The sequence below is a fragment of the Euleptes europaea genome, chromosome 8, assembly GCF_029931775.1.
Source record: "Euleptes europaea isolate rEulEur1 chromosome 8, rEulEur1.hap1, whole genome shotgun sequence".
NCBI classification, from domain to species: Eukaryota; Metazoa; Chordata; class Lepidosauria; order Squamata; family Sphaerodactylidae; genus Euleptes; species Euleptes europaea.
Window position 1 is genome coordinate 864893 of NC_079319.1, and position 114930 is coordinate 979822.

The window sequence follows — 114930 nt, forward strand, 5'->3', positions numbered from 1 at the left end:
GGGATGACACAATTGGAATATTAGGATTGAGGGGTACTCAAAGGGATAGAGAAATAAGGAAGGGAGGAGGAGTAGCATTATATGTCAAGGATGTGTATACTTGTGAGGAACTTCATTAAGCTGAGCTTGGAAGTTCATTTGAGAGTCTTAGGGTAAAAATAAAAGGAGTCAGAAATAATAGTGATATTATGGTGGGGGTCTGCTATCGACCACCAAACCAGGCAGAGGACTGGGTTGAGACACTTCTATACCAGATTACACAGTTCTCAAAGAAACAGGACAATAGTGGTCATGGGAGGTTTCAATTACCCAGATATCTGTTGGAAATAGAACTCTGCTAAAAGTGCAAGATCAAATAAATTACTGATTTGTCTTGCTGAAAACTTCCATTTTCCAGAAAGTGGAGAGGGAAACAAGGGGGTCTACTATCTTGGACCTGATTCTCACCGAGAGGGGTGAGGTGTGGTGAAAGTAATGGGCACCCTGGGTAGTAGTGGCCATATAATTTTGGAATTTACAATCTTGGGGAAGGGGAAAGCTGTACGTAGTCAGACATATAGGCTGGACTTTACGAAAGCAAATTTTAACAAACTCAAAGTTATGCTGGGTAGAATCCCATGGTCAGAAATTCTTAAGGAGAAGGGAGTTCAAGAAGGGTGGGAGTTTCTTAAAAGCGAAATATTGAAGGCTCAGTTACAAATTATTCTTATGAGAAGGAAAAATGAGAAGAGCCTAAATAGGTCAGGGTGGCTCCATAAACAGCTTTCTAAAGATTTGAGAAATAAAAAAGACTCATTTAGGAAGTGGAAGGAGGGCCTAATAACCAATGAGTCAGAGTCAGATTTATTCATGTTGTGGTCACAGACCTTAACAAACCAACTACACCCAAAATAAAATAGAATAAAATAAAATTTAACCCACAGCTGTATTAGTTCAACATCACAATAACATCTACTACTACACATTGAGATAAAGACTTCCCCCCATTAAAATCGTTTACCAGGATATTGTGGACCATATCAAGCCACTGTATATAATCAATGATGACTATAAACAAATAACCAGTGCTTGTAGGGAGAGTGTTAGACAAGCTAAAGCTCAGTATGAGCTTAGGCTAGCGAGGGATGCTAAATACAACAAAAAAAGTTTCCCCCCTATGTACAGAGTAAGAATAAGAACAATGACATGTTGTCCCCATCTTCAAGAAGGGGGCAGACTAATCTTATCTCCTTTTTTCAGAAAGTTACTAGTTTGCTGTATCAGGGGAAGGCTGTAGAGATAGTTTATCTTGATTTCAGTAAGGCTTTTGATAAGGTTCCACATAATATTCTTGTTGACAAATTGGGAAAATGTGGTTTGGATCTTACTACCGTTAGGTGGATTTGTAACTGGTTGACATATCGTACCCAGAGAGTGCTAGTTAATGGTTCCTCATCCACTTGGAGAGAAGTGACAAGTGGAGTGCCTCAGGGATCTGTCCTGGGCCCTGTATTGTTCAACATCTTTATAAATGATTTAGATGAAGGAATAGAGAGGATGCTTATTAAATTTGCAGATGATACTGTCACGGCTTGTGTCGTTAAGGGGTCTACACTCTTAGAATGTATCACTTACTAAGAAGTGAAGTTACCTTATTCAGCGAGACCTCACCGACAGGAGTCAATGATAATTCCTACTACTGTAGGCTTTCTATTGAAGGGTACCAGAAAATTTATAAACAATGGACTTCCTTTAAATAACATTTATTTCACATAAAATATATATGCATGTGAATATTTACAATCTCTCAAAACATGTCATAAAATACATTATGATATATGCAAGCAGTTTCAAACAATCTTTATAAGCAATCTCTATGTTTCATAATATTTCTCTCTATGAGAGTTTAAACCTCAATATTTCAATATGTGTTATCTTTACCCAATGCTGTGTGTAGAGGATAGAATTCCATAAGCTTCGTATTTAATCTATTCTATGTTTATGGACTTCTGATCATTGTTGAGATCAGGAATGCTACATACATGCTGAAAGTATGTGTGTATTTTCACAGTCAGCAATGCAGAGCTTATGTGTTATGTATAATTCATTATGTGTAAGCTTAAGGCTGTTAATGTTCTATGGAAGACTCAGTTACTCTCTGGCTTTGCCAATTTCAGAGAATATGTTTACTTGGTTAAGAGTCTTCATAAATAAGCCTAATAGGTTCTGTATATGTTTTATGTAAGCACTGCATTATATATGCCTTGTGCATTACCACAGAAACAGAGATCTTCCTTTCTTTACAGGAATATCTCTGGCTTCTTACCCTGAGAAAGTTCTGAAGCCCTTCTATTATTTAGAAAAGACTTCTGAACAGATCCAGGGAATTATCTATATAGGATCTATATAGGATATACAATCCTCATGCCTGCCAGCATTTGGAAAGCCAGAACAGGATCAGACAGATCTTCTTTGAGGTTCCATTAATCCTTGCTAGGATCAATTGAGGCTCAATATACCAAATATGGTGAAGATCCAATACACTTAGACTCCCATCTCCAAGGTAGAGTGCTAGGAGTTCTAAGGACTCCATCTTTGTCATGGAGCAGCCTGCCAGCATTTCACTTCAGATTCTAGCCTTTATGAGAACTAGAATTGCTGAACTGTATTCCATTTCAAAAGGGATTTCTAGCTTTAGGCAAGAAGACTGTAAATCTGTTCCATAGTATGCAAGAGATGGTAAGAGAGTGAGGCCTGACAACCAGAGTTGTCTTCCTTCAATCTTCTTAGGTTTTACATATTTCAAGATGGAGACAGCAAGGCCAGACAGCTGAAGCTGTCCTCCAGTTACTCTCTGCCTTCTGGCAGTTTGGTTCTGGCTTTTATTCTCTCAGACCAGCTTCTGCCCTGGGATGCTACTCTAATACCTATATCCCTGCAATTGTCCACACATGGTGGTGTGCCATTGTCACTTGGTCTGTGAAGAAAGCATTACCATGTTCTTGGCATTGAGTCATAAAGTTCACAAGTGCAAGGTTACCATGTGTTATACTGTTTGAAGACTAGGTCTGAATCATTAGATTAGCATTATTGGTAGCATTATTCCCTCCTCGCATGGCAGCAATCAGAGGGGCTAAACTCCCAGGCAGAAATGACCTTCTTGTTAGTGTCAAGAAGAAGCGAAGCACCTCGGATAAGTGATGCTGATATTCTTCCAGACACAACCATCAAGCAGGCAACATTGCATATCATAACCTTGTAGTCTTGTAGTTTATTTATCTCAGAATACTGAGAATAGTCTTAGCCAGCAACTCAATAACATCATGACCTTTATTCTACTTTATTTACTACATCAACAATTCTGTTCAGGAACTTCCGGTAGGGTTGCTGACCAAAGCACAGTGCCTCCCTGGGAGCTCCCAGAGGGGGACCAAGAAACGTCTAAAATTGGGGCACACACTGCTCCCCCCCCCGATTCCTAAAAAGTGGAACTGGTGACAGGAATGCTCCTGCTGCCTAAGAAGAGCGGTGTTGACTCCTGAGCTCTCCGAGAGTGCTTTTTTAAGACTCCCAGAGGCTCAGATGCTGTCCCGCCTGGCTGAGGGGATTAAATCGCCGCAGACATCTCTTTGGATTTAGGCTTCGCTCTCCCCTACCCAGCAACATCTAAGCAACTACTTTAAGAAACGAAAGCCTCACCCTCCGAAATCTGAGTGAGTGCCAAGGATCTCTTTGTTTTCGCTGGGAAATAAATAAATGAACTTTAAGCAATAAATAATAATAGATTCCTAACCTCTCGATCGAGAATAAAACTATACTGGACTTTGCAAAAACTTTGAATTAAAACAGCAGGAAGCTTATCAAATCTATCCAAGGATAGACTAAACAAACAAGACTGTGAACTGACGTACCAAACTCCAATAGAAAACTTGAATCCTTGGGAGAGAAGGAGGAAGTTAAAGATGTCCCTCCTCCAGTAATGGCCTCTGCGGATTGTTTTTTGACTGCGTTGCAAGATAGAGACACCCTGCACTTGGTGAGGACAGAGAAGACCGGCTGCAAACCGACGTCGTAGGACCGGAAGTGCGTCCCCCTGTGTAACTGGTAAATCCATCCTACCTATCATAGAGAGGAGACGACAGAAGGTCCATGGCACTTCCTACTTCCTGTCCAAGAAGCCGACCTAGAGTGTCCTTAATCTCTATGGTGTTTTGATATTTTAAAACTTGATTTTACCCTGATTTGGAGGCCAAAATTGAAGTTAAAAATGGCAAAATGTAACAAAAGAAGTAAAGGAAATTAAAACTCAGGTCGCCTCATTGCAAACTGATATGAAGACAATGGATGTTTCTGTTAAGAAGATGACCGAAGAACACAGAGAAGTGAAGAAAAAAGTGGACAACCATGAAAAACAACTGGAACAGCTGCAAACACAGGAGGAAACCACAAAAGATCAACTCGCTATGAAGGACTTGAAAGTCAGAGAAACTAATTTACGCCTGCGAAATTTGCCTGAAGATTGGGGTAATACTAGAGAATCACTGGTGAAAACCTTGGCTGATCTGTTTCATATAGAAGAAAAAGAACTGGACTATGCAATCAACAGAATCTACAGGATGCCTTTGCCCCCTAAACTGAAAAGAGCAAAAGCAAGAGAAGTCATGATAGCCTTCTATGACATCAGAATGAAAGACATAATAATGCAACAGCACTATCAAGATCCAGTTGTTTTGGAAGGTAACACATTGATACTCTTAAAGGATATACCAAGACATCTGATGTCAAAAAGAAATATCTTCAAAAACTTCACAACATCTCTAAGAAAAAGTGGAATAAAATATAGGTGGTTGCTACCACAAGGATTGGCATTTACTTACAAAGATGTGTACAAAATTACTACAAAAGAAGACGTTGGGAAATTTTTGAGAAAATACAGGAAGGAACTTATAGACCTTACACCGGAACAGGAGCAAGATTTAAGTCAAGAAGAAGATGATGATGATATGGCAAAAGGAGCAGTAGGTGGATTATAAAGTTATTATGTTAAAACTCTGACATCATGGCCAAGGTTATTTCGTGGAATGTAAATGGTTTGAATGAAAAAGTGAAGAGGGGATGGATTTTTAAATTTTTACAAAAACAGAAGTATTCATTGATATGTTTGCAGGAAACTCATATTTCCAAGAAAGATAAAAAATATTTGGAAAGGAAATCTTTGGGTCAATCCTTCATTTTATCAGCAAAAACAAAAACTAAAGGACTAGTTATTTATGCTCAGGCTTCATTTGCTCCAGAATTAGTGTACAAAGATGAAGAGGGCAGAATACTTATGATAAGAGCTAAAATACTTGGACAAAAGACATTGGTGGTAGGGATCTATGCACCTAATGAGGGGAAAGCAGGAAGGAGCTTATAGACCTTCATGATGTTTTATTACAACATGTGGAGGAACAAATGTTGTTAATGGGGGACTTCAATGGAGTTATAGACAGTGCGATAGACAAGAAATCAACGGCCAAGGAAGAAAAGGAAAGCTGCCTTCCTAAGACCTTTTTTCAACTTACTGAAGAATTTAAAATACAAGACATTTGGAGAACAATGAATACCTCATCGAAAGAATTTACTTTTTATTCCGCAAGACACAATTCACATTCCCAAATAGACATGATATGGGCGAGCAAATCTATATTTACACAACAGCGTAAGGTACAAGTAATACCTAGAACTTTCTCAGATCATAATCCAGTCTCTTTTGAATGGAACAATAGACAAGCATTCAGATGGAGGTTAAATTCAGATGGAGGACTTTTGAGAGATGATAAATTGAGAAAAGAAATACACACTCTCATTTAGGACTTTTTTGAGATCAATATGAATGGAGAAACTAGTCTGAATATAATTTGGGATGCTTTTAAGGCAGTGTTAAGAGGATTTATGATTCAGGAGAATACTGCATGGAAGAAAAAACAACTACAACTAATGACATACTTTGGGAATTACAAAATTTAGAACAACAACTTATTTTGGACAATGAAGAAGATCAGAGGAAACTTATTATGTTAAAGATCAAGGTTGTTAAACATCAATTAAATTTGGTGGTTATGGAATAAATGAATAAAAATATGAAATATGCAAAACAGAGATACTTTGAACATGCAAATTGCCCGGGCAAATTTTTAGCTAGCCAATTAAGAGATTCCATGCAGAAGAAGATAATCAGCAAAATACAGACTACAAAAGGACCGGTTTATACTACAACTGATATATTATACTACAACTGATATACTACAACTGATATATAGTCTATTTTATACTAGACTATATCAAAAGAATTTTAGTTCGGGGGGAAAATGGATAAACACTTGAACAGTGTACAGGTCAACAAGTTATCCTCTGAACAGCATAGAATTATGGATGCTCCAATCACAATAATAGAAATAGAAGATGCAATATCTAAACAGAAGATAGATAAAACACCAGGCCCAGATGGAATTACAGCTTTGTTTTATAGACTATTTAAGGACAACTTGAAGAACCCATTCTTGCAGGTATGCAATACAATTTTAGACACAGGACTTTCTCCAGAGACATGGTCACATGCTTATATATTGTTGATCCATAAATCTGGAAAAGATCCGGAAAGAGTAACGAACTATAGACCAATATCTCTCCTAAACGTGGATTACAAAATATATGCTTCTATTCTATCCAGTCGTTTAAAGCAATATATTACAACTTTGATTCATGAAGACCAAGCGGGCTTTGTTCCTAGACGACAGATAAAAGATAACTTGAGGATTTTATTGAATGCAATGGAATATTATGAACAGAATAATCAACACAAAGCAGCTTTTATTTTTTTTGGATGCAGAGAAAGCTTTTGATATGGTCTCTTGGGGATATATGAAAAAAGTTTTGGAAAAAATGAACTTTGGTGTAAAATTCCGGACCGGGATAGATGCTATGTATAATACTCAAAAAGCTAAAATCTTAGTAAATGAATCAATATCAGGAAATGATGAAATACAAAAAGGAACTAGACAAGGATGTCCGCTTTCACCTTTGCTTTTTATTTTGACTTTGGAAACTTTATGTTGTAAAATATGTGAAAAAAATGCAATCCACGGTTTAAAAGTGAACAAACAAGAATTTAAAATGAGAGCCTTTGCAGATGATTTACTACTTATTTTGAATGATCCAAATCAGTCTATAAACTACTTATTAGATTTATTGAAGCAATATGGAGAAGTCTCAGGATTTAGGATAAACCAAAATAGGACTCAGACTACTTAAAAATCTTTCAAAAGAAGAACAAAAAGCTTTTGTGGACATTACTAGATGGGAGAAAACGAACAAAGTAAAGTACCTAGGTGTTTGGATTACAAATAAAAATAAAGACTTAATGGTGAATAACTATGTGAAATTATGGGAATTAGTTAAAAAAGATATGATATCATGGTCTAATAAAAATATTTTACTTCTGGGTCGTATTTCAGTAGCACAAATGAACATTTTACCAAGGCTACTATTTTTATTTCAGAATTTACCAATAGTGGAGCAAACAAAATATTTTGATGTGTGGAGGAAGGATTTGTTGAATTTTATAAGGCAATGGAAAAAACCTAGAATTGCCTATAAATATTTGGTTGATGCTAAAGAAAAAGGAGGATTTGCCCTTCCATATTTTAGACTATATGCGGAAGCATCAGCCTTAGTATGGCTAAAAGACTGGATACAACTAAAGAACAACCGGCTACTGGACTTAGAAGGTTTTGATAACAGATATGGGTGGCATGGTTATTTATGGTATGACAAACTAAAAAACCACAAAGCTTTTCAACATCATATTGTAAAATCTTCATTAATAAAAACTTGGTTAAAATGTAAACACCTCTTAGAACCTAGAACACCTTTATGGATCTCTGCACAAGAGATGTTAACATTGCGACCATTGAGACCATCTCAATTTGTTACGTATCAAGACCTTTTGGTATGGGAAGATAATAAATGTGCCCTAAAGGAACATGGAGAACTGAAAAAATATATGACTTGGTTTCAATATCATCAGATACAATCAGTATATTTACAAGACATGAAGACTGGCTTTACTAAAGATAAATCAACCTTTCAACGAATGTTATTGGAAAATAATGAACATTTAATTTCAAAAATGTATAAGATGTTATTGATACTATATACGGAACAAGAGCAAATCAAACCAACGATGATAACTTGGGCACAGACATTGGGTCATGATATTCCTTTGAATAAATGGGAAAGACTTTGGTCGAAAGATATGAAACATATACTTTCACAATCATTGAGAGAGAATATTTATAAAATGATTTATAGATGGTATTTGACACCAAAGAAACTAGCCAAAATATATGGAGTAATGTCACCAAAATGTTGGAAATGTCAAGAAGAAGTTGACTGTGTGAAAAGGCAAAAAACTTTTGGGATATGATTTACAACAAATTAAGGTTGATAGTACAATATAATATCCCTAAAACACCGGAAATGATGTTGCTAAGTATAATACCAGACTCTATAGTGACTCAGAGAACATTTTTGATACATGCTACTACCGCCGCAAGACTGGTCTATGCAACGAAATGGAAAACGTCTGAGATACCAGATAAGACTGCCTGGATAGATAAAATGATGGAACTGGTTGAAATGGCAAAACTTACTGCATTAATAAATCAAAAGGAAAATACAGAATTTGTGGGAGAATGGGAGGCATGGACAACATACTGTGTAAATTAACTTAACTTGGGAAATATTAAGGGATATGTGTGTGTTAAGTGCCATCAAGTCGCTTCCGACTCATGGCGACCCTATGAATGAAAGTCCTCCAAAATGTTCTATCTCTGACAGCCTTGCTCAGATCTTGCAAATTGAAAGCTGTGGCTTCCTTTACTGAGTCAATCCATCTCTTGTTGGGTTTTCCTGCTGCCCTCAACTTTTCCTATCATGACGGTCTTTTCCAGTGACTCTTGTCGTCTCATGACGTGACCAAAATACGACAGCCTCAGTTTAGTCATTTTAGCTTCTAGGGTCAGTTCAGGCTTGATTTGATCTATAACCCACTGATTTGTTTTTTTGGCAGTCCACGGAATCCGTAAGGGATTCCGTAAGGGATATGCTTTGATCTAATTCAAATTGTTTGAAGTAACTATGGTAAGATACCAAAGTTAAAGATTAGATTTTAAGGTAATGATAAACGTGAGTTATTATAATGAATTAGACTTTAATCACAAAGAGAGAAATAAAGATATTAAATGGATAGAGGAGGGGAGAGGGGAAGTTAATTATATATATATTTTAGTGATAAGATAGAAATTGTTCATATTATATACTATGATTGGAATGATATAATTAAATGTGAATAAGTTTGAAAAATAATAAAAATTAAAAACAAAAACAAAACAGTTCTGTTTAGAGAAATAAGTCTCTATAAACCTTTTTGTAAACCCTTACGTTTATGCTTTACTCATGAGATTCATATGGAAACCACAGGTACAGGCTCACTATCACTCAGGCCGGCAACAATACTAAATTGGGAGGGGTAGCAAATACGGTGGAGGTTTTTTTCCCCATCTTCTGGCCATGGAGTAGGGGTCACTGGTGGAGTGGGGGGAGAGGGAGTTGTGAATGTCCTTCATTGTGCAGGGGGTTGAACTAGATGGTCTTTGAGGGGGGGGCAGCTCTGTTTCTGGGTTTCTATGTCTGCCTGCTGCCATTGGGACTGAGCTTCAAGGGGCAGGAATAGGAAGTGGGTGAAAGTCCCAGGAGCTGTTTTGAAGGAGCAGAGGTTCTGGGGTGTGTGTGTGCATAGCAAGGAAGATGGAGAAGCGGTAGGGGTTTGACTGCTTCCCTTTCTTGTGTGTGCAACCATGCAGCTGTGGGGGTTATAGGCAGCATCTCTGTCCTCACCCCCACTTCTATAACCTCTAAGTTCCCTTCTCCTCCTCTGTTTGGAGGCTTCAGCCATTGCATGAAATGTTCATCCTATTTGCTCATCTTTATTGGGTTTCTCAGCCACACTCTTGATTTCCCTGCTTTCCGGAGCAGCATTGGGGGTCTTCTGCCCCTTCCCCCATGTGTGACAGCTTCTGGCCCCTGCTGCGACTTGGGGGCCATGATCATGCTGCTGCAACTTCTTTGGTTATTTTTAACATCTCTCAAACAAGTGAGCCAAAACTGGACGCCTGCTTTCTTTCTTTCTGGGCAGGATGGGGCAGGTTGCGTTGTGGGTCTCTGCTGAACCCCCACCTCCCTGGGACAGCCCAGCAGTGGCAGGCAGGAGAGTCAGGCCGGCCCCTTCCTCTCTGCAAGTCCTCCCTTCCCGTGCACGTTCTGCCTCTGCTGTGTGCACATCTGCCTCCCTCAGAACTGCGACCTCCAGAAATGGGCCCCCACCCAGAACACTGCAGGTTTGCCCGCAAAGCTGCAAGGGATGTGGGCTGGCTTGCTGGAGGAGGAGAAGGAGGAGGAGGAGGAGGAGGAGGAGAAGAAAAAGAAGAAGAGTTGGTTTTTATATGCCGACTTTCTTTACCACTTAAGGGAGAATCAAACCAGCTCACAATCGCCCCCCTCCCCCCTCCTCACAACAGACACCCTGTGAGGTAGGTGGGGCTGAGAGAGCTCTAAGAGAGCTGTGACTAGCCCAAGGTCACCCAGCCGGCTTCGTGTGTAGGTAGGAGTGGGGAATCGAACCCGGTTCTCCAGATTAGAGTCCACCGCTCCTAACCACCGCTCTAAACCACTACACCACGCTGGCTCCCCCTGGGAACTTCCCTCAGAACTCCCATGGGGCTGGGCAGACGGGGCTTGCGTTGCCCAGCCTTGGCAGGAGGCAGAGGGGAAGAAGCTGCTGCCATTTTGGCCGTGGGGTGGGAAAGGTGAATCCTCGAAGGCTAGGAATTAAGGAGGCTGGGGGGAGCCCATCTTTCCGTCCCTTTAGTAGGGGAATCGTGGCTTCCTCACTAGAGGGTTTTTTTAATGAAGCCTCTCCCCTCTGGGAGAGGCAGGGAGTATTCAGCCCTCCCTCCCATAGTCTTCTCTTCCCAGGATCGGCTCTATCTTGTCTCTCTCCGAGCTGAGCTCTTCCCGGCCTCCATGAGGGCATGAAGTCGGGGCGGGGGTGGCCCCTCTTGGGAGCCCTTACCTGATGGCAGGCAAAGGAGGCGCCCACCGGGTGTTGGTGACCAAAAGACCGCCAGGTTTGCATTCTCAATTATTCTCTTGAACGTTGGAGACCCTCTGAATGGCTGGCAATTGCGCACACGGAAGGTGAGAAGCCCCACCCTGCCTGGCTAGACACATGCAGATCCCAAGAGGGGTAGAATCATAGAATTGGAAGGGACCACCAGGGTCAACCCCCTGCACAATGCAGGAAATTCACAACTACCTCCCCCTCCACACCTAGTGACCAGAAGATGGCCAAGATGCCCTCCCTCTCATCATCTGCCCAAGGTCACAGAATCAGCATTGCTGACAGATGGCCATCTAACCTCTTCTTAAAAACCTCCAGGGAAGGAGAACTCACCACCTCCCGAGGAAGCCTGTTCCACTGGGGAACCGCTCTGACTGTTAGAAAGTTCTTCCTAATGTCTATACGGAAACTCTTTTGATTTCATTTCAACTCGTTGGTTCTGGTCCGACCTTCTTGAGCAACAGAAAACAACTCAGCACCCTCCTCTCTATGACAGCCCTTCAAGTACTTGAACATGGTTCTCCTATCCCCTCTCAGTCTTCTCTTCTTCAGGCTAAACATACCCAGCTCCTTCAACCTTTCCTCATAGGACTTGGTCTCCAGACCCCTCACCATCTTTGTTGCCCTCCTCTGGACACGTTCCAGCTTGTCTACATCTTTCATAAATTGCAGTGCCCAAAACTGAACACAGTACTCTAGGTGAGGGCTAACCAGAGCAGAGTAAAGCGGTAAAATATAAGTAAAATATTTGCAGAGCAGCTGACAACTCCTTGCAGTCCCAGTCGCCGTTTCAAACTTGGCAAAACACCACCGGTCCCTCCCAAGAGCCCTGCTGCCTGCCGACACAGGTCAGGCTGAAGAAGGAGAACTCCTCCGGCAAAAATGCCATTCCTGGAAAACGAGGTTGTGATAAAGCAGGGGCAGTTAAAAAAAGAAGAAGAAAAGGCAGGAGGAGCTCAGAAAGACTGGGGAGTTGGCACCAGCCCCAAACTACTATTTATTTAAAACATTTTTATGCCTCCTTTCCACCCAATCAGGGTCTCCAAGCCGGCACACATAAAAAATATTATAATGTTTAAACAATTAAAAATAAATTTAAAATTATAAAATAATTAAATAAAACATACTAACAAACAACCCTTGAAACATGAAGGCGGGCCCGTGACCGTTATTGGGGGCATGCCAAATGAAACCAAAAATAATTCGCCCTCTGGCAAAAGACACCGGTATAGAGAGAGAGAGAGAGAGGAATCTCCCTGGGCAAGGAGTTCCAGTTTTGGTGCCACAACTGTGAAAACCCTTTCTCTGCTAGCCACCTATCTTGCTTCACGTGGCGGGGTCAACCGGAGCAGGGTCCCAAAGATGACTGGAGTGAGCGGGTAGGTTCTTATGGGCGGAGATGGTCCTTGAGGTATGTTTGGTTCCAGGCTGTGCAGGGCTTTAAAAGTTAAGACCAGCTAGGGTTGCCAACCTCCAGGCGCTAGCTGGAGATCTCCTGCTATTACAACTGATCTCCAGCCGATAGAGATCAGTTCCCCTGGAGAAAATGACTGCTTTGGCCATTGGACTCTATGGCATTGAAGTTCCTCCCCAAACCCCGCCCTCCTCAGGCTCCACCCCAGAAACCTCCCAACGGTGGCAAAGAGGGACCTGGCAACCCTAAGACCAGCACCTTGAATTGGGCCTGGAAGAACGGAACCCAGCGCAGATGGAGCAAGACTGGAGTGACAACAGTCCCTACGACCCACTCCAGTCAACACCCTCGCCACAGCATTCTGCACCTGCTGCAGCTTCCAGACAGTCTTCAAGTGCAGCCCAATGGCGATCACATTGCAGTAATCTAGAGCACATTGCTCCCCTATTGTGGGGGTGCAGAACTCCCAGGGCCCCAGGGCCCTCTTCTGCTGCCACCCCAACTCTTCACGCCTGCTTAGGGTCACCAGGTCCCTCTTCACCACCAGCTGGAGGTTTGAGGGGTGGAGCCTGAGGAGGGTGGGGTTTGAGGAGGGGAGGGTCTTCAATGCCATAGAGTCCAATGGCCAAAGTGGCCATTTTCTCCAGGGGAACTGATCTCTATCGGCTGGAGATCAGTTGTAATAGCAGGAGATCTCCAGCTAGTCCCTGGAGGTCGGCAACCCTACGCCTGCCCTTTCTCTCTTGCAGGGTCTGTGGTGACTGAGAGGCCAGCCTTCTCACCCCTTGACAGCTCCGAACAGCCATGGGCCTGCGACAGTCCCCCTACTCCAGCCGCTTCTTGGGGGGCGCGGATGCCGTGGCCAGAGAACTCCTGTACCCCAGCTACTGGCTGCTGAGCCAGCTGCTGGCCCTGCAGCAGACCACCGCGGAGAAGCAGGAGCACCGGAGCCAGGCGTGCCCGCCGCCCCACGCCCTCCGGGTCCTGGCCAAGGGGCCCCTGCTGCTGCTGCTGCTGGTCTTCTACCTGCCCTTCTGCCTGCTGGGCCTGCTGCTGTGGCTGCCCCTGCAGGCGGCACGCCGCCCCTTCGCCTACCAGCACACGCCCAGCCAGGCCTCGCCAGAGGAGTGGGTGCTGCCCGGTAAGGGCAAGGCCTTCCACTTTGTCAGCGCCAATGTTTGCCTCCTGCCGGACGGCCTGGCCAAATTCAGCAACCTGGCACAGACCCAGCGGCGTGCTGCGCAGATCGGGCAAGCCCTCGGGCGAGCTGCAGGACAGGCCACCCCGTCCCACGAGAGGAGCTCCAGAGGGGGTGTCTGCAACGGCACCGGCGGGCAGAAGTATGGGGCCATGGAATCCAGCCCTCCCCGGGCATGCCGGAGCTACCCTGCAGCGGACGGCGATGTGGCCATTGAGGGGCCCCTCTGGGAAGGGAAGGCCACTCCGCCCTGGGAGATCACGGCCTCCTTCCCTCCGGGCATGGACTTCCTGTGCCTGCAGGAGGTGTTCGACCGGGATGCCACCGCACGCCTCCTCCGCCTGCTCGGCCCCTACTTCGAGCACATCATCCACGATGTGGGCACCTGCGGGCTGCTGGGCCACGCGACCTTGAAGCTGCTGAACAGCGGGCTCTTCCTGGCCAGCCGCTACCCTGTGCTGGCCGTGCAGTACCACTGCTACCCCAACGGCAGAGGGGAAGACGCCTTCGCCTCCAAAGGACTGCTCTGCGCGCAGGTGAGGGGGGAGCACTGGGGGCCCGGGGACGAACACAGGGGCCGGGCGCTGCCTTGCCCCAGGCCAGACCCTTCTTCTAGGGAGGTCAGCGTCCTCTCCTCCGCCTGGCAGCATCCTCTCCTCCGCCAGGGGGGCATCTTTCCTGTCACCCCTTACCTGCGGCCAGGGACGGAACGGGGCACCCTCTGCTTGCCATGCAGAGGCTCTGCCGCCCGGACTCAACCCTTGCCCATGCATCCTCTTTGGAGTCCTCTGTGGGCTACTGATTGTGCCCCCTTGGCTCAGCCTTCAGCTAACTTCGGCTCTGACAGAACTGGCCTACCTGAGCAGGCATTCTACGCAATTGGGAATGCTTAGGATTGCCAGGTCCCTCTTTGCCATTGGTGGGAGGTTTTTGGGGCAGAGCCTGAGGAGGGCAGGGATTGGGGAGGGGAGGGAGTTCAATGCCGTATAGTCCAATTGCCAAAGCGGCCATTTTCTCCAGGTGAACTGATCTCTGTCGGCTGGAGATCAGTCTTAATAGCAGGAGGTCTTCAGCTAGTACCTGGAGGTTGGCAACTCTAGGAGTGCTCCAGTTGAGTAAGGGAGTAGTACCCCTGGGCATGGGCAGAGGATGTCATCTCTTGTTCCTGAGCAGCCACATCTGGAAGTCAGCCGTGATTTTTAGGGTTGCCAACCTCCAGGTACTAGCTGGCGATCTCCTGCTATTACGACTGATCTCCAGCAGATAGAGAACAGCTCACCTGGAGAAAAATGGCCACTTTGGCAATTGGGCTCTATGGCATTGAAGTCCCTCCCCTCCCCAAACCCCACCCTCCTCAGGCTCCGCCTCCAAAACATTCCGCCATTGGCAAAGAGGGACCTGGTAACTCTAGTGATTTTCCAGAAGACCCAAGTCCTCCTGCTCCTGCTTTTTGGGTCTGCTGGCCAGGGCCTTTTGGGGAAGGGGGCCTGACTGGTTGACACCCACCAGCACTGGCCTGGGGAGGACCTGCTGTTTCCCCACATTTGCCCAGGGGGGGTGTCACTGGGGTGGGGGCAGGGCTGGCCACTCCTTGCTTCCTCTGGCTGCAGCTGGAGATTGGGGGAGGGCAGTTCTCCTTCCAGAATCCTGCCTGGGGTTGGCTGGGCCGGCTTGAGCTGCCCCGCTCTGCCTGCCTGCGGTTCCTCCTGTAACCACTTCCTTCTTTGCATGTCTCAGGTGCAGCTGGGAGCTTCCCAAGGGCAAAGGATTGTGGGATACTTGAACTGCACCCACCTGCACGCCCCAGAAAGTAAGTGTTGGTGCTTCCCTCCTGCAGAAGACAGGCACATGTTTCCAACTGGCTGACTGGGAAGCTCCTGGAGACTTGTGGGCGGGGGGGGGGCTGGAGCCTGGGGAGGAGGGACCTCCATGTGCTATAAGGTCATCTGGCCCACTTTCCAAGGCAGCCGTTTTTCTCCAGGGGAACGGATCTCTGTTGTCTGGAGCTCAGGTGTAACTGCAGGAGATCTCCTGGCCCCACCTGGAGGCTGGCAACCCTAGACGGGGGGGTACGAGGCATGGGTCTCTCTTGCCCTCCTGACCTGGCTGCAACCCGGCCCTCAAGAATGCAAGAACAGCCATGCCCGGGCCACCCCACGGGACCTCTCCCACCACTCTCTCACTCATGGGGGCTGGACAGAGAAAGCCCCGGGAAAGCTCCCTGGCGGGGCAAGAGGGGAAGGGTCGCCCACCCCTGCTACTGGCAGCTGATGGCCAGAGGGGAGCTGCTGTGGAATGTGGAAAAGGCCCTTCCGGCAGTTTGTCACGGCAGGCTTCTCTGTATTTATCCAATGCTACTTAAAACAACTTAAACTGTCATCTCGACATCTTGTGACAGTGAGTTCCCCTGATTGACTACTGCCTCTGTAGCATAACTTGTGTCATTTGAAGCCTCGTTATGTCCCACTGAAGATGAGCAGATGAAGCTTCCGGGCGGAGGTCCGTCTACCCGCTCTGGGCCCTGCTACCGACAAGAGCTTTTCAGCAGCGCTTTTTTGTTAACTTGATAATTTTTTTAAAGCTGCCAGTGCAGGGTTTTTCTTAAAACCTTTTTACCTGTCTGGAAACCTGGCCTTTCTTGCAGCTTCTCCCAGCAGTTTTTGATGTGTGTCTTTGCGAAGGGTGTGCCCAGAGACTAACACAGCCCAATTTCTGTCCACCTCCACAGCTGACGCGCAGATCCGGTGCGACCAGCTGACCCTGGCTCTCCGTTGGGCACAGGAGTTCCAGGACACCCACGCTCAGCCGGGAGACGTGGTGGCCTTCGATATCTTGTGCGGGGATCTCAACTTCGACAACTGCTCCCCAGGTGGGATCCGGGCAGGAGAAGCAGGCAGGAGGCGCAGCCGACCGGCTGGAAGGGGGCGCCCGGGGCTGCCCCCGCCCTCCCCCCACTCACACACCCCTTTCTCCCCAGACGACCATCTGGAGCAGGCCCACGATATCTTCAGCCTGTATAAAGACCCATGTCGCATCGGGCCGGGGCAGGACAAGCCATGGGCTCTTGGTGGGTGCCTCCCTCACCCCCTCCAGTCCCCAAGGGGTGGAAGGCCCCGAGCAGAGGCACTCTGTGGGATTCCTGGTGCTCAAAAGCCTTGCCTCCTGCACCAGGGGACCTCCCTAGAGAGTCCAACACATGGCTCTCTGTTCGGCTGGCTTGGGAAGCTTTTGCCCAAGGGTGGGAATAAGGAGGGGAGCCCCTCCCCCCCCCCCGTGACTGAGAGCTGCCTGAACCTCCACTCTGACACAGGACCTGTCCCTCTAGCTTGGCATGACACAGTGGTGGGGTGGTGGGGAGAGAGGCTCCTGCTTGTCCACCAGAGGCTAAAATGGCTTCCCTGACCTCCCCAGGCACCCTGATGAACTACCTGGAGATCTACGATGAAGCTGTGGCGACCCCGGAGACCATGAAGAGGTGAGGGGACCAGAGGGTGGGGTGGGCTGGGAAGCCCCCTTGGGCTGTCAAGGTGTCCTGCTCTTCACTTGCTGGGGGGGGGGGCACTGTGGATAGGAAATCTAGCGGGGGTGGGCAGGATTGGTGTATTGGATCTGCCACCCCCAAAACTTTGGCCAAGAGGGGGTATCTTCCATTGCTTTCCTCCTGGGCAGGAGGAGGGGGCAGGAAGATGGCAGCAGCTTGTGAGGGCAATTTCTCCCCTTGCTGGGTTCTTCTTTTCTTCCAGGACTCTAGAGCATGCAGAGGGGCGGCAAAAGTACCTGGCAGGCCCCATCCAGGGGAAGGCGTGCCCCGACCTTTCAGCAAGCACGAGCGAGGGGCGCCGCATTGACTACATCCTTTACCGGGAGCACCAGGGCCCAGCACAGCTGAAAACAGTGAGCTGGGAAGCTGGGGGCATGCAGGTCCTGGGGGGCATGTTTGCTCTCTTGGACCTTGCATTGGGTGGGACCCAGAGTGCCAGCAGACCCTCCCCTCCCTGAATGCCTGTGCCATGCAGGGAGAAGTGGCAGGGGTAGAGGCGCAGAGGAGGGACGTCCTGGCAGCAGGCAGACCTGTGGTGAGCCGTGCTGCCCTACTGGTGATGGGAGAGAGGCTGGGGCATGGGGGACTCCTGGCTTTTGGTCCTTGCTCTTTGGAGCCAGGGTGGGAGGCAGGGCTCCCTCCCAGGGCAGAAGGTAAATGGCCCCCCGCCCCCAGCATGAAACTAGCTGACCACTCAAAAGCACCAGAGATACCCAAAGAATGTGTGCGGAGTGTTCTGTTGATAGGCCCCACAACTGTGTTTATGGCTTCCGGACAAACATGGCGCAGGGAGAATGGCAGAGCTTCGCACCCGGCCTCGGAACAGCCCGGCCAGTCCTGCACCCTCTTTCACACAGTGGACAGTGAAGCCGCTCTGGAGGGCCAGCGACCAGGGCAGAGGGGCCCAGGCCGGCCTGGGGCGGCTTCCCAGCACTGCGCTTCAGCAGTTGGGCTCCTGAATGCGGAGCGTCCAGTAACCACGGTCAGGCCTCTCCTGCGTTAATGTCGGATCCCTTTTTAAAGCCATCTATCCCTGCCTGTGGCCATCACTCCATCCACTGGCAGTGAATTCCACATTTTCATTACTCATTGAGTAAAGGAGCCTTTCCTTTGGTGCAGTCCCGTATGAACTTCACTGGGTTCCCCTCAGTTCCAGTCACTGTTATGGGACAGAGAGACAAGGTTCCCTCTGTCCACTGTCTCTCCCCCATGGACAATTTTATAAACTTCTGCCATGCCCTGTCCCCTTAGTCACCTTTTTCCACACAAGGACAGCCCCCTAATCTCCTCATAGGAAAGGTGCACCAACCCACTAAGCCTCTTCAGTACTTTCTTCAGCTCTACAATATCCTTTGATGTGGCCAGCAGCTACTCCACGCAGCAGCCCAGGTGAAGCCACACACCACAGATGGATACAAGGGCGTTACAACCTTGGCTGTTTTGGTCAGGCCTGTCCTAATCATTCTCAGCCTGGAGTTTGCCTTTTTCATTGCTGCTGCACACTGGGTCGAGGTTTTCCTCAAGCTTTCCCCTTCAGTACCCAGATCTCTTTCCCTCTCAGTCTCAGCCGGTTCAGTCCCCATCAGTCTATATTTAACGTTGTGATTTTTTGATCCGGAGCGCATCACCTGACACTTGCCCACCTTGAATCTCATTGGCCACCATGTTGCCCAGACACCGAATTCAGAGAGCGCCTTATGGAGCTTTTCACAGTCCGCTTTGGTTTGCGCCATCCTGAATAACTTAGTTCATCCGCAGACTTGGCTGCTGGGCCGCCTTCTCCTGGCTCTTATGTGAAGGGCCAAAGATCGGGGTGGGGGTGGGGGGCTGTGTGCACTTTGGAGGCAAATTCTTCCTGGGTTCATCGGCAGGGGCACAGACCGTGCGCGGTGGGCGTGGTGGTTTTCCCTGCCCTGCCTGCCCCGCACTTGAGCTCTGCCCCTTTCCCTGCTCTTGCCGCCCGCTTGCTCCATTGCTCTTGCTGAGCCTCCTCCCTCTCTTTACCCCCAGGTCGTGGAGAGGGTCTCTTTCATCACCCAGCTGGCCACCTGCTCTGACCACATGCCCGTGGGACTGCGACTCTTGGTGGCTCCTGAGGCACAGCCCGGAGCGTGACACTTGCCTGCTGCAGAGCCAGGAAGGTGGGGACGCCCGTGGGCAAGGAAGACCGAGATGCCCCTTTGAGCACCCTGCGGTCGAAGGGCCCTGCTCCAGCACTTGGACAGCGTGGCAGTTGGGCCCCCTGCCAACTCTCTGACAGAGAGGAAGAGAACGGTTGCCAACCGGGAAGTGAAGGAACGGCGGCTTCATTGTGGAGCCAGGGGTGCCAGCACTGCCCCTCTCGCACTCGGCCCCATTGGAGAGCGGCTCTTCAAGCAAACACTTTGCGGGCCAGGGCTGGCTGAGGCAGGGTGGGGGGGCAGACTGGCCAGCACGGTCTGGTTTTATAAAAGAGGTCTCCATGGGCCAGGTCTTCCTGCTGCCCCCTCGGGGCGGAGGGGGCCGGGGGGGGGCTGAGCCCAGCGGAAACCCCCATCTCAGGTAGCCCAACCAGCAGTGAGTGATGAAGCCGTCACTCCCCAGGGAGAGGGGAGGGACACAGAGGCAAGCTTGTTGGGAAGAAAATGCAGCTGCAATGGTCCACCCTCACCTCAAAAAGCCCCCCCTCCACTGCCCCCCCCCCGCTGCATCACTATTTCTCTCCGTTTCTCCATTTGCGATTTGTATTTCGTAATGATTATTGAAGCCTTTTCATGCACAATAGAAAATTGTCCAGAATGACTTTGCACCCTGTTCAAATTTGTGACATGGAACAAAAAATGAACACATCATTTGCAAACTTCAATTCTTTGTTTCCAGAATACCTGTGAAAAATGAGCCCAAAATAAATGACTCAGTGAGCCAAAGGGGCCTCTCTAGGTGTAGGTTTCACTCTGTCTCTCAGTAACCTACTGGTGCCCCCCCCCCGGTGACCACGTCCAGGTGACCCTTGGCTTTCAGGCTCTAAACGCAACGCTTTTGTTCAAAAAAAAAAAAAAATCAGTAAGACCATCAGCTATGCAGCTGGTTACAACTATGCCCTGAATTGCTTTCCCCTCCCCAAATGGGCACATCTTGACTGGTGAGGGGACTCCTGGAGCTCACCTGGCCCTGCCCCCATCTCCTACAAGAGAGAATGCATGTGAGAGAGGGGCTGAGCCCTTCAGGCATGGGGCACACTGCTCTCTTGGCATCCTTTTCTTGAGATACAAGCAGACCAGGAGACCCATACGCTGGGTCCCAGCAAAGTCTGGGGACTTGCTCTTGCCAAGACACTGGGCGGCTGCTGGCTCATAAGGAACCGGGAGACTGGGAGGCGGGCTGCCACTGGGCAAGAGGCTAAAAAGTCATGCCCAGTAACTCTGGACTCAGGCTTAGCACTCCAGGTACAGCGACCAAATCTGGGGTGGTTCAGGCAGGAGGAGCGGTGTGATTTTGGAAGTCTGGTTTGGCTCTGGAATTCAGTCTGCCTTTCAGGCCTATCAAGATCACTCCGTTCCCATCTAAAATGCAGTCTGTCCAGTTGTATGCTTTATCTTGGAATGCAGGCTAGGATTGTGGCCAGAGCCCACGGCAAACACTGTCAGGTCGACCCTTTCCCTGCTCCCGTCGCTCCTCCGCTGCTTAAGCACAACTTTCCTTTATTTTCCTCCTTTGCTGAATGCAATGAGTGGTGTGTGTGTGGGGGGGTTGTTTGCCCCCTCCACCCTGGGTCATGTTGACGGTACACACAGTGCCCCTTCCATGCTTGGAAGGCAAATCCCAAACATGGCAGAGGCCATAGTGCGAGGCGGGGGGGGGGGGGAAAGGCAGCCTCCTCCCTGCCCCCACAACATGCCTTGGCCTGTAACAGCCCTCGGGAGCTCCGGTGTGCCCTGTTGGGGCAGTTCAGACACCTAAAGGAAGCAGCATGCAGAGACGGAGCGCACGGAGTACCGGACTTCCCCTCTCGTGTCTCCCAGCTCTACAGAATCAGGTGGCCCGACAGCAGCTTCACAGCGAACGCTTATGCCCACCGAAGCTCCCCAACTCAGATGCGCAACCACAGTGTCCATCCAGAGAAGCTCCACTCCCACCCTTCGCTCTGGACAGGCGCTCCATGGTGGAATGGAGCACGCTTTGCCTCGTGAGGTTGATGCAGAAACAAGTTTTTAAAGTGCACCTTTACTACAACAGATGAACACGGCTACCCTCGGGAGTTACTCTTTTAGGACCCTCAGGGAAGGGCAACTCAACCAAAACAGGAGGGGGTATTAAATGCCCCCTCCCCACAAACACTTGGAGCAAATTGCCAGTATAAATGCTGGCCTCCTTTTCTTAAAAAGAGGACAAAGTGCTAGAGATTGAATTGGTTGCTGCTGCCAAAGGGGGATCGGATGTCCTGTCAGGTGCCCCTCCCGTCACCCGTGGGCTCACCCCTCTCTCCATTTTTGCCAAGAAAGGAGCCCTCCAAACCGCTCATGCCCCCTGCCAAGCTAACGCCAGGCAGCCTGGCGAGGTCAGCTCTGCACCTCCCAACCCTGCTTAACAGGCAGCGCAACTGGCGTCCCCAGGAATGGTGCGTGGCAAGTCAAGGGGTGCCGTCCAGCCTCGACACCCGCCGTTTCCTTCAGCCTGCAAAGACTGGAGTTGACTGTTCCAAAAATTTAGCAAGGACTCCCCAGCTGCCTTCCAGAAACACTCAGAAGCCACTGGGGCAGAAGCTCATGGCGTGGAGAGAGACCTGCCTGCCCCCCAGCCCCCTGAGGCCATCCAGCTTTCCTTGAAAGGGCTATTCACCCAGGGAGAAAATCAGCTGCTGCACAAGACATTCCTTGGCTCGCCTGCAGCGGGTGGAAAATCCCAGCCCTGCTCAGAAGAATAGCCGGGCATATTTGAACACTGCAAAGTGCACACTGGCAGCATCGCCAAAGCCTCTTTGAGAAGGCAACCGGGAAACACAGAGGGGAGGGCACCAGCCCCCACCCCACCCCTGCGCACACATGGCCGTGGTGGAGAATGGCCATGGGGCAGCCTGCACAATGCAATTCTTTGCTTCAAATACCAAGCATGCTTCTTGCATGAAGCCACCAACCCAATGAAGAGTGGAAGGTGCAAGGTTTGGTCTCTCTCGGGCCAAGCTGGCAGCTGCCCTTCTTAGTGGGTAGTTCTTTAGCCCCCTTTTGCGCTTGCAGACTTTTCTGCAGGTTGTTTTGAGGGGGGTTTGCCTTTTTCTTCATCTATTTCTCCCCAATGTGGTGCCCACCAAGTGTGTTTAGAAAGTGGGTGGAGCTTTTGCCCCTGCAAGGCTTCTGACTGGCTGTGCAGGTTTTAAGGAACATGGTTTGGGCAGCAGCTCCCACCATGACACAAGGAACTGCGCTGGGAGGCTGCACCCACCACACCGGGTCAGAATTTCAAAGGTGCCCGCAAGGCACAAAACAGCTGGGGACCCCCTGTTCTGCTTTTACAGGTGCCACCTGATGCCACCTCTTTTCTAATGCTGCGCAGTAAGCCCATGAGACGGGCCCCACGTTCAGTAGCTCCACTGGCACCTCTGCCCAGTGCAAAGGTACCACTAACCACAGGATTGTGTGTTGGGGCGGGGGTGGGGGAACCCAGGCTGACCTGCTGATTTGTGAAGGAGCATTCACCCCTCCCCCACCTGGAGAAAGGTCCAGTCCAGGCCGGGGAATTCAAATACTGTGCCCTCAACCCCACCGGGAGCGAAGAGCCCTTTGCCCACCTCTGGCACGCCTGGTTCAAAGGAAGTTTTGATGGGGGAAGTTAGAAAAAGGACCTCAACTGGCATCTTTATCCCCCACCCCACCCCACAATTCCCAAACTCCATCATTAAACCTAAGAGAGGTTTTCAAAATTTCTTTCTATTGGGATCTGGCCAGTTCTCCCAGTTCCCTTTACATAAAAACAGAGATTTAGATCCATGTTGGGGGTGGGGGGAGCGTAAAGCAGCACACCAGCGCATCGCCCGGTTGGCCCTGCAAGGTGCAGAGGAGAGCCCAGAGGTCAGCAGAGCACTGGAAGGGGGGAAGAGGACAAAGGAGGCAGCTCCTCCCTCCCCTCCCCAAGAGGCAGCCTCCGAGGACTGGCCCAGGGCAGTGGACCCCCTTCCTCTGACCTGGAAGCTGGAGCAGGATCTCCTTGGGCCCCAGGCCAGCTCTCCCTCCTCCTCCACACAGGCAAGCCCAACAGCCTTTGTGGCAACAGGTGGGAGGGGGGCTCAGACTCCTCCCCCCTCCCTCTGCTCCCCTGCCCCAAGGACCACAAGCAAGCTCTGAATTGCACACCAAGGTTTTATTCACCCCAAGGACTCTGAAGCCCTGACCCCAAAGAAGAGCCCTCTTCCCAGGGAAAAGGAGTGTGCTTTCGACAGCGCCCAGCAGGTGTGCGGATGCCAGGCGGGGGCTTCTGCCTCCACCCCCACAGCAGTGCAGCACGGGAGCGGAGGGTAGCCCACCTGGAGGTGCACCGGCTGGCCTGGCTGGCTTGCTGGGCAGAGCTTGTCCGCTCTGCAGAGAAGGGAGCCTGCAGCCATGGAGGCAATTGGGGCAGGAGAGGAGTGCTTAAAGCTCAGAGTGCGGACAGGCAGCTTTTAGCCCCCTCCAGAAGACCATAGGCTCTGTGAGCAGGGGAGGGGCAGCTCCCCCCACGCCCGGACTGAGCCACACCAGGCCCAGCTCACCTAATGCAGCAGCCGAGCACGATGAGGGAGTGTTTTACTGGGGAACAGGCCAGGCAGAGAGGAGCCAGAAGCCCAGGAACAGAGCTGAGGGCAACCAGCAAGGCTGGGCCAAGCCCCACTGGGAAGGAGGGAGGGAGGGCTGGGCAGAGAGACGCTGGATCCCGCCATGGCAAAACCTCCAAGGGCTCATTCCATTACCCACCCACCCCAATCCTCAACTGGCTTCCAAGGAGCTCCCTCGCGGCTCTTCCTCTCTCCACCCCAAAACTCTCAAGCTGGGTTGCCAGGTCCACCCCCCCCCCAGCTACCAGCAGGGGATGGATGAGGAGGTAGGTTGGGAAACTCCTGGAGATTTGGGGATGGAGCCTGAGGGAGACAGGGACCTTGGGGGGGGGGGGTACAAAGCCATAGAGCCCCACCCTCCAAAGCAGCCCTTTTCTCCAGGGGAACTGATGTCTGTCTTATAATCATAGAGTTGGAAGGGACCACCAGGGCCATCAAGTCCAACCCCCTGCACAATGCAGGAAATCCACAACTACCTCCCCCCCCACACACACACCTAGTGACCAGAAGATGGCCAAGATGCCCTCCCTCTCATCATCTGCCTGTCATCTGGAGTCGAGCTGCAATTCCGGGGGATCCCCTGGTCCCACCTGGAGACCGGCATCCCTACTCCCAAGAGGGGCAGGAGGAACCACAGCAGGGGGGCTCAGAAGAATGGATGCCTTCCCCCCCTGCCAAAGCCTGAATAACATCCATATGCATACAGCCCCTCTCTGCCCTCCCACAACATTGCCCCCAAGAGCTTGGGGGGGCCCCCTAGGGGCAAGTCTTCATGCCGTTTCCTGGGCCAGGCGATAGTCCCAGACGCTGCCTCTCTCTGCAAAGGGTCTGCCTCTGGAGGGCGTGCCCTGCCCCTCGGTGGCTGGCGCAGGCTCAGTGGGTGGTCCGAAGCCCCCTCCTCCAGGGGTCTGCAGGCGGAAGATGTCCTGGAGGGAAAGCACAGGGCAATGCCGTGAAGCCCAGCTGGGTCAGTTAAGCAGGGAGGGGGGAGCGTTTTTGCTCCGCCGGGGGTGGGGAAACCGTCTGCAGCAGCCTTACCCCCGGAAACACGGCCACGGACGTCTTGCCTCCCAGGTTGAGGGTCCGGCCATCCCGTCGAATCAGCAGGTTCAGCCCCGGGGAGCCGGACTCCCCACCTGCCCAGGGAGGGAACAATGGAGGAGCTTCAGAGGGGGAAGGAAGCGGGGAAGGGCAGAGGCCTCCAGCCAAGGGGGTGGCTGGGGGCACAGCCAGCAGGGCATGGGAAACCCGGGCCCCAATCTCCCTTCTGCCGCGGAAACCCACGGGGTGGCCTGGAGCCCGTTGCGGTTTCTCAGCCCTACCTACCTCACAGGGTTCTTGTGAGGAAAAATCAAAAGGAAGAGAAACAAGGTACTTTAACCTGAGCTCCTTGGAGTAAGGGCGGGAGAACAACTCTCTGAGCAAAAAACTCCCCATATGTCAGTCCCCATTATAACAACCCCCCCCCCGGTCCCTGCCCTGATTTCCTGTATGCTCCCCAGATGCCACACAAATCACCTACCCTTGCCTTCCGGCCCTTGAGGGCCATATGCCCCCCAGGACCCCCAGATCCTGACACTGCCATGTGACTCTGATCCTCTCCCCCCCCACATGGTGATGGACATGATGCCGCCCCTCCCCCACTTCCCCAAGGAAGCCTGTGGCCCCACACCCCCATCTTCATCCTCAGCCCACCAACCTAACCCCAAGTATGAGAAGGTGTGGGCCTGTTCCCTTCCCCCTCCCTCTGAGTCAAGTCTGCACCCCGACACAAGCGGGGCTTTGGGGCTTGCCCTGCCCCTGCCCCACCCCCAGCCATACCAGGCCAGCCCCTCCCGTTCCACAGACGGGATGGGCAAGCTGGGGGCACCCACTCTCCCACAGAAAGGGGTAACCCCTGGGGAAGGCAGAGGGCACCGAGACCTATAAAGGCTCCTGCCCCCGAGGAGGCCCAGCTGGGCTGCCCCCCGCACACCATGCACAAAGGGAGTGCCCCTCACCTTGCAGGCCGTACGGCCGGAACGCCCGCCGCTCGCTCAGCACCGACAGGACCATCTCCTCGCGGAACTGCAGCTCCCGCCGAACCCCGGACCCGCCTCGGAACTGCCCGGCACCCCCTGTGCCTCGGGCCAGCTCAAAGCACCGCAAGACCACAGGATACCTGGGATGAGGCAGAAGGAGGGGGGCTTAACTCATTGCCACGGGGGTCCGGCACACCCCTAGTCTGCCCTGCACTGTCTCTGACCTGCCCCCCCAGCAAAGGTAGAGCCATAAAGACGGGAGTCTGACAGCCACCCCTGCCCCTTTCTCACAGAGTGCCCAGGGCCGCATGCACGCCGAGGGGATCAAGAGCCTTCAGCCCACCCCAAGTACCTTTGCCCCGTTGAGAGTGCCCCACGGCGGCGGTGATGCAGGAGGTGCAGGCTCCACTCCAGAGGACCCAGAGGTGCTCCCCAAACGCCCCCACACAAAGCTGCACTCTGGCTCCAGGCAGGAACGCAGTTGGCTCAGCCGGAGGCCTCCCCCCGCCTCCGTGCCCCCTACTACACTGGCGCCTGGGTCCCCATAAGAGTAGCCTTCTCCCAGAAGCACCCACCGCTTCTCCAAGATCTCTGGGTCGGTGATGCGGGTGTTGGTCATGTGGGTGTGCACGCCGCTCCTGCCATGCCAACCAGGGCCCGCCCCAGACCCCCCTGCCACCGTCTCGTAGTAGCTCACACGGTCGTTGCCGAAGGTGACGTTGTTCATGCAGCCCTGCAAGGAGGGAGACACGGATGGTACGGAGGTGACCCCCCTGCGCCAAGACCCCGGACAGCCCCCCATACCCCAGCCTGACAAGACGGAGCCACTGGGAGAGTCCCCTTCCCCCCCGCCCCACGAATGGTGGGAAATTGGCTCTGACCTCAACACTACAACTGGTCAATTGATTTGGGTCTTTGCAATGGCTTGGAAACTGAAGGGCCGGCATCCTACACTGCAGTTACCACTCAAATCCACCTGGAGAGGCCGTGGGGTAAAAACATTCCTTATTCCCCCCCCACCCCGCAATGGGTCATCTGAAGTCAGTCCTGCACATGTAGGCAGGGCTGGGCCAGAGAGCCCCCCCAGGGGGCGCACCCCCTGCAAAGGAGGGCAGGAAGAAGCGGCAGACCACAGCATGCCACGAGAAAGAGGAAGGCAGGGCCAGCCTCTCCTTGAGTCTCGAGCAAGGAAACCCGGCCCTGTGGCACCAGGGCATGGCCCACATCCAGCCCCCCACCGGAGCCCAGGAGCAAGCAAGCAAGGGCCGCCCTCTTTGCGCCCACGCCTGCCAGCCAGGTCTGCTGAGCAGAACAGCAGGGTGGTACTCGTGAATTTCCGGCACTGTGTAGGGGGTTGGTGGTCCCTTCCAACTCTATGATTCTATGACCTCCTAATCTGGTGGATTTCAGGTTTTCTTCAAAAACAATCGCCTTCTTTTGCACTCCGCCTCAGGCACGTCCAGACATCTATGAAGCACGGCATCAGTGGCCTCCACCTGCTTCTCTTCTGACCCCAACCCTCCCCTGCCCCCTGCCATGACACCCCTGGGGCCGTCCCAGGCCACTCTCACCTGAGAGGCGGCACACGCCCCAAAGGCCCGGAAGATCACGTCGACCACTCGCTGGGAGGTGAGCACGTTGCCCCCCACGACGGCAGCATCCAGGGACGGATCCAGGATGGAGCCCTTGGGTATGATGGTCCTCACTGGAGCCAGGCAGCCCTGCAGGGAAGAAAGGGAGGGAGAGACGCCAGGCACCCGATGGGCGGGGAAACTCCCGGTGGCCCCCACACCGGAGGTAGGACCACACCTTTCATTGGAACTGCCCCCTCGCCATCTGAGTGGTTCCAGGACCACAGCGCTGGACGTTGCTGCAGAAGTCTCTTGGGGTGTTTTCCCCACTGCTCAAAGTAGGCAGCCCCCCCCCCACCACCACCCTGGGACTGTCAAAGAGACTGGCACTATGCCCAAGTGGGGAGGGGCAGGAGGCTGCAGTTTTGTTTTGTAAAGAGTGCTTCAGCCACCCCCCGGTTCAGACCCAGCAGAACTCTCCTAATTTCAGCTTCCTTGCCCCCACCACCGCTCACCTGGTTGAGGGGGACGTCCTGCCCCACCATGCAGCGCAGGCAGTAGATGAGGGCCGAGAGGGTGATGGCCCGGGGGGCGTTGCAGTTCCCGTGGACCTCGTGGCCAGAGCCAGTGAAATCAAACACGGCCTTGCCCTGGGGAGGGGGGGCACACAGGAGACTCAGAGACCCACAGCCCCTCTGCCACCTCCCTCCCCGGTTCCATACCGGAAGCAACCAGCACCCTGCATCCTGAGCCACGGGTCTCCTCCCTCCCTCCCTCTTTTTGCGCTCCAGGCCCAGAACCGCCAAGTCCCCACTGCGCACCTCCTGGGGGTCAACGGCCACCTTGAGGCAGATGGGGGAGCCGTCGTCCATGAAGTCCTCGGCCTCCACCAGCAGGGGGCGCCCCGGCTCGCCCCGCCCCCTGGCGAAATCCCGCAGCATGTCCTGAACGGCCACCTCCGCATTGGCCTGGGTGGGGGGAGAGATGGAGAGGTGTGACACTGTGCAGGGAGGGAGATTTGGGGGGGGGCAGAGACAAACTCACCCACCCCACAAGAAGCATTGGGGGGGTTGATGTGGGGAGCTTGCTTCCTTGGCACAGGAAACAAGGAGGAGACCTCTCTCTCCCCTCAGGCTCCGTCCAAGCCCAAGCCCAAAATGCACAGGTCCAACTACTGCCCCCTGTGCTGGTCAAGAGAGGAGGGGGCTGTGGCTCAGTGGCAGAGCATCTGTTTGGCATGCAGAAGGATCCCAGGTTCAATCCCCAGCATCTCCAGTTAAAGGCACCAGGCAGGTAGGTGATGTGAGACTCCAACCTGAGACCCTGGAGAGCTGCTGTTGGTCTGAGTAGACAGTACTGAGCTTGTAGGACCGAGGGGGGGGGTCTGATTCAGTAGAAGGCAGCTTCATGTGTCCCTGTGTCCCTGAGAGCAGACTGCTGTGGACAAGGCCATGCAAAGAAGCCCGAGTGGAGGCCCAGCCGCAAGATGGCCCACCTAATTTGCGGTTGTGCGTCTGAGTGTGTATGCACACATGTACATGTACACTCTCTACCTGTTGCTTCTCACTCCAAGCAGATGACCCACTGAAGGGAGGAAAGACTGAGGCCCTTGAAGGAATCCACACGCCCTTGTTAAACTCTTCGGGTAGGGGCCATGGTTCAGGGCCAGAGCACCCCTTTGGCATGCGGAGGGTCCCAGGTCCGTCCCCTGGCAGTGTCTCCAGTTAAAAGGACCAGGCAGGAGGGGATGCGAGGGACCCTGGAGGATCACTGCCAGCCAGAGGAGACAAGATGGACTTTGGCAGCAAGGTGGCTTCAGGTGTGTCCGTGTGCTCCCAAGAGTTTTACACATAGCCTGTAAAAGTAGGCTTGGGAAGCAGGGGAGGAGCCGGTTCCTAAGAGAAGCTCCAACCCAGAAAGATTTTGCTCGGTCACAAGAGGCCTTTCTAAGCATTTTAGGAAGGTGGGTCAAATTGCTCAGGCTGGCAGAGAAGACCAACATCCATTTGGGCAAGAATTTCCCATTTCTGAGAGGGAATACTGATATGAAATGCTTTCACCCAACACTGGCAGCCAGCGTGGCTCCAGAGATAATACCCAGACAGCATAAGACATCCAACAGACAATGCAGTAGGACTGTGTGTGTTAAGTGCCGTCAAGTCGCTTCCGACTCATAGCGACCCTATGAATGAAAGTCCTCCAAAATTTCCTATCTTTGACAGCCTTGCTCAGGTCTTGCAAATTGAAGGCTGTGGATTCCTTTATTGAATCAATCCATCTCTTGTTGGGTCTTTCTCTTTTCCTGCTGCCCTCAACTTTTCCTATCATGACTGCCTTTTCCAGTGACTCTTGTCATCTCATGACGTGACCAAAATACGACAGCCTCAGTTTAGTCATTTTAGCTTCTAGGGTCAGTTCAGGCTTGATTTGATCTATGACCCACTGATTTGTTTTTTTGGCAGTCCACGGAATCCGTAACACTCTCCTCCAACACCACATTTCAAAGGAATCTAGTACAGAATGGGGTAACGTTGCAAACAACCCAAAAAGCCCTGCTTACGGAACAACATACCGTAATACAGAAGAACACAATGCTGTGAAAGCCAGCTGATGTTGGCCACAGACTGCAGCCCCGTCCCCTAGTGAAGGTGTCCTCCTGAACACGTCGGTTTTGCAAATACTAAGGAATGACCGTACATGTGGGGGCCTTCCTGGCGTCTTCAGGCAGTCCATTCCAGAAGGTGGGGCTGTCATTCCAGGGAATGCACGGGGAAGGGTAGCTGCTGATCTTAGCCGTCCACAGAGCGACATCCTCTGAAGACTCCACGGCAGCAGCTTTGCTCATATGAGCAAAACTCCGATTTTACAGTTTCTGGAGGGCAGCCCCGCCTTGGTCTGCAGTAGAACAGCTTGATTCAAATCCAGGAGCACCTCAGAGACTAACCAAGTTTTTGGGGAACCCGCTTTCGTGAATCAGAGCTCCCTTTGTCAGTCCTCCCAGCCCTGTCTTCTACCTTTCCCGCATGACGGTTATGTTGTACCTTAGGCGGTTCTCTGTTTGCATTGCTTTCCACTTCCACAACCCGAGCCCGGTTGCTCAACCTGTCTAACTAAATTGTTTGTTTGCTTTTCACTTTCTCAGTGAAAAAGACAGGCTGTAAGTGAAGTAAGTGAACAAGTCGAATTTCTACTTTCTAACATACAACACAAACAAGCACACCCATAAGAACTTAAGAAGCCAAGCGCCAGCGGCAATGTTTTAAACGCCCTTTAAAAATACTTTCTCGTCTCTGGTATAATGGGGCAAGCTCAGCCCAGGAATCTGCCTGGAAGCCATTCCCCACAGAGCAACTCCACCCGTCTTAGCTGGGGCACCTCCCTCTGCCGATGGCTGGGCACAGTCGCTCAGGCCAAGAGGTGGAGAGGTCGCCTTCTCCTGGGCCAGATGGGCCACTCTGACGACTGGCTCATGGGAAGGCATTACTCAGGAGCGAGAGAGGGTCAGGAAGAAATTATGCTCACATGAAGCTGCCTTCTACTGAACCAGACCCTTGGTCCATCTAAGTCAGTATTGTCTACTCAGACTGGCAGTGGTTCTTCTGGGTCTCAGACAGAGGCCTTTCACATCACCTACCTGCCTGGTCCCTTTTTTAACTGGAGATGCTGGGGATTGGACCTGGGACCTTCTGCATGCCAAGCAGATGCTCTGCCACTGAGCCATGGCCCCTCCACACTGAGCCATTGAGGAATATCAGGGATATTTCCCTGCGTGTGTTACTTTTCAGTTATCCTTTGAAGAGGGGGCTGAAGGGGCAGCCAAAATAAGAAGGCCCTCTTCGAGAAGCAAAGTCTATTTCCTTTGCCCAGACACTCTGGACCGACAGTCTGGGCCCTCCTTACCTGGATGTGAGCCATGTACGCCTGCACCACCTCCAGCCCATAGTGGCCAATCAGCTCATTCACCAGGTGGATCCCCTTCTGATTGGCTGCCACCTGAGCACGTAGGTCAGACAGGTTGTCATGGAGATTACGAGTGCCACTACTGCCAGGGACCTGTCCTGGAGCCATCAGGGCCTTGGTGACCTCTGCAAGAGACAGGGGGCTTGGAAATCAAAGGGACTACAGATCCCAGAATGCACTAGGCCAAAGCCAAAGGCTGGGGTAAGGGGGGTCTCTGAATCTCTGCTGGACAAGGCGCATTGCCCAAAGGGTCCTGAAGGCCATCTGTCTCCCAGCCCTCCTCGTTGCCCCCAGCTATGCAAGCACCCACCTTCCTCTTGGAAGACACCATCCTTGACTAGCTTGAAGGAAATAAAGACGGCCCCCTCCTCCCGCAAAGAGTGGGAGTGCGGGGGCATCGAGCCCGGCGTGATGCCCCCGATGTCTGCATGGTGCCCCCGGCTGGCCACAAAGAAGACGGGCCTCGGCTCTCCTGGCCAGAACACCTGCGATGGGACAGGAAGGTGGCTGATGCCACGGGCACACACAACGCCAGCAGAGCAACCAGCCAAGTTCCTTGAGACGCACGTTCCCCAGACCTCAAGGGGCACAGCACCAGATCTGTCTGAGGGCTGGCAGAGTGTGTCCGTAGGAAGGGCAGGAGGCACCGGCGCGTGGGCTGTCGGGCCTCAGAGCGCAACGCCAGCCCCAGGCAAGGCCACTCCACCCCCTGAGGGGCGTCTCGGCGGCTGCACAGAGAACCGCTCCGGCAGTCGGCAGCTTCTGGCCCGGTCCCCTCCCAAGGTGACATGCTGACTCACCGGAGTGATGACTGTCAGGTCCGGCAGGTGACTGCCCCCTGCACATGGGTGGTTGCTCAGGATCACATCCCCCTTGCGGAGGTCAGAGCCCAGGTGCCGGATCTGGAAGGGCACCAAGGGAGAAGGAGGCCTGGGAAGCCGGGGCCCACAGGACGGGAGGATGCCAGGTCAAGCCCAGAGATGGGAGGGCCCCCAGGTCCTGTAGGCCACTTCCCCCCTCAAAAGGCTAACAGAGACCAGACTCCTGCGTGCCGGAAGCAGGGGTGTGCGGCAGGAAATACGCCCCCAGAGCGTGCGCTTGCATCCCTCAAGCCAGCGAGCCAAGCCACATGTCCTCCCCCACCACCCTGCCCTGGATCTCACCCGCTGCTCCATCCTGGAGGAGGCAGACAGAGCCCAGGGACATGGAAAGTCCTTCCCGAGGAACTTGCAGCATGAAACGGGATTCCTCGGAAGCAGGGCCTGCCCCGACTACCCAGGTGAGCCCTAAGATTGGGAACCCCCAACCTTTGTGAGCCCCTGGGGCACCTTTGGAATTCTGACACAGGGGGAGGGGCACAAACCACCCAATGGCCGCCATGGGAGGCGGAGCCACACACAGAGAGGAAAGCCCAACTGCAGCGGACAAGAGGGGTCATTAAAGATACCCTGGGAAAGAGGGGTGAGACAGAGAACGAAACCAGCCCCGGGGTGGCAGCCACCCCCCCCCCCGGAAACCCCGTCCTTTTACTCTGCACAGCCAATCAGATCAGAATCCCTGCTGGGCAAGAGCCCCGCCTGACTTCACACACTTTCTAAAGACACTTGGTGGGCACCAAGAAAGGTGTTGGTGGTGGGTACACCATGTTGGGGACCCCTGGCTTAGGTGCAAGACCCCAGAGGCCAGGACTCCTGGGTCCCTCCCCCAACGGAGATGAATGAGATCGAGTCAGGAATGACCCCAGGATACAAGGGAGTGCCATGAGCCGGGCTCCTTACCTGAAACTGCACCGTCTCTTGCATGGCCCCCAAATGGACCGGGATGTGGGGGGCATTGGACACCAGCCCCCCCTCCGGCCCAAAGAGGGCGCAGGAGAAGTCCAGCCTCTCCTTGATGTTGGTGGAGATGGCCGTGCGCTGCAGGACGCGCCCCATCTGCTCTGAGGGGGGAAACAGGGTCACCGAGCGAACTCCTTGGGCCGAGTGGACACCTGCGCGGGAGCCACGGCCCGCTCCCCCCTCCCTTGAGTACCTCACTCACCTGCGATGCTCATGAAGCGGTGGGAAAAGATGGAGAGCTGGATGGGGTCAACCTGGGGGCCGATGGGATGGACCACCCCGGACTCCACCGTGATGCAGATGTCACCGAGGCGGGTCACAACCGCCGTGCAGCCCGGCTCAACCAGGATGGTGCTGGGGGGACAGGAAAGGCAACCGTCACCCCCCTCCCTGCTTCAGAGCCATCACAGGTGTTCCACCCCGACCCTCGCCTCTCCCCATCCTGTCTCCCCAGCACACATGAGCAGAGATCAGAGTCCGGTCTGGGACAGAAGACACCCCCCCCACTCGCCTGTTTTGATCAATTAGGATGCTGGGGCCGGGGATGGAGTGGCCCCAGGAGAGATCCTCCAGTCGGTAGACTCTGGTGTCCTGGTAGCCCCCCTCGAAATAACAGCGAGTCACCTGTGAAGCCAAGGCAGAACCACAGAGTGGAAAGGGGCCGCCCGGGCCAACCCGCCCCCCTTGCTTGACACAGGGTCAGCCTAGAGGACAGTGAGTGATTCAGACGAGGAATCTGCTGCCGGAGTGATGGTCACAGGCAGAGGCGGCTTTGAGAGGGGATTAGACAGATTCATGGTGGACGGGTCTATCTGTGGCTGCCAGCCACGGGGACTAAAAGGAACCACCATGTTCAGAGGCAGTCAACCTCCGAATCCCGTGCCAGGAGGCAACATCAGGGGAAAGCCTCGGCTTCGATGCCCTCTGGTTAAGCAAGCAGGCAGCCTCCACAGGAAGCGGAGAGAGCAGTTCTCACCACAGAGGGGAGGGAGCAGAGGGGTCCTGCAAGGATTGGTATTAGGACTGATGCTGGGTAACCTGTTCATCAATGGTTTGGCATTGGGGAGAGCAGCGCGGGGGCGGCTGCGTGGGAAGCAGTTAGGATTTTCCTACCCATCAGGCAGTCACTGGCTCCCCCCATCTATCGGTGGGCTTGAATTTTTAAATATCCTTTTCTTTCCTTTATCCCTTAGAAGCTCCTTGATCCACTGATCTTGAGAAGCGTACTTTAGATCTAACATTTGAGGGATATAAGGACTGAAATAAATCTTGCCACTGACAATGTAGCCTTGGGATCTCTGTCACTTAATAAAAAAGGGCATTATGTCAGACACAGAGGCATTAGATTTATATGTTAAAAGGGGAAAGATAAAGCGTGATCGGAGTTCCTCATAAAAGCGGCATTCCAAGAGGGCAGGAGCTGATGAATCAATAGAGCCAGGAGAGCAAGGACAGGTCCTGTCTGGGTGTGGTATATTCAAAATTCTGCCCTGCATAACCACAGAGGGGTTAGCATTCAGTCTAGCTAAACAGAAGGCTCTAGAAATACAAGGAGTTGTCAGATAGTAAGTATAAGCAGGCAAACCGCGTGGTGGTGGTATTCCGAAAAACTGAGATGCGGCGAGCATGAATAGTAGTGCTGTTATAATCAAACTCTTTAACACACTTTTTAATTTTGGCGAAGGCTTTAGTTTCCCCAAGATCTAATAACATATCCTGCAAGAAGTCCAACAATGAAAATTTCTCATCTAAGATTTTTTGCCATGAGGATTTAAAAGGGTCGTGCTTCAGAGAAGCATTTTTAAATATCAGCAACTGAATATTGTTAATTCAATGTAACATTAGAACAACGTGTTTATTGGGTTCTCTGAATTTCCAGTTTATCTTTTTTTTTTTAAAGTAAGCCTCTAGCCCTCTAGGTTTTGGATATAAGGGGGAAAAGGCATCTCTTATAAATGAGGGGACTACAGAGTTTTTAAAAATATGAAAGCTTGAAATTCAGAAAAACATCATACATACTGTTATAATGTTGTATTGATATTATGAAATATAACATACATTTGTTCTTGTAGGTTATCCGGGCTGTGTGACCGTGGTCTTGGTATTTTCTTTCCTGACGTTTCGCCAGCAGCTGTGGCAGGCATCTTCAGAGGAGTAACGCTGAAGGACAGTAGACACTGTCCTTCAGTGTTACTCCTCTGAAGATGCCTGCCACAGCTGCTGGCGAAACGTCAGGAAAGAAAATACCAAGACCACGGTCACACAGCCCGGATAACCTACAAGAACCAAGGAACTCTGACTGTGAAAGCCTTCGACAATATAACATACATTAAAAAAAAACGGAAAATGCCCCAGTGGCCCAGGGGAAGGGGGGGATGGCCAGGCTGGGGGGCTGAAGCAAGGAAACAGTGGGGAAACCTGCCCCACTGTGCTTTGTCAGCAGTGGCACGGGCAACTGGGACCCTCCCCCCACCAAGAGGGAGGGGCCAAGACCCACAACCACCAGAAACCCAGCATGTGCGGCAGTTGCCCCACAGGGTGGGAGAATGGGGGCCCAGAGTGGGGGAGGGGGAAAGAGAGAGAAGAGGCCCCTCACCTTCCCCATGCGTGGGGCCGCTCGGCTGGCCGAGGCTGGCTCCTCCCGGCCCAGCCCGCTGGCGGCGGTGCCCCTCACCCGGATGTCATCCACCAGGACGGCTCGGCCGGGGATGGTGAAGCCGAACTCCTGCAGGTACCTGAGGGGTCCAGCGCCCAGAGCCCGGTTATTGCCGTGTGCCCCCCTTCCTGGCCCTGGCCTGCAAGGGGGGAAGGGGGGCGCTCACCTGGCAGCAAAGGAAGCCCCAAAGTCGCCGGTGCGGCAGGAGGCGGGCGTGGCCGGGTGGCCCTTCGCTGAGCACATGAGGGCGCAGTCCGTCCGCTCGTAGCGCAGGTGGAGGAAGGCCTCCGTGCTGATCTGGGCTCTGTGGGGACAGGCGGGGGAGAGCAGGGAAGGGGCTTCCAGCCAGACCCTTCCCCAGTCACCCTGAGTGCCGCCACAAGGGCAGCCCAGGGGTCCTCCTCTGCCCAGACAGTGCCGGGGCTTCGGCCCTCCGCCTCCAGGCACCCGCCCCTTGGGCTGCGGTGGCCTCGGCCAACCCCAACTTCCCCCGCTACTCGACTGGCGTGCCCCTACCTGGCAAAGCCCTGGGCCACCAGAGCCCGGACACACTCCTGCTGCAGGGCTGCCACACGCTCGTCCAGCCGGGCGTAGGCCTGGGGGGTGTAGGGCAGGGCGCAGGGCTCCTGGGCTTCGTGCACCACGTCTGCCAGAGCCAGCCCGTAGGCCGACAGGATCCCGCTGTACCTGCACACAGCAGGAAAAGGAGGAGGAAGAAGAGACGGTTTTTCTATGCCGACTTTCTCTACCACTTAAGGGAGACTAAAACAGGCTTACAATCCCCTTCCCTTCCCCTCCCCACAACAGACACCCTGTGAGGGAGGTGGGGCTGAGAGAGCTATAAGAGAACTGCAACTAGCCCGAGGTCACCCTGCTGGCTTCGTGTGGAGGAGTGGGGAATCAAACCTGGTTCTCCAGATAAGAGTCCACCGCTCCAAACCACTGCTCTTAACCACTATGCCACACTAGGGAGGGGCATGTCTCGCCTCCCCTTCTGGACCCCTACCCCAATTGTCCTCTTCAGGGCCCTTTGGGAGGAAGCAGAGCCGGGGCAGTTCTAGCCCTGGCCTGGTGAGGGGCATGACAGCCCTGCCCCCTCCCCCATCCACAACCTCCCTGCAAAGACCCACAGGCAGCCCCCCCCTTCTCCCCTCCCGGGCCATGCTCGGTGCACGAAGGACCCCAGTTTGGGCTCTGCAGGGGAAGCAGCCTCCGTTTGGAGGGCAGCAGAAATCATCCCCTGGAGCTGCTCCCCCACAAGGACAACCCAGCGGAATTACGAGTTGGGTCTGCAACGGTTGAGGACCCTCGGGTTGGGCTGGGGACAGCCAGACGGGAAGTGCAGGAGCGGAGGCTGGAAAGCACTCTGCACATCCCCAGAGGGTCATGTTTTTCAGCATCCAGCAATGAATGCACTCAGGCCAGGGAACATCTGGCTTGTTTTCAGTCCCACCCTCAGTCAGGAACAATGTTTGGGTGGGGGGAGAGCCCTCCTCCGGCTCCTGCCTGAGGGTTCCAGCTTCAGCCCCCCTTCCCCCCCCCCACGTACTTGTGGATGAAGACTCTGCACATGCCCAAGGTCCGAGCGATGGCGCAGGCGTGCTGCCCCCCAGCGCCCCCAAAGCAGGCAAGCACATGGCGCGACGTATCGTGACCCCGTGCCTGCCAAGACAAGGGGAGGGCGACTGTCAGGGGCAGAACCAGACAAGGCAGCTCCTCCCCACAAACGTGTGGGGCCCGGGACAGAGGAGTTTCGGCTCAGACTGCCCTCTCAGCTGCACCTCCCCATGGCCAGCCCTAGACCAGACTCCCACGCAGGGGGCCTTCATCCTGAATGGTGGGCAGGCATCTTTTAAGGGGGGGAGGGAGGGGAGAGGTTTGGGGTTTACTAGTTCATTTTTGTTTTTAACTAAGGGGAGGGGGAAATTGTTATTGTAAGTTGCCTTGAACCTTCTGAGCCTGGAGGTCCCTGCCAACTCTACGATTCTATGAACCACGAGGAAAGGTGGGATATAAATGTTTCAATCAATGAATCAACCAGGATCTGGAAGCCCAAGGCAATGCCAGCTCTGCCCACTTCCCATCCAGGCCACAATCCCCGTCACGCGGTGTCAGGCCGGCCTGAGCAGTCCCACCCTCCTCGGCCTACTGACTGCAGAGGACTCAGAAGGGCGTGACTCTGCTCGAGGGCGGCAGGGCTTTGGCGTCCTCCTTCCGGCTGCAGAGGAAGCGACAGCAATTAATATAATGGGGATGACTTTATGGCCGCTGCACACTTTAATCAGTCCTCACGTGCTGCTTGAGAAGCGCCGCTGAGAAATACCAGAAGCATTAGAAGCAGGAGAAAAACCCTGAGGCTTCTGAGAAGGCAGAGAGAACTTCCGTCACGGCCAGGGGCGCAACCCACCCCCAGCTCCTCCGCCTCCATCCAACTCTGCTGTTTGTAAGAAGAATATAACCTCCCCCCCTGCCCCGCCCACCCTGCATTTTCAAATTACAGAAGGTGCTGCAGAGACTTCCCTGCATCAGGCTGAAGAAGAGGCTGTCCGAGGAAGGTCCTCGAGGGAGCCTCTCTTGCTTCTCCCCCCTCCAGGAGGCAGGACCATCCAGACCACTTCCAGACCTCCCCAACCCCGCAAATTATGCCCCGTGGGCAGAAGGGGAGGCACCGCCTGGTCAGCTCCCTGCTCCATTCAGCTTCCTATTGCCCGCTCAGACTGGCAGGGCTGTGAACACACATGAACCCATGAAGCTGCCTTACACTGAACCAGACCACCAAGGTCCATCCAAGTCAGTACTGTCTACTCAGACCGGCAGCAGCTCTCCAGGGTCTCAGGTAGAGGTCCTTTCACATCACCTCCTTGCCTAGTCCCTTTAACTGGAGATGCTGCCGGGGGTTGATCCTGGGACCTTCTGCATGCCAAGCAGATGCTCTGCCACTGAGCCACGGCCCTCTCTGGCAGAGAAAGGCTGTCCCCACTACCCGCTCCCTGAGAATCTTAGACTCTTGATGCCCGGGGACTGAGCCTGGTGTGTCTCCCATGTCCTGGGCACAGGCTCTACCCCTGAGCCACTGGTGGCTAGGGTTGGGGAGGAGAGCTGGAAGGGGGCCGCCCCCTTCTGCAGCTTCCCTCTGCAGTGCTCCAGCCGGCCAGAGAAAGCCCTACCTGCGTCAAGGCCCGGATGGGCCTGCACATTGCTTCGTTGGCCACCTGGATGAAGCCCATGGCCACCTCCTCCACGCTGAGGGCCGAGCTGGGCCCCAGGAAGGCGTTGATGTCGGCAGCGAGCCCCCAGAAGGCCTGCAGGGTGGCATCCCGCGAGAGCGGCTGGTCCTCACGCGGCCCAAAGATGCAAGGGAAATACTCGGGCAGAAGACGGCCCAGGCACAGGTTAGCATCCGTCACAGTCAGGGGCCCTCCTGCAAACCACAAGCAGGGGAGTGAGGGGGAGAGAGAGAGGATTTAGGTACCCACTGCCCCCCCCCCATGCCAGCCCCTGCCCCCACACACCACAGATAACTGGGCTGCCTTACCTTTCCGGTAGCAAGCGGGGCCAGGATGGGCCCCTGCCGACTCAGGACCAACCACAAAGAGCCCCGACCTGATTCAGATTCAGATTTATCATTAATATGGCACAGCCATTGAAATATTTATATCAATTATAGGACAGAACTAAAAAATACAATATCTAAAACTATGGGATATATTAATTCTTAACTAAATTAAACAAATTATCGTTAGCTAAAAACCTCAGATTGACATAACATTTTCCATTCTAGGTTAGACAGCCAGGCCCCCCAGCCTTCGTCTGACGGATCTTGTAAGTTGCAGCACAGAACTTAGCTACTGGTTTCATCGTATGGGCTGACCCTTCTTCCCATAGGAGATTCCTCAGCCTCTCTTCCTCAGAGCTGTCCTTTGTTAGATTAAGGAGAGGGGAAATTAGCTTAAATCTTGCTTCAGGGCGCGGAGGAGCCGGAGGGCCTTATTGCTGGGTCACGACTTATCCAAGACCCAGAAGGGTACGGGGCCCTGAACGGATCTCGGGGAGCTGGGTCAGGCTGTTGCCCCTTCAGCGCTGTGCCCAGGAGCATCCGGGGGCCCCCCGGAAGCCAGGCTCTCAGGGCAAAGGGTTTGGAGTGGCGGGGTCAGAGGCCTCAAACAGGCTGGTGGAGAAGAGCCGGTGGCCGGACGCGAGGGGTGCAGCTTAGCACGGCGGAACAGATAGAGCTGGCCAACGCCACCACCCAGCACGGGGAAGCCAGGCCAACCTGAAGAAGAGCTGCGAGCCACCCCCAGCGGCCACGGTGTTGATGTCTAGTTGTGGGGCCTGGATGCTGATGCCGGCCGTCGTGGCCTCAAAGACGTGCTCGTACTCCCCTGCGTAGCGGCTCACGTCCGTGGAGGTGCCTGTGGGAGAGAGCAGGTCAGCTGCCCTGCCGAGCGAGGGAGGCCACCGTCCCGGATCACTTGCAGCCTACAGAACTCCCATCTGATGCCCCAACTCAGTCCTGCTCCGCTCTTTCTCTCCCCTGCCAGGCGAGAAAGCCCCTTCCAGGCTGGCTCTTCCCCCTCCCCTCCCACGCAGCCACCACTTACCGCCCATGTCAAAGCCAATGACCGGCTGCCCGTCCTCCTGGCGGTAGGTGGTGACAGCGTAGCCCACGACTCCGCCGGCGGGGCCGGAGAGGATGGCGCGGGAGCCACTAAAGGCATCCATGGGCGTCAGGCCGCCGTCAGAGCGCATGAACAGGACAGGCACGCCCTGCGGAGAGGAGAACAGGGAGAGGGCTTGGCCAGGGTTGATGGGCCCGCCCCTCCCTGCCCCAGGGCCCACCAGAGGGGTCAGGCGCCTTTCCCCCTGCAAGACCCTCCTGCCATGTGCTCGGATGGAGTCTCAATTCCTTCTCAGCCAGGAAACTCTTGAGGAGACCCTGCCATAGGTGAGGCCAGGCCGACCCACCTCAGAAAGGGAGGGAGGCAACCCCAAGCTCCCTGCCCAAAGGGTGGTCTGCAGGCCTTTCCCTGCCCTGAGCGGTGGCTTGTTCTAGGAAAGAAGTCTCAATATTTGGCCCCCAAACAGGCTGGCTGCTCTTCATTGCTGCTCTCCTTAGAGTTCACTGTCTGTCTTGGCCTCTCTCTAGTGCAGCTGCTGGCCGACCAAGAGGGAAAGTGAAAACAGGTTTAAGGCAGGGGGGTCAAACTCATTTGTTATGAGGGCCGGGCATGACATCAACGTCACTGCGTCAGGCTGGGCCAAGCGTACCATGAAATGTAATGCCAGGTACTGGAGATACAAACTTTATAGAAGACACAGGCAAAGCCAATTAATTATATTATTTTTTACTTAAAACACAAACATGCTTAACACAATAACACTCTTACAGTATTTTCTTTTATTTAACCGTCTTTGATCACTGACACCTCGGGACTGGGGGGTGGGGGTGGCGGCTCGCAAGCCCAGATTGGGAAGGGTGTGTGTGTGTGGGGGGGCTGCCTTGGCTGGTTTGTGGGCCAGATAAGAGCTCTCAGGAGCCTAATATGGCCCCGGGCCTTATGTTTGACACCCCTGGCTAAGGTAAACACAGAATTACCATGTGCTGCGGGGTTCCTCACTGCCCCCCCTCCCATGACCCCTTTGTAGAAGCAAGAACAGCCACTCTCCGAGGGCCTCAGAGGCTTGAATGGTCACCAAAGGCAGCCCAGCGTGTCTCCTGGGAAGGGCGGGGCTTGGGCTGCTAGTGCCTCTGCGGGCCATTCATGGTGCACTTTTCGTCCACCAACTACTTTAGCTACACAACAGTCCAGCAAAGTAGGTTACACATTCAGGGTAAGAGAGCCTTCCCGTTGCCACAGAACTAAAGAGGCCGATGTTGCCACTTCCAGGAGAGCCCACCCCCTCCAGAGGAGACTCCCCCCTTTCTCACCTGGAGCTGGGAAGCAAAGCCAGCCCGAAACCCTTCCAGGTAGCGGCCGATGCAAGGGGTGAGGTAGGCGTCGGCACACGCTGTGTAGCCACGGGGCACTGCCCGCACCATCGGCATCACCTCGGAGGAAAGCGACACCTGCTGGAAGCCGAGGGCCCGGGCCAGGGTACCCACCTGCCGCTCATGGTCCGGCCACCTGCCAGGGACAGACGAGGCTCAGCGGGGCCAGTCAGGCTGCCGGGCACAGCAGAGATGGGGGGTGCCCCTTCCTAGAGAGGCACTGGAGAACCCCAAATCAGGACTGCGTTGGCCCTGAAGAAAAAGACGGCACCCCCACCCCTTCCGTGGACCCTCCAATGCCTTGCCTACTCAAGGCAGCCAACAGGCCCCCCCAGGCAGCACTGGGGTAGAGGGGGAAGGCGCACCACCCAAACATCTAGGCCCTGCACCCCACAGCCCCATATCCGGGGACTGGCGTTCATCAGGCACCCAAAGCTGGTCCCTTGGCAGCTTCTGGTGCAAACTTCATTTTTGGCTGCAAGTGTTGAAAACACCAACACCATAAATGGGGGGAAGGGAAAAAGTGGGTGTACGGAGACAACAGGGGAAGGCGCCAAGGGGGGAACCCCCTCCAAGAGAGCTCATTCAGAGATGCAGCGCACCCTCGAGCCTGTCTGCATCCCCTTCCTCTCAGGGCACAAAAAGGATTCGCCGGCCTCTCTGAATCGCCTTTGATGCACTGGGGGGGGGGGGGTCCTGGCTGGACACCCACTAAATATTCTGCTTGGTTTATTTATTTCTTGCGTTTCTTGTCCAGCTTTCTCGAGGACACTCAAGGTAGACTGCAGAGTTATAACAGACGATGCAAGGAAGCAAGTCTCTGGAGAGGCAGCATTTTGGCTTTCTAAATAAACGCTGCAGTAATACTCAGCCGCTCAAGAGCCACGCATGGAGGGGCCGTGGCTCAGCGGTAGAGCATCTGCTTGTCATGCAGAACATCCCAAGTTCAATCCCCAGCATTTCCAGGTAAAAAGGAGCAGGCAGAAGGCGATGTGAAAGACCTTAGAGAATTAAAACTTTAAGTAACACTTCATTACTCATTATGCTCCCTGCAGAATTCCATTTCACCTCTCTGTATTCCCTTTTTGCAAATGCCCTCCTGAACTCTTTCGTTTTACAAAATTATCAGAGCGGGGGGGGGGGGCTCCTGACAGCAGGCCGTTCCGCCCGGTGGGGGCCACAACAAAGAAAGCCCGCCCCCACAGGCTGCTGTGGTTTTTACCCTCTTGCAGGGTGGCCCCTTCAGGAGGCCCTGCCCAGCTGAGCGGAAGAGGAAGAAAGGAGACGCAGCCATGCTGCCCCCATCTTTTTTCTTCACAACCTCCTTACGCACGCATTGCCGAGCATGAATCTGCTTTACGCATCTGACCAAGCAGACTCTTTTCCATTCAAACTCAGGGACAAACGAGACATGCAGAGGTGGTTCCAGGTTCCCTGCAGCCCCAGAGCAGCTGGGGCTGGGGGGAAGAAAGGCTGTCAAAAAATAAAGGAGAGCGGCAAGCTTAGGAAGAGCTCCTGCTCCCCCACCCCAGCCATGCCCTGCAGCTGCTGTGTTGCAGAAGGGAACCTGGATCCAACTCTTTAAAAACCAGCCCATCTAGCTTTGAGCGGCCCGCTCGCCCCCAAAGTACTGCAGGACTCCTGCTTACTTCTGCCTCTCTGAAAGTTTTACAACAGAACCTGCCTCTGTGGAATTCCTGGCATGTCTGTCTCCAAATCCATCCCTGGGACAAACCCGCTGCAAGATCAACATGGGGCCGGCCTTGTGACTTGGCAACTCTAGGGATCGAGCTGCCAAAGGGGAATTTTTCCCCGGGCATTTTCCTGCTGGATTTGCTCCTCAGCCTCTTTTGTCAACATCGAATCTTAATTCTTTCTCTGAACAGGCCTTGTTGCATAACCAAGATTGGATAGAGCTTCGCTCACATTGCCAGAATGGGTCTGGCAGGGAGAGAAGCCAACCCGTGAATCTGGGGCCTCGCCGTAGAAGTTGTGATCCCTCAAGGGGTGGCTGGCATGGCACCAACTGGGATGGACTCACATCCCTCTCCCAACACGCCCAGGCACATACACTGGGAAAAACCTGCTTGGTGGCTTTCCTGAGATTTGCCCCCTTCTCCAGGCTGCAACGCAAGAACAGGCCCCGGCTTGCTCCTCCTGTGCCTGCAGACCAGCGGCTGGCACCACCTCTCTGCATTCCCTTACGCCAGGCTGGTGTCTGAAACAACGGTGCCGCCTCTGGGCCCCGTCCCAGGCTTTTCAAGGGCTCCACTCAGGCTGAACCTGCAGGAGTTGCTGATGGGGCAGCACTAGTAAAGGTGCGGAGCTGTTCAGGGGCCCAGGGAGCCCTCCCCTCCTCCTGCTCCCCTTCCTGGTGTCAGCGAGCCCCTCCACCCAACCAGCGAGCGGAGCAGGCCTCCTCCGCTGCGCTTCAGGTGCAAAACTCACGCGTAGGAGTGTAAAAGTACCACTGCCAGACTGCGGATCCCCTTCGCCAAGAGCTCCTCCAGCGGCCCCCGCAGGGCATCTGGGTCCAGGGGTCTCTGCACCACCAGGGAGTCACCCGTCAATCCTGGGCAAAAAAGCAAAACCGAACACGAGTCCTCATCTGGCCCCGACCTGAGCATTCGCCCTCCTCAAACCCAGCCAGGACACAGCAATCCAACCCACGCCCAGCCCTGCCCGAAGCCCTGAGCACCACCCCAGGCCCACGGGCCTCGGTGACATCCGGGCTAGATTATGTTAGCACACTCCGTACAAGACTGTCCTTGAAGGCAGTTTGGAATTCAGTAGGGGCATAATATGGCTGCACGTGCCCTCGCTAAAGTGTGCTGGTACAGGACGCAAACCCAGAGCCCGCTCCGCAGGCACTGGCTGCCCACTGGCTTCCAAGATGCTGGTTTTACCCTTTAAAGCACCAAATGGTTTGACTCTGGAGCATCTGAAGCCTGGGCACTGTGCCTGTATGAACGAGCCCAGGCCTTGAGATTTGTGCCTGGTGCTGGCTGGGACACCCCCCCACCCCAGAGGGCTTTGTCAACCCTTAAGCCCACAGCCTGTGAATTCCCTTCCTTAGAGGTGAAGTTGGTCCCATCGCTACAGGCCTGCCAGAGTAAAGTGGAGATACTTCTTTTCCAGAAGATCTTCAAATTGGAGAGAAACTAGGATGCCAGTTCTTCCAATATTTACTCCCCTGAGCTTCATGTTCATTTTTTATGACTGCTATAATGAGACAAGCAAGAGACCCATGAGGACTGGTGGGGGGCACCTCATCTCTATTTCCTCCTTCCCTGGCAGCCCACCTCCCTTTGTTGCTTCCTTCTCTCCCTCCCTTGCAGTGATCTCTCCAGGATCAGATGAGCAGGCCTATTCTATCAGGTGCTTTGGGACACAGGCAGGACGGTGCAGTCTGACCCAGCGTGGCCCTTTCTTATGTTCCTACGTTCCCTTGCGCTATCACCTGCCCCACGCCAGTCTTCAGCTTTCCCTCCTCTGGCAGCCTCTCCCCCTTTCTTCTCCCCACCCACCTTTTTGCGTTCTCTCCCTCCCCCACTTCAGATTCTCCTTCTCATCTACCCCTTCCCTCCCTTCCGTTTTTGCTTTTTTCATCTCCCCCCCCCCCACTCCACACTTTTGATAGACAGAAACCAAAGCTTGAAGTGCCTGGTAATATTGCTCCAGTTGCCTAACAACCCCCAACAAGCCATCAAGATCTGAGAACGTAGCCTCGTGGGATTTCAGCAGGCACACGTCCCTTCAAGCTACAGACGTTGTTTCAATTATCGGGGGGCGGGGGGGGGGAAGGGTTAGTCCTCACAAAGTTTGCTTGCTTGCTTCAGATTTCCCTGCAAACCTGGGAGCTCCCTCTGAGTTACCCCTGCTTGTCCTTGGCCCCACCGTGTGCATTTTTTGATCTGCGCTCTAAGGCCCAGTTCAAAATGAGATGAGGATTGTATTTCAACTTACTGAGAACTACGAAAATTATTTTTGGAGAGAAAGGCTGTGTAGAAATACATCAAATACAGATGTGGTTACCTGTGACTGGCTGGCTATTACCAAAAAGCTGACATCCCTCCTGATGAAGTACCACGCGCTCATCCACTTCCACGACCACTTCGTACAGCACCTCTGGCACCGACACAGCCTGCGAAGAGGGGCAGAGAGAAGGTCCGGGGGGGGGGGGTGAGTAGGTGGGAGTCAACTGGCAGTCAGTATAGCAAGAGGAAAGGTTAACCCTCCCCTAGGGCCACAGCAGATATGCAAGGAATGCTGCAGGATGCATAGCGCCAGCTTTTGTGAGCAAGCTCTTAAAATTGTTTACCAGAATGGAAAATCCCCTTCCTACTCACAGGTGTACAAAAAGTGAACAAACACCTGATCCTTCTACTACTGTGGGGTGGAACAAGGCCGGGCAGTTAAAGGGCATTACGAGAAAATTAACCCAACGTGTTCCGAGGATGCTCCCCGGGCCTTACAAGTGAGCCCCGGGCCTGCAAAACAACCTCATGCTGGCTTAAGTCTGGGAACGAGAAATAGAAGCAGCTACTTTCATGCAGTGTTGGGGGATCCCAAACTCCTGACAGGTGGCAGGACTGATGGACAGCTGCAGATGCTTTTGTGTGCACACTGGGGAGGGGGGCTTTGGGAGGTGTGGCAGTTCCCACGGGAGCCAGCAACGGAACCACCACAGCCATCCTAAAGAGAGGCGCAAGCATCCGGAGTGAGTGCGAGCAGAGGGGCCCTGCCACTGCACACGGCTGATTCGGAGGGTGGAGGAAACGTCACCCACAACAAAAGCACAGAGCCGGGTCCCCCGACTGGACCCCTTTGGTTTGGAGCAGCTCCTGGTACGTCTCCACCCGGGATGATCATCCTTCTGCGCTGGGTTCTCCGAGAACTTCCTGCTCCCCCTGCCGGCCGTCCTCCGCAAAGCGGGCTCTTCGAAACGCATTAAGCAAATCCTTGGAGGACGGATTTATCGGCAGCGATTGGCCAGAACGCCTAAAGCTGACGTCCAGCTTCAGCAGCGGGACCCCTCCGAGTACCAGGAGGGAGAGAACTACAACTTCCTGCCCATAGCCGAATGCTGCTCAGCTCACTGGACCCTGCCCCGATCCCGTGGGGCAGTCACTGATTCCCTTCTGGGGTCAGCCCTGGTGCTCCAAGGCCTGCCCCTCAGGGGAACAGAAGGGAGTGGGGGGGGGCCAGGACCCCCTACCCCACTGAGGTCCAGCGGGAGTCAAATGCAGAGCGACTGTCCCTGCTGGGAGGGAGGGAGATGAGCAACAAGCCCACGGGGTGTGTGGGTGGGGAGGGATCCAACATAAGCAAAGGCCACCCAAAAAAAAGGGACAAGAGAGGGGGAGGGCAGGGCCTTAACCCTGGGGAGGCATCAACCCAGCCTTCTCATGAGCATTTGTTCCAGTGTGCTGGACACGGCCACACCACCCCCATGTGCCCGGTGGCCTGGAACGCTCCCTCTCCCACCCCACCAGCCAATCCCAAGAGCGGCTCAGCCCCCGCCCCCAGGGGGGTTACAAACTGGGGGGAAAGCCAAGGAAAAGTCCAGGAGCAGGGAGAGGGGCCCCGCCCCAGGCGCACACGAGCCCTCGAGGGGACTCCGCGTGGAAGGGGGCCGGGCACTGACCAGGTCGAAGATCTTGGGCCGGGCCTGGGTGCCCACGTGCAAGAGGTCCCGGAAGCCCCTGGTGATCAGCAGGGCCAGGCGCTCCCCCTTCCTCTCCAGCAGGGCGTTGGTGGCCACCGTGGTCCCCATGCGGATCCACTCGATGTGGGATGTGTCCAAGGGCTGGTCTTGCGGGAACGGGGTGCCACACTCCTGCGGGGAGGAAGAGCCACACGCCTCAGCGAGGACCACCCGTCTCCACCACCCACCCCCAGCAGTTGTCCAGGGAGCAGGCCCTCTGGCCAGTACTGGCCATGGGCAGATGGGGACCCATCCAGCGTGAGGTCCAGTGTGGTGTAGTGGTTAAGAGCGGTGGTTTGGAGGGGTGGAGCCTGATCTGCAGAACCGGGTTTGATTCCCCACTCCTCCACATGAGCGGCGGAGGCTAATCTGGTGAACTGGGTTGGTTTCCTCACTCCTGCAAACGAAGCCAGCTGGGTGACCTTGGGCTAGTCACACTCTCTCAGTCCCACCTACCTCCCAGGGTGTCTGTTGAGGGGAGGGGAAGGGGAGGCGATTGTAAGCCGCTTTGATTCTGCCTTAAGTGGTAGCGAAAGTCGGCATAGAAAAACCAACTCTTCTTCCCCATCCATCCATCCATCCATGCATGCATGCATCCACCTCCCAACCCATCCCAACCACTTCTCCTTGCCATAAGACCGAGGACAGGAGTGCTGTCGTTTGCCCCAGCAGGGGAGAGGCTGGGGGGGGGGGGTGGCTCTGCCCAAACTCTGCCTTGAAGCTCCCCCATCGCTTCCTGGCCCCAGGGGCCGCCCGCTCTCTCGCTCTCTCGCTCTCCAGCCAGGCTTTCCCGCTGGTTTGGGTCTCCGAGGGGGGCCGCTGCCGGTCCAGCAGCCTCGAGGGGGGCGGGGGGGGGTTTCCTGGGCTTAGCCTTCCGCCACTGCAGGGCGAAGCCACTCAAGGGAGGCTCCAAGCGGCTGGCGATCCCCACCGCAGACCCCCTGCGGGGTAGGTGGGGCTGCGAGAGCCGTGACTGGCCCCCGGGCACCTCGCCTGGCCCCGCCTGGCCTCACCTGCTGCAGGATGCGTCGGATGCCCTCGGTGGGCGCGTCGCGGTAGTGCTCGGGGTCCTCGGACAGGAGCTTGAGCGCGCGCACGCGCCCCCGGGGGCCGCGCGCGAACACGTCGGTGAAGGTGCCGCCGCGGTCGATGGCGAACTGGAAGCGCGCGGGGGGGGCCATCGCCACGGGGAGGGGGGGCGCCGTCGGGGCTGCTGCTGGTGCTGCTGCTGCTGCTGCTGCTGCTGGTGCGGCGGAGCGGAGCGGCGGACGCCCCCGAGCCCAGGTCCCGGGCAGGCCCCGCCCACAACCGCCACGCCCCCTTCCCTGCCGCGCTGTCGGGAGCACGAGGCGCCACGCCACGCCCCGCCCGCCGGCACGCCCCCTCGGCTCCCGGGCGCGGGGCAGGCCGGGAGTTGTAGTCCTCCTCCTCCTCCTCCTCCTCCCCGTGCTGCTGCTGCTGCTGCTGCTGGTGGCGCCGTCGGGAGGGAGGGAGGAAGAGGAAGAGGAGGGGGTGGCGCGGGGGCAGCATGTCGGGGCTGGAGGTGCTGTCTGCGCAGGGCTTCCGCCTGGATGGGCGGCGGGCGGCGGAGCTGCGCCAGCTGCGCGCCCGCATGGGGGTCTTCGCGCAGGCCGACGGCTCCGCCTACCTGGAGCAGGGCAACACCAAGGCCCTCGCCGTCGTCTACGGGCCCCACGAGGTCGGTCGCCCCCCACCCCCCGCCCCAGCCACCAGAGCGCAGGCGCAGCTCCGAGCCCCCCCCCCACCGCCCCCCCTTACACGTCGCGGGAGAGCGGGAGGCGGCCCGGCGCTCTCCTCCATCCCTGGGATCCGGTGGGGGGTGGGGGGCAACCCTTCCTTCCTTCCTTCCTTCGCGCCTGCCTGCCCGCCCGCCCGGGCCCTCCAGCCCCCCTCCATTCCTGCCCCAACGTCCAGGCTTCCTGGGGAGGGGGAGGCGGCGGGGGGGGCTCTCCTTCCCCGGAGGTGTTGAAGCAGAGGCGAGATGGCCACCTGTCAGCAGGGCTGACGCTATAGCCTTGGGCAGATCATGAGGGCATCTTCTGGGCAGGGGGCAGGGGGGGTCACTGGGGGGGGGAGGCCGTTCTGAATTTCCCGCATTGTGCAGGGGGGGTTGGACTAGATGGCCCTGGGGGTCCCTTCCCGCTCCAGGATTGTAAGAGGGGCCTCTTCTAGGGCCCTTCCAGCTGCTGTGCTCTCGGGAAGGTTTCTTCACTGCCCAAGAGAGACACGCAAAATGCTCTTGTCCCCGGCATGGGGTGGAGACGGCTGGCACCTATTTGGCCCCACTGTGAACATTCGCATGATGCCAGAAATCACTTTACTCCTCCCCTCCCATCTCACTTCCTTCGTGCACTCTGGCACCTCTGGGGCCTCCTTGGCAGAATATCTGTTGGAGGACAGGGTGACCTATTCGGTCGCAAAATTCTGCTCTTCTGTTTGCCGGAAACGGAAGGCGTTTATGAAGAACAATGACCTTACGGGCAAACCATCAGATTAATTAGTACGGACGAGATGTTGTCAACAGGAGCTGTCTAATTTTATCATAGGATGTATATTTTATATTTTGTGCTGGCCTTTGGCTGTAATAGAATAAATGAATGGCCTTCGCACCTTGAGCATAGGCAGCCCGGGGGAGTGGCTGGAGCGAGGCTTGCCAACTCCAGGAGGAGAAATCCCAGGAGATTTGGGGGTCCCACATCCCCAGCCTGTCTGTGCAGCCTCAAGGTGCCCAGAGGGGGGGGTCAGGCGGGCATGCTTTGCACCCAGGGCCAGAGGAAGCAGATCTCTTCCACCCACAGCCCTTGAGGCTTTCTGGGGGACTCAAGGTACCCACGGCACCACACCCCCATTATCTCTCTCTCGGCTAGGACTGTCTCCGCTCCCTGTTTTCCTGGCAGGAGATCTCGGCCTGGCCATGGCCCCCTTCCCTCCTTGACCTGTTGTCCTCCCCCCCCCCCACAGATGCGTGGCTCCCGCAGCAAAGCCCTGCACGACCAGGCGCTGGTGAACTGCCAGTTCAGCATGGCCACCTTCAGCACCGGGGACCGCAAGCGCCGGCCCCACGGCGATCGAAAGTCCAGCGAGATGACCCTGCACCTGAAGCAGACCTTCGAGGCCGCCATCCTCACACAGCTCTACCCCCGCTCCCAAATCGACATCTACGTGCAGGTGGGAGTCCGTCTGGCACAGTGCATCCATGCTGCCTGTGGAGTGGAGCTCTGGCCCTCTGCAGAGGCACGCTGGGGGCTGAGTCCGGTGGGGTTGTGTCTTTCCTGCCTCTGCCATTCTGCCTTCCATCACACACACCTAATGAAGAGCTAGATACAAGGCCTGTAGCGCCGGCAGCACCCGATGAAGGGAGCGTGGACTCCCAAAAGCTCACACACACACCCAATTTTGTGGGTCTCTAAGGAAGGGAGACCACCAAGGAAACCCATGGTGGTGAGACAGAGGCAGGCAATGGCAAACCAGCTCTGTACATCTCTTGCCTTGCTTTGTGGGAGTAGCCATAAAGCAGCTGTAAACTGACAGCAATTCAAGTCAAAGATGTTATAAAATAAAGTTGAGAAAAAGACCTTAATCCCATTGTTCCTTTGCAAATCTAAGTACACAGAATCAACCTCTTAAGAGCTAAATTTCAAGAAGTCCGATGAATAGAAGGTTGTTTGGAGTGGAATAGATCTGCACAAGGAGCTAGGTGTGAGTAGGGAGGGACAAGCAGTTAAAGTGATAGTGAAACCTGAGCAGAATTCTCCACAAGTCTTGGGATCTTTGTGTGCATAGTCTGAGGTTTATCACATTATTCTCTCCCTGGAAAACCTGTAATGGCAGCAGGCCATAAAAGAGACCCAGTTTGGGAATATTTTAATGAAATTCCTCAGCCTATGGATAAGGCAGGCATGTGTGCAAAATGCAGACCCTGCAACAAAGAAGTGCAAGGCCCGAATGAAACAATATAATGAGAAGGGCTGATTATGTAGAAAACCATGATATAAATATAGGCTTACTGACTAGTGATTTAAATTGTGAAAATCTAGTCTTACTGACTACTGATTTACATCGTGGTTTAAATCAACTTGATTTAAATCAAATCCACCCTGCTCTGGGCTGATCCTGCATTGAGCAGGGGGTTGTTCTGGGTGCCCCTTCCAACTCTATGATTCTTCTGCACATCAAGGTAGCTACCCTCTGAAACACACCGGATGAGAGTCAGTTGCTGAAAAGCAGACCCGGTGGGCTGCAGAGTCCTATGCCCGGTGGGTTGCATGCAGGAATACTTCTGGTAGCAGCCAAGCCAGTATTGGGAGGCTCCGGCCACAAAGTCCACGGACATGGGCGGAGGGGTTTGGGTCTTGGGCGAGCATCCTCCGCCCCCTCCTGAGTAGGAACTCTGTCTTTCCCCAGATCTTGCAAGCAGACGGTGGGAATTACTGCGCCTCTGTGAATGCGGCCACACTGGCGGTCATCGACGCTGGTATCCCAATGCGGGATTACGTGTGCGCATGCTCAGCCGGCTTCATCGAGGACACGCCCTTAGCCGACCTGAATTACGTGGAGGAGGCCGCAGGGGGCCCCCAGCTGGCCCTGGCACTGCTGCCCAAGTCGGACCAGATCGCCCTGCTGGAGATGAACGCCCGGCTGCACGAAGACCACCTGGAGCGCATCATCGAGGCCGCCAGCAAGGCCTGCAAAGATGTCTACGCCGTGCTCGACCAGGTGGTGCGCGAACATCTGCAGGAGGTCACTGCGCTGCTGGGGAAGTGAGCGCCGCTCTTGCCTCTGTGGCTGGTGAGCTCTGGCCCCACTGCTTCCTCACAGGGCGGGAGAGAAGATGGAGAACTTTCAGTGCGTGAGGCAGGGGGAAATCCTCTCGCCCTCAGCTGCGCCTCCGCCATCTGCTTGGGAGGAACGGTTGGGCTACTGTTTAACAAGATGGAGGTGTGGGCGTGGTCATTTGCACCAGAATATTTGTACAAAATGTCTTCTTTTTTTACTCGTCAAAGAATAAATATCCTTCCAAAGAATGTGTGGGGTGTGGATCAACCAGTCGTGTTATAAAAGCTGGGAGCCAACGTCTAAGACTCCTGTGATTTTTGTCAGGTTAAAGGCCAGAAGAGCCCCATTCTCTATCTAGGCTGTGCAGTCCATCCCTAGATTTTATTTATTGATTTAAAATGTTTATGAAGCTTAAGGCAGCTTACAGCATAGATAAAACACATAAAATAAATAAATACCAAGTTTTAAAATCACAATTCAGGGCTGCTACTAAACTTAACCAAAACAAGGCTTAACTAAAACCATCTTCAGCTACCTCCTGAAGATCGACTGTGAGGGGGCCAGGTGCACCTCCCTGGAGAGCTGGTTCCATAATTGTGGGGCTGCCACTGAAAAGGCCCTCATGTTTGACGGGACAATCAGGAGGGCCTCTCCCTGTGATCTCCATTCCCGGGCAGGACCCAAGCCATGTAGGACTTAAAAGGGGAGCAGATCAATAGGCAGTGTAATTTCTGTAATATCAGGGTCACATGCTGGCCCTGACCACATTTGCACGCACAAGAGCACCATTTTCCTCTTGCTTTGCGTAACTCTGCACTACATTGCCAGGGAGAGGCGTGGAAACATGCATGACCCACTGCCCCAAGTTACATCCCATCTCATTTCCAGATTTACAAAGAAAGCCCTCTGGGAGGCCGTGCTGATAGTACTTAGGGAAGTACCCGCAGGACTGCCTCTTCCGGTACACCTCCCAGAGAACATCATGTTGCACTAACAGTAATCTTCCGGTGGTTCCCGGACTTGCATTGGCTATTATACTACAAATGAGCGCTATCTGTTAACTGGGAAGTTTTATGGGGCAGAAATGTGGTTTTATTGTATTTTGTACTGGCGCAGAGGATCACGTCGTGATCGGCCCTGAGCCCTGCTGGGGAGGGGGATATAAACCGAAGAAACAAACAAGCAAGCTCTTGGCTAGCTGATGGGTCAAGGGAAGGGGCGGATTCTCCTCCTCCTCCTCCTCCTCCTCGCCTGGTAGAGACCGAATAAAGCAGGACGCCACAACTGGGAAGTTCTGCGGTGTGTTTTATGGCCGGTTCTCTCCAGTCTCGGAGCGGGGGGGGGCGTGCTAGGAGATGCCGGAGAGCACAGGGCAGGATAGGCAGTCGGTCTTGCTCTGGGGGGGAGGGCGGGGGTGTAATGCCCAGATATAAGGTCTGGTTTAGAACACTATGTCTTCATACGCACACACATGGAAGTTTTGGGGAAGCTGGCATCCGGGAGCCATGAACCAACAAATCATGCTCCCTGTCTGGTACGGCCTTTCACCAGTAGAGAAAACAATGTCTTTGAATTACTTTCATCTTTAGATAATTCACAGCGGGTGGCCGTGTTAGTCTGTCTGCAGTAGTAGAAAAGAGCAAAGAGTCCAGTAGCACCTTAAAGACTAACAAAAGCTCATCCCCTGCCAGAAAATATTTTTGTTAGTCTTTAAGGTGCTACTGGACTCTTTGCTCTTTCCTACTTCATCTTTAGGAATGTGGTTTCTAGTTACTAAGACCTAGGACTTGCTTAGAGACAGCCTTCGGGCAATATCTATCGGTTATGCTCGTGTGCATTGGTGCTTTTGTGTATCAACCTGCTTGTCAGCAGCCCTGGGCCTGCCCCATGCGGATGCATAAATATTTCTGAGCCTCCTTTGTTTCTCTGGCGAGTAACTCTGCACATCTTATTTGTGGGTTATTTCTGTTGGAACTACAATGCCCAGCGCACAAAGATGGATTAAAGAAAGGAAGATCAGGAGGGGGCCGCAAGCGTGAGAGTGGGACAGAGACAGGTTGTGCCCCTTCTCCCCCTGTGTTCTTGTTGGCTCCCATCATGCAGCCCTCCTCTTCCTTCTAGTTGCAGTGGAAGAGAGGAGCAGCAGGCCGCGTGTTGCCCTGTTCGTTATGGACCCGAGTTAGAAATAAGCCCCGTCTCTCAGTCGTTTACCAAGTTTGGGACTTCTGAATAAACTCACTTTGTTTAGTCCTTAATCATTCTTAAGAAAAATCCAATTTCCTCAATTTCACCCCAGGGCTTAGCTAAATAAAGAACTGTTGCTCATTTTAACCTCCTCCTAGTTGTCTTCATTGGACTCTATAAGACACTGGTTCCCACCGGGGGTCCGCGGACCCCCAGGGGTCCGCGAGAACTAAATTAAGGTCCGCGAAACAAAGTTATAAACTCATAATAAATTAATATTTTCAATTAGAAGTTCTCTATTATAAAATATATATATTCAAATATTACTCTAAGTTTATTGTTTAACTAACAGCTACGATTAAAGTTTATTTTCAAATGCTCGGAATTTTTATTTTGAGCCTTGGGGTCCCTGCACCGAACAAAAAAGCCCTAGTGGTCAAAAAAAGGTTGGGAACCACTGCTAAAAGACAACCAGGCGCATCAGGGGGGGGCACACGGGAGGCGGCGCGGGGCCACGCCGAGGAGGCCCCGTCAGGCCCAGGCCGTGCGGCTGTGCGTGTGAACAGACGGCCTGGGCCTGACGGGGCCTCCTCGGCGTGGCCCCGCGCCGCCAGACCACCGGCAGCCTGAGCAGACGGGGGGGCGGGGCCGAGAGGCGGGTGTGAACGGACGCCCCGCCCCCAGGCCCGGCGCCGCTCCCGCGCGTGCGCAGCCGCCCGTCGCAGCGACGTCACCGCCAGGACGCCTCTGGGCTCCCCCTGGTCCTGCCGCCGCCGGACGCCGGGAGGTAGGCCGGGGTGGGGGTGGGGGTGGAAGCGGGGGCCATTCGCCGCCGCCGCCCCCTCCTCCTTGGCTGGGGGGTGGGTTTCGGCCGGCCCTTCCCGCCGGCAGAGAGCCGAGGGGAGGGAGGCCCGTCCACCCGCCCGGCCGGCCCTTCCGAGGTAGACTGCCCCTGCGGGCGGAGGCTCTTGCGGAGGGGGCAGCCCCCACGGCTCCTCCCTCCCCCTCCCCCACCTGGAGGGTCGGGGGGGGCAGCGCCGCCGGTGGGGGTGGGGCTGCACCTGGAATCCGGGGCAGAGCAGAGAAGCCTCCCCCTGCAGCCCCCGTTTCTCTCCCGGGGACCCCGTGGCCTGGAGCTCAGCTGGGATCCAGGGAGATCTCCCGCCGCCGCCTGGAGGGTGGCAACCTGGACAGCAGTGCCCCCCCCCCGCCCCTCTCTGGCTGGCAGGACTCGCTTCTGCACGGGAAGAAGGGGGCGGTGGTCTGGCGGGGGGGGTGGGGTGGGGGTCTGTGCCCCCGGGGTCCTGGTTGACCGTTTCCGCCTGACTTGCTCTTCCTTCTTTCCACAGCGACCCCCAGCGGAGCTGCCATGGGGCTCCTCTCCGACCCCTACCGCCGGCGGGCCCTCTCCCGCCTCCTCCTGCGGCTCAACACGCCTCTCTGGTGAGGGCCACGGGGGCTCCCCGGGCAGGGGGCTGGCGGGGCTCTCCTCAGTGGGCCTGAGCGGGGAAGCAGAGATGTTCATTTCTGACAGCACCTTCACCCCCCCACCCCCAACCCCTTGCAGCATCATCAGCTTCCTGGTGGGGCTGGGCTGGTTCCTGGGCCTGGCGTTCCACCCCTTCGCGCTGCGGGCCTACATGTCGGAGAACGCCATGGGCTCCACCATGGTGGAGGAGCAGTTCGTGTTCGGGGAGCGCGCCCTCTCTTACGCCCGCGAGTTCGCCGGCCACAAGAAGAAGGCAGGGTGAGTCTCTTCCCCCTCGGTGGGTGCTGGGCTCGGGCCGCCCGCCTTCCCAGAACCCTTCCCACGGCGACGGGGCTGCTGAGGGGTCCCTGACACCTGCCGCGGGGAACCCACCCGGGTGAGGGAAGGCCTGGGCGGGCCTCGCCCGCCTCTCAAGAGCCTGCCCTAGACTGTGCCCGGGTGGAACGCTGTAGGGAGATCTTCTCGTCGTGGAAAGCTTTTGAGGAGACCAGGCAGAAGGAAATCAACAGGAGGGATTTCATGCCAGAGCCTTCCAGGGTGCCTGGAAGCTATTTAAAACAGTAGAATGCATGCCTCAAGTTTGGGAAGGAGATACCAAGTCTAAAAAGATGCCTGCATGGCTAAAGACTCAAGTCAAAGAAGCCATACAAGGCAAAAGGGCTTCTTTTAAACAGCGGGAGGGTCTGTCTTAATGATGTGAACAGAAGGGAACGTGGGATCTAGCAAAAGAAGTCCCCATAGGACAGTTGCTCTAGTCCCCTAATCATTTTGGTTGCTCTTTTCTGCACCTTCTCAAGCTCTGTAATATCCTTTTTTAGGTGTGGTGACCAGAACTGTACACAGTATTCCAAGCGTAGTCTCACCACAGATTTGTACAACGGCAGTATGATAGCAGCAGTTTTATTTTCTATTCCTTGACTAATTATGGCCAGCATGGAATTTGCCTTTTTTACAGCAGCCGCACACTGGGTTGACATCTTCATCGAGCTATCCACTACCACCCCAAGATCCCTTTCTTGGTCTGTCGCTGCCAGCACAGATCCCATCAGTGTATATGTGAAGTTGGGATTTTTTGTCCCAATATGCATCACTTTACACTTACATTGAGTCTCATTTGCCATTTTAATGCCCATTCTTCCAGTACGCAGAGATCCTTCTGGAGCTCTTCACAGTCCGATTTTGTTTTAACTACCCTAAATAATTTAATGTTGTCTGCAAACTTGGCTACTTCACTGTTTAACCCCAACTCCAGGTCATTGATGAGCAGGTTGAATAGCACCGGTCCCAACACAGATCTCTGAGGCACCCCGCTGCTCACATCCCGCCATTATGAGAACTGCCTGTTGATTCCTACTCTCTGCTTCCTATTTTTCAGCCAGTTCTCAATCCATAAGAGGACTTGTCCTCTTATCCCGTGACTATGAAGTTTGCTTAGCAGTCTTTGGTGGGGGGCTTTGTCAAAAGCTTTTTGGAAATCCAAAAGCTTTTTGGAAATCCAAATACTTTTTGGAAGTCCAAATACACAGTATCCACAGGCTCATTCCTGTCCACATGCTTATTGATTCTTTCAAAAAACTCTTAATAGATTAGTGAGACAGGACCGACCCTTACAGAAGCCATGTTGGGTTTTGCCCAGCAGACCTTGCCCTTCTACATGCTTGACAATTCTATCTTTAACGATGCTTTCCACCAATTTACCTGGAACAGACGTTGGCTGGATGGACCCTCACTGGTCTAATCCAGCAGGGCTTTTCTTGCATTAACCGCAGCAGGTTTCCCTGGAACACAGTTTGAAAGCCCCGGCCTTGGAGGAGAGGACGTCTTATTTTCCGGGTCCCTGGGAGGATCTCAGCACAAGCTGTGTGGCTTCCATGGTCGGGCCTCCCTTCACACCCAGAGCTTGGAGCTTGTCAGTAAACAGTGCGAGGAGTTTTCATTCAGCGTATCTTTGGGGCATTGAGGGCTCTGTGTACTGTGCCTGTTGTAAGTAATTTAGCAGACACACATCTTGCCAGCGTGGTGCAGTGGTTAAGAGCAGTGGTTTGGAGCAATGGACTCTGACCTGGAGAACAAGGTTTGATTCCCCACTCCTCCATATGAAGCCAGCTGGGTGACCTTGGGCTAGTCGCAGCTCTCTTAGAGCTCTCTCAGCCCCACCTACCTCACAGGGTGTCTGTTGTGGGGAGGGGAAGGGAAGGTGATTGTCAGCCAGTTTGATTCTGCCTTAAGCGGTAGAGAAAGTCAGCATACAAAAACCAACTCTTCTTCTTCTTGTTGCCTCAATGAGCTTTTTGTTGAAGGACCGTCCTGGGAAAATCAGTCTGTTTCTTCAGTCAGGCTCCAGTCACCTGTTTGGGAGCCCTGCGGGGGCTGTGGGGTCTGGTCAGCGGGTGGGCCTCGCCCACTCACACGCCTCTCTGTCCTCAGGGGCATGCCGGTGGCCTGGCTGGAGAAGACCATGTGGAACCTGGGCCTGGAGGTGTACAAGCAGAGCTTCTCGCGCACGCTGCCCTTCCCTGATGAGCTACGAGAGAGATATGTATGTGCCAAGCCTTGCGAGGCCCTTTGTGGTGGGCTGGGGAGGGGGCAGCTAGGCTGCTAGCTTTGCACTGGGGACAGGAGATGGGACTCCTGCATGCAAGCAGGCAGGCGGGGTGGGCGGGGCGCTCTCTTGCCAGGCAGAGGCCAGCTAGTTGCCCACATCTTTGGAGGAGAAGGATGCCCGAGGCCTGAGCACTGTGCCCTCCTCTTTGCAGATGGTGAAGGGGACCAACGTCTACGGGATCCTTCGGGCCCCCCGCGCGGCCAGCACGGAATCCTTGGTGCTGAGCGTCCCCTGCAGCGAGGGCCAGCAGAACAACCAGGCGGTCGGACTGATGCTGGCGCTGGCGTCCTACTTCCGAGGTGAGCCGCAGGCCCAGGCTGCCCTCTGCTCCGCCTCACAGGGATTTTTGGGGCCAGGCAACTTTTCAAGATTGCAGCCAGGCTGTGCTGGGGATGGGGGAAGGGGGGCAGGCTAGCTCCACGCTCGCCCAGGACAGACCGTTTCGGTGGGTTTTGCTTTGTGTGTGTGCTCTGAAAAGCTGAGCTTGAAATAGCTGCACCCTCGCCTGGGGATTTTGGCCTTATCAATGGGCAAGGGTCAGAGTCAGTTCCTGCCCAGGGGCCCCTGTGGTTGGCCGCGGGCATCGCCCACGTGGGGCAGAGCTCAGGTAGTCTTTCTGCCCCAGGTCAGATCTACTGGGCCAAGGACATCATCTTCCTGGTGAACGAGCACGACCTCCTCGGCATGGAGGCCTGGCTGGAGGCCTATCACGATGTCAACATGACAGGTGAGCCTGGGCGGGGCCTCCCTCCCTCCCCGCGGCCCCAGAGGCCTTTCTGCCGGTCCCTTTCGGCTCCTGCAGCAGCCAGCCCGGTTCCTCCAGCCCCTCTATCAGAGGCTTCCCTGGGCTGACCCCCTCACCCCAAAGCCTCCCTGCCACCACAGCCTCACTCGCACATCACAGGGCCACATTGTCTCCTAGCCCCTCCCCCCGGCACACCCCTCTGCTCTTGTGTGATCTGGGAGCTGGGGGGACTGTGAGCAGCAGCAGCTCTGAGCTCTTTCCTTCCGAAACAGGAGGCCGTAGGTTCGGTCCCCTCCCCCTCCCACACCACTAGGGCAGATGGTCCCTGCCCCCATTCCTGGGAGGGCTCTCTGTTTCGGCATTAGCCGAGTGGCAAGAGAAAGCGTGCCACCAGTCCTGGCCCCCACCAGTGCCCGCGAGCATCTTATCCCAGGGTGACTTTGAGCGGGCCCGGAGGTTTCCTTGGCCCGGCTCCTCCTGCCAACTTCCCTCATGGGCTTTTTTCTGGGGGGTGTCCAGGCCATGCACCCCCCTCACTCGCTGGGCCGTCTCTTCCTTCTTAGCGATCCAGTCGTCGGGGATGCTGGGCCGGGCTGGGGCCATCCAGGCCGCCATCTCCTTGGAGCTGAACAGTGATGTCATCACCAGCTTCGACGTGGCCGTGGAGGGCTTGAACGGGCAGCTGCCCAACCTGGACCTGGTCAACCTCTTCTACGCCTTCTGCCAGAAGAGCAACCTCCTCTGCACCATTCAGGGCAAGGTGAATGGATGGGGGAGGGGGTGTCCATCCCAAGGTCCGGCTGCCTGCCTGTGCGGCCAGATCACGCGAAGTGATGGTATCGCTTTACTCTGCTCAGGTTAGACCTCACCTTGAGTATAATGTTCAGTTTTGGGCATCGCAATTTAAGAAGGATGTAGACATGCTGGAACATGTCCAGAGGAGGGCAACAAAGATGGTGAGGGGTCTGAACATGGTTATCATATCCCCTCTCAGTCTTCTCCTCTTCAGGCTAAACATACCCAGCTCCTTCAACCTTTCCTCATAGGACTCGGTCTCCAGACCCCTCACCATCTTTGTTGCCCTCCTCTGGACATGTTCCAGCTTGTCTACATCTTTCTTAAATTGTCGTGCCCAAAACTGAACACAGTACTCTAGGTGAGGTCTAACCAGAGCAGAGTAAAGTGATACCATCACTTTGCGTGATCTGGACACTATACTTCTGTTAATACAGCCCAAGATCGCATTTGCCTTTTTAGCTACCGCATCACACTGCTAAGTCATGTTCAGTGTTCGGTCTACTAAGACCCCAAGATCCTTTTCACACACACTACTGCTCAGACAAGTCTCCCCCATCCTATAATTATTCATTTGATTTTTCCTACCTAAATGCAGAACTTTACATTTGCCTTTGTTGAAGTGCATTTTATTAATTCTAGCCCACTTCTCCAGCCTGTCAAGATCATCCTGCATCTTGGCTCTGTCTTCTACTGTATTTGCTACCCCTGCCAATTTAGTATCATCTGCAAATTTAATAAGCATCCCCTCTATTCCTTCATCCAAATCATTTGTAAAGATGTTGAACAATCCAGGGCCCTGAGGCACTCCACTTCTTTCCAAGTGAATGAGGAACCATTAACTAGCACTCTTTGGGTACGATCTGTCAACCAGTTGCAGATCCACCTAACAGTAATAGGATCTAAACCACATTTCCCCAATTTGTCAGCTAGAATACTATGTGGAACCTTAGCAAAAGCCTTACTGAAATCTAGATAAACTATGTCTACTGCATTCTCCTGATCCAGCAAGGTAGTAACTTTCTCAAAAAAGCAGATAAGATTAGTCTGACATGACTTATCAAAAGAGTTTCTGTCTAGACATTAGGAAGAACTTTCTAACAGTCAGAGCGGTTCCTCAGTGGAACAGGCTTCCTCGGGAGGTGGTGAGCTCTCCTTCTTTGGAGGTTTTTAAGCAGATGCTAGATGGCCATCTGTCAGCAAGGCTGATTCTATGACCTTAGGCAGTTCATGAGAGGGAGGGCACCTTGGCTATCTTCTGGGCATGGAGTAGGGGTCACAGGGTGTGTGTGTAGGGGGGAGGTAGTTGTGAATTTCCTGCATTGTGCAGGGGGTTGGACTAGATGACCTTGGTGGTCCCTTCCAACTCTATGATTCTAGAACTTGGCCGGGAAGAGCGGGGTATTGAAACAATAAATAGGACTGCAGGGTGCTGCAAGGTGAGGGCGGCTGCAAAGCAGACCATTCCTGCTCTGACCCTTCTGGCCTGGCTTTCCTTACTCGCTGTGCCCCGGAACGTACTCCTTCAGTCCCTTGAAGCAGTAGGTGGAGGGGAAGGCCCTCTGGGGTGAGGGTCTGCTCTGCCCCCAGACCCGGCTGACACCCTCCCCCATCTCCTTCCTTCCCTGCAGCTTCAGCGCTCTGAGTGGGATTCGCTGCCAGCCTACCTCCACTCCCTGCAGACGCTGCTGCTAATGGTGCTGAAGCAGGGCTCCGGCCGGCCTCAGGGCGACCACGGCCTCTTTCTGCGGTACCACATCGAGGCCATCACGGTGAGGGGCATCAACAGCTTTCGCCAGTACAAGTACGACATGAGCATCGTGGGCAAGTGAGTACGACCGCTGGTCAGTAGTCCAGGTACCCCAGGCTGGCAATTGCTGCCAGGATGGTGGAAGGCAGGCGGTGTGGGTGGGCAGAGGAGAGATGGAGAGCAGGACCAGGCATCGGGTTCAGGAGGTTGTGCAGGTGTGGTGAAGCCTTCCTCTTTGTCTTCCTGCCCAGAACCCTGGAGGGAATGTTCCGGAAGCTGAACAACCTACTGGAACGCCTGCACCAGTCCTACTTCTTCTACCTGCTCCCTTCTCTCTCCCGTTTCGTCTCCATCGGGGTCTACATGCCAGCCTTCGGCTTCCTCATCCTCATCCTCGTTCTGAAGATATCCTGCTGGGAAGGGGGGCAGAGGGAGCCAGGGCCTGGGGGCTCTTTCACTTGGGAGGGCGGGAGCCTTCCAGTCGAGCAGCCCAGCACTGTGATCTTGGGGCAGCCATAAGCGGCTTTGCAGAATCCCCTGAGCTCCAGTATGCTGCTGGCCGGCAGCCAGAGCGCTTTTGGGGGGGGATCACCCCCCTGCCCTGTTTGGCTGGCTTGTCCCAGGCGAGAGGGGTGATGAGCCAGGGGGGAGGCTCTCTGAGGCAGGGGGCATGGCTTGCAACTACCAGCAGCAAGGGGGAGGGGAACCCCCCGCACTGGCCAGCAGGGTAAGGGCCTAGAGGCCCTCCGAGCGCCAGCCATAGGGAGGTTCTGAGGGTTGCCCTCCACCAAGGTCAGCGTCCAGGAGGATATTCACAGCCTCAACGGGAAGAACAGAGACAGGTTTCAGCAGCAGCACCTCCTCTGTCTCCTGCCCCGGAGCCCCCACCCCAGCCCGCCCTCCTGTGCAGCCAGGGGGCATGGCAGCAAAAATAAATGGGAGCCAAGAGTTATAAAGAGCTGCCATCAAACTCCCGTTTCTTTTTGCCCTGCTGTAGAGCTCCCCGCCCCCAATCTCTCAAGGCCGGTCTTGTCCCTCTCTGGGGTCCTGCACCCTCTGCTTCCTGAGATGCTGGGGACCCCACCTGGGGCCCTCTGCCTGCAAAGCAGGCGCTCTGTCATTAAGCCGTGGCCCCTCCCTCAAAGAAGCACCAGGGAGCCAAGTTCATGGGGTGGGGGTGGGGCTCTGCTTTCTAATCACTAGCTGTTGTCTGGGGTGGGAGGCAGTCTCTGTCCCTGGTCAGCGCAGGAGGTCTCTGCTCCCTCTACTTGTGAGCTGTTTCAGCAGAGCGTGAAGCCCTCTTGGATAGATCTTGGGTGAGATCTGGTGCAAGGAGGGGGCAGTGCCAGTCTGCAGGGCCCCCAGGACCCCTTTGGCCAGAGTGTGAGCACAGCGGTCAGTGTCAGACTAGGGTCTGGCCATTCCAAGTGGGAGTCCCTATTCTGCTTGGCAGTTTTCTGAGATCTCGTCGATCTCAGCCTCGGGTTGTCAAGAGGGGCATCCGTGTGCTGCCCGCACAACCGGGGACGGGCAGATGAGAGCAACAGACCTGGGGCTCCTTCCCAGGGCAGAGGGAAAGGGCCAGCCGGGCGGGGCTTCAGCCCTGGGGGCTGCGCACAGGATCCTCTGTGGATTCGTTTTCCTTGACTCTGCCCACGCTCTGGATCTGTGGATGAAGCTGAGCGGTTGCGACGTGGAGCCAGCTGACCAGTCTTGTGACGGAGACACCGTGGCGACAGAGGTGCGTGGCAGGTGGTGGACTGCCCTGGGGCAAGACTTGCCTTGACCACCAGCGGGGTCCGTCCCCGGTTTGTGTCGGCTCTTCTCCCCACACGCCCCAAATGGTCAGGAGCCGGATGCTGTTTGCTTTTGTTAAGTCACGGCTGTTGTTCTGGGCTCCATTGGACTGCCTGAGAGAACAGAAGGACACGGGAAATGCATCTTTCCAATTCTCCCCCCCCCCTTTTGCACTCGTGAACCCTTTTGCAAATGAGACGTTTAATATTCTTGTGGTCCTGCTGCAGTGAAAAGCCCTAGAGGACACGGAGCATGCGTTACGCTTCCCTGCCTTCTTGGGGGGCAGCTGCTTATAGGGCGGCTGCCGAGAACTCTTAAGGAATCCTGTTTCTGTGAACAGGAAGCTGGCGTCATTTGCCCAAGGGGAGTGGGGGGTCAGCGTGGAAGGGAGAAGCCGGCTGCTGGGATCCTGGAGGGTTTTTTGCCATCTGGGCATAGAGTGGGGGGAGTGTGTCAGGGGAGGTGGTTGTGAATTTCCTGCATTGCACAGGGTTGGACTAGATGACCCTGGTGGTCCCTTCCAATTCTTATGATTCTACGCCATGGCCTGCCTGTCCCAGGAGCAAACCCTTCTGGGCCAGAGCTGGGGTCTCCCATGCGGTCCCTTTTGCCCATGGCCACCCCAGCTGTGTTTTCGGGCCCGGCCCTGGGCTTTGGCTTCCTGAATGTTCGGATCCTCCTCCTCTGTGCAGGAGCCCAGACCAAGCCTGCTGGCCCTGGTTCCCCCACTGCTGATCTGCCACACTGCGGGGCTTGCCCTCTACTTCGTGCCCATTTTGGGACAGCACATGGCTACGCACCACTTCCCTGTCTCTGAGTCGGAGGCCGTGGTGCTCACCGTCATTGCCATCTACGTGGCGGGGTTGGCGCTGCCCCACAACACACACAGGTGAGCAGGGCGAAGGGACGGGGCCTTCTCCTCCCTCCCACCCCGTGGAGGGGCCGGGCTGGGGGCTGTGCAGCCAGAGCCCTGGGGGCTTTAAGTGCATGAGGCTGGGAGGAGGGGCAGGGACTCGGCTGGGCTTGCTGTGTGGCTCTGCCTCGCCAGAGAGAAGGTGGGGCCAGGCCGTGTGCCAAGCAGCTCCATGTCTGTGCCCTGCAGGGTCCTGACTGGCGCAGGAAGTGATCGTGGCTGGATGATGCTGAAGCTGCTCTCCTTGCTATACCTGGCCATGCAACTGGGCTGCATCGCCCTCATCAACTTCTCCCTGGGCTTCTTGCTGGCGGTCACCATCGTGCCGGTGGCTGCAGTCGTCCAGCCCACAGGGCCCAAGTACGTATGGGGGGGGGGTCCCAACTCCTGGCAGCGATTGCTTCTCCCCCACATCATGGTTGAGCAGCTGTGGCCAAAGGCTATCCTATGGAAGGAAGGTGATAGAGCTGGAGATGGGAAGTGCTGTCAAGTCGTACCCAACTTCTGGTACTCCTGTAGGGTTTTTGCGGAAAGAGACGTTCGGAGGTGGCTCGCTATTGCAACCCTGGACTCTCTTGACGGTCTCTTCAGGATGGGATGAGATCAGGGCCATCCTGGGCCAGGCAGGGCTTTGGTAGTCTTTGGAATCAGAAGCTGCTACACAGCTGAGTCTCCCTCTGCTGGGTTCTGCCTTCCTAGAACTGGCACTGCCTGCCCTCTGGTGCCGGTCAGCTCTCTGAGCCCGTCAGCGGCTGGCCAGAAGGGTTCATGTCGCTGGACACTTGAGTGCCTTCGTGAAGAGTGAAATGCCTGCTTTGCCTATTTCCCTGTCAGTGTCAAACAGCATTATCCTTTGGACTCGGGGTAGAAACTTGATGAAAAAACTACTTCTGTAGAGCAGTTTTTACAAAAGGAACCTGTTCCTACCCCACTTCTTGTGAAAATGAGGCCCCTCCTACACAATCCAAAGGGGGAACATTGGATTTGCTTTCCCTGAAAAGGTCTGGGTTTCTTGGTTTTGTCTCTGGACCCGCCTCTGTTCAGCAGGACATTGTGGAGACAAAATGAAAGGGGTGGTGGGAGTCATGCCTTTTCCCGTGGTTCAGGGGGGGGGGTGCGTGCATGCAGCAACCAAACGTCCTGGCTGTGGCCCTGCCCCTGGCCTCATCAGCTTGCCTTCCCCCCCCCCAGGTCCCTGCAGGCCATGCTGCTGGTGCTGGTCACCCCGGCTGCCACTCTGCTCTTCTGCATCTTCCTGTACCACGAGCTCATCGAGTACCCGATCACGGCGCTGGAGGGCTGGCAGCGGTTCCTGCAGGCCATCGCGGAGGGGCTCCTAGACCACCACCTCTATGGCTCCATTGTCTTCCCCTTCGTGGCTTTCTTTGTCTATCCCTGCTGGCTCCTGCTGTGGAACGTGCTCTTCTGGAAGTAGCTCTCCCGGGCGCAGGCTCTGCACTTGGAACCGGCCTGCCCGGCTTGTCTCTGCCCAGGATGAGCCGGAGGAGACACACCTTTGGGGGCGAGTGGAGGACCGTGGACCACCGTTAAGTCTGCAAAGCAAAACGTTGTGGACAGGGGAGCTGGCAATTCTCCTGGAGTTTTTATGCGCTTGGCCTGCAGCTGCTGCCCAGAGGGTTTGGGGCAATGAATGGGAGAGCTGAGTGTAAGAGGGCAAGGCTTGGCCAGGAGGGTGGGATCTCCTGGCTGGAGCAGGACAGCCTGTGTGCCACGGGGGAAGGGGTGGTTCTGTTGTATCCCCCCCAGCAGGAGGGGGGCCAGGGAAAGGCTAATCCTGTCTGGGCGGCCCCAGCCTGCCTGCAGTCCAAAGTGTTCCTCCTGAGGCACGGGGCCTGCGCTGGTGCTCATGGCTGGTCTCAGGTGCTGCCAGAGGGGCGGGGGAGGGCTCTGTCAGACACCCCAGCAAATGAAGGCATGTCATGGATGGGTGTGGTAGAAGGGGCGGTATGGCCTTTGTTATGAAAATAAAGAGAGACAGCTTGAGACGAGGCTTGTCTTCGGTTGCCTTCCTTCCACAAGTTGTATCCTGCCAGCTGGCGAAACACTGTGGTGTCCAGGGCAAGGGCCAGCCCCTTCAGGCCCTCTGTGCCTCGATGCAGCCCTCAGAGGCTGGAATCCCCCACAGCAGAGCGCAGGGAGGGCTTGGGTGCCAAGGTACAATGCCCACCAGGAGCCACCTGACGCCCAGGGGAAGGAATGTCCTTTTGAGGGCAGCCGCCGCACCCTGGCCTGGCCAAACGTTTTAACCTCGAGGGCCCAGGCACACAGAGGTGCAGCACGACAGTGGGTGCTGTTGAGAAGGCGGCCTGGCCTGGGCGGGATGAGCTTGCCAGCTGCAGCCACCAGTAGGCTGTGTTGGGGTGATGGGCTGGCAGCTGGGGCCCGGGTTCTTCCCCTGCAAATGCATCTGCTCCAGAGCCCCCCGTGCGCCTGGTGTGAGGGTTCCCCACTTCTCTGTGCAAATCCCATAAAGCCACTTGCTCAGACAGTCGTGCAGAAACAAGGATCTTTATTGAGAGCTTCAGAAGGTGTAAGCCATACACTGGTAAAGTTGCAAGTGACTATGATTTCACAAAGACAGAATTATAACCCCTACAGGGTAACAGATGTCAAACGTATATTATGGGAAGCATAACTGTGCATGGTACAAACATCAAAGAGCCAGGGAGCTTGTTAGTACTATCTATTGCCTCCAAGGTCAGAGCCGGAGGAAGGGAGTCAGTAAGAGTTTGGGAGGGACGTGGGAAGGAGGGAGAGACATTCCAACCTGGGCCTTGTCAGACGCCACGCCTGAACCAAGGAAAGGCCAGAGGCCTGGACTGCTTTTACGAGTCCAGGGACAGGGGGGGGGGGGAAACCAGACAAATGCAAAGGCCTCACTCAAGGCAAAGACACACAGACCCTCACACCTGGTCCCCTTGCTGCTGCTCAGGGCTTGGGCGGGGATGGCTGCTGGGGCTGAGCAGAACTCCCCTCCCTCCCCGTGCCCAGGCAGAGAGAGGCACAGGGAGGGGGGGGGAGAAATCCGTGTCCTCGGGGACCCTGAGGAGCGTTCCCACCTGAGCCCAGCACAGGAAAAGAGCTTTCTCGGTGGAATTTCACCTCATCCCAAGGTGAGCAGACGCTGCAGTGCAGATGGGCTTGCTTGGCGAGGCAGCTGGGGAGAACCTAGGCCGGTCTCCCAAGACCTTGAAGGCAAGCAGCTGCTGAGCCTAGGAGGTGCTTTTGGGGGCTGAGACCCACTCGGTCCACTCCAGGCAGTGGGTGGAAGACCAAAAGTTGCAGGACTGTGAACAGCCAGCAGCGCTGGGTGAGAATCCTGTGGAAGTCCCAACAGCAGTGATTGGTGCTATGGCGACTTCCCCAGTTTTGCTCACCAGGTGAGCAGCTGTCATGACGCAGCCCCCGCCAGAGGTGGCATCAGACTTGAGGAATTATTGTGGGGCAGCTGCACACCAGTCGTGCCCACAGAAGGACAGCCCACTCCCTAAAGATGCCACTTCCTGATGGGGGGGGGATGGCTTTGGATTGCAGACTGGGTGGGGGCTGTGGGAAACGTATTCTGGGGCAGGCATCATAGGCACCATGGACTGGCGGGGGGCTCCTGGAGTTGCGGGGTGGGCTTGCTATCTTCCTAAAGATGACTGAGAAAATTTCACGGGGGAAGGGACTAAAGCACTTAAGCACCATCCCCCAGGCAAGGCCAGGAGCTGCCACTGCTGAGGCCCCCCTGCCCAGCTTCACAGCAGGGCCAGCGAGGAAGGCCCAGAGAGGGAGCCTTTGGGGTCCCTCCACTTGGAGGCAAAGGGCAGCTGGTGGAGGGGCACTCGGACACAGATCTTGTGGGCACACGGACACACCTGAAGCTGCCTTCTACCGGATCAGACCCCACCCCCTCGGTCCATTCAAGTCAGTATTGTCCACTCAGACCGGCAGCGGCTCTCCAGGGTCTCAGGCAGGGGTCTCTCACATTACCTACCTGCCTAGTCCCTTTAAGTGGAGATGCCACTGGGGTTTGAACTGGGGACCTTCTGCCTGCCAAGCAGAGGCTCTACAAACTGAGCCACGGCCCCTGTTCAAGTTACCTTTGTTCACACTGAAAGGAAACATTTTTTTTAAAGGAAAAAATCACGCCCTGTGAAATTAGCCCTCAAACCAGGAGAGTTATAATAAATAAGCATAGTACTTATTTATCATCAAAGTCAGTACTGTCTACTCAGACCGGCAGCGGCTCTCCAGGGTCTCAGGCTAGAGGTCTTTGACATCACCTACCTGCCTGGTCCCTTTAACTGGAGAGGCCCCTGGGGACTGAACCGGGGGATCTTCTGCCTGCCAAGCAGAGGCTCCTCCCCTGAGCCCCACGGCCCCTCCCCTCCCCCGGTCCATCCAAGTCAGTCTTGTCCACTCAGACCGGCAGCGGCTCTCCAGCCACGGGGGGGGGGGGGCATCAAGCCGGGGCTCTTCAGAGGCTCATGGGGAGGGTCGCCAACTGCCAGGAGCGGGGGGGGGGGGTAGCCTGTCCGCTTAATGAAACCGCCCCCCCCCGCGTGGAGAGCGGCGGGCGGGCTGGCCGGCCACCCCCTCCGTCCCTCCGCGCCGCCCGGCAAGCCAGTGACCGGCCCAACTCCCGCCAGACCCGTCAGCGGCGAAGCCGGGGGGGGGGCGGGCGGGGCCCCCGCGAGGAAGGCCCTGCAGCAGAGGTCGGCGGTGGCAGGCCGGGGGGGGGGAGGGCCTGCGGTCGCCCAGCCTCCGGTCCCCTGCGGGGGGGGGCGGGTTTTCTGCGCTTCTGGGGAAACCGGGGGCCCAGGCGGGGCCCACACGGGGGGGCGGGGCCTCTGCTCAGTCCCCGCCGGGAGTGGGCGTGGCCGAAGCGCGCCTCTCTCTCGCACGCACGCACGCGCCTGCCCCGCCCCCCGCCCCCGGAAGTCTCTCTGCGCCGGGCCCGCCCCTTCCGCCGCGCGGGGCCTTGTGGGGGGCGGGGCGGGGCGGCAGGGCTCCCCTCCAAGATGGCGGCGGCGGCTTCGGCGGCGCGGAGCGTGGCGCGTGCCCGGGGGGGCCTCCTGCTCCCGCCCCCGCCCGGGGGGCCCCGCGCGCGGGTAAGCCGCCGCCGCCCCCGCGGACCCCCCGCCCCCACCCCCCGCCCCGGCCCCCGGCCTGCGCCCAAGGTCACCGCGCCCCGCGGGGTCACCGGGCCGGGCGAGCGGCAGCGCGGGCCGGGGCCCGTGGCGGGCCGTCCCGCAGGCCCCGGCCTCCCTGCGCTCCAGTGCCCCCCCCTCCTCCAGCTCTGCCGCAAAGCTCCCCGGGCGACCTTGAGCCAGGGATGGGCTTGCTCGGCCACGTCCTACCTCGCCGGGGAGGCGCTTCCGCTCCGTGGAGGTCGCATCACAGACTTGGAAGGGTCACCTAGTGTCCCCCCCCCCGCTCAGTGCTGGGTCAGCCTGGAGCCTCCCTGACAAGTGCTTGTCCAGCCTCTGCTTAAAGGCTGCCGGGGGGGGGGGAGCTCACCCAGCCGGCCCCACTGTCCAACGACTCTCGCTGCAAAAACGGTTTGCCTAATGCCCAGCCCTCCATTTAAACCCACCATGGCGAGTCCTGTGATCCTCTGCTGCCCACAGGAACAGCCCCCTGCCCTCCTCTACGTGGCGGCCCTTCAAACCCTTCAGCGAGGAATCCTGCCCCCCCCCCCCCCAACCTCCTCTTCTCCAGCCTGAACCTTCCCAGGTCCCTCAGCCTTTCCTCGCAGGGCTCCTTGGTCTCCAGGCCCCGGTCATCCTCGTCGCTCCCCTCTGCACACGGCTCCATGCAGTCTGTCCACATCCTTTTGGGAGTGGAACTGCGCACAATAGCCAGCAGTGTGGCTACAGCAGGAACCCCCATCGTGATCTGCACGTCAGAGTTTCATGCTAAACATTAGGAAGGACTTCCTGACAGAGCGGTTCCTCAGTGGAACAGGCTTTCTCGGGAGGTGGTGGGCTCTCCTTCCCTGGAGGTTTTGAAGCAGAGGCTAGATGGCCATCTGTCAGCAAGGCTGATTCTGTGACCTTAGGCAGGTCATGAGAGGGAGGGCAGGAAGGTTTGCATCAGTGTTTGGCTCTCTTGGTCCTTTCTTGCATGCCCTGGGAAGTGCCAATCACCACTTTGGGGTCAGGAAGCAACGTTCCTCCAGGACAGATTGACCAGAGATCCTGGGTGTGGAGTAGGGGGTCACTGGGGGTGTGGGACGGAAGGTAGTTGGGAATTTCCTGCATTGTGCAGGGGGTTGGACTAGATGACCCTGGTGGTCCCTTCCAACTCTATGATCCTATTATTCTGGTGTGGAAGCAGGTTCCAGTGGACACCTCAGAGGGAGGTGACCTGGGGAGGTTTCCTAAGTGGGGTCACTTGAGGAGCCTTCACGGATGCAGGGGGCTAGGAAGACCTCCACGGCCCTGTTGTGAATTGGAGGTGCTGGGAGAAGCACGTCCTGAGGCAGCTGGGAGGTCTGGTTCCTGATCAAGCTGATGATTGCCCTGTGGATGGTGCTGAGGGAGGGGAGACATCTCCGTGGCTTGGCCCAGCTTCAGACTGCTGGTGAAGGGGTCTTTCCTTCCTTGCTCAGGCTGCTCTCCGCACCAAACATCCTTTCCTTCCAATTCTGATGATAGATAAGTTTGAGGTCTGGTGTGGGGGTCCAGCCACCCTAGGCAAAGCCCCCCCCCCCAAACCCAGTTCTGTTTCTGAACTCTGTTGTGGATTAGCAGTACTCTTCCCCCCTCCCCATCACATCTTTCTCCCTGCCGGTGTTTGAATTTCATCCTCTTGTTTTTTTCCCCTTTCCAGGCTAACATGGCATCTCTGTCTAGTCTCTCCCGGGGCAGGAAGGTGGCCCTGACCACCCTGGGTGTGTTGACAGCGGGCGGAGCAGGCCTTGCCTTGGCCCTTCACACAGCAGTGAATGCCGGGGAGTTGGAGCTGCACCCCCCCAACTATCCGTGGAGCCACAGTGGGATGCTGTCTGCCCTGGACCACAGCAGGTGTGTCGGGGTGTGGGGAGCTTTGCTCTCTCTCCTGCAGAGGACGGTGCCAGATCATAGCCCTGCCTCACCTGCAGTGGGATTGGGGAGGGAGGTCCTCTGCCTTGTTGCCATGCATCCCTGTTGAGTTTTCTTCCTCCCCAACCTCAGAGGCAAGGAACTTGGAACTACCTTTGACACCTCCCTCAGGCCGGCCAAAGCCCAGGGGAGGAGCCTCCTGGACTTCTGCCACTTTCTCTCTGCTTTGTGTGCATTTATGTTGCCTCTTCTCCAAACATGATGTGGAGGGGGAAATGCCTGGATCACTGTCTTACACTGCCAGCACCATGGTTCCCACAAATTTTAAAGCACTGGGGTGAAAAACAAAATTTAGGGAGGAACTGAAATATTTGTAATTCTTTCCCATCAAACCTAAACTTCTTTTACTGATTTAACAATATAAAATGCATCAATTTATAACTTGGCATATCTGTGGAACTTAAAATATAAATGTCTTCATTTTCAATAAGAAAAAAATGCAGCAATACAGAGAGAGTTTAGTGAGCTGCCGCACCCTGTGCTACCTGAGTACATCCCGTAATTTTTGCCACTTGAGACGTAGGAGAAAAAATAATTAAAAGCATAACAGCAAATTCTGTAATGAAAGAAAGTATGTAGGTTGGACAGAACCTCTCATGTAGTGACCATATATAGGACCACCAGCATATATGGCTGTCAAGTCAAAAAGGATACCATTGAAAACACTGAACTTAATAATGTGTGATAAGCACATTATAGCATATTTATTGTGGCAAATACTATTCACATTTAATTAATTATATTCTTAATAATGTTATGTCTACTGTCTACATCGTAATTCTCTAATGTGGTAAACTGTATCACATGCAAATGTTCATACTATACATTGTGAGTAAAACCTAGTCTGAAAACATTTCACTTATTTCAAAAGGAAATAGAAATTCATAGGGGTTTAGTGCTGCACCAGAGTTTCCAGTTTTTAGTCCTACACACTTTGAAGAAGTCGTCAGACCTTTTCACGCTATTCGTTTTGAATGAGAAATCTCTCTTAAGCATTTCACTCGTTCCAAAAGAGAATATTTCAGAGGAGTTTTTTTTTTCCACCGCCTCTCAATTTTTCTGTCAATTTTTTTGAAGTTGAGTGGGAGACAGGAAAGAAACCATTCTCTGAATATTTCCAGGTTTCCCCCCCAGGCATTCATGTCTCTACCCTCCTCCTCCTACAGCCTTCTGTTGAGACTCAGACTGTGTATCCTTGACAGATGTGACAAAGGGAGAGCCCTTTCGCCTCCGCTCCCAGAGGGAGGGTCCCTTACCGCCTGCTCTGGCCCCCCTCCCTCCCTGCCTGGCCGTTGCCCACCTCCTGTCCCTGCTGATAGTCCTTCTCTCCTTGCTTCCAGCATCCGGCGTGGCTACCAGGTGTACAAGCAGGTCTGTTCTGCTTGCCACAGCATGGACTACTTGGCCTTCCGCAATCTCGTTGGAGTCTCTCACACGGAAGCTGAAGCCAAGGCCTTAGCTGAAGAGGTGTGTGCCACTTTGCCCTCTCACCTGGAATGCTTGGGGCTACCCCCGCTTACCTCTGGCCTTGCTGTGGCTGGAAGGGTGGGGGGGAATCTGGGCCCCCTTGCAGGAGCAAGTGGGGTGTGGGGGTTGTGGGACCAACTTCTGCTTCTGGGGCCTGCGCAAGTCCATGCCGTGGCAGGGGAGAGGTGGGTCATCTAGTTGGTCAGGGCCAGGGAGGCTCCTGCATTTAAGATCGGCTTATCCCACCGTAGGTCGAGGTGCAGGACGGACCCAATGAAAATGGCGAGATGTTCATGCGTCCCGGCAAGCTTTCCGATTACTTTCCCAAGCCTTACCCCAATCCCGAAGCAGCACGGGCAGCTAATAACGGGGCGCTCCCACCGGATCTCAGCTACATTGTCAACGCCAGGTAGTGTGGGCGGCAGAGAAGCCCACCTGTGGGGAGTGGCTGCTGGGTTTCTGCCTGGGGAGGGGGGCAAAGGGCCAGCTTAGAGCAGCAGCAGCAGAGGGCCCAACATCTCTGGCGTCCTTCTGTTTCAGGCATGGCGCGGAGGACTACGTGTTCTCTCTTCTCACTGGCTACTGTGATCCGCCCACCGGGGTGACAATGCGGGAGGGGCTGTACTACAACCCCTTCTTCCCTGGGCAAGCAATCAGCATGGCCGCGCCCATCTACAACGAGATCTTGGAGTTTGAGGATGGTAAGGGGGCAGGTGTGGCCTCTCCTTGAGGCTGGGAGGGGGGCAGGCTCTGGCAGGCTCAGGCCCCAAGAGGGCTGTGCTCCCGGCCTGACCCTTCCGGCTCTCTGCAGGGACCCCGGCCACCATGTCACAGATAGCCAAGGACGTCTGCACCTTCCTGCGATGGGCAGGAGAGCCAGAACACGACCACCGCAAGAGGATGGGCCTGAAGGTCAGTCCTAGCTTCCCCTCTCTTCAGACGCATCACAGGGCTTAGCGGCCGGCTGGGAGAGGGAAGCCAGCCTGCTGCAAGCAACAGTGGTACAGGCGTCTCTTAATAAGCATAGCCCAACCATCTGTTCTGTGAAGGAAACCCAAAGGTACAGAATTCCCGTCCAGCCCCCAAACTGGTTCTACTGTTGGGAAACTGACAATGAAATCTCTCCTGCAACCTAGTTGCCCTGGGAGCAGCAGAGAATATGTCTCAGCCTTCTTCCTGGCGATGGTTCTTGAAGTACAGAGCAGATCACGTTTCCCACCCCACCCCCCTTTCCCTTTTCAGGATAAAGATATTCTGTTCTTTCACCCTTTCCTCAAAGCACTTGTTTTCAAGATTCCCGTGTTTGTTGCCCTCATGGGATTTAGCGCCTGTTCAGTCCATACCATGGACTGGTGGTGGGGGAGAGGTTCCTTAGGTCTGAGGGCAAATGCAGCAGAGCTCCCCTGAAAGAGGGACTGACTCCTTCTCTCCCTCCCCCAGGTGCTACTGATTGGAGGCCTTCTGACGCCCCTCTTCTATTACTTGAAGCGACACAAGTGGTCAGTGCTGAAGAGCAGGAAGATCGCCTACCGCCCCCCCAAGTGAATCGTCCTGGGGGGGCCCCAACCGATCGACCTCTGATGCCTGAGTGGCACCGCCTCTGCCCCGGGAATGAATGTACAGGCTGGCAGGGGGACGGGCACTCCTCCCCAGCGTTGTTTCTGTTATTTAATGTCTCTCCATCCATGCAGTCACCCATGAAGCCTTGGGAAGAGGACCCCAGGAGACAGGGGTGGCAGGCAGCCAATAAACAATGTCTTCAACCAGACAGGCCTCTGTTGTGAGATCCCGCGGCTCGGGGGCTTGGGTGTTGTGTCTGGGCGCACACAGCAAGGAGGACTGTGTCACCTTAGCATCCCCAGCCCTAAAAAGAAGCATGAGCACAGTCAGTATGTTTACACCTTTATTGAAAGGGTCGTTGACCCTTCTGTGCAGCAGCCTACATCTTGAGCCTTCCTTGGCAGCCCTCTCCTGCTCCTCCCCCCCAGCTGTCCAGGGCCCCATTCAAGCCGGAAGCAGGACTGGGAATGTCAGTCTCTTTGGCAATGCCTTCGGAGGAGGGTGCCTGGGAGAACTGCTCAGCTCTTACGCCTCTTTGTAGGGTGCAGCGCCTTTCTTTGGAGGTAGATACGGAGTGTCAGCAAGTTGCGGGAAGGAGGAGATCAGCCTCCATCCCAGCTCCATATAGATGATGCATTAGTCAGCCACTACAGGGTTAAGTCGGGAGGAAGAAGCCTCTGTCTCCAGGGGGGGCTGCGTCTATGGCATCATTCTCTCCTACTGGTAGCAGGTGCTCAGTGGCAGTTCTGGCAAGTGGGGTGGCACCTCTGCCCGTCTACGTTGCAGCGGCAGCCTCCGCTGGTGTCACCAGGACCCTGCAGGAAAGGAGAACAAACACATCAAGTCCACATGTGCCTCATGTCGCCTCCCCAACCTCTTAGCAGAACCTGGCTTGTGCAGAGAAGGAGGGTGCCAAGGTGCAAGTCCTGCACCTTGATCTAAAAACCTTTATTAAGACCAACACAGCACAGGGCACGGCTCTTGAGTTTTCCAGAGCTCTTCATCGGGCAGGGGGGTGAGAACAGAAGCCATCGCCTATCGCTGATTCCCCTACTGGTGGCCTTTTGCTCCTAGCACAGTTGGGGCGCAGCCTCCTGCCAGCCAACCATGCCCAGCTGGCACTAAATCCCAAGAAGCATTCTATACAAGATGCAGACAGAAGCCTGAAAGGACCTCCCCCTCCATTAACACCCAGCCTGATGGAGAGTTTTGGAGAATGTGACAGCTTATGTACTGTTTTTTGGGGTTGGTCTTAAACGATATCTCCCACCTTTCTCTTTAAAAAAATACCTGTGGCAGCTAACAGATATTAATAAAGCATCCTAATAATAAAACAACACAGTTTGAAGCCTCTTGATGGGGCAGCAGGTCAGAGGCAGGTGGGGAAAGCTCCTTGCTGGGATTCAGCCATGTCCCACCCAGCTGCCTCACCTCGCAATCTGGCTTTACAGCCTGGAGGGAGTAGTGTGTCTGGGTGGAATTTGGCACTGAGGCAAACAAGCCTGGTGGCCATTTGGGGTGTGGTTTGTGAAGCAGAGAGGGCCACTGCAGAGCCCCCACACCCTGTCTGCCTTTTGAGGCTCCCCAGGCGTTGGCTGGGCCCTTTCAAGTTCACTTCTGCAATCACAGGGCTATCAACCATTCCTTTTTAAAAAGGAAAGGCTAGACCAGTAGGAAAGAGCTGTCTGTACTTGCCCATTTCTTGCGACAGCCGAGGAGCCTGAGTGACTTCCCCCCCCCCCACAGAGAGTGCCCCCATCCAAGCGACCAGCAAACACTGGTCTCTGTAAACGTTCTTCTTGGTGCCCTGTTCTGGCAGTGAATTCCCAAGAGCCCCCAGGGAGCGTGGCTCAGATGCGGAAAGCATCTGCTTTGCACACAGAAGGGGCCAGTTCAGTCCCCCATTAAAGGAACAGGTAGTGGGTGATTGGAAAGGCCCCAGCTGCTCAGAGCAGACGGAGACTGACTGCAAGAGACCACGGGGTTGGGGGGTGGTCTAATAAGGCATCGTTAGTTGTAGAGAAGGGGGAAAGCGGCATTCATGGGGGGGGGAAATAAGAGGAGAAAACAAAGGGCAAGCAGTGAGGGGGCAAACTGGAACCCCCTTGCTACAGCACCAGTGGAGAAGATGCCAAGCCAGGGAAGCTGGTGGTGCCAGCCTGTTCCTGATGCAGAATGTGGCTTGCTGGGGGTGGGTAACCTGGCCACCCATCTATTGGCCTCCTGGTCCAGCTCGCCTCACCCCTGGCCCCCAGCGGGGCCCTTTGGTCACCCAGCAGATCTCTGTCTGGCAGACGGAGCAGCGGAGCCAGTCACAGCCGCCCTTCTTCTGTACCACGATGTGGCAGACGGGGCAGTGCATGGCCTCCCCCAGCTGCACCAGCATCTGGAATGGGGAAAAGGAGAAAAATGATTACCAGTCTTGCGGGAAAGAGCCCAGCCCTGTAGTCAGGATCCCATTATTAGGCATTATTAGTCAGATCCCATTATTAGGCACACAGACCAACAAAGCTTGCTGGGGGGAATTCAGCCTGGCTTCTGCAAGGGGAAGTCCTGCCTCACCAACCTTCTGGAGTTCTCTGAGAATGTGAACAAGCATGTAGACATTGTACACTCGGACTTTCAAAAGGTTTTTGACAAGGTACCTCACCAAAGTCAACAGAGGAAAATTGCGCAATCATGGGATAAGAAGACCAAGTCCTCTTACGGGTTAAGAATTGGTTAAATAAAAGAAGCAAAGAGTAGGAGTAAATGGGCAGTTCTCACAAAGGAGGAAATTAAGCAGTGGGGTCGCTCAAGGATTGTTACTGGGGCCGGTATTATTTAATTTGTTCATAAGTGATCTGGAACTGAGGGGTGAGTAGTGTAGTGGCCAAGTCTGCAGATGACTCAGAAGTATTCATGGTGGTGAAACCCAAGGCCGACTGAAGAGCTCCAGGAGGATCTCAACAAATTGGGTGAGTGGGCTACAAGCTAAAATGACTAAACTGAAGCTATATGCTTTGGTCACATGATGAGAAGACAAGAATCACTGGAAAAGACAATCAGGCTAGGAAAAGTTGACAGCAGGAAAACAATAAACCCCATCATGAGATAGATTGACTGTATAAAGGAAGCCACCGCCCTCAGTTTGCAAGACCTGAGCAAGGCTGTTAAGGATCGAACATTTTGGAGGACGTTAATTCACTGGGTTGCCATGAGTCAGAAGTTACTTGACAGTACTTACCACACAGACTCAGGATGGAGAAAAGGAACTACTTTACACAACGAGAGATGAGAATGTGGCATTCGCTGCCAGAGGGTGTGGAGGTGGCCAGAGGCATAGATGGCTTTAAAAGGATTAGACAGATTCATGGAGGACAGATTCATGGGGATGCTGGTCGAGAAGGACCGCTGGTCTGATACAGCAGGGATATTCTTAGGTCCCTGCCTGACCTCTGAGGACTGGGGAAGGCCCACATTCTGAACAGAAACAGAAGGTGTAGCCTGATGCTACTGAATGGCAAACCAGATAAGCCATAGCAGTGATGGGAGGGCGAAATAGCTGCAGACAAGCACCACCCCCCACAGCGGCCACTCACCTTGAGCATGTTGCTGGTCTCCCGGGCTGCAGTGTCGTTCTGGGCCTGGAATTGCAGTTTGTCCTGGTACTGCTTGCAGTTCATGCCCTCGTGAATGGCCTGTGGGCAAGAAAAGGGGCTTGGTCTCTCTGGGCTCCCTTCCCCACGAGTGCCCCATTCCATTTCTGCAGTTCTGACTCGGGGTTCCCAGAACCTGGCAAGAGCGAAGGGCCTGTCCTGGTTCCAGGGAATAAAGAGGCAGCATGGGCTTGTGCCCCTTCAGCATCCAGGTGACCCACATTTCTGACTATCCCCTAGGTGGGGAAAAGCTAGAGGGAGAGGGTACCGCCTTTTCAGGTGTCGGGCAAGCGCCTCTGCATTCCAGAAAGACTGCTGTCACCTACAGCCCACTCAACTCTGCCACTGATGTAGCTGCTTTAATAACCGCAGCCGGTTGTTGCCCAGCCTGCTCTCCCCCTTCCTTGCCCGAGTGGTCTCTTCTCCCCACACCTGCCTAAGAGCAACCCCTGAGGGGAGATTGGGGGAGGGGGCAGAATCCCATTGGCAGTCTAGGAGGTCAAAGTGCAGGACTGCAGAGACTGCAAGATAGTGTCCCCAAGGAACAGATTTCTTTGCGGTGAATGTTATCACAGCCAGAAGCACAGGTGGTTTTAAAATGGGGTCAGACAGATGTACAGAGAAGAGTTCCATCAATTGCTAAGGGAACCTCCCTTTTCAGAGGCAGTCAACCTCTGAAACCCAATGCTAGGAAGGATCATTAGAGGAACGGCCTGTTTGTTGGCCTGCCAGGGCAGCTTTGGACGAGACAGGCCTGAGGCAGCAAGAACCTACCGAGGTTCTTCTGTGGGGTCTGCTGAAAACTTGGAAGACAAAACGGGCAGGGGGGGGGGCTTTGCCCTCTGCCCTTCCGCAAAGCCCCCGGCTGCCCCGGCTCACCTTGCAGACCAGGCAGTTGAGCGCCCAGCAGATGGGGCAGCGGAAGTCGTTGACGTCGTCCTCATAGATGCACCAGCCCAGGCAGTCGACCGTCTGGCAGTGGTAGCTGTTCTGCGCCCGGCTCTCCGCCACTGCCAGCCTCCGCTCCAGGAAGCGCTCGTACTCCTCCCCGGACACCAGCTGCAGAGACGGGAGCTGCTTCAGAGCCCCCCCCCCAGGGGGGAGGGGAGACCGAGGCAGCCAGGGGCTAGGGGGACTTCAAAGTCCAACAAGCCAGCAGGCTTGGCCTAAGGGACCCAGGCTCCTTTTAGAAGGAGCAACTTCTCTACTCTGGAAGATGAGGGATGCTGCAAAATTTGACCCCCTCCAGGCCATCCCAAGTTGGCCCAGGAGAAAAGACCACTCGGTGGTCCCTCCAGCAGCTTGCCTGCCATCCCACAGGGCCAAGCTGTCTCTTGCAGGACACAGCTACTGCCCAGGCTGTAGGGATGGCCACTCACCGCCCGGATCTCTCGGTCCTGGAGGTGACTGCTGCAGGCGTAGCTGTCGTCCCGGAAGGGGCAGGCCACCTGAGGCTCCTCGCTGCAGTTGATCAGCTGCCGCAGACAGTCCCTGGTGGAGGAGGTGACACACGGTCAGGCTTGTGGCTCCCTGCCCTTCTCCTACCTTGCCCCCCCCCTCCGGCAGCAAGGGTAAAGATTACCTGCAGAAGCTGTGCAGGCATTCGCGCAGCAGCACGCCCTCGCCTGGCCCCACGTCAAGGTAGCAGATGCGGCACTCGGTCGCCTCCTGGGTGGGGACCAGGGCCTCTTCGTCCAGCCGGCGCAGCTGCTGGAAGTTCTGCCGCCGTTCCTGCTCCAGGGCCTGTGCGGGAGGAGACAGAGCCAGAGGGGCAGTGGGCACGCCTGCTGGGATAGCACTCGGCCCAGGCCAGAACCCGGACCTCCTAGACACAAGGCCAAGGCTCAGAGCTCAGCCCTCAAACCTTTGGCAAGCAGAAGTCACCTGTCTTGCAAGGAGGGAGAGAGAATGAAATACAAGGAGGAGAGTCCAGGACGTTGGCGGGGCTGGGAGAAGAGGGGCTGTCGTTCATCTTGCTTGGAAGGCCCATCACTGAAGGTGTCCGAGGGGCCTCCGAGGCATCTCTGAGCAAGGGGCAGGCGGGCAACCCCTTGGGTTGGCATCAAGTCCTGTGACTCATCTCCAGCAGCCTTCAGAGGCTGCCCACCTGCAGCTTGGAAGTCTGGCCACAGCGGGCAGGTGAGAAGACGTTTGCTCAGATGACAGACACACTGAGAACAGATCATGAGAGGGAGGGCGTCTTGGCCATCTTCTGGGCATGGAGTAGGGGTCACTGGGGTTGTGTCGGGGGAGGTAGTTGTGAATTTCCTGCATTGTGCAGGGGGTTGGCCCCTGGCGGTCCCTTCCAGCTCTGTGCTTCTAACGGTGCCACGGAGCATCTCAGAGCATGACCTACAATGGTTTGTGGCACCTCCAGCACAGGAACAGCAGGAGGAAACAGCTGGAGCAGAGAGGGCCAAGCGCCGCCAGCTCAGAGGAGCCAGAGGGGGGCATGGGCAACCATCAGCCTTTGGTCTGGGAGGCTCTTCCCTTCAACCACCCAAGAACCTGCAAGGTCGACAACCTCTCTGATCCATAATCGAGGTTCCCATCTCTGCGTGGCCTGGAAGCTGACCGGGGCCCTCGGCTTGCTCCTTGCCTGCTCTAAAATGGGGGGAAAGAGAACTAAAGAACCCCACGCTTTGGGGAGGAGCCCAAAAACTTGCTTGGCACAAGAGGAGAACGGGCTGGGCCCGCTGGGACAGGAAGGGGTCCTGCCCTTTGGGCTGGAAGGAGCCGCCGTGTGCCCAGCTGCCCCATTATTTCAGCCATTCGGTTACACATTTACAACCCACCCACACCCCGCCTTTCCACCTCTTGCCTGTACCTCCCCTCCTCACCTGCACAAGTCTGCTTATAGCTGGGTTTTGCTACAGTGCTGCATGGCAGTTAGGGTCAGCTCTTGGGAAACCCAGGTTCCAGTCCCACTCTGCGGTAAAGGCTCGCTGGAGGACCTTGGGCTAGTCACACCCTCCCAGCCTAACCTTCCTCACAGGGCAGTTGTTGTGAGGATAAATTGGAGGCGAGGAGGACAACATTGCGAGGCACCGTAGGTCCCCATTAGGAAGAAATGTGTGGTTTGAAATGGGCCAGGAGTTCGGCTTTCAGCAAGGGCATCTTTACAGTGCTCATGAGGCCTCCGAGGACAAGCCAGCCCTCCGTTCAGAAATGGTGCTTAGCCAAGCAGGGCCCTCCACGGGTGCCAACCTGCATATGGGCAAAATCAACAACTGTCTGCACAGGCGTGGCCCTGCCGTGTAGAACAACCTGCCGAAGGGGGCAGGAAGTCTCTCTCCTCTCCTGGCTTTCCGCAAACTATGCAAAACTGAATTATCCAAGAAGGTTTTTCTGGGCAAGCAATAGGGTAGCTGCACAACATGATTCACAAGGTTACCTGGATAAATTATTAGGGACTGCGGTCTGTAGTTCGGACCCTACTGTGTAATTCTGATCATTTAAAGTCTCGTGTTAACACCTGAGCTCTGCTTCAGTTGTTTTTTAGACTTCTGGTTGGTTCCTCAACCCACATCCCCCTGCGTCGTTTATTGACTGTCCCACCCCGTTGACTGTATCAACTCACTCTGGGTAATCTGCCTGGAGTGAAAAAGGTGGACTATAAATAACGTCAATAAAATAAAGGTAAATGAATAAGGTGGGGTGGGGTAGTTGCCTGCTCATCTTGAGATCTGTTCCCCTGGGAGCAGGAGAGCACATCCTGGAGCCCCCCGCAGCAGAGGCCAGGAGCACCTCCCTCCCTCTCTGCCCGGCGTGCCACCTACGGACTCCCACGCAACAGGGGCCCTGCAACTGGCACAAGTCCTCGGCCGCTTGGAGAACGCAGGTTGCCCAGAACACAAAAGGTTCTTGCTGACAACGTCCTATTCCAGAAGGTGGACAGGGAAACAAGGGGGTCTGCTTAGACTTGATTCTCACCAACAGGGAAGAACTGGTCGATGAGGTTAAAGTAGTAGGCACCCTGGGTAGTAGTGACCACGTACTCTTGGAATTTACAATCTTGGGGAGAGGAAAACCTGTACGTAGTCAGACATGTAGGTTGGACTTCAAAAGATCAAATTTTAACAATCTTAAACTTATGCTAGGTAGAATCCCATGGTCAGAAATACTTAAGGAGAAGGGAGTTCAAGAAGGGTGGGCATTTCTTAAAAATAAAATACTGAAGGCGCAATCCCAAAACATTCCTATGAGAAGGGAAAATGGGAGGAGCCTAAAGAGGCCAGGTGGCTCCATAAACAGCTTTTTAAAGAGTTGAGAAATAAAAAAGACTCATTTAGGAAGTGGAAGGAGGGCCTTATAACCAAAGAGGAATATAAGCAAATAACGAGTGCTTGTAGGGAGAGTGTTAGGAAAGCTAAAGCTCAGTATGAACTTAGGCTAGCGAGAGATGCTAAACACAACAAAAAAGGGTTCTTTTCCTATGTTCAGAGTTAGAATAAGGACAAGGACAAGATAAGTCCATTGCGTGGACCGGACAGTGAAATTGTTACAGGAGATGAAGAGAGGGCAGAACTCCTCAATTCCCACTTTTCCTCAGTCTTTACTCGTGCGGGAAGCGGTGCTCAACATAGCATAAACAGAACATGTGGTGAGGGAAGGGATTTGCAGCCTAGAATTGGCATTGAGGTAGTGCACAAACACCTGTTTTCTTTAAATGAAATGAAGTCCTCAGGGCCGGATGAATTGCATCCAAGGGTACTCAAAGAACTTGCAGATGTAATTTCTGAGCCTCTGTCCATTATTTTTGAGAATTCTTGGAATAGGTGAGGTGCCAGAAGACTGGAGGGGGGCAAATGTTGTCCCCATCTTCAAGAAGGGGGAAAAGGAGGATTCGGGTAACTACCGACCCATCAGCTTGACTTCTATACCAGGAAAAGTGTTCAAACAAATCAAACAGTCAGTCCTTTGAGCATTTAGAAAGGATGGATCTGATCACTAAGAGCCAGCACGGGTTTGTCAAGAATAAGTCATGTCAGACTAATTTTATCTCCTTTTTTTGAGAAAGTTACTACCTTGCTGGATCAGGGGAATGCTGTAGACATAGTTCATCTAGATTTCAGTAAGGCTTTTGAAAAGGTTCCACATAGTATTCTAGTTGACAAATTGGGAAAATGTGGGTTAGATCCTATTATTGTTAGATGGATCTGCAACTGGTTGACCCAAAGAGTGCTAGTTAATGGTTCCTCATCCACTTGGAGAGAAGTGACTAGTGGAGTTCCTCAGGGATCTGTGCTGGGCCCTGTGTTGTTCAACATCTTTATAAATGTTGTCAAAGGCTTTCACGGACAGAGTTCATTGGTTCTTGTAGGTTATCCGGGCTGTGTGACCGTGGTCTTGGTATTTTCTTTCCTGACGTTTCGCCAGCAGCTGTGGCAGGCATCTTCAGAGGAGTAACACTGAAGGACAGTCTCACTGTCCTTCAGTGTTACTCCTCTGAAGATGCCAGCCACAGCTGCTGGCGAAACGTCAGGAAAGAAAATACCAAGACCACGGTCACACAGCCCGGATAACCTACAAGAACCAATCTTTATAAATTATTTGGATGAAGGAATAGAGGGGATGCTTATTAAATTTGCTGATGATACTAAATTGGCAGGGGTAGCAAATACAGTAGAAGACAGAGCCAGGATGCAGGATGATCTTGACAGGCTGGAGAAGTGGGCTAGAACTAATAAAATGCACTTCAACAAAGACAAATGTAAAGTTCTGCCTTTCGGTAGGAAAAATCAAATGCATAATTATAGGATGGGGGAGACTTGTTTGAGCAGTAGTGTGTGTGAAAAGGATCTTGGGGTCTTAGTAGACCAAACACTGAACATGAGTCAGCAGTGTGATGCTGTAACTAAAAAGGCAAATGCAGCCTTGGGCTGCATCAACAGAAGTATAGTGTCCAGATCACGCGAAGTGATGGTATCGCTTTCCTCTGCTCTGGTTAGACCTCAACTAGAGTACTGTGTTCAGTTTTGGGCACCAGTTTAAGAAAGATGTAGACAAGCTGGAACTTGTCCAGAGAAGGGCAACAAAGATGGTGAGGGGTCTGGAGACCAAGTCCTATGAGGAAAGGTTGAAGGAGCTGGGTATGTTTAGCCTGAAGAGGAGAAGATGGAGAGGGGATATGATAACCATGTTCAAGTACTTGAAGGGCTGTCATATAGAGGAGGGTGCTGAGTTGTTTTCTGTTACCCCAGAAGGTCGGACCAGAACCAGCGGATTGAAATTAAATCAAAAGAATTTCCATCTAGACATTAGGAAGAATTTTCTAACAGTTCGAGCGCTTCCTCAGTGGAACAGGCTTCCTCGGGAGGTGGTAAGCTCTCCTTCCCTGGAGGTTTTTAAGAAGAGGTTAGATGGCCATCTGTCAGCAATGCTGCTTCTGTGACCTTAGGCAGATGATGAGAGGGAGGGCATCTTGGCCATCTTCTGGTCACTAGGGGTGTGGTGGGGGGAGGTAGTTGTGAATTTCCTGCATTGTGCAGGGGGTTGGACTTGATGGCCCTGGTGGTCCCTTCGAACTCTATGATTCTACAGTGACACCCCCCCAAGGAGGCCACTGACCTTGGTAGGCTCTTGGCTGCCATTTGAATCCCCTTGTTTTGCCTTCCTCCTCACCCCCCTCCCACATCCCTACTGCCAGTTCCACCCCACTGTAATGGTCACAGGAGCAGAACTGCTGGGTCTTTCCTGTGCCACCCCAGAAGGGGACAGGAAGGTCTCCCATCATGCCAGCAGCAACTGAAGATCCTGCCGGGGGAGAGCAGGAGCCCTGCGAGGGGGGCCATAAGCAGGGGGACCATTCAGGGGGCTTCTTTTGACTTCCCAGACCGTCTGTGGTTGAGGCATGGCAGAGACCCACCTGCCATCCTGTTCCATCAGTTGCTTGGGAAAGACATTTCCTGGTGGCAGCTCTGTGATGACCCTGCACAGGGCATGGCCAAACACCTGCTTGCTTTCTGCACGCAGAGGGAGACGAAGCGTGGCTTCTCCCTGGCTGCCTTGTAGAGTTCTTTGGATAAGGGTGGACATTATATACTTGAGCTAGATTTGAATCCAGGAGCACCTTAGAGACCAACGAGATTTCCAGAGTATGAGGGCTGTTGTAAGTCAAGGCTCCCGTCGTCAGGTACAAGCAGACCAACTCCTGCTGCCCTCCAAAAACGATCATTTACTTGCCTTTTGACGAAGCACCTCTCCAAAGAATCCCAAGTAAGCTTAGCAGTTGGGATAAGAGGACAGATCCCCACGTGGATTAAAAATTGGTTGAATGCCAGGAAACAGAGAATAGGCATAAATGGAGGGTAGCAAAGGGCACCCGGTACGGCTGATCAGAAATAGATGCAGACAAAAAGAAGTGCTTATTTCCTCAACTGGTCAAACTGTGGAATTCACAAATTTAGCTTCAAAAGGGGGTTTGGACAAATTCCTGGCAAATAGACCCATCAGTGGCCACCCGCCATGGTGACTAAAAGAGGGCCTCCACATTCAGAGACAGGACAACTCTGAAGCCCCGTGCGAGGAGGGCAACACCAAAGGAGAGATTTGTCCTCTGCACCCCATTTGTTAGCCTTCCAGGGTAACGGGTGTGAAGCAGGAAGCTGCAGTAGCTGGAACGCAGGTCTGATCCAGCAGAGCTCTTCTTATGTTAGGCCCTCCTGCAGGAAACGTAGATTTCTGGTCCTGTCCCTGAAGTATGTGGGCAGGGCCTGAACGACAGTCAACAGGTCACCCAGGAGTTATCACTGAGAAACTGGGAGGGGGAGGGAGAGCTCAGGCAATGCAGTCAGACTGGTTAGGGCAGCCTGAAGGCAGGCAACAAAGACCTTGGTTTGGCCTCCTGGGAGGTGGGGTGGGTCCGTTCCCTCCTCCTGGTCCCAGTGAGAGACACTGAGCATCAGGGCAGAGTCACACCGGTCTTACCCAGCCTCACCTTCTCCCCACAAATTCAAACAGCTCCAACACCAGGCTGGCCTTTCCGGCCCACAAGAATCATTTAATAGAACAAGGCACTTGTCCTCCAAGTCTCTTCAAATATACAAACACTTCACAGAAATAAAACCCGTCTGAAAAGGGCACTTGAAACTTCAACATCAGACAAATCACAGTGTTCAGTGCAAGAGGAGCAGGCCAGTGGCTTCCCCCAGCATCCATCGCTCTGTGGTGCTGCCCCCAATGGATTACAGCGACATGAATGGGGGGGGGGAGGCTGCCCCAGAAGGCCAAGGCCTGCTGGCTGCAGCTGGGCAGATTCGTGCACGGCCACGCCGCCAGACCCCCCAAAGGCAGACTCCTCACCTGAGAAACCAGCTTCTCTCTGGCACACACAAGGGGAACCGGGGGGGGGGGGACCACAGCGAATGCACTGTGCAGGGGGCCCTTTCCCTCACAGCTTCAGTGGCAAGTTTAAAAGGTAGTGGCCCTGTTGCTTACATGCAGACCGTTTTGGCCCGCTCCCTAAAGCAATTGCTGCTCAGCAGCTCAGACAGAACGGGGGAGGGGGAGGAGGGAATGGGGAAGGACACTGCAGCACCGACCTTCAGCAGAGCCAGCCCAGCCCCGGGGATGGCTTCCACCAAGAAACCTTTGCTGGAGCGCCTCCTCCTGACCGCCACACGGGGCATGGTGCCGGGGTCACAGAGTGCACGCCTCTCTGAGGGCCAGAAGGGAAGGAACCCACTTCCTGGGCCACCTGAGCAAGGGCCGTTGGACAAGGTATCCAAGCATGCAAGGCAATGAGCAGCCTGCAGCAGGCCCTCGGTGGTTCCTTCATCTAGAGCCTGGAAGGAGGCACAGCTGGAGGCCCTCCTCACTTCACGGCACAGGGCCAGAACCCCCCAAGAGCGCTGCTCAGCCTACCCCAGGGACAGGGAAGTCCTTCGGCCCAGGAGCCAAACGAGACCCTTCATGTGCAAGAGGCAGGCCCCCTTCCCCAAGAGGTCTGATGGAGCCAGAAGGCAAAGACCACAGAAGATACCGACCTGGCCTGAACTGGGGGTGGGATGGAAGAGGGGGCTGCAGCAAGGCCCTTGAGCCACTAGGGGTATCGTCGTCCAGAGACCACCTTGGCCATGCAACCCGCTTGTGACACCACAGAGAGTCCTCTGGCCCCTGTCCAGTGGGCCTCTTCTGAAGCACCCCACGAAATCCCCCCCCCACAAGCTGGAATGATCCACGAAGCTCCCCCGGCTCAGTGGACAACAGAAACATCAAACGGGCAATTCTCAGAAGCAAAACAAGGAACCAGGGAGCCAGCCAGGTGCCCCCCGCCCCTCATCTGGCCCGGCCCCTCTCGGCAGCCGCAGCTGCTGCTAACTTCTCCAAAGAGGTCCTGCCTGCCTGCGGGCCAACTCAACTCAAGGCCCAGCCACAAAACAGGAGCTCTGCCACTCAGGGCTCCGGGCTGCAGCTAGGAGAACTCCGAGGAAAGGTGGATGAAGTCATCCAGGGACCCGGGGCTGTGGGCACAGGGCAGAACGGGACCGTCTTCTCTCCTTCCCTTTTCCTGCCACGAGAGAAAAAAGAAAGAAGAGGAGAGAGTCATTGGGGGCCAGGGCTCACCTAGAGGGGTGAAGACCCAAGGGGGGGGGGAATGGAGGCATGCCGAAGAAAATGGTCCCCCCTCTCAAGACTCCCTCCCCACATTTTTCCAAAGGAAAAAAATGAAATTTTGGCAAGTGTCAGAAAGCCAATAACATTTTGTCACTTCTGGAATAGTTCAGATTTAAAAAACAAAACGGTTTAACTCAAAATATTAAGACTGATGTAAGAATCTGCCTCATGAGAAAACTCTTTACGAATGCTATTCTTGTGTCTGCTATGAGCATACACGTATTTTTCAAGCATATATTTATTGCTTGAACATGACTAACATTGTCTACAGCATATGCTATACGAATAATACACCACTGTGTCCTGCAATGCACAGAATACTTTCAAAGCTGTAAAGTTGCAAACAAGCTGCCAGCCCCGCCACAGCACATGTTCAGGCGCTCTCGTTTCCGTTTTACAGAAGGCAAAACTTTGAGAAAGGCGTGCGAAGGTAGCCCATCGGACAGCACTGGACAAGCCTCCCTTGCGCACAGAAAACTATGGCATTTCTACTTTCAGTTCCCATAAGTGTATACCAAATAACACTGTTTTCTACACTGAATTATAAGTGATGCATTTCAGTACAAAGCAGAAAAATAAGTATTATCTCGCTAAATCGGTTTCCCCAACATGTCCCTCCGACAGCTCCAAAAACAGTTTTCTTTCCCACGGCTTCAAAATCTACAGACACTTTGCATCTCTCAGCTCAACCTGACCCACCTTTAGCCCCTCAGCACCTGGGCCATCTTAAACCCCATAGCACCTGGTTTTTCCTGCGGGCACCCCAGCAGCGCTCCAGCCACGCCAGCACCACCTTCCTTATGTGCAGCACTGCCCGTGTGGTGAGCCATGGGGCCCAGCCGCCCCCAGGCCCGTCAGGTGGGAAGCCCCAGCGGCACTCCGCTCCATGCCTGTGGGTCCCTTCCCTGGCCCTGAGCTGGGCTACTACACTACTGTTGGAGAGGCGCCCATATGGCCTCTCATGCCCTGCCAGAAAGGAGGGGGAGGGAGCAAGGAGCCCCTGCTGGAACCAATTTCACTTCCTGAATTCTTTTCTTACTTTCCTACCAATAACTTACAACCCAACCTGGACACTCACACACAGAACAACAGACACAACCCCACAGGTGGGGATCGGGTCATGAAGACACTGAAAGACAGTCGCTGTCAGCTAAGGCTCCAGCCAGGTCTTTTCAATCCACTGAACAAGCTGTGGAGAGCCTTCTTCCTCGGGAAGCGATTGGGAATCTCCTACAGATTTTTGTGCAGAGAAACAAGCAGCCTCCTCACCTGCTGGTACTGCAAGATCCCCTCCTTCTCCTGCTGCATCCGCCACAACTCCATCTCGTCTGGCCTGTAGCTGCCAGGAACCATGTAAGAGGCGGGCCGGTCGGTGCTGCACATTTCACAGCCTGGGCGGGTGGGCTTGTTGATGAAGGTGCAGGTGGGACATGACCAGCCGGCCTGCAAGATGAGTGGAAGACCCTGGCTGAGCTGCGGCGCAGAGCATGCCCTGGAGCCACCCCTCTTTGCCCACTGGGAGACACGGCTTATCACAGACCCCAGCGCCAAGCCCAAGTTGGGGAAGGGAGCCATGCCACGGGGAGCCCTCCGGGAAAGAGGCACGTCTCCCCCTGGGGACAGCAGATTCTACCTGGACGGGGGAAGGGGGGGCAACCTCTGCAGCTGGAGGGGCTCGAGTATGGCTGGGAAGGAGGTTGGAGAGCTGCAGCGCACCCAGCCGCTCTTCGAGGCCCGCCTTCTTGCTTCCATGTGATGCACCTGCTGGTGAGAAATGCATCAGGGAGAAGCGTTACCTCCTTGCAGGGAGAGAGAGGAGGAGGCTGGCGACCGGCCGAGGCAGGCAAGCTGCAGCCTCTGCGGAGGAAGTGTTAGGCCGCCCACCTGTCTTTGGCAGAGGGCTAGACGACAGCCGCCCAGCATTAGAGCTGTCCAAGGGGGAAGGCGGAGCCGGCTGCAGCAGCACCCAGTCCCTATCCTCTTTGTAGCGCTGCTCTGAGAGGTTGGCAACCTTGGCTGAGAGCAGGTAGAGAAAGGCCGTGTCTCCATCCTTGCGGATCCCATAGGAGCCCACCGTCCGGCCATCCACACAGAGACACTGGCCGATAATCCAGCGCTGGACGCTGGGGTGGAAGCCATACTCCTGGAAGACCTTGGAAAGGGCATAAAATGGGAGCACAGTCAGTGGCAGAGAAGCCCCCAAGTCACCAGCCCCTCTTTTGCAGCACCCTGAAGCTCTCAGGAGCCTCCCCCGACAGGGACCGTCTTTGGATTGAGAGACCAAAAGGAAGGACAGGTTCTCCAGGTTCCCCTTTCTGCCTCCCCCGGGGGCTGCTCACTACCTTCTGCCTGAGAGCTGCGATTGTGGTATATGTGTGAACCCGGATGGTGATGTTGGCTGAGCACGTGGCGTCTTCCACCCCCACCTTCATGCTGCAAGGAAGGAACGCCGTGAGCCAGATGGTAAGGGGGAAGAAAGAGCCATGCCGTAACATGACCCCTCCACCACTAGTCATTATTGCCAAGGGCAAGCTGGCCCCACCGCTGGCTCCCTGCAGGCACACACACCTGATCTCACTCGCAGGGTAGCAGGACTCCTTCGGCAGCACGTGCAGAGCAGCTTGCTGCTGAGCCAGCACAGTGGCGCATCGCACAGCCTCTTCCTGGTCCCCAAGCTCAATAGCCACAGACAGCTGGGACGCCAGATCTTCTAAGGAGAGAAAGACGCACAGGCTGGCAGGAGTCAGCGAGACTTCCGCCTGCCCAAGCTGCCTGTGTCCTCCTCGTAGGGCAGTGTCCCCCTCATAGACAGTCACAAAATTCCCCTCCCACCTCAAAGAAGTGGCTGAAACGGGCAATTCTGCAGCCTTCTCTTTACTATGAAGGTGTGTTCCCCAAGCCCATTTCTACAAACTGCAATGACATTGCTGGCTTTTATAGCAATACCTTGTACTCGTTCGCTCCCCCCACCACAGGCCAACCATCTCTCAAAGAGCCACCCCGGCTTACCAGCACCGGTTTCCTACTCCAGAGTAGGCAGAGGGAAGTTCCCAACCCACTGATGTCACCTCCCCTGAAGACAAGGCAGGCTTTGTAACCAAGGAAAGAAGTCTGATTAGCCAAGCACTACTTTTTTCAAGCAGGAAGACCATGGCAAAATTTCCAAGCTGCACTATCTAGTAAGTTTTATCAGCATCCATTCTCCAACGCTGCCTGACAGCTATGAAATTTAAAGCAAGCCAGAGGCTGATTCCTTGCAGCCTCCAACGGCACCTCTCCCAGCCAGCCACCAACCTTTCCTTGCCAGCTCCAAGGGCAGAGAGGCCTCAGGCTCTGATACAGGCAAAGAGTTTGTAGCAGCTGAGAGATGGCGAGGAGACAGTCCTGTCACCATGTGCGGGCCCTCGGCAGCTGGTGGGGAGAGAAGAAGAATTTCAGAGGACAGAAGCACTGGGCTCCTAAGACTGACCAGCAGGCAGGCTCAGCCAGTTCAGAGCTGCCCAAGAAGGGGGCAGGCCCGAAATCCCAGCACAGAATGCAAAAGGATGGCGGTGGGCAAGGAATGAATCCACTGGCCAGTATTCCCGGGGAAGTGCTTGCTCCAACTAAAACTGGCAGCTGCATTGAGAAGAGGCTACTGGCAGCCTGGACCACCACCCTCAAGAATCAATGAGCCTCTGGACAGGGGTGGCAGTACTGATCTCTAACAATGGACATTGCCATTGCCCGTGAGAGACTGGAGGGACAATGGTTAATAGAAGGCTGCAGAATCAGGGAGCAAGTATTCATTTCAAGCACAGGACAAGCAATGCTTGGGGAGTGCTCCCTGCCACAAACACAAAGCCAACAGAACTGCGCTTTGGGCGAGCGGCCTGCCGGCCAGTTCTCCTCTAACTTGAAGCCGCCCCTCTCCCCGGTGCCTTCCTGAGCAATAACTGACTTTTCTGGACCTCCCGAAGGGAGCTGCTGACGACTGCCCACCACTTCTGTGCCTCATGCTCATCCTCAAAATGAAAGACCACGGGGTCGTCCGGGCGGGCCAAGACTTTCAGCTCATGGCATGTCGGAGTCTTCACTTCGTAGGAAACCTCTCTGAGGCTGTACTCCACCAGGCTCTGGGGGCAGAAGAAGGTCAATCAGTGGGCGGAAAAGGTCAAGCTCTTCCTACCTACTTGGACATCAGCCTCTTTGGTCAATCTACACCCCAGCCTCCCCGCCCCCAGCAAACTGCCAAAATGCTCCAGCATCGTACAGCTTGCCAGCAGAACCCCAGAGCCTTCTTTGGCAGTGCCCTGAGCCCCAGAAGGCCACCCCCTACCCCATCCCACAGAGCAAAACAACCCAACAGGATGAGTGCCCCGTGAGGCTCCTTGCAGGGGGAAGCAGCAAACCACCGCTGCTGCTGCTGGCTTGAGGCTGTGCCTCTCCCTGGAAGCAGAGCCCGCTTATCCCTTCCGGCCCTGCTATCTCTCCCCCGCCCCGCCCCCCCAGCATCTCGGGTGACACAGGGGCCATTTATGCACGGGAGGTTTTGCCACTCTCTAGATGCACACTTTCCCCATTCAAGTTCTCTAAACTCTACAATAAGCCCCCATGCAGTTTTGAGAATCTGGATGGGGAAAAAGTGCATCAAGAGAGCCGCAAAACCTCCCGTGCGTAAATGGCCAGGAAAACACGAAGCTCCTCGATGGGGAGAGGGAGCTCGGCCGTCCCAGACCCCGACCTGGGGAGCGCAGGGGGCAGGAAGCGGGCAGAGACACACACACCCCTCTCTCTCCCTGGACCCCCCCCCCCAATACTCGAACGCGGGGGAGGGCAGACCCAAGAACGGCCTTCCCCACACCAGGCGAACTTCTGCCGCGGGACTGTCCGCCACCAGGAGTGGGGCCAGGCGGAGGCCTGGAGGAGGAGGAGGGGGAGAAGCCGGGGGGGGGGGCGTCTGCTCCCGCCCGCCCAGAAGGGTCTCTCTCCCCGCTCCTCACCGCTTCGGGCCCCGAGTCCGGCCCGCCCCTCAGGCCGAGGCGGAAGCGGTCGCGGCCGGGCGCGGCGCTGAGCTGCAGCCGGAGGAGGCGCCGCCCTGCGCGGCCCGGGAGCGGCAGCGGGGAGGGCCGCGGCACCCAGGCCCGCGCCGACGCCAGCAGCAGCGGCGGCGGCGGCTGCCCCCCTGCCGAGGAGCCCGAACCCGACGACGCCGCCGCCATCGCCCCTCCAGCAGCCGCCGCCGGACGGATGCGGAAGCGGCAGACGCACTTCCGCTTCCGCCGCCCGCGGCAGGCGGGCGGGCAGAGCGGCCTCTCCGCCTCCCGCAGCTTGTCTCCCCTGGGCTTCCGGAAACGTCGCCTCCTGCCGGGGCGGAGGAGCAGGAGCAGGAGCGCGCAGCCGGCAGGGTCAGCTGGCCCGGGGCTTCTGCAAACTGTGGGTCGCCACCCCAGATGGGGTCGTGTAACTGAATGGGGGGGGGGGGTCGCGAAAAATTTGGCGTTTGCTTTCGACTTTAAAAAATGGTAAAATTATATGTATACCAAAGAAATGTTTGAAAATAAATTTCTTTATATTTTATTAGCAGTACTAAGTAGTACAGATGGACTCTCAAATGGCGGAAGATAAACATTAACCCCTATTAATGACGTTCTGTCCATACACCACAACAAGGCCAATGCAATGTTCTGACAGCATCCAAGTAAGGAGGATCTCATTGCAAATTCAGCAAAATTGTTAGGCCCACCTTGTAACAACCCTTAAGATTAATTTTATAAGCTGGTAAATTATATGACTTAAAGGCCTTTAAAGCGACTTCCTCTTGAGACCATGTTTCCTGAAGATGAATACAATCAAAAGCTCCCCCAAAATTAATAAAATCCGGATCATTAAATTTGTTATGCCAACCAGCAATATTCCATGAGATGACATGCAGCTTGGGGAGGGCTATAGGTTCACTTTTTGGACATGGAGCTGGGAACCTCATGAGTCAATTAGTTGTCGTTTCCTGGGATGGTAGAGCAATAATCTCTACATTTCCTTCTGTGTTGGGAATCATCTCCAAGGTATGATCTAATACACCACTAGGGCTATCATCATTAAGCGATGTCTGATGTTGATTTGATGTAAGTACAGAAATTGGTATCGTTTTCTGAAAAGCTTTGCTGGAAGAAAGTTGATCTTGTGGATAAGGCAGTGAGCCAGTTTGCTGAGAGGGAGAGGGTTGTGTGTAGATTTCCAGGGAGCTGGGATTTAGGATTTTTTTTCTTCCTGTCGTTTTGTGTTGATGGGAATATCATAAACTGAGCACATAAATTTCCTAGTCTTCATGTGCAAGGCTTCGTTGTGGTTCTTTCCTCACCCCAAAGTGGCGATCGGCACTACCCTGGGCATGTCACAAAGGGGCAGTAGAGCTACACCTGGGTAGTTGCTTACTTTCCTGCTCCTTTTTCACTTGGAGGGGTCAGTCATCAATTTGAAAACCCCTTTCAATCAATAAGAGTGTTTATTTCACCCTATTTAACTCTTTTCATTCCGTAATTGCTTTATTCCTCCATTAGCACCACTCAAAGTAAATATGGCTCAGTGGTACAGCGTCCAGGGTTACCAACCTCAAGATGGAACCGGGCATTACAACTTATTGCCAGACCACAGAGTTCAGTTCGCTGGAGAAAATCTAGATTCTGGGAGGCTCCTGGGATGCTGACCATGATACGTCGCCTCACTTGCTGTCACTTGTGCTCAGTCTGGCCGTCCACCAGCACAGCCAAGGGCAGAAGGGGCACGTTGCCCTCCTTCCATGGTACCCGGCAGACATGTGGGCAGGCTGGCCATGCTGATGGGCTGCAGAGTTTGGCTGCTGCCTGTCCTTTGTGGTGCTTTGATTTTGGGAACTGAGCTTCCATTGTGGGATTGTTGGGGAAATAAAAACCTCGTGGAGCTTTTGAACGCTGAGGGGGCTATCGAAGGCATCATCTTATGTTCTTATGTTCTTACTTTGTGCTGAGTCCCAAATGGGCTGCAGTTCTGGCACCTCTGACTGTCTAGGCCGTGTTGGTCTATCATAGCAAAATAAAAATCTGGTGTTACCTGAAAGACATACATTTCTGTGTGAAGTTTGGTGAGTTGCAGTTCATTTCCTCACATTGGTTCCCACAAAAGCTTTTCAAAGAAAGGCACGTCAAGAACTGAACAGGTCCCTGAAGTATCGGCAGCAAATCTCTCAGGACTACAAAAGGGCACATTTTCAGCTTAACATACCAGAAGTCTGGTGGCACCATAAACACTAACAGCATTTATTCCAGCATAAACCGGCGTGGAGTAATGGTTAAGAGTGGTGGACTCTTAATATGGAGTACAGGGTTTGATTCCCCACTCCTGCACATGAGCAGCGGACTCTAATCTGGTGAACTGGGTTGGTTTCCCCACTCCTCCACATGCAGCCTGCTGGTTGACCTTGGGCCAGTCACAGTTCTCTCTGAACTCTCTCAGCCCCACCTACTTCACAAGGTGTCTGTTGTGAGGAGGGGAAGGGAAGGAGATTGTAAGCCACTTTGAGACTCCTCAAAGGTAGAGAAAATCGGGGTATAAAAACTAACTTTTCTTCTTTTGTGAGTCAGAGCTCACTTCCTCGCATGCAATGAAAGGAAGAAAATATTCTTCCTTGTTTTTATTTTAAAAATTACAGGAGGCGGGGAGAAACTGAGCAAAGAAAGAAGCCGGGTCTCATAACTCAGGTGTGGTTCTCTGTGCCGGGAGACTGGAAGACACAGGACAGGTGATGAGAGCGGTCACGAGTCTCTAGCCCCTCTTGCAGTGAAGATAAGCAAAAGTGCCATAAAGCAAAGTAAACAAAAAAGTAATTACAGAGGAAGGGTTCTGAAAGGAATACAGGACTGTGGTATGATACGACATGTCAAGAAGAATTTGTTACAGTTTCTAAAAAGAGGTCCTGTAGGGCTGTTAGAAATTGTGATGAGGGAGGAAACGCAAGCCTGGGTTTAAGGCAAAACATTAGTCCAGCGGCTCCTTAGAGCCTTTCTCCCTCTGGTAGAAAAGAACCCTAAGGGCAGGCCTCCAGAAAGGTGAAATGTATATTTCATTTGTCAAACCATTCGTAGCTTTGAGGTTGGTTGTCACCAATATGTGGATGATACACAGCTCTATATAACCTTATCCAAATCTCCTGGCAATGTGGTAGAGGTCCTCAATAACTGCCTGGCTGCTGTGGTAAAGTGGCTAAGAAGCAACAAATTGAAACTAAACCCTGAAAAGACAGAGGTGATGCTGGCTGGGAAGGTGGAGGCCTTGAAGGACTTTGTGCTCCCCACTTCTGATGGTGTTCAGCTGACTGTCAGACTCAGGCACCCATCCCTAGCATCCCATAAACAGACACGCTCAGGCAGGTGATCCTAAGCAATGCTAATTTATTAGGAGCAAAAAGACAGATTAAAAGAAGCTGACTGCCTCTCACGCAGGAGAGGCTGCTAATGGGGTCTATGCAGGTAGGTTACAGTATAAAAGCACTCTAGGCAGGAAATGTAAAACAAAATGAAACCACAGAGCAGTAACTATGAGATAACGGTTCCCAGAGAAACGAAGACATAACACGGGCACATCTGTGATAAACAGGAGAATCGAAACTGTACATAGGAATTGCAGCATGAGAACTAAACCTTGACCGGCAGCCAGAACCTGGCCTTGACAGGAAGCCAGCCTCTGGCCTGGCCTGCAATTGCCAAACCCTTACTCCAGCAGGTAGCAAAGACCTGACATTCTGCCCCCCCTAGGGGCCCCCCTCGCTTCTCTCACCCAGGTGAGGTTTATCGGGGTAGGCTGCGTGGAACTTGCAAACCAGTCGGGGGGCTGCCACGTGGTGCTCAGCCACCCACTCGTCATGACCTGGACCTAAATGTTTCCAACGAACCAGATAATAGAGCACCCCCCTCACTTCAGTGGTTGCCCATCAGTTACTGGGCTCAATTTAAAGAATTGTCTGTCATATTCAAAGCCCTTCATGGCCTCGAACCTTGATATCTGCGAGACCACCTCTTCCCCTATGCTCCGCCGTGGCAGCTTCGCTCATCGGAGGAGGGCCTTCTGCAGGTGCCAACCTCCAAATGGGCAGAATCAGCCATTGGCATACACAGGCCTTCTTTGTTGTGACCCCCGCCTTGTGGAATGGCCCGCCTCTCCAGGATTTCCACAAAACTATGCAGAACTTAAATTATTCGAGAACTTAAATAGCCATGCGGATTAGCTTTGGATTCCACATGTTAACAGATCATTTCAGGATACAATGGTTCCACATTAACATACCACATCCTCATTAGCACATTATCTTGATACTTACAGGACAATGGTTAGCACGTTACCTTTGATACTTTTTGCAGGGCAATGATTCAGCTCAAACCCAACCCCCTTTCTGACTATATATTACTCTTCCTATACACTTGACACTGAGAGACACTGTCCTTCAGCATTACTCCTCTGAAGATGCCTGCCACAGCTGCTGGCGAAACGTCAGGAAAGAAAATACCAAGACCACGGTCACACAGCCTGGATAACCTACAAGAACCGATTCACAAAGTTACTTGCATAATTTATTATGGAGTGTGGTCTATACTACTGTGTTTAGCTTTCTGAAACAAGGATCCTGCAATGTAATTTTTGTAAGACTTATGAACACATGAACACATGAAGATGCCTTCTACTGAATCAGACCCCCCTGGGTCCATCGAAGTCAGTATTGTCTACTCAGACCGGCAGCGGCTCTCCAGGGTCTCAGGCAGAGGTCTTCCACATCACCTACTTGCCCGGTCCCTTTAACTGGAGATGCCGGGGATTGAACCTGGGACCTTCTGCATGCCAAGGGGATGCTCTACCACTGAGCCACGGCCCCTCCCCTTATGCTTATACTTCAGTTCGGTTTTAGATTTACAGCCCTAATCCTACTGTATTGTTCACGGAGGACCCCCCATCCTGTCAATTGTATTGACTCACTTTATGGGTCCAAGGTGGACTATTGACTAAATAAAATAAAATAATAGTTAAAAAAATTCCAAATATATTTGCATAGCCGCACCCCCCTGGCCAGACAGAGCAGCCCCGCCCATCGGAGGGGGCGTGGCTAACACTCCCCCCCCCGCGGGCCCGAGCGACACCCGCCCCCTCTGCCTTTGTTCCTCCGAGGGCCAAACAGCGCCCCTCACGCCGCAGCCTATCAGGGGCGAGCTCCATCCCGACCGAGGGGGCGGGGACGCCAGTGATCAGCGTCAGGTTCAACCAATGGCACCTCCAGGGCCGCGCGATTGGCACCCTCCTCGTCGAATGGGAGCCCGCGGGGGGGCCAGCGTCCAATCGCGGCGCGCGACGGGCGGGGTCCCCTGGCTCTTGTTGTCGTCCTGGTCCCGAGCGAGCGAGAGGCGCCCGGTCGTTCGCTTCGCTCTGAGGGGAGGCCGGCAGGAGGGGGCAGTCCGGGGGGCTCGATCAGTGGGCAGCACCGTCCCGAGCAGTCGGGGACATGTCGAGGCGGGCAGGGCCGCGGCGGGCCGCTTGGAGGAGACGGACGGCAACGACGGCTGAGACGGCGCTGACGCCGAGTTCGAGTTCCCTCGGGAGAGTGCACCGCTCGACGGTCTTCAGCCCTTGAAGGAGCCCGGCCGGGATCGGAGAAAGAGGAAGCGGCCCGCGCAGCGCCACAGCAGGTTCGTGTAGCGGGACGGTGTCGGGGCCGTCAGCCGCTGGACTACGCTTCCCGGCATGCCTCGCGTCAAAGGCGGCCCTGTCGGGTATTCTCCGAGGGCGCGCTGCACCTTGGGAGCCGGAGTCTCTTGGCGTTGGGCCTGGAGTGAGCCTATCCCCGGCGCGCGGCATGCTGGGAACTGGCGTTCGGCGGCGCGCGGCTTTTCGGGACACGTAGTTCTTTCGTCCCCGGGGAGTCCGTGCTGCTGCTGCCAAGGGGAAGCCGAGCGGCGGGGAGCGCTTCGAGGCAGAGCCCGAGAAGGACAGGGCTGCTCCTTCTAGATCCAGCGGGTTCCTCGGCTGGGATTGCTTCCGGCTGGCTCGGGCCGTCTCCGGCTCTCCTGGGCGAGGGATGCGCTGGAGAGCTCTGCTGTGCGGGGTGCGGAGCGCTGGCTCCGAGTCGCAGCTACAGAGACACATGAAGCTGCCTTAGACTGAATGAGACCCCCCTTGGTCCATCAAAGTCAGTATTGTCTACTCAGACCGGCAGCCGGGGTCTTCCGCATCACCTACTTGCCTAGTCCCTTTAACTGGAGATGCCGGGGATTGAACCTGGGACCTTCTCCATGCCAAGCAGATGCTCTACCACTGAGCCACGGCCCCTCCCACAGGCAGGCTTGTTCAGCACACAGCGTTTAACCCTCGGGGAAGCCCACACACAGCATCAGTGGACGCCAGTGTGGGGCCGGTCCTGTTGCTTAGGGCAGGAGGTGCTTTGAATCTGCGTTTGCAGTGAGCGCCCAGGGGCTCCATCACAGGAGAGCTCCTGCCGTGCAACCTCCCCGTGTTTTTTGCAGCTTCCCAACACTTTGAAATTAAAGCCAGGAGCTGTGGCAGCCGGCTGCCTGTTCCCAAAACTCTGCAAGTGCCCACAAGTTCAGCAGGGAGTCTGGTCAGCTCAGTCCCTGCAGTGAGCAGCTGCATTCCTGTGGCCCCCTCCTTCACTCGCAAGGAGGCCGTCTCCCCTCACCTGGCTGCAGCTTTGCCAGCGTCCTTAGGGTTGTACTGCTGCCTGCAGTTACTGGGCTGTGGCACAGCCCCTGGGAGAAGCATAAGATTTCTCCGGGGTCTGGGCCAGCTCTCCTCCTGGCTGGTCGGCCAGCAGATTGTGCTAGAGGTGGCTTTGGGGACTGAACAGGTAGGACTTGGCTTGATTCCAAGAGAAGGAAGCCGAGCACTGAAGCTTCCTGTGCTTGTGGCCGTGCCACAGTCAAAGGATTTCCGTTTTATTTTAGTCGTGAAAATACATGTGCCACTCTACCATAAAAATACACAAAGCAGCGCATAAAATACGACCTCTGCCCAGAAAACCCATGTAAACAGCAGCAGCACATCACAGAGGGCTCCTGGGAAGCCTTTATATTGCATTCATAGCCAGGGTTTTTAAGGGGCCTTACTTTTCTGGTAGGTCTTAGGTAGGAACAAGGGCACTGCGCACCCAGGAATATCACCGTATGGAGGACTGTGGCCTCGTTAACTGCATACACATCAAAGGCCAAATTGGTCCCCAGCCTTTAGCAGATCAAAGACGGAACTGCTTTCTGCCCAGCCTGCCTTCCTGCCTGTCGTTCCGTGTGAAGGAGCATCCTCTGCCTTCCATGGCGCTACCTAGACTTGGGCATCTCTGAGCACTGTGGGCCTCAGAGCCAGCCCACCTTCGACACAGGCCTACTCCCTCCGACTCCCTTCCAGCATGGACAGTCCGGCTTCTGTTCCTTGACCTGCAGAGCCAGCCTTTAGAGACTCTGCATGCTTTGGAGAGGGAGCCCACAGCAGGCCAGCCTTAAGGCTGTATCTCTTTTCCAGCTTTAATTCCTCCAGCCCAAGGGTTTTCTCATGTGATCTTTTCAAAACTGGCTTCACTGTAATGCTTGACATCGTGCTTCCTACTTTCAGTGGGGTTCTGCTGGTCCCTACTGACTTAAGAGCCTCGGCATTACGCTCCATTACTGCTGGAGAAGCAAGTTCATGCAGCTGCAAAAAAAACCCTGCTTTCTTCCAACGTAGCTTAGCTCAGAAGACTGCGCTCTACCTTGGCTGCTTTGTCCACCTGGATCCATGCCACAGTAGCATCGAGGCTAGACTGTTGTAATGCACTCTACAAGGGTCTGCCCCTCAAGTCAATCTGGAGGCTTCAGTTGGTGCAGAATGCCACAGCTCAGTTATTATCAGGAGCATGCACATTAGACCCATTCCTCAGTCGCTCCACTGGCTGCCCATCAGTTAGTGGGTTCAAAGTATGGCTGTCGCAACAAAGCCCTTTGTGGCCTTGGACATTCAGCGTATGTGAGCAGGGACTTCTGCAGGTACCGTCCTGCAAATCAGCAAGGTGAACAGCTGCCCATACCTGTGCCTTCTCTGTAGTGCCCCCCCACACCTTGTGACCACCCTGCCTGAAGATGAATTGAATTGTTCAGGAGGGCTTTTTTGTAAAGGTGACAGGGCTATATTATAGCACAACAGATCAGGAGATGTTGAAAGGAAGGGAGCCAGTCTGTGGGCATTGCTACTGTATATGCTATATGTTGTCTGTTGCCATTTTCATTATCTTGTTCTTACTGCATTTTATTTCTCCTTGTGTAATACCATTTGCTGCTTGTTTAACATGTCATGTTTAATACTTATGCTTTGAGCTATCTGCAATCCTGGTCCTATTATGTTGCCTACTAGATGTTGCTTATGAGACAGGCAGGGTTATAAATAACCTAAATAAAACTAGAGTGGTCCCCATGTGGATGCAGAAGTCCAGATGTTCCTGGATCTGCCCACGTTGGTGCCATTTCTTTGCCCAGTCCCCAACCGCAGCCATCTCCCCTGCCCTAAAGTGAGCACTTTAAAAATTTGGCAGTCAAATATCATTATAGCATTTATAGCCATGTGTTTATCAGATTATCTAAAATCCCAGTTTTTCTTTTGTAAACAAGTCAATTTCTAGCCAGTGGCGGAGGCCTGCCTTTCCCCTTCTATCACTGGAAGATAAGAGCTTGGAGACTTTTTCCAGCCCTGTGCCCCCAGCGTTAATCTTGGCTGGGCTGCCCCTGCTGCTGCCCAAAGCATCCTCTCCAGGGCTCCCTGCCTGTGCTCTTGGGCCCCCAAAGCTTGACTCTGTACCGTGCTGTATAAGCAGCTGCAGTAGCAACAGGGAAACCACACAAGCCTGTCCCTATTCTGAAAACACCACGGGGACCTCTGGTGGGCTGAAGGAGGCCAAGCCACATGTGACGGAAGATAGGGGTGTCTCATAGCAGGCAGCTTGCTTGGATTCAGTGGGAATTTTGCGCCAGGTCAGATGTTGCTTCTGGCACTGGCTGTGGCTAGAAGCATGACCTTTCTGTCCTCACCCTCCTCCTCCATGCTCAAGGGCTCGCATAGTCAAGTGGAGCTTGCCTCTAATGCTGTACTGTCTCTCATCTATGGAGGACTTTGTTCCTGCTGCTGTAGGGCCCCCTTCCCCCCCGCTTCTCGGGTGTTTTTGAGGCTCAGGGGGAAAGTGGCCCTGCTTTTCTTCTGTGCCTGGAAGAAACTAGATGAGATCTCCCTGGGGCAGCCCTGAGCTCTGGCCAGATTAGAGCTCTGGTTGTTTTAATCTGTAGTATGGGTTGTAAATTGTATTCTAAATTGATGATTTAATATATTGTATGCATATATTGTTGGAAGCCGCCCTGAGCACGTCTTGGGATGGGAAAGGGCAGGGTATAAATGGAATAAAATAAATAAATAAAATAGAAGATTCCGCCATTTGTGGTCTCCTGGGCATACTTGCCCCAGTGATGCCTCTCAGATGGGCACCAGCCCTGGGGGTGATGGGGGGCTAGAGTGAATGTCGTCATGCAGCAAGTGTGTGTGTGTGTGCGCACGCATATGAGCATGCATGCACTCCCCTCCCCCCATCTTTAATACCTTCTGTAAGGTCACACTGTCTCTGTGTCTCGGCATCCATGAGTTCCCCAGGTATGGATCTTTGATCATGTCTCATTTTCAGTCAGCCTCTTCTGTGGTCCTGTTTAAAACCCCTCCCTCTCTGAGACTCCCAAGAGAATGATGTGGTATAAAACTGTGCAATCAAATGGCACAAGAAAGCCAACAAACTGCGCAATAGGACTAGCATCTCATAACTGAGAAACAATGGGGGGGAAAGTATCAGGCGTGATCGGCTGTAAACAGTGCAACAAAATGGAAGTACAAAAGTGAAAAGTAATGCAGTAAGAACACAACAGTATGTATAACAGACAGTGGCAGAGGCTTCGGTCTGGCTCCCTTTGTCAAAGCGCCTGGAGACTCGGTAACATCAGTAGCTGCCCCAGCTTGGGCTCTGGAGGTGTCCTGCTGTCATGGTCCCCTTTTGCATGGCTATGGCCAGCACTCTTTGCATGCGTGAGGCATTAATGCTGGCTACGCACTCCCTACAGATCCTCAAAGCTTTCTCTCCAGAGCTCCCCTCCACGCGTTCTTGGGCCCCTGAGGCTTGACTCCAATTTCCCCCCCCCAACATATCTTTCTTTGCCTGTCCTTGATCAAGGTCAAGATAAGGAAGGCAGGTGGTGTGTCCTCTGCTTGCCTGCAGGGGTTCTGGTTACCGGTGGGGGTTAAGCAGGCCTGAAGGTGTCAAGTTTCCAAAGTCCTGGGAGAGGAATGTGAGGACTTGGGTACTACTCAGCCGGTGGCACTGTTTATATCCTGTCATATCAAAGATTTGTCCAGCCCAGCTATCTGGTTTCCAGTGGTGGACGGCCAGATATTTCTGGGAGTCCTGAAGTAAGTTTTGAAGGAGCGAGCCCCATCCTTTTGCCTGCCTCAGGATCCAGCCTTGAGGAGTCTTCTGCCTCTCTCTTTGGCGGCTTCCCTCATTCAGCTTTTATGAACTCTCTGGTTGTGTGGCTTGTGGGGCAAGGACCTTTCAGTAGCTTAAAGAGGTTAAGAATTACCAGAAAATGTGAAGCTATTGGGGGGGGGGGGACTCCTTAAGGGGAAAGAACAGACATTTTTGGAGCATTTGAAATATATGAAATAACGTATTCAAGAACATAACATGTATCATTTATAACTTAGCTCATAAAAACAAACCAGTTTTGTATTGAATATTGTGACAGCCTATGGCTATACAATAAAACTTTATTACTACTCCATAAAAACAAACCATTTGGGAAGTATATAGAATTTTAAAGTATATACTTCTTAGTTTTTTGTAAGGAAAATTGCAAATATACCAAATACCTATGCTATTGGTTCTTGTAGGTTATCCGGGCTGTGTAACCATGGTCTTGGTATTTTCTTTCCTGACGTTTCGCCAGCAGCTGTGGCCAGGCATCTTCAGAGGAGTAACACTGAAGGACAGTGTCTCTCAGTGTCAAGCGTGTAGGAAGAGTAATATATAGTCAGAAAGGGGTTGGGTTGAGCTGAATCATAGTCCTGCAAAAAGTATCAAAGGTAATGTGCTAATCATTGTCCTGTAAGTATCATTAGCACATTACCTTTGATAATGATAATGATTAGCACATTACCTTTGATACTTTTTGCAGGACAATGATTCAGCTCAACCCAACCCCTTTCTGACTATATATTACGGTACTCTTCCTACACACTTGACACTGAGAGACACTGTCCTTCAGGGTTACTCCTCTGAAGATGCCTGCCACAGCTGCTGGCGAAACGTCAGGAAAGAAAATACCAAGACCACGGTTACACAGCCCGGATAACCTACAAGAACCAATGAACTCTGACTGTGAAAGCCTTCGACAATACCTATGCTATGTTTGCATGTGTCTTAATTTTTGCCATCTGAGAAGCAGGAGAAAGAAAAATTAAAGGTAGAAAAAATTGTAGTAAGAAAAAGAAAGTGTATTGTTTGGACAGAAACACCCAGACATTGGAATAGGTCAGACTGCCAGCATGTTGGGACATTAAGCTAAATATAATGCTGAACTCTTTGATATTGTATTAACACTGAACACATCACAGCAGGTTGATGGTTACCAAAATCATTTTCATTTAAACAAAATTGAATTCTTGAAAATGTACTTTTTATCTCTATACTATACACAATAATTATTATCTAACATTGTAGATTTTTAACGTTAAAAATGTCATACATTTTGAGCAAAACTCTGCCTTAAGTTACAAACATTTTTTAAAAAAGAAAAAGAACAAACATCACAGCTTTTTCATTGCTCTCCAGAACTTTCCAGCTTTTTCACTGGCAAAGTTGACCACAGACCTCAGACTTTTTCACACTATGCATGTGGCATGGGTGAAACCTTGTCTTAAGATGCACTTTGTCTATTTCCACGGAGAATGTATTTCATAGGAATTTTCCAAATTTCTCAGTTGTTGAAGCAGTCATAAGAGTAGCAGAAGAGCCCCGCTGGATCAGACTATGGCCTCCATCTGGCGCAGCCTCCTCTTTCACACAGTGGCCAACCAGCTGCCCTGGAAGGCCAGACAACGGGGCCTGGAGGCTAATGCTGCGTCCCAGCGGTGGCATTCGGAGGCTCCCTTCAGTCGCCAGGGCTCGTGGCCACCGATGGGCCTTTTCCCTGGGAACCTGCGCAGCCTATTTTTAAAGCCGTCTCAGACTTTTTCATGCTACAAATTTTGTCTGAGAAAATCTCTATCCTAAGAAGCATTTCCCCCGTTCCCTCCACCAAAAAAAGAAAACCATTCATATGAGTTTTTCTCCCCAGCGCTCCCTTCAAATTTCCAATTTTTTCTGTCACAAGACCGGAGGTGGGGGGAATTGTGTTTCTCTCTAATTTTTGTGTGGGTGGGGGGAGAGTTTCTGGGCTTTCTTGCCTCAACTGCTGACCCTCTGCTCTCTCTGGTTCTGGCAGGAAGTTTCTGCCGCAGAGCCATACCACTGAGGATTATTCTGGCCCCAAGAGGCACAGCGATGAAGCTATTGGAAAACTCACGTTTTGAAGCGTTAAACTCTCAGCTGACAGTGGAGACTGGAGATGCACACATCATTGGCAGGTTCGAGCTTGAAGCCAGGGGGTGGGGTGGGGAGTCTTTCTTGTGTATGGGGGCACAGGGCCCCCAGGGTGCTGGGGTTGCGGCAGCTCACAGGCTTCTTGCAATCCGGGGAGGAGGGCCATGTTTGTAAAGAGCAGGAAGCAAGGACCAGCTGGCAGTGGGGAAGAAGGAGTGTTCATAGAGTCAGAGAACTGAAAAGTTGGAAGGGGCCTGAGGGCCATCCAGTCCAACCCCCTGCCCCATGCAGGATGGACTACAGCATCCCTGACAAATAACCATCCAGCCTTCGCTTAAACACCTCCAAGGAGGGAGAGCCTACAACATCCCTGGGCAGCCAATTCCCCCCACCCCCCGAACTACCTTTATTGTTAAAAAGTGTTTCCCGTTACCCCACTGATAACTTCACACCGTAATTGAAACCCATGATTACAAATCCGATCCTCCACTGCCTGCTGAAATAGCCCCCTGTGGTGATGGAAAACAGCATCAAGTCAAAGCCACCTTACGGCTACCCTGTAGGGTTTTCATTCAGCGGTGGTTTGCCATTGCCTGCCTCTGCATAGCAACCCTGGACTTCATTGGTGTTCTCCCACCCAAGTACTAACCAGAACCAGCCCTGCTTAGCTTCTGAGATCTGACAAGGTTGGGCTAGCCTGGGCTATCCAGGTCTGGGCACAGTGCCTCCCCCTCCTCGACATGACAGCCCTTCATAGGGTGGCTGTGAGTCAGGCCTCTTCCCACTCTCTGCCCTTCGCCAGGGATTCATGCACCATCTGCTGTGCCAGATGTCAAGGTGTGGTTAAAAGCCCAGGGAAGCCATTGCCATTTACGAGGGGTCCAAACTGGCGTACGTGACCACTAGTTTGTACCCGTCCCAGTTGGGTCCTTCAGCAGTCAGGCAGGTGGGAGTTTCCATGGCCGCCTGTCATCCTGGGAGCCTGTCTTCCAAGTCCTCGTGGGATCATTCTGTGAGCTATGGTCCCAGGGGGCTGTGTGGTACCCTTATCGCCACAGTGTTGCCCACTTCCGTGTCTTCAGAGCTTCGTCTCTCCTAGCAGGATCGAGAGCTACTCGTGCAAGATGGCCGGGGACGACAAACACATGTTCAAGCAGTTCTGCCAGGAGGGCCAGCCACACGTTCTTGAGGCCTTGTCGCCCCCTCAGACCACGGGGATCAGCCCCAGCAGGTACTAATGCCCCCGCCACTCCAACCACCTGGTGTGGTCCTTGCTGGCAAGACTGGGTCATCCTTCCCTTGGCCTCCTTATAGACAGCTGTGTGGGCTTGGCCAGTTGGGAGGGGGCGGAGTGTTGTGGGCTGGAGGTTCTGCTCCTTCTTTGACCCTGAGCTGTGGGGTGAGTGGGACAGCTTGAGCACTGGGAAGGCCCTGGCTTCAAGGGGGGGGGGGGTGGCAGCCTGGTGCAGGACCAGCAGTAGATCCAACTTCCCACTTAGGGACGGGAGCAGCTTGCCAGCCAGCTGTCTTCCAAGGCGCCTGGCTGCCTCTGCCCCCGGCCCTTGGGGGCTGCATGGGAGGGCACAGACACTCATCATGCCCTGTCATGCCTCTTAGGCTCAGCAAGAGCCAGAGCGGCGATGAGGAGGGACCGCTCAGTGACAAATGCAGCCGCAAGACTCTCTTCTACCTGATCGCCACCCTCAACGAGTCCTTCCGCCCCGACTATGACTTCAGCGCTGCCAAGAGCCACGAGTTCAGCCGGGAACCAAGTCTCAACTGGGTAAGGGGGCCCCCTGGTCCTGTTCTGGCCCGTTGAGGAAGTCCCTCGGCCTGTTCTCCATCTCTGAAATGCGCGCACACATTACCATGCCTTGCCCTTCTGGGAACTCCCCCGCTGGTGGTTTCTCACCACGGGTTGCTTACAAGGGATCTACAGCAGATGGGCCGGAATGTCCTCACCAGGCCACAGGGGCAGGCTGCCCATGTTTTTCCTCTTCCCACGAGGAGCAGCAAAGAGGGGTGGAAATAGGACTTTGATGCTGCCCTGTGCTGCTGGAGGCCTCTGGAGTCCTGCTCAGCATGGTGGCCTGGCCTTTGTGTCTGGGCTGGCACAGGCCCTGGAGTCCCGTTGGTGGCATCCCTCCCAGACTAGGGCTTTTCCGAGCTCACCCCCTACCATGTGGCAAGTCAGCAGTGTCTAGCAGTGAAGGGGGCTTTATGGGGTCAAGTCTGAGTGCTTCTGTCTTGGCCACTAGGTGGGAGGCCAGTCCCACTAATCCCGGGGGGGGGTGTCTGACAGCAGGGGTGCTCAGGCCACACTCCAGCAGTCGCAGTCGAGAGTCCAGGAAGACGATCCAAAAGGCGCAGTCAGAAGGCCGCCCAAGGCCCTGGCCCAGGGTCCAGTCGCACATTCTCCAAGCAGAGTCTAAGGCAGCCCAAGGGGAAGGCTGCAAGAATAGCGACCAAGCAGGCCAGGCGAGTGGTGGGGCAGCCAGCAAGCCCGCGGATGAGAGGATCCCACACTGGCTGCAGCCTAATAGGGGGAGATTCCCTCCAGGCGCTGCTGGTCCCCACGTTAGGCTCTTCCCTGCAAGCTGACTCGGCTCCTCTACTCCCAAGGAGCACTGGGGCCCAGATCCCATGGCGATGTCTCAGTCTCTTCCAGCATTTCCTTAGCAGGGGTGAGGTTGGAGGCTGCCGCGTGGGCACTCCTGCGCCTGGGGCATGTGCCTCTGCCCTCGCCCTTCACCGCCTCTGCTCCTGGGGTGCTTTGGGAGACCGTGGCGGGTCTGGTGGTGGGCAGGTCCATGCTGGGGCCTGCTGGCTCAGGGGCGGTCTTGGTATGGCTCAGGGTCCCTTCAGGAAGAGCCTGAGACCCCGGCCTCATGGGAAAGGTCTGCCAAGGCAGGGCTTAGGGATGGGTGGTCCTCTTCTTCCTCCAATGAGGACTCCTCCTCCCATGCGAAGATGGGGTGATCCATGGCACGTCTCCCTGCAAGCTGCAAAGTCCCGACTGAGGCTGCTGGCTTTCTCTCCAGGTGGTGAATGCCGTGAACTGCAGCCTCTTCTCTGCTGTGCGGGAGGATTTTCCTGCCCTGAAACCCCACCTCTGGGATGCCGTGGATCAGGAGATCTGCCTTTCTGAGTGTGACATCTACAGGTTGGCTTTGTGCATCGGCCTGGCACCCAGAATGGGCAGGGCCAGTCCCGTTGTGCTGTGGGGAGGGAGAGGGGTGCGCTTGGGCCGAGAGCCCATCCCCAGCCTGTCCCTCTTCTGTGCCGCAGCTACAACCCGGATCTGGACTCGGACCCCTTTGGGGAAGAGGGCAGCCTGTGGTCCTTCAACTACTTCTTCTACAACAAGCGGCTGAAGCGGATCGTCTTCTTCACCTGTCGCTCCATCAGGTCAGTAGTCGGCCCAGCTGGCTCCCATGGCTGGGCTGGGCCAGGTTGCTTTGCCCCTACCTTCTCTGGGCCCGGAGGCGGCCCCATCCTGATGGGCGCTTTGTCTTCCCAGCGGCTCCATGTACCCCCACCCGGAGGCAGGCAATGAGTTGGACATGGAGTTGAGTGAGGACGACGCAGAGGAGACAGCGGAGGCTTGCGATCAGGAAGGGAGCAACATTGAGGAGGACCGGTGAGTATTCCCTGCACCGCCGGGAGGGGGGCCTGATCCTCAGCCAAGCTGTCCTGGGTCCCAAGGGCAAGAGGGCTGAGCTGTGAAAGTCTCTTCTGGCTTCTTCTGTCCGCAGGAGGCAAGTGATCTGCATGTGACGGCCCGGGACCTCCCTTCCCTGAGGATGGCACCTCCTCCACTGGATTTCCCCCCCCCCGCCACCCCCCAGCATCCTCCTGCCCCAGCTGCCTGCCCTGCGGATGCTGCGTGATCAGTCGGTGCCTCGGCTGCCCGGCAGCCATTCCGTCCCCTCGCTCTGCTGCAGCGGAAGCCCTCCTTTCGGAGCAGGGCCGGCCCCTCCTTAAGCACTTCCTGCTCCAGCCTGTGACTAAGGAACTCTGTTCACAGCCCTGTCAGTGGCAGGGACAGGGACAGGCAGGGCTAGGCCTCCTGTCCCCCCACCCCATCCCGAAGCTGCCTCTCCTAGGGCTGGTTGGCTCTGGGCATCGTCCGTCTGTTTCCAATGGTCCTTTGGGCAGCTCCTTGGCTGTGGCTTTGAGCGCCTTTTTACATTTCCCGCTGCTGCAACAGATGCCGAAGGCTGCTGGCTGAAAAGTGAAAGCTGGACTCGTGGGGGGAGGGTCTCCACATGTGCCCCCCCTTTAAAAACTGACCTGAGACTTTTGGCCCTGAGTGAGCTGAAGGCAGCCTTGCAGAGAGCAGTGGGGCTTGGGTGTGTGTGGCACCTGTGATGCTTTGCTTCCCCCAAAGCCTGGAGAGTTTATTTTTGTATTCCTGCCCCGGAGCCTGTGCTGGTGCCCCTCCTGGGGGCAGACCCGAGGCCGGCTGGCCTCCCACCCACCCCTGCTCAGCTGCTGCTTCCATTCCCCTTCCTCCCCGGCAGGAGGAGTGTGGTCCTCTTGCCCCTTCAGCGGCTGTCTGCGCCCCTCTTTTCTCTCTCTATTCTGTGCTGTGTGAATGCCCCCTTTCCCTTCCCTCCTCTGGGCTCTGATTCAGCTTCCCTGCTGGCTGCTGCTCTGGCCCCCAAGGAGTGAGGGGAGAGAAAAAGCCTTATTTCCCTCTCTTGCCTTAGGGGGGCAGGGGAGGGGTTGCTTGTCCAGCTGCAGGCCTAGGGGGCCACCTGGATAGGCAGTGCCCCTTCTTGAGCCTCTGATGGCCAGGAGAGGCTCTGCGCTTGCCAGGGCTTCTCCAGTGCAGCATCTGCTAAAGCATCCCCCTTCCCATCTCAGACCTGTCCACCAGGCTGATGCTGCCACCACCAGGCCGGGCTGCACGTCTGACAAAACAAGAGGGGGCCCTCTGCTCCCTAGCCTCTGGCCTGTGGGAGAGACAGGGAGGCGCCCATCTCGGATCTCTCCTCCTCTGCCCGTGCAGTCGGCCTGCCTTGAAAGGGTCAGCTGGGGGGGCCCAAGCACCCCCCCCCGGCAGCAGCTCGTGTCTGGCCTGCCCAGGAGCCCCCTTCCCTCGTGGCCCAGAAGGTTGCTAAGGAATGTGTGGCAGGCAGGGGGGCAGGACGTTAAAGCTCTCCTCCCCTCCTGAACCCGAGGGTTTTGCCGCTGGGGGTGGTTCCCCAAAAGGCTCTTGGGGATTTCAGGTTGATATATCACCTGCCCTACCCAAAGGGGTCTTCAGTTCAGCCTCCTTTGACCGCGCGGTCCCCATTGTAAAATCCTGCGCCCAGGCGCACTCACGGCCAAGCGCGATATACAGTCCTGGGTGACTTTTGCTGGCTGGGTTTCACATGGGAGGGCAGCTGGTGCGTGGCTAAGGTGTTTCCCACGGGCTCTGTGGTGGCCTGCGCGGGTGGCAGCACCTTTCCCGAATGGCTGATCAAGCGCCACACTAATTCCTTCCACGTCACCCATCATCTGGATGACTTCTACGGCGCGGGCCCTTCGGAATTGGCCTCCTGAACTAACCAAGTGGCCACCTTCCAGTCCTTGGCGGCTGAGCTGGGGCTCCTCTAGCCGAGGGGACAAGGGCCCCTCTCCCTGCCTGACCTGCCAGGGGATCCTTCTGGACTCCTCGGTGTGTGTGGGGCTCCTCCCGCCTCCCTGACCTGTGCCTCTCCCTCCCCATGATCTCCCCCCCCCCCCACTCACAGGCAGCACAGGACCTGGGCTGTTCTTTGCCCCACCCACCCACCCACCCGTGTGCTCGTTTCTGCCTCCTTGTTTTAACAATGTTGCCTAGCAGTTTACTTTTGCAGCTATAAAAATTTTCTGTGGTTTGAAGTGTGTCTGCCTGCGTGGAATTTGAGTGCCGTCTGTGAGGGCAGCAGAGCTGCCTGGGCTGTCCCAGGAGGCCCCCCCCCCCCCTCCGGGCTTTGAACCCGTGTTTGGTGAGGCCTGCTACAACTGCTGCCCAGGAGCAGCGGGAAGCAAGCCCTCAGTCAGGCATGCCTCAGTGGAGGATACTGCTGCTGCCCTTGGGAGCCGGGCTGGGGCAGAGGAGCAGCCTTCACGGTGCCCCACGGCACTTTGGTTCAGTATTTCTAGGTGTCCTTCCAGTGGGCCCCCCTCCTGCACGTCTTGCATTTTGGTGCTACCCCCATAGGCAAATTCATGCAAAGGAGGGGGACAGAGATCTGGTCTTGTCTCCTCCAACGGGCAGGGGCTCAGGTGGAGCTCTGATGCTTGGGATCTGAAGAGAGCATCTTGTTACAGCTAAGGGTCTGCTGCATCTCTCAACTTGGTGAGAATTGGTTCTTGTAGGTTATCCGGGCTGTGTAACCGTGGTCTTGGAATTTTCTTTCCTGACGTTTCGCCAGCAACTGTGGCAGGCATCTTCAGAGTAGTAACACTGAAGGACAGTGTCTCTCAGTGTCAAGGGTGTAGACCCTTGACACTGAGAGACACTGTCCTTCAGTGTTACTACTCTGAAGATGCCTGCCACAGTTGCTGGCGAAACGTCAGGAAAGAAAATTCCAAGACCACGGTTACACAGCCCGGATAACCTACAAGAACCAATGAACTCTGACCGTGAAAGCCTTCGACAATATTTTGGTGAGAATTGTTCTCATTAGCTGTGAGGGTCTCACTGCATCTAAGATAATATCCTCTCTAAGAGTGCTTTATCTTTTAAAGTACGAGTCCAAGTGTTTATGACCTGTAAAGAACTTTCTGTGAGTTGATGACTTTTATAGAAACAAGACATAACGCTTTATTTAGCAAGAACTTGAAAAATAAACAGAAATGCTAAATGCTGTAGTGATAACAGAAAAAAGGGATATGATAAACTTCATTTAGGCGAGGTTTGAGAAATGTTAGGTTTGATTCTTAAGGCAGAAACCAGGTTTCCGCTGTCTCAGAATGCTATGAAATGTTTTGAAGACACCAGCGCGCACAAACTGAGAAATGCCTTGCCTGAATCTTTGACCGCATCACCACAGAAATCTGACCCAGGCTGTTGCATGACGCTGAGAGCTAGAAATTGAGATAAATCTTTCTAATTTTAACACATAATGGTTCTCTACATAAAACGATGAAGAGATACTCAGCCAGCATGGTGTAGCGATTAAGAGCGCTGGAATCTGATCTGGAGGCCCCAGGTTCAATCCCCAGCATCTCCAGTTAAAGGGACCAGGCAAGTAGGTGATGTGAAAGACCCCTGCCTGAGAACCTGGAGAGCCATAGGGAGGGGCTGTGGCTCAGTGGTAGAGCCTCTGTTCAGCACGCAGAATGCCCCAGGTTCAATCCCCGGCATCTCCGGTTAAAGGGACTAGGCAAATAGGTGATGTGAAAGACCTCAGCCTGAGACCCTGGAGAGCTGCTGCCAGTCAGAGTAGACAATACTGACTTTGATGGACCAAGGGTCTGATTCAGTATAAGGCAGCTTCATGCGAGAACTGGGTTTGATTCCCCACTCCTTCACATGAGCGGCAGACGCTAATCTGGTGAACTGGATTTGTTTCCCTGCTCCTCCATACGAAGCCAGCTGGGTGACCTGGGGCTAGTCACAGCTCTCTTAGAGCTCTCAGCCCCACCTACCTCACAGGGTGTCTGTTGTGGGGAGGGGAAGGGAAGGAGATTTTAAGCTGGTTTGAATCTCCCTTAAGTGGTAGAGAAAGTCGGCGTAAAAAAACCAACTCTTATTATTTGCATCTCAGAGTAAGGCTTGATGGTGTTCATTAATATCTCAAGCCAGATTAAGAGGCTAAATTTTATCACACTGGCAATTAAAAGAAAAATCTACTATTACTTCAACTATGATAATTAATTATCAGGGATAGATGAAGTTTTATCAAGCCACAGGGACTGGGCTGCTGGGTGACACGGACAGAGAGGTTGTTGAGAAGCCCTAGGATGCCCTGGATGAGTACAAAAACCCCGCCCCAGACGCTGTGCACCCGAGAGCGCTCAGAAAACTTTCTAGAGAGCTTGCAGAGCCTTTGTCCATCATCTTCCAGACCTGTTGGAGGATGGGAGATGTGCTACAAGATTAGAGGAGGGTGAACGTTATCCCAATTTTCAAAAAGGGAGGAAGGATGACCCAGGAAACTACAGGCCAGGCAGTCTGACCTCTGTTCCAGGGAAGCTACAGGAGCAGATTTTAAAGGGATCAATCTGCAGGCACCTGAAGGACAAACTTGGTGATCTGGGGAAGCCAGTGCAGACTTGTCCCTAACAGGTCCTGCCCACCTAGTCTCCTCCTTTGACGGAGTGATGAGCTTACTGGATCACAGGAACGCTGCCGACATTGTTTGCCTGGATTTCAGTAAAACTTGACAAGGTTCCCCATTATGGTGGGTAAACTGAAGGACTACGGACTGGACTCTAGGACAGTTAGGTGAATAGGGAACTGGTTGGAGAACTGCCCCCAAAGAGTAGTGGTCAGTGGCATTTCCCCTGAGCGGAGGGAGTGTGGTGTCCAGTGGGGTGCCACAGGGCTCGATTCTGGCCTGGTATTTTTTCCAGTATTTTTATAAATGATCTGGGTGGGGGGACTACTCATTGTTCCAGTTGCTTCCATTGGGCTGCAGTCTGCCTTGGGTCTGGAGTACTGCATACAGAAAACCACAAAGGTCTGAGCACTATGAGGGGAGAATGGAGACATCTGCCCTCCCTTCCTGAAACAGTAAAAGCTGGAAAAGCAACCTCTGGAGAGGTGGCCAGCATAGCTCTCTTCCCTCTCTGCCTTCCCTCCTTTAGGCTGGATTGCTTGAAAACTCAACTCTGGGAGCCAAAGACCCGGAGGGGGGGGGGGCAGAGCTTTTGAGCAGAGCCACAGAACACACGAAGATGCCTTTTACTGAATCAGACCCTTGGTCCATCAAAGTCCATATTGTCTACTCA

General features: G+C 54.5%; 7 protein-coding genes across 7 annotated transcripts; 5 read left to right on the forward strand and 2 right to left on the reverse strand.

Annotated features, from left to right (window-relative positions):
* Window positions 1-13400: 13400 nt before the first annotated feature.
* On the forward strand, window positions 13401-19468 carry LOC130481984 (sphingomyelin phosphodiesterase 5-like). The gene is made up of 7 exons (XM_056854777.1): window positions 13401-14348; window positions 15550-15622; window positions 16541-16681; window positions 16790-16879; window positions 17224-17287; window positions 17556-17706; window positions 19364-19468. The coding sequence occupies exons 1-7, from the start codon at window positions 13419-13421 to the stop codon at window positions 19466-19468; spliced, it is 1554 nt and encodes a 517-aa protein (XP_056710755.1). The 5' UTR covers window positions 13401-13418.
* Window positions 19469-24907: 5439 nt separating this feature from the next.
* OPLAH (5-oxoprolinase, ATP-hydrolysing) lies at window positions 24908-49060 on the reverse strand. Its single transcript, XM_056854582.1, has 26 exons — window positions 48893-49060; window positions 47820-48011; window positions 46208-46316; window positions 44621-44744; window positions 42113-42308; window positions 40785-40950; window positions 40457-40595; window positions 39719-39786; window positions 39351-39604; window positions 37733-37845; window positions 36700-36870; window positions 36350-36487; window positions 36124-36262; window positions 34039-34151; window positions 33730-33881; window positions 33468-33628; window positions 32490-32591; window positions 32000-32174; window positions 31630-31814; window positions 28551-28697; window positions 28245-28379; window positions 27730-27879; window positions 26734-26891; window positions 26138-26298; window positions 25176-25273; window positions 24908-25063 (listed from the first exon to the last, which is right to left on the reverse strand). Exons 1-26 carry the CDS (start codon window positions 49058-49060, stop codon window positions 24908-24910), a joined length of 3870 nt encoding a protein of 1289 aa, XP_056710560.1.
* Window positions 49061-49399: 339 nt separating this feature from the next.
* On the forward strand, window positions 49400-52664 carry EXOSC4 (exosome component 4). Its single transcript, XM_056854729.1, has 3 exons — window positions 49400-49578; window positions 50862-51068; window positions 52305-52664. Exons 1-3 carry the CDS (start codon window positions 49408-49410, stop codon window positions 52662-52664), a joined length of 738 nt encoding a protein of 245 aa, XP_056710707.1. The 5' UTR covers window positions 49400-49407.
* A 3565-nt stretch (window positions 52665-56229) lies between these two features.
* GPAA1 (glycosylphosphatidylinositol anchor attachment 1) lies at window positions 56230-66427 on the forward strand. The gene is made up of 12 exons (XM_056854730.1): window positions 56230-56303; window positions 56428-56607; window positions 58777-58888; window positions 59106-59253; window positions 59580-59681; window positions 60263-60459; window positions 62126-62322; window positions 62496-62649; window positions 63902-63985; window positions 64734-64930; window positions 65144-65314; window positions 66146-66427. Exons 1-12 carry the CDS (start codon window positions 56230-56232, stop codon window positions 66387-66389), a joined length of 1860 nt encoding a protein of 619 aa, XP_056710708.1. The 3' UTR covers window positions 66390-66427.
* Window positions 66428-69964: 3537 nt separating this feature from the next.
* Window positions 69965-75078, forward strand: LOC130481789 (cytochrome c1, heme protein, mitochondrial). The gene is made up of 7 exons (XM_056854569.1): window positions 69965-70071; window positions 71795-71988; window positions 73407-73533; window positions 73785-73942; window positions 74074-74234; window positions 74345-74445; window positions 74974-75078. The coding sequence occupies exons 1-7, from the start codon at window positions 69982-69984 to the stop codon at window positions 75076-75078; spliced, it is 936 nt and encodes a 311-aa protein (XP_056710547.1). The 5' UTR covers window positions 69965-69981.
* A 741-nt stretch (window positions 75079-75819) lies between these two features.
* Window positions 75820-93550, reverse strand: SHARPIN (SHANK associated RH domain interactor). Its single transcript, XM_056854584.1, has 14 exons — window positions 93332-93550; window positions 92290-92464; window positions 91644-91760; window positions 90918-91059; window positions 90692-90782; window positions 90234-90501; window positions 89983-90113; window positions 89619-89792; window positions 80314-80474; window positions 80111-80222; window positions 79611-79790; window positions 78675-78773; window positions 77336-77479; window positions 75820-75908 (listed from the first exon to the last, which is right to left on the reverse strand). Exons 1-14 carry the CDS (start codon window positions 93548-93550, stop codon window positions 75828-75830), a joined length of 2094 nt encoding a protein of 697 aa, XP_056710562.1. The 3' UTR covers window positions 75820-75827.
* A 12350-nt stretch (window positions 93551-105900) lies between these two features.
* Window positions 105901-111549, forward strand: MAF1 (MAF1 homolog, negative regulator of RNA polymerase III). The gene is made up of 7 exons (XM_056854585.1): window positions 105901-106040; window positions 107099-107227; window positions 107614-107779; window positions 109038-109159; window positions 109285-109404; window positions 109517-109636; window positions 111318-111549. Exons 1-7 carry the CDS (start codon window positions 105958-105960, stop codon window positions 111547-111549), a joined length of 972 nt encoding a protein of 323 aa, XP_056710563.1. The 5' UTR covers window positions 105901-105957.
* The last annotated feature ends 3381 nt before the right edge of the window (window positions 111550-114930 follow it).

What these genes read in the sequence shown, in the direction of transcription:
- LOC130481984 (XM_056854777.1), top strand. Translation starts at nt 13,419, where the DNA reads ATGGGCCTGCGACAGTCCCCCTACTCCAGCCGCTTCTTGGGGGGCGCG. An exon ending in AAGGACTGCTCTGCGCGCAG is followed by an intron (nt 14,349 to 15,549) that starts GTGAGGGGGGAG and finishes TGCATGTCTCAG; the next exon opens with GTGCAGCTGGGAGCTTCCCA. An exon ending in CCACCTGCACGCCCCAGAAA is followed by an intron (nt 15,623 to 16,540) that starts GTAAGTGTTGGT and finishes CCACCTCCACAG; the next exon opens with CTGACGCGCAGATCCGGTGC.
- OPLAH (XM_056854582.1), bottom strand. Translation starts at nt 49,060, where the DNA reads ATGGCCCCCCCCGCGCGCTTCCAGTTCGCCATCGACCGCGGCGGCACC. An exon ending in CGGCCCCACGCATGGGGAAG is followed by an intron (nt 34,152 to 36,123) that starts GTGAGGGGCCTC and finishes TTGGCTTCACAG; the next exon opens with GTGACTCGCTGTTATTTCGA. An exon ending in CGTACATGGCTCACATCCAG is followed by an intron (nt 28,698 to 31,629) that starts GTAAGGAGGGCC and finishes CCCCCCACCCAG; the next exon opens with GCCAATGCGGAGGTGGCCGT.
- EXOSC4 (XM_056854729.1), top strand. Translation starts at nt 49,408, where the DNA reads ATGTCGGGGCTGGAGGTGCTGTCTGCGCAGGGCTTCCGCCTGGATGGG. An exon ending in TCGTCTACGGGCCCCACGAG is followed by an intron (nt 49,579 to 50,861) that starts GTCGGTCGCCCC and finishes CCCCCCCCACAG; the next exon opens with ATGCGTGGCTCCCGCAGCAA. An exon ending in AAATCGACATCTACGTGCAG is followed by an intron (nt 51,069 to 52,304) that starts GTGGGAGTCCGT and finishes GTCTTTCCCCAG; the next exon opens with ATCTTGCAAGCAGACGGTGG.
- GPAA1 (XM_056854730.1), top strand. Translation starts at nt 56,230, where the DNA reads ATGGGGCTCCTCTCCGACCCCTACCGCCGGCGGGCCCTCTCCCGCCTC. An exon ending in TCTGCACCATTCAGGGCAAG is followed by an intron (nt 60,460 to 62,125) that starts GTGAATGGATGG and finishes CCTTCCCTGCAG; the next exon opens with CTTCAGCGCTCTGAGTGGGA. An exon ending in GTCCAGCCCACAGGGCCCAA is followed by an intron (nt 65,315 to 66,145) that starts GTACGTATGGGG and finishes CCCCCCCCCCAG; the next exon opens with GTCCCTGCAGGCCATGCTGC.
- LOC130481789 (XM_056854569.1), top strand. Translation starts at nt 69,982, where the DNA reads ATGGCGGCGGCGGCTTCGGCGGCGCGGAGCGTGGCGCGTGCCCGGGGG. An exon ending in CCGGGGGGCCCCGCGCGCGG is followed by an intron (nt 70,072 to 71,794) that starts GTAAGCCGCCGC and finishes TCCCCTTTCCAG; the next exon opens with GCTAACATGGCATCTCTGTC. An exon ending in GATCTTGGAGTTTGAGGATG is followed by an intron (nt 74,235 to 74,344) that starts GTAAGGGGGCAG and finishes GGCTCTCTGCAG; the next exon opens with GGACCCCGGCCACCATGTCA.
- SHARPIN (XM_056854584.1), bottom strand. Translation starts at nt 93,550, where the DNA reads ATGGCGGCGGCGTCGTCGGGTTCGGGCTCCTCGGCAGGGGGGCAGCCG. An exon ending in TACCCTGCGAGTGAGATCAG is followed by an intron (nt 90,783 to 90,917) that starts GTGTGTGTGCCT and finishes CCTTCCTTGCAG; the next exon opens with CATGAAGGTGGGGGTGGAAG. An exon ending in TCGCAGCTCTCAGGCAGAAG is followed by an intron (nt 90,502 to 90,691) that starts GTAGTGAGCAGC and finishes GCCCTTTCCAAG; the next exon opens with GTCTTCCAGGAGTATGGCTT.
- MAF1 (XM_056854585.1), top strand. Translation starts at nt 105,958, where the DNA reads ATGAAGCTATTGGAAAACTCACGTTTTGAAGCGTTAAACTCTCAGCTG. An exon ending in GATGCACACATCATTGGCAG is followed by an intron (nt 106,041 to 107,098) that starts GTTCGAGCTTGA and finishes CTCTCCTAGCAG; the next exon opens with GATCGAGAGCTACTCGTGCA. An exon ending in ACGGGGATCAGCCCCAGCAG is followed by an intron (nt 107,228 to 107,613) that starts GTACTAATGCCC and finishes CATGCCTCTTAG; the next exon opens with GCTCAGCAAGAGCCAGAGCG.